This window comes from Schistocerca piceifrons, chromosome 8 (genome assembly GCF_021461385.2).
Source record: "Schistocerca piceifrons isolate TAMUIC-IGC-003096 chromosome 8, iqSchPice1.1, whole genome shotgun sequence".
In the NCBI taxonomy this organism is placed as follows: domain Eukaryota; kingdom Metazoa; phylum Arthropoda; class Insecta; order Orthoptera; family Acrididae; genus Schistocerca; species Schistocerca piceifrons.
Window position 1 is genome coordinate 198,948,573 of NC_060145.1, and position 121,896 is coordinate 199,070,468.

The 121,896-nt window shown below is 39.6% G+C and overlaps 1 protein-coding gene across 1 annotated transcript; it reads left to right on the top strand.

The window, feature by feature from the left end:
• The first annotated feature begins 25,780 nt into the window (after positions 1–25,780).
• Positions 25,781–98,082, top strand: LOC124712177 (rhomboid-related protein 1-like). Its single transcript, XM_047242472.1, has 7 exons — positions 25,781–25,849; positions 27,618–27,751; positions 45,565–45,778; positions 58,340–58,453; positions 97,434–97,577; positions 97,626–97,795; positions 97,941–98,082. Exons 1-7 carry the CDS (start codon positions 25,781–25,783, stop codon positions 98,080–98,082), a joined length of 987 nt encoding a protein of 328 aa, XP_047098428.1.
• The last annotated feature ends 23,814 nt before the right edge of the window (positions 98,083–121,896 follow it).

Below are 121,896 nucleotides of genomic sequence, written 5' to 3' on the forward strand. Positions count from 1 at the left end.
AGCATCTTGTTCAGATAAAGAAACTGTTTGTCCTTCCTAAAGGAATGACAAAAAACATTCATCAAACACTGAAGCTTCTCCATATCCAGTAAAACTGCACGGATATGTCAGTTTTGCACTGATGGCAATTCTGCATGGCTTGTCATATTTGTCTTCAACTGCAAACAGTCTTAGCATCTTACAACTCTTTTCTCTTGTTAATCAATGTTGCATATAGAAAACAGTTTTCTCCAAGTAATTGTGTACTTCTTGTCTTCATGTCTTCATATTTCATGTACAGATCAGTCAGGTTTCATTTCATGAAATGGTAAGTACCCCATAATCCTGGGCTGATGTAGTACTGGAAACTGCCATGCTGGAATGAAAATGAGTGGACAGTTTGCCTGTAATGCGAGAAACTGCATCTCAACAGTCAGTTTTCTAAAGTTGCCTTCTGTCAACTAGGAGAAATGTGAAAATGCCACAGAAAGTCTGCTCCAAGCAATGTTTCATTGACCTTGACAATGGTGAAAGTCCAAGTGAAATTTACAATGACAGCCAAATCCACTGTACAATCAGTTATGCTGTACAGTGTGATGGGTGTGTCATTTGCAGCTCATAGCTGTACTGGAGATTCGAAAATTTGAGACAGAGTACCTGTCTGTGGAATGGTGCTCCCCTACAAGCCTGGATCTGTGAGAAAATATTGATTTACATTTTTGGCAAGAACATATAATCTGCAACTGTTCTGGGAGATACAAGCAAAACTAGTTTGGCTCACTCATCTTGGATGTAGATACTCTTGAACTTTGTCACATATGGAGTTTTGGTGGGAACAAGGTACAAAGCATTTGCGAGTATGACTCCTGAAACATGTGTGAAACCAGCAGCAATGTGCTCTCACTCAGCTGTAGTTAGAACTCTGATCATTTTAGGCTGTGAGCTACCCTGCTACAATCAGCTGATGACTGGAATTCCTGTGAGGAGCATGTCGTTGACCTGTAGTGAAGCTGTTCTGTGTCATCTTCTATGTTTGGTTCTCTCTGGTCACTCAATACCACATCAGGGAGCTTACTGTCCACCATCACTGTAAGTCGTTGGTGCACCATATTAGAATGCAAAAGTCCAATCAGCCATGAGTAGCCTGGAAACTTGTATGCATGCAGGCACTTTACTTGACCATATAATCCATAGTGTGTGGTCCATCATTAGTGTCAAATCAATTAACTCATGCAAATGCCTGTGGAACTGGGATGAAATTCTGCCATCCAGCTTCTCAGAATAAATCATCTGCTGTATCTGTTGCTCAGGTGATGTGGGCAGATATTATAGTAAGGCAGCCTTTACTGCAGCAAATTTTCCTGTGACTGAAGCTGACTCAGTCACATCACTAATTAGGATTGCATAGTGACCAAAAATGCATAATAAGGTGGAAAACTTTGACACATTGTTTATGACATCATAGCTAGCCAGAATAGTCTCTGCAATAGCAAAACCATGTCCTTGGATGTTCCAGTTGAAACTGAGATAATTTCGGTGGGAGATGTTGGGGTGCTGAGGCATCACAGAAAACATGTTCATATTGCAGTTGGTTATGTGATGTGAGGGTGTTGGCATATGGAAGCCCACTGACCATGCACAGCATACGAACAAAACAAAAACAAAAAAAAATCTTCTCGCATAACCCAGCCGGGTGAGCTGCAGATCATGGGAGATTGCATTGCATTGTTCTTGGTGCACAAAGGACCAAATGGTGGGCATTGTAGTGATGCCACAAAATTGGATGAAAACCAAAATTGGTAAGATGAACGCTGTCTTGTACTCAGGTACAGCTTGGTATCAATTGAAAAGTACAGTTGCTGCATGTGAATGTCATCATTTGCAAGAGGTGAAACATAGTCTCTTTCTGATATCCCTAAATACATTGTTGTTCCATATCATTCACTACACACTGAGATCTATTAAGAAAATCATCTTGCTGCTAGATGCTACACACAACCTTTTTTTTGATGGAATGATCTGTTGTTGTGGAGAACCATTCCACTGCATATTTAGATGTAACTGAAAAATCAGTGTGCTTGTCATAGGTCACTACTGTAGGAGATCAGGTCAATCAGGTATTCAGAATAACACTCATGGATGAGTGAGTGAAATTGTGATACTTTATTAGTACTGGTATGGACAGACGTAGACACATTAGTATAAGTCAGATACAAAGAACAGACTGAAGTTACTCTTACATAGCAAAGATGAAACATCACACCAAGGGAAACTGGCCAGTCTAAGGTCAGTGTGTGAACAATAAATATTGATCAGTATAAAATCCCCACACACTAGTTGAAATTCTGAAGTTATAATGGATAAAAGAGATCAAAATAAAACCTATAACTTGTACATAAACCAGTAGTCATAAAACTCAGAGGACATGGAATAAGCTGGTGAGAATGGAGGAGGCAGGATTAATCTCTCATAGATGGCAAAGGACTTGGAAGATCAGTAGAGAGGTATTAAAACAGCCATTCTACCCCCATTCCATTGGCAAATGGAATGAGAAGCAGAACAAATATGTGGTACAAAGGGAAGTGGGTTCTGCTGTAGAGCATGGATGCAGATGTAGAATGGAATGGATAATGTCTTGCAAAGATGTTTTAAGGTGATCAAGACTAACGGAGTATAGTCGAAGTGAGTCAAATAATGATGAGGAACTTTTATTAGAAACAGGAATGCTGAAAAAAATAGACAAATTTTGCTATTTCATCAGCAAAATAATATACAATTGTCAAAGCAAAGCAGATATAAAATGCAGACTGGCAAGAAAAAAATTCAACAATGGAAAATCCAGGATGGAATGTAATACTATTATGGAAAGAATAGTTGCTATTCACCATGTAACAGAGATGCTGAATTGCAGATAGGCATTAAAAAAAAGGCTGTCAGAAAATGAATTTTCAGCCAACAAGGCCTTTGTCGGAGATAGAAAACACACACACACACACACACACACACACACACACACACACACACACTACCATAATCTCTGGCTACTGAGGCCACACTGCAAACAGCAGCACATGATGGGAGAGGCAACCAGGTGGGACGGTAAGGAGAAGGCTGTGGCGAGGAGGGGGAGGGATAGCAGGATAGGAGTGGATGACAGTAAAGTGCTGCTTGTGGGAGCAAACAGGGATGAGGTGGAGATACAGTAGGGCAGATAGGTGCAGTCAGGAAGTTAGACAGGGGGCAGGGGAGGGTTTGTGGAAAAGGAGAACGGTAAAAAGAATGTGGGTTTGTCGGTGAAACAGAGGGCTGTGTATTGATCAACTGGGAACAGGGAAGCAGCTAGAGGGTAAGTACAAAGACTAACAAAGGTTGAGAACAGGTGGGTTACAGGAACATAGCATATATTGCAGGGAGAGTTCCCACCTTGCAATTCAGAAAAGTTGGTGTTGGTGCGAATGATCCAGATGGCATAGGCTATGAAGCAGTCATTGAAATTCTGCCTAGCCACCATTGGGCATTGTATATGTGGTGATGAGTGGTCCCTCTCTAAATACAGCAAGGGTCTCTCTGAGGCCTTCACAGACCATAATTACCCTCCCAATCTTGTACAAAAACAGATCTCCCATGCCTTATCTCTCCAGTCACCCACCACCTCCCAAAGTCCTACCATCTGGCCACAGAGGAGCATTCCCCTCATGACTCAGTACCAGCCAGGACTGGAGCAACTGAATCACATTCATCACCAAGGTTTCAACTACCTCTTGTCATGCCTTGAAATGAATAACGTCCTACCCACTATCCTTCCCACCCCTGCCACAGTGGTATTCCACCATCCATTGAACCTAGATAATATTCTGGTTGATCCCTACACAACTCCTGCTCCCAACCCTTTGCCACATGGCTCATATCCCTGTAATAGACCTAGATGCAAGACCTGTCCCATAAATCCTCCCATTACCACCTACACCAGTTCGGTCATAAGCTTCACCTATCCCATCAAAGGCAGGGCTACCTGTGAAACCAGTTATGTGATCTACGAGGTAAGCTGCAACCACTGTGCTGTATTCTACGTGGGTACAGCAACTAACAAGCTGTCTGTCTGCATGAATGGCCAATGAAAAACTGTGGCCAAGAAACAGTTGGATCACCCCATTTATGGGCTCACTACCCAACACAATGTTCTAACCTTTGTTAGTCTTTGTCCTTACCCATTTAGCCCCTTTCCTGTTTCTATTCCAGCACTACACAGTCCTCTATTTCATCAATGCACCCACAGTCTTTCTACTTTTCTCCTTTTCCACTAACCCTACTTCACCCTCCGTCTTAACCTCCTGACTGCACCCAGCTGCCCTACCCTCTCTCCACCTCGTCCCTGTATGCTCCCACAAGCAGCACTTTACTGTCCCCCACTGCTATCCTGATATCCCTCCCCCTCCCCACCCGAGTCTCCTCCCTGCCCCCGCCACCTGGTTGTGTCTCCCATCATGCATTGCTGCTTGCATTGTGGCCTCAGCAGCCAGAGACTGCAGTCATGAATATATATATATGTGTGTGTGTGTGTGTGTGTGTGTGTGTGTGTGTGTTCTATCTCTGATGAAAGTCTTGTTGGCCGAAAGTTCATTTTCTGACAGTCTTTTTGTTGTACCTATCTGCAACTCAGCATCTCCACTATGTGGTTTCCACAATACTGTTACATTCCAGACTGGCAAGAAAGGAATACGTTAAAACCAAATATAAATTGTAAGATTAAGGAAGTCTCTTCTGAAAGTATTAGCTGCAGTGTAGTCTTAGACTGAAGTGAATCATGGATGTTACAGAGTACAGAAAAGAAGGGCGTAGAAAGTTTTGAAATATGGTGTTACGAAAATCCTGATCAGATAGAGATTAGATGAATTATATTAGATTGAATAACTAATGATGCAGAGGAACTGCATCAAACCAGAGAGAAAAGAGTTTTATGTCACAGCTTAAACAAAATAGAGACCAACTAGGTTTGGGACAATGATAATACACTGGACTTGTGTTCAGGAGGATGGCAGTTTAAATCCTGATCCAGCCATCCACTATTAGGCTTTCTGTGGTTCCCTTATATCAGTTCAGTTAAAATTAATGCTCAGAGGGTTCCTTTGAATAGCACATTGGCAGTTTCCCTGAGCATCATTTCTCTGTCTCAGCTTATGCCCCATCTCTAATCACCTCATCAATGATGACACATTGCAACCATGTATTCCTTCTTTCTCTGAGTAAAAGAAGGCATGAAGGAATAGTTAGTTTGGTAATGGAGAAAAATGTGGCATGTAAAAATTATAGGACACAAAGGTGTGAATACAGAAAGCAGGTTCAAATGGATGGAAGTTGCAGTAGTTATGGAGAGATGAAGAGACTTGCACAGAATATACAAGCACGGAGAGCCGCATCAAATCAATGTACAGACAGAAGACTATAACAACAACAACAACAACAACAACAACACAGGTTACACACAGGAGTATACCCAGTACCAGACCATTTGTGATTCCTATTTTCTGTTTTCTTAATTTAAGTTTACTTTTATTTGTATCATTTAGTCTATTATTGTCACCCTTTGCTTCCTGTTATAAAGAGAAGACTCCAACCAAACAAGAATAATGTCATTATTGCCATAAAAATTTAGTTTCCTAAGTAGAATTCTATAGTATACAGAATCAAAACCCTTGACAAGGTCATAGAATACATAAACATTATAGTTTTTATAGTTTAGCTCCACCACAATATCATTTGTGTGATCATATTTGTCTTTTCTCTCAAGAATCATTGACATAAAGGTCTCATTATCTCTCACATGTGATGAAATTATATCTAGCTCTGTTGTGGAATTTTGACCTCTGTTGTCCAATTAAAAATAATGATTCTCAGTTCGAAATCAGTGGGAAAGTATGTCAGATATAAGCTACCAGTCAACATAGTCAAGCTCAGAGCAAAAATACAAGATTTCTACAAACTGTGAAATCTTACCTGCTGCAGATCTTCCAAAAACAAGTGAATAAGTTGTAATGCCAAGTAATATTTTGAAACAGAACTTCTTTATCTTTTCAGAAACAAGACTACGATGATTTAATACAAAATTCAGCAAATAGAAGCCACACTTCCTCAAAACTCATTAAGAAATAGCATAAAGCACCCACAGGAATAAAATTGGAAACAATGAAAATGAGGCTTAAAAGTCAGTTAACGCAAGTGCCAAAATATTTTCCAGTGCTTGCTATAAACATGTCACCTTTCCAGCCGACACCATAGTTTCAGACAGAGATCAGCATAATAAGACAGCACATTCATATAGGACAGATATGGATTTTGAATTTACAGAAGCATTAGCACAAGATATTTGTAAAGATAATCAAACAGCTGGAAAGAAACATGTCAAGTGTGAGGATGGTCTGTCAAGCACAGTAATTAAAAATTCTCAAAAATTCAATTGTGAAGAGAGTTTTCAGAGATGTGGAATCACTCATGTTATACATTAACAGGCAGAAGCAATCACTGCCTAGCTACTTCTGTAAAGTATACTGCTAACAAATTATGACTAGTTCTAATCTGCTAAAACTGATAATTACATTATACATTATGTATATATGTTAGAAGAAAATCACCCACTATGAAAAAAGGCACTTCTCTTCACATACATCTGTCCAAAAATTTCCATGACTGATTTTATTTTTGATGTACAAGCAACATCAGTGCAGCTTGAACCACAAATAACAAATGAGCATTGGACCAGTCAGTGTGATCAGACAGTTAAGATATGGATGTGCGGAAGTAGAATGTCAGTGTTGTTGTGTCACAAATCACAATGGAAAACATCTGTAAATCAGTTCAACACATTCTATGGAATCTTTTGAAGGAAAGAAAAGTGTGTGTCAAGCTTGTTGTGCACAACTCGACTCAAAAATGACCATTTTTTTCCACAAAAATCATCTTGGATGACAAGATTTTGTGCTATAAATATGAACCTATGACAAAACAATAAAATGAAAATTTCCATGAAGGGCCAATACTTTGATGACAGAACAGACATTCCAAGACAATGTGACATCCAAGTTGAACAACGTCAACAGTTTCACACTGTTGAATGAATGTTCTATGTGTTGTACTCAAGTGGGGGGAGACTGTGTGGAATATATGAAGCATTAAAACCACCATCTTAACTTTTCTCTGGTTTTTATTAATCCAGTCTTGAAACATCTGGGGTGTGGGGTACTACTTGGCTGCTGTTTTAATCTAACACTTGAAACAAAGCATTTATGTAATTTTACACAGACCACAATCAGCTGTCTGTATACTGCAAAAGTAAGTATCTATCTACACAAGTACTGGGGTAATGTGGAATATGCATCCTTGATTCCCAATATTTTTACACTTTCTGTTTTAAAGTATATGGACACTCCTGTTTAACATGGAATTGACCACTACATGTTATGAGAGGTAGACATAACAGTATAAAAGGAGGTCTGGAGTATTTTTCTGTCAATAGAAAAGCAATAACAACAGAATGGATTGGTTGGGAAAGCTCGTAACTCACAATGTAGACTAGTCATTGGATGTCATCTGAATAACAAATCCACCAGGGACATTTCAACCCTTCTAAAGCTGGCCAAGTTGGCAGTTGGTGATGTGACCATGAAGCAGAAACATGAACAACCACATCTAAACCAAGACCAGGGAGACCTCATGTATGAAAGGACAGGGCCATTGAACTTGTAGAGAGTGGATGTGAAAAATCACATTAAATCACGTGGAAATAATCACTTGTGATTCTAAAGTGCTACAAAATGTCCAGCTAGCACAAGGACTGTGCATCAGGAGTTTAAAAATGAGATAAAATGGTCAAGCAGATTCTTATAAGCTACATATTTCTGTAGACAATGCTAAGCGACACTTGAGGTGGTACAAAGAGTGATACCACTGGATGGTAGATGACTGGCAAAGAGTGATCTGGAGTGATAAATCAGGCTATACCCTGCAGCAATATGATGGAAGAGTTTGCTTTTGGCAAATGCTTGGAGAATGTTATCTCTCATCATATGTACTGCCAACAGTGAAGTGTAGAGGAGGTGGTGTTATGGTATGGGGTTCTTTTCATGATTAGGGTGTGGTACTTTTACTGTGTGTGGGAAAACACCAAATGAGGAAGGATATTCTGACACTTTCCTGATGATCAGAGACTGTGTGGTACTGGATGCAAGACTCACATGTCTCTTGCAGGTAATTTACATATTGTGTGCAGCCAATCTTCTTCTCAGGACAGACGACTGTGTCGATCTTCACAATGCTTCTTCTCTGAAGATTTCATGCTGGTTAGAGAAATGATACTGAACTACTTCTCTACTTCTGAAATGATTTCTTACTCTCAGAATACTTTCATATCAACTTCATTATATTTTCTTCTTCACAATAAAACAACTACACAAGTTTCATATGTGCTTTCGTCTTGCAAATCAACCCTGTCTGGAAAACTTTTGTACTTATCATATATTACTACAGTATCTTTTGGTTTTAATAACCCTTGTCAAAACAGTTACTGCTCCTAGCAAGTCAAACAACAGAGCATATACTCTCTAGATAAAACATGTTTCATCCATCTCTGTAACAATCCTCATGACACCATACACCATGGAACATTATCCAGATACACTTTGACTTTTTGATATAACTTCTAGGGTGCTGCTTGTAACCAGTTGTCGGGGCCACTCATCTGACACAGCTCCTGGCTCCTCGTGACAGCTGTCCTTCCTGCACACACAGATATGTGTGGCACAGTAAAACGGGTCTCTCACCCTTGTCATTAAAACATCAGGTGCTCGAGACAATGGAGAGCCAAGTGTTTCTAGAATTTACCCCGAAATTCTCAAAGCACTGCAATATGAACACATTTTGTGGTGTTGTGTACTGTGCACAATAAAGAAACAGTTCAGAGATGATGACTGTATGAGTATGACAATGCACACTGTTATAAATCAGCATCTGTGAGGCAATGCTTTGTGGACAATATCATTCCTGAAATGGACTAGCCTGATCAGAGTCCTGACCCAAACCCCACAATACACCTTATGGATAAGTTAGAACACTGACTTCATGCCAGGCCCCAGCGTCCAACATCACTACCTTCAAAACTTTCTGGCAGATTAAAACTGTATGCTGGACAGGAATTTGAACCTGGGACCTCTGCCCTTTGTGGGCAAGTGTTGTGTCAGTCTTTCTTCCAGGAGTGCTAGTCCCACAAGGTATTCAGAAAAAACTTATGTGAAGTATGGTGGAAGTGGAACTGTGATGATGGATCATGTAATCATGCATGGATAGCTCATTCAGTAGAACACCTGTTCACAAAAGGCAAAGGTCCGAGGTTTGAGTCCTGGTCCAGCATGCAGCTATAATTTGTCAGGAAGTTTCAAATCTGTGAACACTCTGCTGCTGAGTGAAAATTCTTTCTGGATCATTACCTCCTCTGCTTGTGCCTCTTGAGGAAGAATGGCTTGCCATTCCACCATTAACATTGAAACACCTCATTGAAAGTGTCTCCAGCAGATTTCAAGCTCTTGTAAAGGTGAAGGGTGGACATACCCCTTACTAATGTCAACTAATACATTTGCAGACATGTTTCATCAGATAATGCATAAATTGTAGAAGGAATGACTAACAATGTATGCTTTTACATTCTTTTTAAAGATTTGGGAATTTTCAGTTTCATGCCTTATGTCCACTGGCAACCTGTTACAGATTTTTGCACCAAAATATAAAACACTGTTTTGAACAGTAGAGAAGGATGTGTAATATGTATGGAAATTATTTATATTTCTAATATTGTACTTGTGAACTGCTGAGTTCATCCTAAATTCACCCTTGAATTTAACTGCAAATACAGTTAGGGGGTATATCTATTGTAAAGTGAGTATAAGTATTCCAACACCGTGAAGCAGCCTCTGTAAGATGTTTGGTTACCAAATTTAAACAACATCTTTATTGCACACTTATGTAAAATAAATATGTGTTCCACCTTACCTGCAATTTCCCGGAAGAGAAGAGAAAGATGGAGATTAGTTTATAATTAGAGGTCAGTTGCTTATCTCCACTTCTGTATATTAGTATTACTATTGCATACTTCAGTTTTTCAGGAAATACACCTTGATTCATTGACTGGTTACATTGTAACTCAGTGGTGGTACAACTGACTCATCAAAAGAGTTTAGTATTTGAGTTGAGATAGCATCATAGAAGAGTTACTACTTTTTAGTGATGCAGTGATTTTTGTGTTCTCTGTAACAGATGACTGTGTAAGCTAACATCCCAAAGATGTTTGGGGTTCACATGTGGTTTGACTTCATTGAAATGTCTTGGCTCAAACTCATCTAGGGGTTGAATCACATGTGTCGCATTACACGTCCTAATTAGACACTTGTGACCCTTTGGTTAAATTGTCTGGCTGATGGCAAGTTTATGAAATTGTATGAAACACAGTTAATGCAACATTTAATAACAGTAATAATAATAGTATCAGGAACTAAATTAATGACCCATAAATGATGTACGCCACACTGTTGAAATTTGTTTAGAATAATGTTTATTCAGAAAGAAACCTAATAGCAACAGTGGATGTATTTAGAATTACTATTACATTCAAGCACATATCCATTTGACACAGCTTGATCATTCACAATCTCGTGTCCAATACTCCACCTTGATATTGACACGAAAAGTAAGAGTTCACACAAGGTGTGCGGCTGCTCACCACTGAGAGACTAAGTGCCGCGATATCACATGACACAAAATTTTGTAAGTTGTTTCACTTCCTAGCTTTGTAAATACCAACTGTCCACTTTCACATCTCAATCCAAACAGTACCCTTTGGTGTCTCCAGCCAAACTGTCCCTCTGTCCTTCCCTGGCTGCGTTTCCTGCACACTGAATATCCTCGCTCAACTGACTAGGGCAGTTGCCTTTCCTGAAGACATCCATCTGATTGGCTACAGCTTATTCTAAATTATTTTACATTTTAACATATTTAAAAAATCGAAGCTTGATCACTTTCACTTTCTAAATAACGTAACAATAATGTCCATTACATAACACATGTTAAATTCTTTTGCATAAAACCAGTATGATTTTCTTCTTAACTTTGAATGTCATGACCAGTAGCCTTGCACCAATATTCTTTCTGATAAATAAATAAAGAACAAAAGCAAGAATGATGCACTAAAATTTACAACTAATATTCTATTACCTAATGATTCAATAAGGTGTCATGCTGTCATTGTTCAAACTGTTCTGTGTGGAGGAAATGATGATCTGGTGGTTAACTGAAAATACTGATAATTTAAATTTACTACATCTTTTAAACAAATAAAATTAAAGAGTTATGTTGACAATGTCTGTAATTTTAATGATGCGCTTCTATATGAAATGTCAGTTGTTAAGATCGACTAAAGTGTTCAGATTTTAGCATTTAGGTCTTTGTTACAAAACTTGCGAATTTCACTTTAACAGTAAATCCTAAACTATTATATACATGATCAATATTCAAATTTTATTGGGATCACCATGAAAATTTATAGTGTAATTAATTTTTGTGGTGTTGATGCAGCATGCTTTAAATTTAAAGAAACTTATATCTAACATAAATTATGAATTGTGGCACATTAATTAAATGCCACATAAAAGTATACATTTATCAAAATTGACTGTCTATTGAAATGCCGCAGAAATATCAGTGCCACTGCACTCACTTTCACAGAATCTTTTTGTCACTACGGAGTCTCCAGTGGAACTACACAGATTCAGAGCCAAGTATCCCACCAAAATTCTGTATGGCTCTGCATTCCATTGCCAACGTTTTTTGGGAACAAATCTGTTGAAATTCTAATTGGGTGTAGATACCAGAAAATAAACACTTTCAGAAACCACCCAAGATCTGCACTGAATGCTTCTCCCAGTGGAATTGATACTAACAGATCTAAACTACACAGTAAACAATTGATTTACAGAATTTTCAAGGTGCTCATAAATTCTTCAATGATTCTGACACATTATTCCATTCCCACTAGAGACATACATCTCATGACAGATTCCCAGTCAACTTCATTGGCAAATAAACGTTTTCTTTTAATTTAAATAACTCCCTTACACTCAAAACTAACAACAAATATGAACAAATCTTACCCCTAGTTTATTTCCATGCAGTGAAGCTGCGTACACAAAATGATACTCCATACAACAATAAATTATTCCCCCAAAATATTCTCAGACAAGCAGATAAACATACTTCTGTCTTCCTAGGTATGCATTATTAATTTTCATTTTCCAAATTTCTCTGATCTCCATGTAGCCAAATTGGCATGACCATAACTTATAATTTGGATTTGACAACAAACATAAAACCATCCAAAAATGTAAGCCTAATATGTACATACACATGAATAAATCCCTTATATAACCCCAAAAACCTAATTTATACGCATACCGTGCACCGATTTTTGACATGGTACCGTTCACCAAATAATTGAGTTCTCCAACCTCCTCGCACCAAAATGTGTGTCTAAACTATCTCTTTATTAATTGCACAGACCTTGTGCCAAAAAAAAAAGTCCTTATGCAAAGGACAACAAACAAGTTACAATAAATCCTGAAATAAAATATTGCAAATTACCCCTCCAATCTTGCACATATTGTTCTCTTCATACCAACCATGTGAAATTATGGTGTGCCCAATGTGGTTGTCCCCCATCAAAAGATTCTTAAATTTTACTTTCCTTTTTTCACCCTCAGTTTCAAGATCCAAGCACCTTCACATGCAGTGAAGTGAAGCTTTATATTTACATGAGAAATCTGTTCCCAGGACCACACCTTTTGCAAGTCCATTCACTATAAAGCATCCTATACTAAAATGATTCTCCACGTACTTGAATTCCAAGAGCACTTCTTGCCTTATCGGCTTACTTAAGCCACCTACTGCCATTTTAATTTTTCATCTATGTACAGGTAGTAATACTGGTTTCTTATTCTCTACCCTATGTACAAAACCTTCCGACACTGCTGACACACTACTTCCAGAATCGAGTGCTGCTTGTACTTTCTCGTCGTTTACTTTAATTTCAATGACTGGCTATACATTAATCATTTGTTGTCTTTCTAAACAATGTTCCCTCAATAAATGTTTCTCTATGCCTTGTCCCTTCTTTTCCATCTCTAGAGTACACATATCCAGTCCCATCCACTCCTCAGTTTCATATTCGTACCAAAATAATTCATTAAATGCTTCTTTCACCCCAATTTCATTTTTTCTCCTTTCTAGATCTCTCACTAACTTAAACTTTTCTTGAGTCCACAAATGAGGAAATAACAATCCTAATGTTCTACCATAACATCGCCAATCAGTTACAGTAAAATCACATTCCTCCTTAAGATAGCATTCTGTCCAAATATCACTTTCTATATTAGAACCAAACTCACTTTATTCTCCCTTTTTTATCTATATTAGTAGCTACATTATTATCATGAAATAAAGCATTGCTTTTTACTTCCACATCATTACAAACACCTTCACAAAAAGCACTTTCAACTGTCACAGATACATCATACAACTCGCTACATAAAACTTCATTTTACCTCCTTTGACAAATCACCAATATAAGAACCATTCATAGTTTCACCATCCACTGCCATTAAATTACATAAATTATAGTGACAGCGTCATGCAATTTCAGAATCAATAGTACCATTAAATTCCACTGCGTTTTGATTCAAACCTGAGCATAATACCTTTTTCTCACCTATCGCTCCTGTGTAACATTAATTTCAGATCGCACGTCAAATTCAGATCCATATTCATTCTCAAACACCATTCAAGATCTACACATCCATCCAGACTTTCAGGTTCACCTCCATTAGCAGAAAGATATGTACAGATTTCTTCCTCTGAAGTATCAATATGAGCTGCTTCAACTTTCATAACTTCAGCACATAAAACATCATTACTACCTTCCTTCAAAAATAATTCACCAATATCCACTAGACAAATTCATTAAGAGCTGATGAGACTATTGCTACACCACCCTTATTACCTTCCTTAACAACCTTCGCCATCACAATATAACCCGAAACATTATCTCCTTCATCACTATAATCATTCCCGCTGGTTAGTACCTATTTAGAATTTTCTATACCATATAACCCCACCAAATTCAGCTCTATCTCGGCCTCCTTTTGGCACATAGAATCTTTCATTGTATTAACATTCACACACTCTTTTGTCTCACATTCATAAAACAAATCATTTAACCTAAATCGTCATCATCACCTTTATCATTATCTTTCATTATCTTAGAATTACATCTTTTACGTATGATCTAATTTGAAAATTTACCAATTAGATTCTCATCTCTTACTAATTTCATTTCAGTCCTCTGATACAATTCCTGCCAATTTATTAACACCTATCACATTTCCATTTTTCTTGTGTCCTATTGATCACCTGTTTATTTTGTCATCTCCAGACCTGAGATGCTGCGAAACTTAGTTTCCCCATCTCCCATTATGCTGGTTCATTTCGCCAGGTGCTGGTCCCTCAAATCTACGTTCTTAGTGTCAGTCCCTGTCATGAAAGTCTCCGTTCCCATTACCCCTTTGAAATTTATCATTGGATGTGTTCCTGTTACTGTTTCCCTCATCAAAACTGCTGTTTGTGTTCCGTTGATAAATTCCCGGATGTATTTCATAGTATTCACTCAGACTGTGGTTATGATTTACACTCTGAAAACTATTTAGTGCTTACTTGGCAGTTTAAATTTCAATACCAGTTCTGATTTTGGGACAAAGTCCAAAAATTCGTCTGTTGAGTTGCTAGGACTGTGCACTAACTCCCACTGCAAATTTTCTGGTAACCAACTTTTCAACATTGTAAATTCAGTAATCACTCCCAATGGATGTTTCAAATGCATTAATCACACAAGTCCATGTTTACAAAATTTTCTATTCGACCCATTCCCGTATTTAAATTTTGGCCCATTCAGAAACTCATTTTGGAGTCAAGTTTGCTTTGCTTCACTCCAGAACTTGTTCAGTCCTAAAACTCGGTGCACACAACTTTTGCAAAATTCATAGTTCAGAGCCCCCAAGCAAATTGCCAAAACTGCAACAGACTTGGGACCTAGGTCACAGAACATTGTTAACTGTGAGAATTGCAATTGTAATTTCACAACTATTAAAGAAACCTAATATTCAGTCCTGAAACAATCTCACATTTAACTTTTGTGAGACATCCTGCCTATCAAATTTCAGATAATACTTTTGGAAATACTTTGCAGAATTCAAGCCCAATTATAAATTTTCCAGGGTTCATATTCCACAACTAACACTTTCCAAAATCCAATCCTGTTCCAACACTTTGCAGGATTCTTATCCCTCAACTAACACTTTCCAAAATTCTATCCTGGATGAACCCACAATTGTAAACTAACATCCCAAAGATGTTGGGGCTCACATGCAATTCCTCTTCGTCGAAATTGTCTGGCTGGTGGCAAGTGTGCAAAATTGTATGAAACAAAGTTAATGTAATATATAATAACAGTAATAATAATATCGGGAACTAAATTAATGACCCATAAATGATGTAGGCCACACAGTTGCTATTTGGTTAGAATAACGTTTATTCAGAGAAGGAAAGTTGCTAGTCACCATATAGCATAGATACTGAGTCGTGATAGGCACAACAAAAAGATTCACACACTTATAGCTTTTGGTCATTAAGTCTTTTGTCAGCAGTAGACACACATACACACACTCACACACACACTCACGCAAAGGCAACTTGCACACATGTCTGCTGTCTCAGAGAACTGAAACCACACTGCGGGCAGCAGCATCAGTGCATGATGGGAATGGCAACTGGGTGGGGGTAAAGAGGAGGCTGGAGTGTGGATGGATAGTATGTTGGGAGTGGCGGACAGTAAAGTGTTGCACAGTTTAGACAGACAGAGGGCAGGAAAGCAGCTTGGGGGGGGGGGGGGGGGGGGGGGAAGTAGCGGAAAGGAGAGAAATGAAAATAAATTATAAGACTGGGTGTGGCAGTGAAATGACGGCTGTGTAGTGCTGTAATGGGAACAGGGACGGGGCTGGATGGGTGAAGACAGTGACTAACGAAGGTTGAGGCCAGGAGGGTTACGGGAACGTAGGATGTATTGCAGGGAAAGTTCCCACCTGCACAATTCAGAAAAGCTGGTGTTGGTGGGAAGGATCCATACGGCACAGGCTGTGAAGCAGTTACTGAGATGAGGAATACCATGCTTGGCAGCGTGTTCAGCAACAGGGTGGTCCACTTGTATTTTGGCTACAGTTTGCTGGTGGCCATTCATGCAGACAGACAGCTTGTTGGTTGTCATGCCTACATAGAATGCAGCACAGTGGTTGCAGCTTAGCTTGTAAATCACATGACTGATTTCACAGGTATCCTTGCCTTTGATGGGATAGGTGATGTTAGTGACCGGACTGGAGTAGATGGTGGTAGGAGGATGTATGGGACAGGTCTTGCATCTAGGTCTATTACAGGGGTATGAGCCATGAGGTAAGGGATTGGGAGCAGGGGTTTTGTAAGGATGGACGAGTATATTGTGTAGGTTCGATGGATGGCAGAATACCATGGTAGGAGGGGTGGAAAGGATAGTGGGCAGGACATTTCTCATTTCAGGGCAAGACAAGAGGTAATCGAAACCCTGGCGGAAAATGTAATTCAGTTGCTCCAGTCCCGGACAGTACTGAGTTGTGAGGGGAATGCTCCTCTGTGGTCGGACTGTGGTACTTCAGGAGGTGATCGGAGACTGGAAAGATAAGGCATGGGAGATTTGTTTTTGTATAACGATGGGAGGATAATTACGGTCAGTGAAGGCTTCAGTGAGACCATCGGTATATTTTGAGAGGGACTGCTCATCACTGCAGATGCGATGACCACAGGTGGTTAGGCTGTACGGAAGGGACTTCTTGGTACGGAATGGGTGGCAGTTGTCAAAGTGGAGGTATTGCTGGTGGTTAGTAGGTTTGATATGGACAGAGGTACTGATGTAGCCATCTATGAGTTGGAGGTCAACATTTAGGGAGGTGGCTTGTTGGGTTGAGTAGGACCAGGTGAAGCAAATTGGGGAGAAGTTGTTGAGGTTCTGGGTGAAAGTGAATAAGGTGTCCTCACCTTCAATCCAGATAGCAAAGATGTCATCAACGAATCTGAACCAGGTGAGGGGTTTAGGATTCTGTGTTTTTGAGGAAGGATCCCGCTAGATGGCCCATGAATAGATTAGCATAGGATGGTGCCATGTGGGTGCCCATAGCCATACTGTGGATTTGTTTGTAGGTAATGCCTTCAAAGGAGAGGTAATTGTGGATGAGGATATAGTTGGTCATGGAGACTAGGAAGAAGGTTGTTGGTTTGGAATCCCTACAGCATCTGGAAAGGTAGTGCTTGATAGCAGTAAGGCCAGGGGCATTAGGAATGTTAGTGTATAGGGGGTGGCATCAGTAGTGATGAGCAGGGCACCGTGTGGTAAAGGGACAGGAACTGTGGAGAGTTGGTCGAGGAAATGGTTGGTACCTTTTATATGGGAAGATAAGTTCGGGTAATAGGTTGAAGGTGTCAGTCTATGAGATCAGAGATTCTCTCAGTGAGGGCACAGTAACCGGCCACAATGGGGCATCCTGGGTGGTTGGGTTTATGGGCTTTATGAAGCATGTAAAAGGTGGGAGTGTGTGGATTGGTAGTGGTAAGTAGAGAGATGGACTCTGGGGAGAGGTTCTGGGATGGGCCTAAGGATTTGAGTAGGGACTGAAGATCCTGCTGGATTACTGGAATGGGATCACTGTGGCATGGTTTGTAGGTGGAAGTATCAGACAGCTGACGGAGTCCTTGAGGTTCAAAACAATGGTGGTGGAGCCTTTGTCTGCAGGTAGGATTATAAGGTTGGGAGCAGTTTTTAGATGGTAGACTGCGGTTCTTTGTGTGGATGTAAGGTTAGTTTGCATGTTGAGGGATTTGGGGAATGATGGTAGGGCAAGGTTTGAGGTTAAGAAATTCTGGAAAGTTAACAGAGGGTGGTTTGGAGGCAGTGGGGGTGGATCACGGTTGGATGGAGGAGTGAACTGAGTTAGGCAAGGTTCAATATTGATCTTTGGTTAAGTCTGATTGGTTGGGTTGGTGGCGAAAAAGTGATTCCACTGGAGGGACCAGGAGAAAGAGAGATGGTCTTTAACGAGTCCTGCATGGTTGAATTTGGGAGTGGGGCAAAAGGTGAAGCCTTTGGAAAGGACTGATATTTCTGTGGGACTAAGGCTTCTGGAGAAAAGGTTCATAACTGTGTTGTGGGTCTGTTTAGGTTCTGGGTTGCCACCCCTCCTTCCACAGCTTCCACATCATCGGCTGTGAAAGATGCTATGCCAAAGTGTGTCGGTTTTACTGAGTGGAAAGAAACAGTGAGCGGTGAACCTTTAACCCAGATGTCCATGTTCTTAACGATGCATTCGGATCTGGCTTATGGCTTAAGAAGTCAGGAAGGAGGGTGGGATTGTTGGGGACGGAAAGTTGTAACAGCTCCCCAGGGAGGACAGGGTTTTCACCATAGACGAATTCACTCATGATGCCCTCGATATCTGGTTACAATTGACCATAGGCTGAGGAGTACCCGTGGGAGGGTCTTGGTCCAAAGATTGTCATGACACCTTAGTGCTCTCTTAAAAGTGCGATGCCACTGTTCTACCAGTCCGTTTGCTTGGAGGTGGTGGGCAGTCGTGCGACATTTGTTGATACCACACAGCTGGCAGAGTTGAGCTAAGAATGCAGATTCAAACAGCTGGACCTGGTCAGTGGTGATGGTAGTGGGGCATCCAAAGTGGAAAATCCAGGACAACACGAAAGCCTTAGCTATGGTTTCAGCAGTTATGTTGATGAGAGGTATGGCTTCTACCCACCAAGATAAATGATGAATGGAAGAAAGAACATAATAGATGCCCTCTGAGGGGGGGAAGGGGGCTGATGAGGTCTAGGTGTATGTGGCAAAAGTGTCCAGAAGGAATGTCTAATTTGCGAAGAGGTGGAACAGTGTGCCTGGTGACTTTGTTCCACTGGCAGGTGATGCAATTCTGGGCCCAGGTATGACCATCGTGCTTCATGTTTCGCCACATGAATCATTTGGACACGAGGCATGTCGATGAATTAATTCAGAGTGTGCTAGAGAATTCAGTGGGTCAAACACTGAATGGCGGAGGGGGGTGGGGATGAAGGGTGAGAGGGTGCTGCTGGAGAAGTCACACCAGACTTCCTCTTGGACACTGGCGAATTTTTCTTTGGTGAGAGACAACGAAGTGGAGGTGATGTTGAGAAGTTGCTATGTATCCTTGTCCTGGTTCTGTAAGGACGTGAGGTCAGAAAGGTCAACAAACATTGAGATGGTGCTAATGTGGAAAAGGAAATCTGCAACAATGATGTCAGCGCCTTTGATATGGTGGACATCAGTAGAGAACTGAGAGATGAAATGACTCGGGGCAGGGGGGCTCGAGAGGAGGGCTGCATATGACATCTGCTACTGGTTTATGGTTGGTCAGGATGTGGAAAGGATGGCCCTTGACTTAGGGGTGGAGGTGTTTACTGGCTCATAAACTGCAAGAAGTTTGAGGTCTGAGTATTTTTGTTGGATGCATGAAGTTTTCTTCAAAAAGAACTGAAGTGGCATGACCACATCAGTGTGGCATTGTTGTAGGACCATGCCTACCATGGAGTCACTGGAACCCATGGTGATGAAGAGTTCAGCATCTGAGATTGGATGATCAAGGGTGACGGCTTGTACGAGAGAGTCTTTCAGTGCCTGGAAGGCTGCAAGCATTGGTTCTGTCCATGGAACGGGGCGCGTCCCTGAAGTTTATTCGCCGGTGAGGGCGTTAGTGAGGGCAGCTTGGGTGTCCACTGCTGCAGGCAAATGATGATGGTAGTAGTTTATCATTCCCAGGAACCAACGGAACTCTTCGTATGTTGTAGGGAGTGGTTAAGATTGATTGCACCTTCAATTCAGGGGAGTGTATACCAGTGGCCGAGACTGTGTACCCCAAGAATTGGACAGATTGTTGGCACAGTTGCAGTCTGTCGGTGTTGATTTTGACTCTGATGAGAGTGTGTCCTTTACTATGGTGCTGTGGCATTCATGATCTTGCACAAAATTGCTGAAGATCAGGATATCATCGAGATATACGAAACAGAAGTTGAACTGGAGCAAGTGAGAGTCAATAAAGCATTGCCATCTCTGGGCAGCGTTTTTTAACCCGAGTGGCATGAAATGATAATCATACAACCCAACAGGGGTTATAATCACCATTTTTGGAATGTCTTCAGGTGCGACTGGGATTTGGTGGTAAGCATGTTTGCAATCTAGTACACTGAAAATTGCAGCACCCGCGAGAAGGTGAGTGAAGTCAGAAATGTTTGGTATAGGATAAATGCCCATCACAGTCTCAGCATTCAAGCATCTGTAATCACTACACATACTAAAGGAGCCATGCTGTTTAGAGGTGAAGTGTATGGGTGACAACCAGTTACTATATGAGGGCTGTAAATTCCTGCCTCAAGAAGTTCCTGTATTTGCTGGTGAGCCGAGGGTAACTAGTGTGGTTTAAGGCAGTGAGCCTTGTGACAAATAGGTGGGCCCTCAGACATGACGGTGCGGTCAACAATTCTGTTCATGATGGTGGAAACTGAATGTTTGATGACTGCGCATGAACGGAGCATGGTGTCAGTTGATTTATTAGGGGTGCATGGCTTGGAAGCAGCATAGTTGTCAGATGCATGGTGACTGGTGCATGATAGGAGCCTGGCTGGCTGGATTGTCAGGAGGTGTGCCAGTGACAGTTTGCGAAACAGGTGAGAGAAACATTGAGTGGAACACACTTGATGGGGGTGGGGGTAACACTGTGTGGTTGAGACTGGAGTCACACGAGATAGGTGTGGTGTTGCTAAACTGTGTGCCGGTGTTGGCAGAGCTGTCAGGTGCACCAGATGAAGGCTCAGGTGTGACATGTGCTGCCGAGCATTGTGAATTGCTGTGGGCAGTGATCACAGCAAGCTCATCCTCAGTGCATGCAATGCGATCTTTCAAAATGACGTTCTCGCAGCGAAGGCCGCATGTCTTGGCACTTTCCGCCAGGATGCAATTCACAGCTGCACAAGTCCTGCTTGTGAGAGCTACCCACTGATGCACTAAAAAGCTAATGGCGTTTGCACTCACAGCAGGTGGCGGAACATGGCCACATGGGATGTGAGAATTAGAGGTGTGGTGAAACAGAGAATCTCGAAAATGTCTGGAGACAGGTGGTGTTGTGATAAGAAGTCGACTCCCAGGATCGGTTCTGTGATGTCCATCATGTGGCAGATCTAGGGAAGGGAGAGGCCGTTAGAGAGGCGGATCTGAAGCTCAATGGAGCCACAGGTCTGGAGTGTAGAAGAGTTCATGCCTCACAGGAGAGAGCATGTACGTGTGAGGGTGTGTGTGACCACCAATTTAGGTATGATTGAGATGTCAGTGCCGGTGTCCACAAGGAAGTTGTGACTCAAAGAATAGCCTTTGATGTAAAGGCAGCCATTTGATGGGATGGAGGCATGGATGGAATGTAGTGTGGGTTGCCATTTATCGGATGATTGGCTTTTCAGATGCTTGCATGGGGGGCGGCACTTCTTTGCATTGTCACTGAATGTGGTGTGGTACCAACAGTGAGGGTATGTTGGGAGAGGAGGTGGCTGATCGTCCTCTATGTGTTCAGGTTTGTACACCAGAGTGGTCGGTGCAGGCACGATATGCAGCAGCTTGGTGGGCAGAGTGTGCATGTGGTCAGTGCCAGGTGGCTCAGCAGTCTGGGTGCTGGAGCATGGCCTGCACCTGCCCATGGCGGGGCAAGCTACCGGAGCAGAAGTGCCAACCTGTTGTGTGAGCTCCTGCTGGTGATGCTGATGTGTGAGTGAATAGACCTGGTCAGCCATCCACACATGTGAACCAATGGATTCCAGGGCATGGGGGAGGAGATGGACCTGGAGATCTGTAGGCAGTTTTGATAACCACACTGACCACAGAGTTTCATCCAGTATCATCTGTCCTCTGACCAGGATGCATAGCTGGCACCAAAGCTGGGACAGGGTGCAGTCGCTGAGATGTTCCTTGTACAGTATTCACAGAATAACCTCTTGAGGGGAATGCAGGAGGCACTTGACGATAGTCTGTTTTGCAAAATTGTATTTTGGAATTAGTGGCGGCATCAGGAGTAGGTTGCAGATTAAGTTGAGTCATGAGGCACAGGAATTTTGAATTGTCATCAGTGATGCAGTACAGTTCGAACAAGTTCCCCACCAGTGCAAAGTGCATTGATGTATTTTCCACGGATAGCATGTGCAGGTTGATAGGTGGTCTGGTGATGGTTATGAAGACGCAGCTAGTTCTGTATCTGAGTCCCTCGTATCACTCATATGATGTGGTGGCTAGACCGGCACGGTCGATGCAGACAGCACTGTGTAGGGTGTGAGCGAGCAGTCTGTTGCAGCGAATGAGAGTGGCACCAAAGCACTAGGAAATGAAACTGTAGAACTGTCTGATGCAAGATTTGCGGCATGGAAGTCTGACATGGAAGGCATGGCCAGTGCCATGTGAAAAGCAAGCCTGTGAACGGCTGAAGCTGAAACCCCCCTGCAAATTTACTTGCAGTGGCAGAGGGGGCCTTGGAAGAGTGGACATGTGCTGAGCAGCACAGTAAAATGTTCCCTCTGGGCTGTTGACATGATGAGCTGGGGCATTTTCGGGGGGCGGGGGGGGGGGGGGGGGGGGACCACCATTAGTATCACTACACAGCACATTGTTCACATCGTTCACATCATGTGGGAGCCCATAAAGTGCACTGAGGGGCTGAACGTTCACTGGGAGCAAAAACTGGCCTGGAAATGTTCATGATATACACTGGGTGTTGACCACTTTTTAAACCAGTGAAGCGGTAAAGCATTCGGGCATTGCAGGAGCGTGATCGGTACACGTGGTCTGTCCTAACAAAGGTGAGGTTGTACACGGCACAAGTGTAATGGTCACCTGGGCGGCCAGCATCTGACAAATAGTTTGTGCACGAAATGCAGAATCCACATCAGCATGATGAAATGCAGAAAATTTGCTCTCCTCGTTATCATTTTTGAAATGCAAGTGTCACTGCACACTCACTGGAGAGGCAAAGGCTGAGTCTGTAGCCACATGTTGCACTGTTGAGTCGAGAAAGTGTTGAGCTGACGAAACTGAAGCAAATATGTTGTAGAATCCAAGTGGTGGTGAAGCAATAAAATGTCCTATCTTAGGTGCAGGAGCTTTTATATCCACATGCTGCACGGTAGGATACATGGCCAAGTGGAATGAATGAAGGCGTTAACAAAGCCAGTGTGACAGACACAAAAATGCTTGCACTACGAGGAAATGAGGCATGAATTCTTACTCAAGATCACCACTGTGGGATTTCTGTTGGATTGTAGCCCAAGAAAACACATTCATTTCTGTAAGACTCGTATATTTTCTAAAATATGGCGTTTCAGTCTTCGATCGCTATTCTTTATTTTCAATTACGGGTTTTGGGCTAGCTGCCCATCTTCAGATCATATATTGTAGTTACAGAGTAACTTGTCCATACAGATCACTCAAAAAAATAAATAAATAAATAAAATAAAATATGGCGTTTCAGTCTTCGATCGCTATTCTTTATTTTCAGTTACTGGTTTCGGGCTAGCTGCCCATCTTCAGATCATATATTGTAGTTACAGAGTAACTTGTCCATACAGAACACTCCTTTATCAAAACTAGACATGATTGTCTCAATGGGAATTCTGTGATCGTTCATTAAATAAAATATGGTGTTTCAGTCTTTGATCGCTATTCTTTATTTTCAATTCCCGGTTTCGGGCTAGCTGCCCATCTTCAGATCATATATTGTAGTTACAGAGTAACTTGTCTGTACAGAACACTCATATATTTTCTTACAGATATCAACATTACAACATGTCACACAGCCAACTGCACAAGCAAGATGGCGAGGACCACTAGGTTAACAGAGTCTAAGAACTTGCAATGGTAGACATATGTCATTTGTACTTGTCAAGGCCACAGTGTTAACTGAATCAGTTTCTTTTCCTTTTTCATTATACCTGATTGGTGTGGAGGATTTATTGCTGCTATTTGACCGTCATAGTCAGATAAACCATCATTTATGGGACTCACATCTATTTCATTAAAGATATTGGATTTGGAAATAAATTATGAATTACTTTTGTAGTATATCTTTCTGTTCTTGTTGGAAATTTACTCTGGTGTCAAATGACATCTGGACATCTGAGCTTTGGGTGCCACTGATCAGCACTATCAAAGGAGAAAGTTTTGCTTTACCAAAATATAGTAACTGACTCCTACATTTAGTAATACCTTTTAGTCAGAGATGCTGGTTTCTTCACAACAAACATTCTGCTAGACTTGTTGCAGATTAGATAACAGCAGCACTATGGCTGTCATGGAATGTTTGGGTAAAATGTATGGTACCTTGACCACAAAAATTCATTGAGAACATTTTTAGATGTCACAAAACTATCTGACCATGTACCGACTGCTCTTGACAAAACTAAGGGTATGCAATACCAGTCATGCATCACCTAATCACCTAGCTACATATCTAAATAATAATTACTTGAATGAATATAAATTCTCAACTCAATTAAATGAAAACAAGAATTCAATGTGCTATTGAACCAACACCACAGATTGTACTATAGGGCTCAATGTTTGGATCGTTTCTGTTTCTTGTGTATGTAAACCTGATATAATTAGTTATGCAGATGACATTTCTGTGATGATTTACAGAGATGATTAAAAAGAAGTGAAAATCAAACAATGGAATCCAGGATGGAATGTAACAGTACGAGAGAAGGAGAGTTGCTACTCACCATATAGCGGAGATGCTGAGCTGTGATAGGCACAATAAAAAGATTCACACAATCATGCATGCATGCATGCATGCATGCATGCATGCATGCGAGTGTGTATGTGTGTCTACTGCTGACAAAGGCCTTAATGGTCGAAAGCTATGATTATGTGAATCTTTTTATTGTGCCTGTCACAGCTCAGCATCTCCACTATATGGCGAGTAGTAACTTTTCTTCTCTCGTATTGTTAAGAAGAAGTGATATATCCTTTGACTCTTGGCTTGTCAGCACTAACTAAGTATTTTTAAATCTGTATCGTACAAGTTAAGATTAGAAAACTGCAGTTACTGGGTTTCTGAGCAAGCACCACGCATAGCAGGTCCTCATATAATATGTGTGGTTTTTTTTCTACAGACAGTAAAATGCTGCGAATTCTTTGGGTAATATTCAGATGTTAATCGTATGATGAAAACCAACACAAATTTTTTGTATGGAAAACTAATAATTTGCTCAGTAAGTGTCTTAAAGTTGTCTTCATTGAAAAACTAAAAGTCGTGTGAATTCCTCAGTTACGAACTATGAAATAGTGTTATTCAGTTTTGGTACTGTTTTATATCTGATACAAAAGACAGCTGTTACAGTAATAGTGTTTCCTTGCATGTATGACACATAGCAACCACACCATGAATAAGCGCAACCATTTCAGGTAAAGAACAAAATTTAAAGTAAGTGGCTCCATTTGGTACAATAAATAGTCAAACTCGATGGGAGAACATAATGGGCATTTCTACAAACCTAAATTAAAATAATTTCTCCTAAGTAAATGCCTGTGTATCCTGAAAGAATTCCTGACTCCCAACAGTTCCAGCAACAGACAATGAACAAGATATTGGTGAGGTTTTAAGTTATTAGCAGTATAGATCTTTGTATTTATGACTTAAAATAATTACTGCTTCTAAAAGTAGAATACATTAATATAAATGTTATTATGTAGAACTCTACCACTATGTAATTTTAACAGCATTACCACAGGTGTCAGTATTTTGAAAAGGAAAGGTCGTTGCTCACCATACAACAGAGATGTTGAGTTGCAGACAGGAACAACAAAAAGACTGCTAAACACAAGCTTTTGTCCAGAAGGCCTTCTTCCACAGTAGACAACATACATCCCACACTCATGCACTCGCACCTCACACACACGTGACCACAGTCTCTGGTACCAGCAGCTTACGTGTTTAGTAGTCTTTTTGTTGTGCTTGTCTGCAACTCAACATCTTCACTATATTGTGAGCAACAATCTTTCCTTTTCATAATATTGTTACTATCCCATCCTGGATGTTCCATTTTTTAACATAAGTGTCATTACATATGAAACTTCTGGTTCTTAAAAATGACTCCCATGGCCAACAAGATCCTCAGATATGTCCCCAATAGAATATGTAAGGGACTAGCTTGGACGTCAACTGCATTTGTGTGAGTATCCAAGATACCAAGAACCGGTTACATGACTTGGGTGTCAGCTTGCCTCAGGAGGTAATACAGTAGTTTCATGACATCCTTTCCATCTGAATCACTGTATGCATCCAGGCGAGAGAGGCTGCAACATTATACTGATAAATTGTCTCTTACTGCTAAATTATTTGTAAATGTGGCTTGATATTGCAATCACTGAAATGATATCACATATTCTTGAAATCCATGAAGTTTCACTTTGCTTCTTTCTCACTTTCTGGGTTCATCACTTTTTCTGTCAGGCATTGTTTTCTAATATGTGTTTAATCTAAAATTTAACTGTGTTAAGTTGCAGTTTTGTGTCATGTATCACTACATAACATGTATATTTCTACGTACAAGCATGTTAATATGACTGTAGCTACAAAAGAAGTAAAATTATTTTTTTTAACTATGACTTTGATAACAGCAGCATTTAGACAGATTACTTGAATGATGAAAATCCTTGCATCATCACAATCAGTGACCATACCATTCATGCAACTTCAATGTTTCAGGAATATCAGCAGTTACCAGAAAATGTTGTGGGAGTCAGTTACTTCAGGCAGTCAAGATTGATGTTTTAAGAGTTTTGCCTATGTAAATAATATTTTATCTAAAAATAAAGATGCTGTTACGTACCAAACGAAAGCGTTGGTATGTTGATAGGAGACAATAAAAAAACACACAAACACACACACAAATTTCAAGCTTTCGCAACCCAAGGTTGCTTCGTCGGATGTGCGGATGGGTGTGTGTGTGTGTGTGTGTGTGTGTGTGTGTGTATACCTGTCCCTTTTTCCCCCTAAGGTAAGTCTTTCCGCTCCTGGGATTGGAATGACTCCTTACCCTCTCCCTTAAAACCCACATCCTTTCGTCTTTCCCTCTCCTTCCCTCTTTCCTGACGAAGCAACATTGGGTTGCGAAAGCTTGAAATTTGTGTGTGTGTTTGTGTATTTTTTATTGTCTCCTATCAACATACCAACGCTTTCGTTTGGTAAGTAACAGCATCTTTATTTTTAGATATATTTTTCCCACGTGGAATGTTTCCCTCTATTATATTCATATCATTAAATAATATTTTAGATACAAATATAAAATTTTTTGTGTAGTTATTTATTGCATCTCTAATTATTTCAAGTGCTAAAAGCTGTTATCTTTTCTGTCAGATTTTCTTCTTCATCATTGATGGGTCTTTGAGTGAAAATTATGTATTTGGGCCAGTTGCTAGACTTTTCATCTACAATCCTTATCGTCGATCAGAAATTTGGAGGTGGCTGACGTACATGTTTGTACATGTAGGGTAAGTTCGTTACTTCCATTGTTTTCCTTCTATAGAACATGTTTTTAAATACTAAGAGAGTTTTAGTTCATGTCAGAAACATTTGATACAGCTCCATAATTCTTGCCAAATTAAAACTTCAAAACTTGACCTTTCTGTCCCTACAAACTTCTGCATTAATTCATTCGAATCACCCACAATTCAAGGTAATGGTAATTACTTGAAATAGGGTAAATGAGCTTAAAGTGGTCTTTCTTAGCCATCAACAAACTTATATATAAGGCTCAGGGAATCTTATATTCCCTGTGAGAAAATACTCCCATGCAAGCACATAACCCTCAACATCTGTACAGAACCTTGTGCATAACCAAGATGTGTGTCCTTGTGTTGTCTGACTAAACCTGACCATCAACTGAAAACCATAAGTATTACTTTAACTAAATGGATGAGTTAATGAAAAAAATGAGGCTCTTCAAACCAAGCCATATTTTCCAATCTGATCATACTCTTAGAACATGAGAAGTTTCTGCATCCTGTGGTGTAACCACCTTGCTGGAGATAAATGCTATCAACAGCAAATAATTCAAAGTAAATGTTGTTATGACTTATTAATTTTGTCACTGACAGCTGAAATAAATCTTCTTAAAATTTGGTGGGTGTAATGAATTACTATTATAAAAAAAAAAAGTTTTCTGTTTTTTGTGTGGCACTCTTTAGTAGTAATTGAAAAATAAATTTTGATAAGAAGAAATTAACTTGAGTGCAGTTAATTAAAAGAAGCAGCCAAGTAAAAAAAAATGATAAGATTAAATTATTGCACAGCACAAATTTACCACTAAGAAAGAGAAAATTAATAATTCAGGATTTTGTCTAACTTGCTTTGATACCGAGGAGTGGATTGACTATGCACATCATTTGTTGACTATATGCCAATCGTTAATATGATGCATTATGCACATAAGTGCTGCCCAGAAAGTACGTTTTCAGATTGGCTTAACAGTTACCAGGAATGCACGAGTGGCTGCTACAAATTCAAAAATCAATTATGTTCGGCAGCGGCCAGCAAACGATATGTCAGCAGTCTTGCAGTTCTCCCAGCTGAAACACAGAAAATTTGGCATGCAAGGTTAATGTTGCTGAAGTGAAACAATAACAATTATTCATATATTGTTGAAACTTTTACATAGATAAATACTTTGCACACCTTGAAAATATCTTTCAAGTACAAAATCATTCAAGAGAGAGATATCAAGAGAGTGTGAGCCAGATGCTGCTTATGTTTATATACATGTGGACAACTGAAGGGAACTTTACTGTCATTTTTCCCCAGTCTCCTCCTGTTTTGGAAGCATCTTGCATGGAAAAATGTTCGAGAGACTACGCTGCACTCCTTTATGGTGCGGCTGATTGCATAAAATTTGATTGCTGACAACGCTTGTGCTGCATTTGATGCAGTATTTGCCAATTAAAAAATACAATTACTCTCTCACATTTAAGAATTAATTACAATTTCATATTGTAAGACAATTTAAAGACAGTACATGGAATTAATACAAAAATACAGCATTTCTTACATAGGTTTATATAAATTATTTTAGTTTTGGAGCTTAAATTTATTTACACATAAAAAGAAATGTGTCATTGTTCCCTTGAATGATATGTTTTAGTTTTATAACATTGTTAGAAAATAAAAAGTAAAATTCAATTGAATGTAGAAGTCAGGTAGCAGGTAAAATTTTACATAGAAACTTCACTTTTTAATTACAGTTTAGTTATAAAAATTGTCTTTCATCTTTAAAGTCCAACTGATCAATCATCTCATTAAAAGTCTCACAAATTATTGTACCAGTCATAAAAGTTCGCCGGCTGGAGTGGCCAAGCGGTTCTAGGCGGTTCAATCTGGAACCGCGTGACCTATATGGTCGCAGGTTCGAATCCTGCCTCAGGCTTGGATCTGTGTGATATTGTTTGGGGGGAGGAGACCAGACTGCGAGGTCATTGGTCACATCGGATTAGGGAAGGACGGGGAAGGAATTCGGCAGTGCCCTTTCAAAGGAACCATCCCGGCATCTGCCTGGAGCAATTTAAGGAAATCACGGAAAACCTAAATCAGGATGGCCAGACATGGGATTGAACCGTCTCCTCCCGAATGCGAGTTCAGTGTGCTAGCCACTGCACCACCTCGCTCAGTTTATGTGTGTGATGTCCTTAGGTTAATTAGGTTCTAAGTTCTGGGGGACTGATGACCTCAGAAGTTAAGTCCCACAGTGCTCAGAGCCATTTGAACCAACCATAAAAGTTCCATGAATGTCATTTCATCTGTAAACATCTTTTATGAATGAGAAAACATACAAATTGTATTCTTTAATGTGCTCTTGGCACACATTTGTTCACATTTCATCAAACAATTCAGTATGCTTTGCACATTTAATTAGTTAAAAATCAGTTGATCAAACGTAATGCTCAGCACACAGTGGTGGTGCGGTGAGGAAGGCCATTGTTCCCAGCACTCAGTCAACTGTGCAGACAAGCGGAGAGCATTGATCATCAGTGGTGGCACCAGGTCACCACTAATGCCATCTCATAAGAATGACATCACTCAATAACATGCCACATGTTGCGTGCCCTGCTGCCAGCCAGTGGGATGATGAAGGCAGGCATGCTCCATGCACCCAGTTTGAGCTGGGCTGCTGCACGGACACATGTGGTGCCAATCCACACGATGTTTCTTGCGTACATGAAATACATAAAATATGGCAGAATCAGTCCTTTGTATATCATTATGCACTGTAGTGTCCTACGAAAAAGGTTCTGGTTAGCATGTGTTGTGTTGTGTGATAAGTGTCCCTCTAGCATGAATGTAAATTGTCATTGTCTGTTCACTAGAGTGTTAACAATTCACACACAACTAAGTTTGTCACACTGTTTTAAAATGGTTCCTGGTTTGAATAACCACAACAAATGTGTTTCAGCACTGTCTGTTAGAATTATTTAGTGCAGTTACAGGCATGTTTTGAAGCAAGCATTAATTAAATGTATCTGCTAACACAATTTATTTGTCACACAGTAGCGTCACATCATGTGTAATTGTACTGTTTGGATGTTGTCGATAATACTTGGTCCCAACACTGTCTTTAGCTAAATTAGTCACAGTTTGTGCCTTAAAAGTAGCATGCCACTATGCTGCACTTCACTCTATTGCTGTGTGTGTGTGTAAAACTGTATCACTCAATCGATTAGGCTGCAAGAAGAGGCTGAAGAGATAGGTTCACCTCTCGTCGCCTGCTACACACAGTCAACAGACGATAAGTTTGAACCTAGCCATTGTTCATCACCTCTTTCACGTGAATATGAGTTTTATAAACGCTTCAAACTCTACATTTGAACTCACTTGAGTGTCCCATGTTCCCTTAATAGTGCAATTTATTGCCACCTGTCCTTGTGGCACTATTTGCGTCATATGTAGTCACTTCTGCAAGTTCACATCTTATTTACAAGTGAGTCCCTGCTACTGGAATACCAGAAATCAATATAAACATACCTAACTATTTACAAAATATATGCATATTAAACTTGTTTACATTGAAACCATGCCTGCATAGAAATATAGTGCTGCTATACAATTTACTCCAGCAGTCTGGTTTAACATTCATACTGAGTGGCTCATATGCACAAGATCATTGTCAACATATGTATATGGCCACAATTGTTCCCTGTTGCCCAGTACAGGTGAAATTCCTATTCACAACAAACAAAAAATGACCACAGAGAACAAAGCATGAGAGATTCCCAAACAAAGGGAAGCTAAACCCAACACTTGCATTTGCGAAATTAAACATGCCTTAAAAACCGCATGTGTAAAGCCTGCGTCTCGCCTATCACAATTGGTTCATCTCAAGGTATTACAAAATTACGCTTACAGCAAGGTGCATAAATGGCTCTTAATGCCACTTTACTGCAGTGTTACCTGTATCATGAAATACGTTCACAGAAAAAACATATAGATATATATGATAAACAAAAATCAGTAAAAATGAAAATGCGTAGAAGTTAACTAAATGCTTACTAACTATTAGTTAAAAACTTAAAGCTATTATTTACAAAGATCTCTGCATGTTATTATTTCTGTAGCACATCCCTGGTGCCTAATATGAGAATACGCTTTTCATGGAGCAACTATGTCATCTCCCAATAAAATGTTCTTTAAATGGCTCAATCAAAGGTTCTTTAAATCCTAGCAAAATGAAACATTAATAGGAGTCATAACATGACTGCATAGTCATAGAGCTGTTTGCATAAAAGATAGAAATAGCAATACATCTTACAGTAACTATTTACAGATTTATGTACACTATTTATGCCAGATACTGACAGTTTACTTTACTGGCAACATTTCTAAGTTCATTTCAGTTCATGTTTATTTTCTGTAAGCGCTGAAGGTGCTGTCTTTGTTCAGTTCGTTAGTGACAGTGTCTGAATGACACTTATTAATCTTGGAATAAACATAAAATATAAAAAAAGAAAACATAAGAAATACTTTACAGCTAAACACAGGAAATGAATATCAAAATAATAATCTCTGCATTAGACTAGTATGTACATTGTATGCACTACTGTGCTTTCTCATTAATTAGTCAAATCTTTACAGTCTTGTTTGTTCCTTTTATAGTCCATATTCTGTCTATCTTAACAAATACATGAATACAAAATCCATAAGATAACACAGATAATAATAATAAGGAAAATAATACAAAATGCTGCTTGCCCTTGTTTACATAGATCAATATGAATTCTGTTCATCATTGTACATCTTCCTTGAGATCATTTTGATGGTATAAGCCTTTGATCTACCACGAATCTGGGTAGGTAAGCAAACAACTGCCTTCATAAGGAATGCATACAATGTTGTATGCACCAGTGTACAACGTTTGCAACTTCTTGTCCTGCCTTAGAAGAAAGAAGATTTTAGAAGTGATCTCAGGAGGCTATGACCTCCAACTTTATACTCTTGCACTTTGCCAAGCTTCTTATCACAAGCAAGCTTCCTAGTCTGTGCAGCAGCATTAATGGCAATAAGTGCTCATCTGATTCGTTCCTCTCTGGGTAATTCATCATCAGAAAATTTTGTCAGAGGATTGACCTGTTCATTCCTCTCTTTAGTATCAAACATAATAGATGCTGGAATAAGTTACATTGTTGTGTGGGGAAGACTGTTTACCATCTACTTGAATGGTGAAACAAATTCCACTCATTTGGTTTGTTTATTCAGTACCATGGGATTTTATTCTGGTTGGAAACTGCTTATTAATATCTCACAGATAGCATTTTCCTTTAAGAAGTTTTTCCATCTCTTGAAGGTAAAATCTGCTGTGTTATCAGATAGAATAGTATCCGGCTTCCTGATCCTGGGAAGAAATCTTCGTGGATTCGTTTAATGATGGGCACTGCTGTAGCTGACTTAGTGACATACAAATGTACAAATTTTGAAATGAGGTTGTACAAGGTGACAATGTATTTGATGCCTCCCCTCACCTTTGGGGGGGGGGGGGGGGGGGCTGGAGACGTCAATGGCCGCCACCTCTCCTGGTTTATTACTGATAATCACATGCAGTGCTATTTTATTGGAAAGATTAGAAGGATTACTTCACTGACAAACTTTACAGGTGCAAAGTAATTTATGCACATACCAGTGCAGGTTCGGTATGTAACAGTACTGCTTAATTTTTCTCTTACACTTCTCGACCCCAAAGTGCCCCCATGCAATGTGGGTGTACCATACCACATGTTCCTTATACCTGTCCAGTACACAGACACACCATGACTCTGGTTGACTGCATTGGTGATGGAAAAGCACATCATTATGTACCATAAAGTATTGTGACAGTTTGTGGCGGGGCCAATCAGCAAGCGTATGTGCTTGACTTGGGACCACCTGTCATCTGCATCTTGTAAATTAGCCATATTCCTACACATTTCTAAATAGTATTGGTGGTGTAAAGGGTCTTTCAATAACACAATTTTTAAGTTGGACATTTGTTCCACTAAGTTTAATATGCAGGTAAACCTTGTGATAAATGACATAGTGCATCTGTTACAACATTCTCCCTACCGCTTATATGCACACTCTCATAATCATATTCCTGGAGTAGCAGCATCCACTGCACTAGGTGCTGATGCAACAATTTGCATGTTCAGAGTAAACTAAGTGCCTGGTGGTCACACTAAACTTTGATATGTTTACCACAGATGTAATAAATAAAATTCTTAAAAGACCACACAACGGCTAATGCCTCTAATTCTGTAATGGTGTAGCGGAGTCAGGACTCGACTTGCAAAACTGATGACTTTGTACACTTTCTGTGTAGTCTTCCTGAAAGAGGCATGCACCTAAACTGGAGCAGGAAGCATCAGCTATCATGCAGAAATCTTTGGTCATGTTAGGGTGATGCACGATGTTCACTGATATTAGACTTGTTTGATATTATCAAATGCCTGCTGGACTTTGCTCAACCAATGCCAAACCACATTCCTTTTCAGTAAATTTAAGAGATCAGGATCGTTCATTGACTGATCGGCTATAAAAAGGCGAAAAAATGGTGCAAGCCCAAGGAAAGATTTAAGTTGCTTTTTAGTGGCAGGTGCTGGGAATTTGCAAATTGCATTGGTCTTTTCTGTATCAGGTAATATACATGTGGGAGAAATGATGTGTCGAAGAAATTTTAATTCATGTCTAGGAAACTTCGATTTCTCTAAGTTGGCTGTTACACTGAACTTACTACTCAGAGAACTTCTTGAACACCCTATCTAGCACATCCAGTTGCTCATCCCACATGGGAATTGTGACTAGCAAATAATCCACATACAATGTTACTTGATCCAGCAATTCTGGTCCCAGGACCATGCCCAGGGTGGAGATAAACACTCCAGCACTTACGTTGAGGCCAAAGGGCAAAACCCTAAATTGGTAGGACCTGCCAGCAAAGATGAAAGCAGTATACTTTCTAGATTATTCTCCTAACTGCACTTGCCAGTACGAGCAGCACATGTTGAGTGATGACAAGTACTGTACCCCAAGAAATTTCTGTGATTGTTCCTCTAAACTCACTGGGACTTGTTGATTGGCCTCACATCTAGGACGAGGTGCACCCTTCCACCTACTTTGCCCACTGCTAAGAGATGGCTGCTATAGGGGGAGAAAGATGATTTGGTGATGCGCCACTAAATCATGTTATTAAGCTCCTGTCTGACTGCCTCACACTTAGATCACAGGACAGAGTAGGCTGCAAGTGTAAAGGTCTTATGGGGGTATAAGTCCACCCAATATTCATAATCTTTTAGGACACCAGGCCTTTTGGAAAAGACCTGAATGTATGTCTTCAGAAGTAAACATAAATCTTGTCTTTGTTCATCTGACAAAGACATTGATTTCTCAGACTTACTCCAAATGGCGATAGAGTTTACATCATACAACTGGCTATCCTGTTCATCTGGTGAAAGGCTATGGTACCTATGATGGTCTTGCACCCATAGCATCCTTCTGTTTATGATTTTCACTTGAATACCATCCCAAAGCCTGGTATACCAACCTTTTGTTTTAATCAAGTTCAGAATTTTTAGTTCTCCTCCAATCCTCAAATGACATTGACCATGGGGAAGGTCGATAGCTACGTCCCTATCCTGCATACCCTCAGTGCCTAATAGACAGGATACCATGAGACCTCTCACATGAGGAATGTGCATCTATCATCTCTGCTCTCATATTTAATATCTATGCATGTCTGTATCATAACTTGGCCTCCAGAGCCAATTGTAGTGGGTACCACACAATTCTGACCCAGTAACATCGGTACTTTTCAGTGCTGATTTATCATGTGGAAAAAATTTCCTTCAATAACATTCGCACTTGCACCAGCATCAAAAATGAGCATTGTTGGAATACCTCCTACTATGGCTTGCAGAGCAGCCTGTACAAATTCACGATTCTGTTCAGAAATTGTTCCATTATCTGTAAACAATTCATGCCTCATGTCCTGGTTGTCATTGTACTGGAGCATGTGCACATGCTCTAGCACAGTTCTGCCCCTGTTCTGTCCCGTGGCTGCCATCAGAGAGCTTGACTCAGCTGCACTTAGTTTGTTGATGGCATCATAGTTGAGGCTGGCACCTCAACTATGCGCACTTCTTGCCTGTCAGCTCAGTCATTATTTCGATTCTGGGCTTGCACATTAGAAGCAGTTAACACAGAATAGGGAATCAGTGATCATAAAGTGGTTTCTGCATCGATGATTTCAGCCGTAAATAGAAATATTAAAAAATGTAGGAAGATTTTTATGTTTAGCAAAAGTGACAAAAAGCAGATTACAGAGTACCTGACGGCTCAACACAAAAGTTTTGTCTCAAGTACGGATAGTGTTGAGGATCAGTGGACAAAGTTCAAAACCATCGTACAATATGCATTAGATGAGTATGTGCCAAGCAAGATCGTAAGAGATGGAAAGGAGCCACCGTGATACAACAACCAAGTTAGAAAACTGCTGCAGAAGCAAAGGGAACTTCACAGCAAACATAAACATAGCCAAAGCCTTGCAGACAAACAAAAATTACGCGAAGCGAAATGTAGTGTGAGGAGGGCTATGCGAGAGGCGTTCAATGAATTCGAAAGTAAAGTTCTATGTACTGACTTGGCAGAAAATCCTAAGAAATTTTGGTCTTATGTCAAAGCGGTAAGTGGATCAAAACAAAATGTCCAGACACTCTGTGACCAAAATGGTACTGAAACAGAGGATGACAGACTAAAGGCCGAAATACTAAATGTCTTTTTCCAAAGCTGTTTCACAATGGAAGACTGCACTGTAGTTCCTTCTCTAGATTGTTGCACAGATGACAAAATGGTAGATATCAAAATAGATGACAGAGGGATAGAGAAACAATTAAAATCGCTCAAAAGAGGAAAGGCTGCTGGACCTGATGGGATACCAATTCGATTTTACACAGAGTACGCGAAGGAACTTGCCCCCCTTCTTGGAGCGGTGTACCGTAGGTCTCTAGAAGAGCGTATCGTTCCAAAGGATTGGAAAAGGGCACAGGTCATCCCCATTTTCAAGAAGGGACGTCGAACAGATGTGCAGAACTATAGACCTATATCTCTAACATCGATCAGTTGTAGAATTTTGGAACACGTATTATATTTGAGTATAATGACTTTTCTGGAGACTAGAAATCTACTCTGTAGGAATCAGCATGGGTTTCAAAAAAGGCGGTCATGTGAAACCCAGTTCACGCTATTTGTCCACGAGACTCAGAGGGCCATAGACACGGGTTCACAGGTAGATGCCGTGTTTCTTGACTTCTGCAAGGCATTCGATACAGTTCCCCACAGTCATTTAATGAACAAAGTAAGAGCATATGGACTATCAGACCAATTGTGTGATTGGATTGAAGAGTTCCTAGATAACAGAATGCAGCATGTCATTCTCAATGGAGAGAAGTCTTCCAAAGTAAGAGTGATTTCAGGTGTGCCGCAGGGGAGTGTTGTAGGACCGTTGCTATTCACGATATACATATATGTCCTTGTGGATGACATTGGAAGTTCACTGAGGCTTTTTGTGGATGATGCTGTGGTATATCGAGAGGTTGTAACAATGGAAAATTGTACTGAAATGCAGGAGGATCTGCAGCGAATTGACGCATGGTGCAGGGAATGGCAATTGAATCTCAATGTAGACAAGTGTAATGTGCTGTGGATACATAGAAAGATAGATGCCTTATCATTTAGCTACAAAATAGCAGGTCAGCAACTGGAAGCAGTTAATTCCATAAATTATCTGGGAGTACGCATTAGGAGTGATTTAAAATGGAATGATCATATAAAGTTGATCGTTGGTAAAGCAGATGCCAGACTGAGATTCACTGGAAGAATCCTAAGGAAATGCAATCTGAAAACAAAGGAAGTAGATTACAGTACGCTTGTTCGCCCACTGCTTGAATACTGCTCAGCAGTGTGGGATCCATACCAGATAGGGTTGATAGAAGAGATAGAGAAGATCCAATGGAGAGCAGCGCGCTTCGTTACAGGATCATTTAGTAATCACGAAAGCGTTACGGAGATGATAGATAAACTCCAGTGGATGACTCTGCAGGAGAGACACTGAGTAGCTCGGTATGGGCTTTTGTTGAAGTTTCGAGAACATACCTTCACCGAAGAGTCAAGCAGTATATTGCTCCCTCCTACGTATATCTCGTGAAGAGACCATGAGGATAAAATCAGAGAGATCAGAGCCCACACAGAAGCATACCAACAATCCTTCTTTCCACAAACAATATGAGACTGGAATAGAAGGGAGAACCGATAGAGGTACTCAAGGTACCCCCCACCACACACCGTCAGGTGGCTTGCGGGGTATGAATGTAGATGTAGATGTAGATGTATTACCTTGCCTCTGGTAATTATGGTTCTGGTTGTTGTTATTGTTTATATAGCCACTGCAGTCATTCATTATCATACCCAGGGTGGTATCTGTTGTTATTCTTGTGCAGTCTGTTTTTGTGATTGTTTTTGTTGAACATGTCCATTACCGTCACCACCTGTTGATGTGCCGGCATGTGATGCACTGCCATCATGGTGTGAGCCAGCATTGTTATGGTGATTGCTGCCATGTCCGTTATGCCTATCATTCTGAGTTTCTTGGTACTGGCTGCTATTTATTACATCCTCTTGTATCAAATCAATACTGTATAGCACCAAAAGAAAATTTTCTATGTCCTTGTCTGGATCAATAATTAATTTTTCTCAGATGTTGGGTGGTAATTTTGCCTTTAACAGCCAGAGCACATCTTTCTGTGCCACCGGCTTGCCCCAATACCAAAATACCAGTGTAACCCTCCTAGTTTTGGATTATACTGTTCCAGCAAAAAGACCTCTTTTCCTAATCTCTCTTGTACTCCTGACAACCAATATTTTGACAGGAATGCCTTTTCAAATTGGCTATATGTATCATAATTCTTGATAGCTTCTGCTGCCCGTAAGGCTCCATTGCCTTAGGCCCTCATCCATTAAAATACCCATGAAAGCATTATCTGCCCCATCACTCTCGGTGATTGTTGTATCTGGGGGTCCTCTCTCTGATACTGTTCATAAATTGATCCTGCAACTCCCGGATCAGATTCATACCCATCACGCATGTGTATGTCAAGCTGCGGTACGCTATGTCATTGTAGTGGTAATGTTTCCACAACGCAATGAATGTTCTGGATTTGTGTTGTGATTTCTTTGTGCCACTTTGATATTTCGTCTGTGACAACTGCTTAAGCTGCTCTATCTTCGTGGCTATTATTTTCTTAGTTTTATTTAATTCTGTGGCTTCTTCTCTGTTAGCTCTGGCTGCAACGCTCTTTATTTCAGATTTAATACGGTCACCTGTCATTTTGTCCTTTTCTCTCAACCAGTGATAGAATTCTTTATTTATAGTCTCACTTTATTCAGCTATTTTAGCTGCAGCAGGTGGATCTGGTTCTAAAGATAAATTATTTACTACCTGTGCTAATTGCGCAATGGACTCTTCCATTTTCTTTTGTGCCCTTTGCATTGATTCTATCGTCTCTTCAATGGTTTTCTGTGCAGTTTGCACAGCACTGACATCACCCATTAATTTAGTTACTGTTTTGGCCAGGTCTTTAGAGACCTTTTGCATTGCTGAGACTTCTCTTGTAATAGTTTTGAAGCCAGCAATCAATTTCGCTGCTAGTGCTTCATCGCGTTCTCTTTTTTTTTCCACTTGCAATTCATCACATTACCTGTTTTGTTCCATGATTTGCTTTATGAGCGCTTTATCACATTCTCTTTCCCTAGCAGCTTGTGCTTTTTCATGTTCTCTTTCTTTTGCAGCTTGCACTTCATCGCGTTTGTTCATCATGTGCGCCATTCTATCTAATAAAGCTGCTAAAGTGTCCGCAGTGAGTGCGGGGCATTGTTGGGCACTCCCTGCAGATGAGGCTGCTCAGTTATACCAACTACTGTATTATCTGGCTCAGTTTCAATTGCTATTGAGTCAGTGACAACATTGGTAATATCTTCACCGGTAGTTTCTTGTACAGGGTCCATGTTTGTGAATTTACCAATTTTGGTCATTTTACAAACAATTATGCCTAGAGAGGGTACCCTCCTTCCATCTAACCTGAATAACTATACAAAACTTTATAGACACAACTATGAAATTACCTAACTGGCAGAATAACAAGATAACTTTAAAATAACACACGAAAATTTACTAATAGCTGGTGTGCAGCTTAGCGATAGCTCAAATTCTACACTGCAGTGCAGCAATAGCTATACTATTCTACACTGAGAGTGCAATAAGCTGATTCTACTGACGATGAAATGATGTGACTATGCATGGCAAAACTATTGCAATATACTGCAACAGCAACATGCAAGCGACTGTACCTTTTATGCAGAACTGCACATGGATTGGAGGTGAAGCTCATCATCTATGACAGGAATCTATTTTACACTTCAACATCTATTTCCTCAGTACTCCACCAGTGCAGTTGGTTCACGAAAAATAAAACAAACAAAAGATTAGTACATTCATGAATTTTAGTTCTGGCCCCACAGTGGGTGCTAGTTAAATTATTATTTACAAAAAAGAAAGTTTTCTCTATTTGTGTGGCGCTCTTTAGTGGTAATTGAAATATAAATTTTGATAAGAGGAAATTAACTGCAGTGCTCTTAATTAAAAGAAGAAGCCAACTAAAAAAATGATAAGTTTAAATTATCACAAGGCACAGATAAATTTACCATTAAGAGAGAAAAAAATAATAATTCAAGATTTTGTCTAACTTGCTTTGATACCGAGGAGTGGACTGACTATGCACATCATTTGTTGGCCATACGCTGATCATTAATATTACGTGTTATGCACATAAGTGTTGCCTGGAAACTGCATTTACAGACCGACTTAACAGATTTCAGGGACGCACAAGTGGCTACTAAAAATTCAAACATCAATGTTGTTCGGCAGCGGCCAGCAAATGATATGTCGGCAGTCTTGCAGTTCTCCTAGCTGAAACATAGAAAAGTTGGCATGCAAGGTTAATGTTGTTGAAGTGAAAAATTGGTAAATCACAACAATTACTGATATATTGATGATATTTTTACATAGATAAATACCTTATACACCTTGAAAATATTTTTCAAGTACAAAATTATTTGAGAGAGCAATCATTAAGAGAGAGAGAGATATCAAGAGAGAGTGAGCCAGATGCTGCTTATGTTAATAAACAAATAGACAACTGAAGGCAACTTTACTGTCATTTTTCCTCAGTCTCTTCCTGTTCTGGAAGCTTCTTGCATGGAAAAATATTTGAGAGACTTTGCTGTGCTCCTTTGCAGTGCAGCTGATTGCATAAAATTTGATTGTCGATGCCTGTTGCGCTGCATCTGATGCATCATTTGCCAACTGAAAAATACAATTGCTCTTTCATGTTTAACAATTAATTACAATTTTACAGTATAAGGCAATTTAAAGACAATACATGGAATTAATACAAAAATACAGTGTTTCTTACGTAGGTCTACATAAATTAGTTTAGTTTTGGGGCTTAAATTTATTTACTCATAAAAAGAAATGTTTCAGTAACTTAGTTTGTCAAGAATAATAAATGTTGACCAGAACTTATCTTCATTTTGTTGCTTTGCTGCAGTTGATGTTTCCTGTAGGTTTCTTAAGTGACAATGGCCAGAAGACACCATGGTTCTCAAATGATATCAAAAGTCAGTTATTGTCAACAGGTGTACAATTTATTAAGTCATGGAATGCTACTCAAGGTGTTACATTGCACTGGACCTCACAAATGATTTATTCTGGGTCTTATATACTCTTGCTAACAATTGATGTAATATTGCGTATAGTAAATTCTGTAATTAAAATCACAGAAGTTGTTGATAGTCACAAGAAATGTCATCATCCAGTGGGTAAAACTGAAATTCATGAAATGTGATACAAAGACAAAGACATCTTTTGTTTTCATGGAAAAAATAAGTGAAATGATATGAATAAACAATGCTGATTGCATTTTTTTAATTACACTGAAACAAAATTATTCCAAGCATTCCTAATATGTTTTCTGTTTCAAATATGAGTACATTATTTTTTTATTGTTAACAGAATTCAATATATAATAAAGCAGCCCAAATGAACACTTTGTTTACATTGTTAATCTGGTTTCATTTTGTGAATTACATGAATTACAAGTTAGTTAGCTGTTGTTACATTATCCAGTAGCATAGCAAGCTGACAGTATGATACACAGAGTTGTTACAGGTTTCAAACATTATAATTACAGTATATTTGGTATCTCTTTTGTTACTCAATTTTTTGTAAATGAAAACTCCTAATTGCAATTAAATGATCTGACAATACATGTTACTGCCATTGGATGAAAGTAATATTAATGAGTACATTGGTATGAAGTTGTTGAAAATTATGTTGCAAAGCTCAAAAGGCAAAATCACTTAAATGAGACCTACTTAGTGGTATAATAGTTAATCATTCAATCCAAGTTAGCTTCGAAATTTTATGAAAAATGAGCTGTTACATTTCAGTCCTCTACTGTGACTTCAACAGAGGCACACTGCTATCACATATAGGTCTTATAACTTGCACATTAATATTTTATGTGGCTCTGGCAAGTGTGCCTTGTTCTGAACTTTGGACATTTTTTCCTTTTTTATCACAGACCATAAATACATAGTGGCAGTGATAGGCATTGCAGTGTCTACAGAGGATGAAAATACCTGGAATGCAGTCGTGTATAAAACATGTGACACTGTTATTTATGCAGTGCTGTAAACCCACATGGATTCAGAAATGTATTCGGAAATCGAACCGGCTATAATAATTTTTCATTCAAGTTACAAATTCTATTACATCTTTCAGAATGGATCTTTCATTGTGTAGTGGAGTGTGCACTGTTTTAAAATTTATTCACAGATTAAAAATGCGTGTCAGACTGGGGTTTGAACTCAGAACATTACCTTGCAATGTTCTATCGAGACATAACTTGGAACATCCCCTAATAACTTCCCTTTCTCTTTTCAAATTTCACAGAAGAACTCCTGTATAACTTGCTAAACCAGCATTCCCGGGAAAAAAAGAAGAGTGCAGAACCCCAGCCTAGAGTTTGTGTGTAGAATGAATCTGTCATTCTCCAGTGGAGTGTGTGTTGTTTTGAACCTTTCTAACAGAGTAAAACTGCATGCCAAATTGGGATAAAAACCTGGAACCTCACCTTTCTCAGGCAATGTTCATAACAACTGAGATATCCAGACAAGACACAACCTGCCCTCAACTTTTTTTAAGTTATCAATCTATTGACAGGTTTGGTGATGTCCCTGACTTCTCTCTGTATTGTGCTAGGCCTTTCAAATTCTATACATCTATTACACCTTCATCTATGCTACACTGTTCTGCATATTCCCATAATTGTCTGATCATACAATTTTACATGTCTGATCTCCATCTAGCATGAAATTAAGTGTTCCTGGACTGTGTTTTTTGAATAGCATGATATAGCACCACATCTTGCATACTTCCAGTTTCTCTTTCTCTGTTTTTTCTTCCATATGGTGCTATCTTCTAGACACAGAGTTTCATGTATTTCTTCTTTAATATTTCTTGAGTTTCTTCTTTAATGCTCTGAAATAGTTTTTCAGAAATCATCTACATCTACATGTAAATTTACATCCATACTCTGAAAAACATTTTGAACCTCCTGTTGTATCAGATATTAGGGCTTCTTCCTGTTCCATTCATATATGGAGCACAGGAAGATTGTTTAAATGCATCTGTGCATACTGTACTTAGTCTAATTGTCTAATATTTTTACCATGATCCAGTTAGTCTAATCTATTTAATACTGTTCTTGCAGTCCATATGAGAGTGTTATGTAGGGGTCTATAATATATTCCTTGATGCATCACTTAACCTTGGTTCTATAAACTTTCTAAGTAGGTTTTCATGGGATAGTTTGCATCTGTCTTCAACAGCCTGCAAATTCAGTTATTTCAGCATCTTCATGACACTCTCTGATGAATCGAAGAAACCTTAAGCCATTTGTGCTGCCCTTCTTTATATCCATTCAGTATACCCTGTTACTCCTATTTGGTATGGGTCCCACACACTTCAGCAATATTCTAGGGCAAGTCACACAAATGTTTTGTAAGTAATCTCTTTTGTAACTGACTGCATCCCTAGTATTCTAGCTATAAATGAGCTTATGTGATTATTTCATTTCATATCCTTCCAAACTGTTGCACATAGGTATTTCTCTGAGTTGACTGATACCATTTGTGACCCACTGATATTATAATGATGGGATACTATGAGTGCATAATTGTATGTTTCACAACATTTAAAGTGAGTTGCCAATCTTTGCACTTCTTTGAAATCTTATCAAGGTCTGAATATTTTCGTAGCTCTTCTCAGGTAATATGTCATCATATGTAACCACATCATTTGCAAAAGGGAATTATAATGAAATCCAGACCTTTAGCTGCTACAGGCATTGATAAAGATCAATGGGGACAGCTGAAAAATGTGTGCCCCCATTGATATTTATCAACACCTGTAAGCAGCTAAAGGTGTGGATTTCATTATAATTTTATTCTTTGAGAGCTCCAAAATCACCAATGGTATCTGTACGGATACCAGCTTCATATTCATTTGCAAAAGTCTGAGGTTGCAATTAATTACATTATACTGGATAGTAAAATATTATTCAGTGTAGAGAGAAACTTTTGACACTGTAATTATAACATAAACCAAAGAAAGGGCCTACAATTTAAAGTAGGTAACAATGAAAAAATATAATTAAAAACGTATGTTTTCATGCACACAGAAATTGCACAATTTACTTAGTGACCATCTTTCTCAAAGATGTGATTACTTAGCAGTAGTTATACTAATAACAGCACTATAGAGTCTTGAAAATGCCACCCACAAAACATGTGGGATGATACTTACATATTTGTACATACCACAGCAGAACCTTCGGTATATTCAAATAGGAACTGTGTGTCAATGCACATGCAGCATCCACTGTCGACTTGTGTGTAGACGAGGAACTTTTCGGCATGGAAGGGATGATAGCTGTTAAAATTGATGGGTTTGGTGGAGAAATCTTTAATATATTAGTAAGATACCATAAAACTGCAATTATTCCACAAAAGATATTAATCACAGAAAACCCTTATGTTCTACAGTAGAATACTATTCAAATGTGTGGGGTCCACATCAGGTATGGCTAAAAGGAGACATCAACTCTACAGAAGTCTGCCTTGGTAGCTGCCCAGTCAGCATGGAAGATTGCTAACCACAGGGACCCAGGTTTGATTCCAGCTGGATCGGAGATCTTCTCTGCTCAGAAATTGGTTGTTGTGTTGTCCTTACATTTGTATCATCATAACTGACATTCAACTATTGATGTGGCTGTATAGGCATATCCCAGAAGCCAATAAATTAAAAAAAAAAAAAAAAAACATGAATTTGCCTTGCTAGAGAATGTAGTGAAATTGCTGAGAAATCTCATTCATTGGACACTTGAATAAAGACATGTTATGTCTCTATAAATATTATATACATATTACCAACAACATGTTTTCAGTATCCTATGTATTGCTCTGTAAATGCCATTACACTTCCTTCAACAAGCGTTCAACAAGCAGTTCTTATTACTGCATTCCAGTTTCTTATAATTTTAATTTGTATTTCATGATACATTAAGCTATATGTTTCCCCTTTGTCCCTTTGTCTCAGATGAGTTTTTGTTTTCCACAGGACAACACACCTAATTGTTAATGTTGTAGTGCAGCTTCTGCTGGGTGTGCCCCTTGAAATGGTCCACGGAAGGCGGCGGATGCTGGCAGTATACTCATCTGGAATCATATTTGGTGCCCTCCTCACATCTGTTTTTGATCCAGTAGTTTTCCTTGCAGGTGCATCTGGAGGTGTCTATGCCCTTCTGTTTGCTCATATAGCTGCTATTTTCTTGGTAAGCAGCTCTTTAAGGATTTTAGCAGATTATTGTATATGTGAGTCTTTTTCTTGAAATGGTGAGAATGTGATAAAGTGCATATAGTTTTCTCTGTGACATATAATGAATTATTCTGTTTGTGAGAATTCTGTGATATGTTTGTGCAGTGACTCATATTTATTGTGCCATGCTGATTTTTCAGAAGTACTTAAATTGATCTACATGTTTAGATTATTTGCCTCTGTAACTGAGAGGATTTGCTATCTTACTGCTACACAGAGGATCCAGAGTTTTTTTCTGGATTCTGTTCCTTTGTGGAAGAACTGGAACAGCATATACTCAGACTTCTGTTGACAACTGAGGACCTACTCAAAGGAGAAGTAGTGGCTCCACTTGGACAACTGATTTTGACAGCCATGAGAGTGATGTATGGATCACATGACCCTTGAACACCATCACTTAATGGTGGCCTAAGCAAAAGATAAGCCAGTTTCCTAAAATTTCATGATTAAAGAGTTAAGTTTAATGTGTTTCACAATTCCAAATTGTTAATTTGTCAGGGACAGATAATAAATTTAAAATTGCCCATGGCTGAAAAATGAGGAATTTTTACAAGGGATTGCTGGATACTTGTCCTGACATGACTTAATGGATTTTGTCAGGGTGACCATAGCAATAACCAAACTAACAATTATCAAGCGAAAGGCGTTATATCAAGCTATGTTAGTGTGCAGAAGTATGTATTCATCAATAGTGCAGCTTCCATTAAACTTTTCCATGAGAAAAATGAAATAGGTGTCAGAAAAAGGAAATATCATATTGTTAAAACATTTATCAGTAGTCCTATAGAATAGTAACAGATATTAAACTGGGAAAAGGAAGAAAGAATTTGTGTTATTGGAGCATATACCAAGCATCTTAATTTTGATTATTACATTGTACTAATTGCATCTAGTGCAGATAAATACATAAGCAACGAATGGGACAACTCAATAGAGTAAGTCTAAAAGTAGGACTGAAAATCATTTATAATAATCAACACATCAAAAAATATTACAATTTTAACAAAATCTTTTTTAGGAATGGGGCTGCATCAGTTTGAAACGAAAACAACTATTAAAAGCAATGTTTCAGCTGTCTTTGTAGCTGTCCTCCTCAATTTACTCACCCTGAAGAGGTCTGCTGCTAAGACAGCTGAACAGTTGGTGTTAATAGTGGAACTTTCTGGCTGATTAGATTGTGATCCAGATCAGAAATCGAACCTGGAACCTTTGTCTTGTCTCAACTATGTGAGTACCATACTTCACTAACACATACTGAATAACATACAAGACAGCAGTTCTAATAATTCATAAGACCACAAAGGAAATGTTTTAAATTTCATTGCACAGCTGGGGGTGGGGAGTACTAAAAAGTTAGTAGAAATAACTGGTGAATGATTGTGTGTTGAAAGTTCAGTGCAGATTTGTCCATGGCTTGGAGGTAGAGGTTAGTGTTGCAGCCTCTTGATCTTGGAGCTCCAGGTTTGCTTCTCAGCCAAGTTGCAGATTTTATTCACTTGGGGATGGGGTGGTTGTATTGTAAAATGTAAACTTTTATGGCCCAAAATGTCACAATTAATAAAATATTCTGGGCTACTGTGCCGTGGTTGAATGGATTTCACTTTGAAGCCTGACGTTTTGTCACCATTTGTAGAGGACATTTTTCAAGGGGGATTGTAGCTTTGTGGAATGTCTGATTCACACCCTGGCTCACTACTGACTACAGCAAAATTCCTCTTTTGCGAGCTCTCGTGCAGTGGAATGACGTCACATGTTTTGAATACACGAGCACAACTGGCCATTGTCGCTGTTGCTATCATCACATGGTGGAAGACTGGTACAGCTGAATTGGATTTTTCCTCCCAGTGTTGCAGAACTGTTTAAATATTGTCTCACACTATGTATTTCAAAAGGAATGAAGAGTTCTATGAACAGCCAGATGGTGTCGCTATGAGGTGCCCCTTAAGCCTGGTTACAGTGAACTTCTTTATGGAAAAATTCGAGGAGCAGGCACTGGAAACTGTGAACAATAAACCAAATACCTGGTTCCATTACATGGACTATATGTTTGTTCTGTGGCAGTATGGTGAGGAGGAACTGGATTGTTTTCACAAACATCTGAGCGGGATCAATCCAAAGATTCAGTTTACCAAGGAGGAGAAGGAGGCAGATGGAAGAGTAAATTTTCTTGATGTACTAGTTTTCAAGAAAGATGGTAGCTTGGGCCACATGGTTTACCAGAAACCCATGCTCACAGACCATTACCTACACCACCCACAACAAAAGCGAGGCATCATGAAAATGTTGGCAGATAGAGCAAGGGAAATCTGCAAACCAGAGCTGCTAGATGTAGAATTAAAACATCTCACCAATGCGTTGCTCAAGAATGGTTATTCGTCCACTGAGGTGAAAAGAGCATTAAGGGGTCACACCCCTGAATGGACTGCATTTTTAGCATTATCTTCACCCTCATAGTGCTCCTGATCTATAAATGAGAGATAGTTCAAAATTCTTATACACAGTTAGGGTCATTAGTCAAAGCATTTCCCAAAAAAATCATTGAGATATTTATTATATTTTGGTACTGACAACAATATTTATAATAGTATAAAAAATAGAACACTATTTCATTGCAGTACCATTTCCTTTGGAACCACTGACTGCGCAGATTGGAAAAAGAATGTGTTTTATGTCTCCAATTTCCTTCCCTGATGCTGATCTCTGAAAAAGTCAAGTGATTTATTTTATTACAACGAAAGTATTTAAAAATGTAGCTCAAATATCACCAATATCATCATCACATTATAGATTTTTCAGGAAATATTAGGCAAGGGAGGTAGAGGAGGTCATTCTAAATATCTGTACCAATTTTTGTGAGTTAAGCTTCAGCCATTTAGGAGAAAAATGTATCTGAATGATGAAAAGACAAGTTTTTGGTAAATCACAAAAGAAGATTTACAGATTTATTAACTTACCGCTATACTCGTCTAGAACATTCCAGCTGCATACTTCAGTTGTCCTCCTGTTTCCTTATCCTCCATACTCCTTCTCTTCATTCTTTTCTTTATCTTTGACTCCTTGGTAGCAGCTTCTGCAGCTGTCTCTGCTTTGGTTATCTGCTGCTTTATCAATAGCAGTTATACCTGAAGTCATATTCCATCCCATCCAGATGTTCAATTTCTTCATAACATTGATCCTTGAAATTATACCATCATTGAATGTTATTATTGCATCCATTACACCAATCTTGAGCACTGTCAGCTCAACAACTACAGTTTTGGGTATTGTCTCCCACATACAGCTGTTGAAGCTTTCATTTGCATTCTGAGAGAGAGTATGCATACATTTCCTAAGTAGATTTTTATTTGTCAGATCCCTATATATAGGCCTAATTTCCTCCATTACAGCAAGTGGTAAGGAATGCTTGTTGGTATATTGTATACCTGTAGCATTGCTCAACCAGTAGTTGCACCACGAATCTTTCCCTTTTGAACACAATCCATACTGTGGGTTTCATCTGTAGACACTGTGTGAAACCATGTTGCCCAAACAGCTCATCTTGTGTTCTCCAAATCTCCTACATTTCTCCTTATTGCTAATCCATAATATTGAGTCAAAGAATCAATTTCGCTTTTCGTAAGACAACCTGGACCACCTACGCATTTTCCATCTGACAGTTTTTTTCCTCTGAAGTCTTTACACAATTTTCTGTCAAAGTCTCATTCTTTTTTGTACATGCCCAACACGTTCAAGCTTTTCTATCAGAGTGTCCCCATATGGTCTGTCATTAACAACAGCAGTGTGTCCTTTACAGTCTCCATACCCAAGGTAGCCTACATACCTCACACCATGACTGACCTCTGATCTTCTAAAAATGTTTAGAACTTCTTTTGTTTCCATGTTTCCACTTGAGCCATCAAAGTTCTTACACAAACATGGGTGCCAATAAATTTACTTGAACAACCCTGGCAGCGCTTTGTTAGACATTCATGTCCAGTATCTTACCAGTTTCAATAAATGTGGCAGTTACAGCCCCATTCCGAGAAGTATGACCTCTCTTCTCCCAAAATCCATCAAATGCTGCTACAATGTCTGTATTCTCAGACAAGGCTGCTGCTTCTTCCGCTGCTCTTTTCATTGAATGTTCACTTATACAACATAAAGCATTATGTAGTAATTTATTGTATCTGTCAAACATCAGTGGAGGTGGGGGCAAATCCATCTCTGCACAAAAAGTCTGGTCACCTCTCCTTACCCTTCCAATACATCACATTGCATAAGCAAGCTGAATATTTACACTGTAATGTCAACTCTCAGTTACTGGTGATGTCATAGTATCACTGTACATCCTACATGAGTTACAGGCAATCACTAACTGACTTGAAAGACCCTTCCTTGCTGAAATGTCCTCAGAAACATCAATACTATCTTCACAATCGCAGTACTTACATTTCACAGCACTCTTCAAAAGTTTTGATTGCATATTTAGATTCACAATAACATTTCTGTCATTGCTGCTCACAATAATATTAAGCTTGTTCTTATTACATTCAGAAAGTGAAAGTTTATGTCTAGAAGCACTGACTGTAGACACAATTACTGCAGGTGACTTTTGAAGCAACTGATGTGTATTATTCAGTTGTGTTTTGAACTGGTTGTGTGAAACTTTTGTTTGGGGCTAAACACATATGAAATTCCGAAATCAGATCTTTGTTTACATTCGAACCATAGCCTTCTAGACAATCTTGTACTTTGGTTCCAGGTGTCAGTGCCTTCTAGAATACACCCATGTTAATGATCTGTAACTAAAGATGGAAAAAACAGGAGAACAAAATAATGCATCATGTATTCTGATGCACTTCAGACTGACAGATGGGTGTGGCCCCTGTGCAACATTATGTTCAACCTCAATTTTAGAATGAACAGAAAATGCTAATGCCCATAAACTATACATTTTTGAAATCAGCATGAAATGCTCTTTGCTATGGACCAAGAAATTTTTTTTCCAGATTTTTGGTCATTTTTACAACCATGTCCCCTGACCACTATGTAGAAATTATAGCAATGGACAGTGCTGGTGAAATCAAAAGTTTTCCTGTCATTCATCAAGGATGTGACTGACCACATAGAAAAAATTCTAAGAAAGTGGAACATCACAGTAACCTGCACACCTACATGGAAGATCACCTAAAGATCACCTAAAATCAGCCAAGGTGGCTCACCATCTGCTGGAAAAAGCTAGAATTTATAGGATTCCATGTATTTGTGGGGAGGTGTACATGGGTACTACAAAAAGAATGGTCAAAAAACAACTTGAAGAGCACAAGGGCAATTTGCAGAAGAGGGGAGACTGACAAATCAGCTGTTGTGGAACATGCCTTGCAGCTAGGAGACCACCACAGTCCATTTGATAGGACTCAAGTATTGGCAGCTGCACGAGGATACCATGAAAGGCTATACAGAGAGGCTATTGCAAAACACCCCAGGAATTTTGGTAGGTATGAGGATGGCATGAAATTGAATGACATTTGGATTCTGGTGCTGAAGAAGATGTGTACCAGTCTTCCACCATGGGATGATGGCAACAGCGAAAGAATACAGTCGCTAATGGCCAATAGCGCTCACGTATTCAAAACGTGATGTTAAGCCACTGCGCAGATCACGGAAGCACAATTTTGCTGTAGTCAGTAGTGAGCAAGGGTGTGAATCAAACATTCAACAAAGCTACAATCTCCCTTGATAATGTCCTCTGCAGATGGAGATGAAGCATTGGGTTTTAAAGTGAAATCCGTTTGACAACAGCATAATAGCATGGAACATTTTATTCATTGTGAGGGTGGTTGCACTGGCCTCCTCATTTCATCTTACCTTCTTGCACATGCAAGATGCCAAAGTGGCATCAAATAGAAAGAAATGCAGCAGGCAGTCGAACAACTGCAGAGGGCTGTTCCTGTCCAGATGTATCATGTGATTATTTAATTTTAATTTAGATACAAAATCAAATTGGAGCAATGCAGGAGTAGGTTTAGTAATCAATTAAAAAATAGGAGTGCAGGTAAGCTACTACCAACAGCATAGTTAACACATTACTGTCGAGGATCAGTTTGGATTCCGTTGCAATGTTGGAACGTGTGAGGTAATACTGACCCTACAACTTACCTTAGAAGATAGATTAAGGAAAGGCAAACCTATGTTTCTAGCATTGGTAGACTTAGAGAATGCTTTTGACAATGTTGAGTGGATACTCTCTTTCAAATTCTGAAGGTGGCAGGGTTCAAATACAGGGAGTGAAATGCTATTTACAATTTGTACTGAAACCAGATGGGAGTTATAAGAGTCAATGGGCATGAAAGGGAAGCAGTGGTTGGTGAGGGAATGAGACAGGGCTGTAGCCTAGCCCCAATGTTATTCAATTTGTATAGTGAGTAAGCAGTAAAGGAAACAAAAGAAAAATTTGGTGTAGGAATTAAAATCCGTGGAGAAGTAATAAGAACTTTGATGCTGATGACACTGTAATTCTGTCATAGACAGCAAAGGAGCTGGAAGAGCGGTTGAGTGGGATGGACAGTGTCTTGAAAGAAAGATATAAGATGACGATCAACAAAAGCAAAACGAGAATAATGGGATGTAGTCAAATTAAATCTGGCGATTCTGAGGGAATTAGATTAGGAAATGAGACTCTTGAAGTAGTAAATGAGTTTTGCTATTTGGGGAGCAAAATAACTGGTGATGGTCAAAGTAGAGAGGATATAAAATGTAGACTGGAAATGGCAAGGAAAGTGTTTATGAAGAAGAGAAATTTTTTAACATCAAGTATGGATTTAAGTATCAGAAAGTCTTTTCTGAAAGTAATTGTGTGGAGTGTACCCATGTATGGAAGCAAAACATGGATGATAACTAGTTTATACAAGAAGAGAATAGAAGCACTCAAAATGTGGTGCTACAGAAGAATTCTGAAGATTAGATGGGTAGATCACGTAACTAATGAGGAGGTACTGAATAGAATTGGGGAAAAGAGGAATTTGTGGCAGAACTTGACTAGAAGAAGGGATCGGTTGGTAGGATATGTTCTGAGGCAGCAAGCAATCACCAGTTTAATATTGGAGTGAAGCATGGTGGGTAAAAATCATAGAGGGAGACCAATAGATGAATACACTAAGCAGATTCAGAAGGATGTACGTTGCAGTAGTTACCTGGAGATAAAGAAGCTTGCACAGGATAGACTACTGTGGAGGGCTACACCGAACCAGCCTCTGGACTGAAGACCACAACAACAATTTAGATTTCATCTTTGGTTGGTCTGATTGAGGGCACCCAGAGTTATTGATTTCCAGTTCTGTTTTATCCACAAATTAACATTACCAGCAAGAGTATACAGACTTAGTGTACCAGCAATTGATAATTTGTCACAAAACTCAAATGTTATTCAGGAAATACATTTTGGACCCCATAATATATAGTTTATCTGACCATTATGGTCAAACAGCAGCAATAAAGCATCCCTATCACTCAGGTTTAATAAAGAAAGGAAAAGGTCAAATTTCACAGAATTGTAAAAGCTGACACACTTACACAATTCAGAAAGAATTTACAGGATGAAAAAAAGGGAAGCAGTTTACCAAGAACATGGAGATGATTCATTCTTTCCTAAAATATTCTTATAGCATTTTCCTTTACAACAGGTGAGGGACATTTAAAGTGGAGGCAGAAAAAAGGGCGGTTAACTTTTGGCATAACAATATCTTGAACTGAAACTTCTTGGCAGATTAAAACTGTGTGCCAGACCGAGACTCGAACTCGGGACCTTTGCCTTTCGCGGGCAAGTGCTCTACCAACTGAGCTACCCAAGCATGACTCATGACCCGCCCTCACAGCTTTACTTCGCCAGTACCTCGTCTCCTACCTTCCAAACTTTACAGAAGCTCTCCTGCGAACCTTGCAGAACTAGCACTTCTGAAAGAGAGGATATTGTGGAGACATGGCTTAGCCACAGCCTGGGGGATGTTTCCAGAATGAGATTTTTCACTCTGCAGCGGTGTGTGCACTGATACGAAACTTCCTGGCAGATTAAAACTGTGTGCCAGACCTAGACTCGAACTCGGGACCTTTGCCTTTCGCAGGCAAGTGCTCTACCAACTGAGCTACCCAAGCATGACTCATGACCCGCCCTCACAGCTTTACTTCTGCCAGTACCTCGTCTCCTACCTTCCAAACTTTACAGAAGCTCTCCTGCGAACCTTGCAGAACTAGCACTTCTGAAAGAGAGGATATTGCAGAGACATGGCTTAGCCACAGCCTGGGGGATGTTTCCAGAATGAGATTTTCACTCTGCAGCGGAGTGTGCACTGATACGAAACTTCCTGGCAGATTAAAACTGTGTGCCAGACCTAGACTCGAACTCGGGACCTTTGCCTTTCGCGAACAAGTGCTCTACCAACTGAGCTACCCAAGCATGACTCATGACCCACCCTCACAGCTTTACTTCTGCCAGTACCTCGTCTCCTACCTTCCAAACTTTACAGAAGCTCTCCTGCGAACCTTGCAGACCGAGACTCGAACTCGGGACCTTTGCCTTTCACGGGCAAGTGCTCTACCAACTGACCTACCCAAGCATGACTCATGATTTTCACTCTGCAGTGGAATGTGCGCTGATATGAAACTTCCTGGCACATTAAAACTGTGTGCCGGACTGAGACTCAAACTTGGGACCTTTGCCTTTCGCGGGCAAGAGCACTGGAAAACAAAAACTGAATTGCAGCTGGTGAGACATGCATTGTTAAAGAGACAAATGGTTAAACATACATAAAAGAAGCATTCAAGATAAAAATTTCTGACAATGCCCTCTTTCCTCAATAGAAATGGTGGTCTGCAACTATGAACAGCTTGAGACCCTGTCATCAGAAAGCTGAAGCAGACATGGTGGGCATGCAACAAACCCATTGCCTTGTATCACGCTGGACTGTGTACTAATGACATCACAGGTAGTTGCTTGGCTATGTAAGGACAGCAGTGGCAATCATAGAACAGTCACTACTTGACAGTGGCTGGGGAGCACTTGACTGTTGTGAGTAGGAGCTTGAGGAAAAATTATTAGAATGTATTGCCATGAAACCATGCAATCTTACACTCCATAATGGTATCTATGGTTAAGAAGAGCGTTTTAGGGATGAACTCCTTATTTCACAACCACAATACTAGAAGTAGAAATAATGTTCATATAGACTATGCGCACCTCTCAAGGTTCTGAATGGAATTTTATATTCTGATGTAAAAGTCTGTAAAAGGTTGCCAGTGGATTCAGGAAGCAAATTCTTTCTATAATGTTTCAGAAAATTTGAACTTCAGAATGTAAATTATGTGTAATGCTAATATTTCAGTTAGCTAGATCCTTACTTTGCCAATATATGACAGCTGATAGTTGTCTGTGAAAAGTTAAATAAATACTTTGTTAAAAGAATTAGATAAAAACAGGAGATGAGTAGTGGAAATGGAGGAGCAGTGGCTCTTTCAAAGTAACTGTTTTCCTCCTAACATACGTGCATGAAGTAATCTAGAAGTAATTAGCTTAACTATCAGTTTGAGTAGAATTACACTAGTCATAAGTGCTGTTGGTGTACTTTGCCAAAGTATATAGCAGTGGTTGATTCTACCTGATAATGTATAACTTGGCTTGTTACACATTGCTGAAGAATTTTTCATGAGACTTACAGAACATGACGTGTGAATGACTGAATGAATAGTACTAACTAAAAATGTTGTTGTACTTGATTAATTAGGTCATCTATAACAAGTTTTTTTGGAAAGTTAGGTGCAAGATTCTGAGTACTTTTAATGGGGTGCATCCGGCCCAAAAAGTTCTAGCAAACTGCACATTATATGATACACATTTGGCAATATTACCATACTCACCTCTTGTGAGGTCGGTTCTGCCAGCAAAGTATCTATAAACAGCCTAGGCGAGATGGAAGTGTTTGACAAACAAGTGAACCAGACCCATGCTCAGAAGACTTGTAGAGATGTTAAATATGCTATGGGACAGCCTGGCAAAATTATAAGTTAAACTGAAGAAATTTAGAAGTCGCAACTGCAAGGAATTGGGGGTTTACAATGTTGTAAAAAAATACTGAGGGACTAGTGCTTTGCTTAGCCCAACAGCAGCTGGGCACTGAGCATAAAACTGCTGAGATGGATTCAGGATAGCAACTTGCATTCCTCCTTGCAGAATGTTTTCTGCAACCAATGATATATTACATTTCTAGAATATGACTAATTCTTTTTCCAAGCTAGGACCTGGTAATATTAGGTCTGCTAAGTGAATTTCACTGTCAGAGGCAAGATAATCATAAAACCATGGATTAAGGTATCTTGTCACTAAGGACTTAAGCACTCAAATTGGTTGTGGTGGCTCAGCATTTTTAAATCTGCTAACCAAGCTTAACAGACCTCGAATGAAGTTTGTGAGCCATATAAATTCCAACTCCAAGATTATAATATTTAGCTGAAGAATACAGATTGCAGAAAATGATAAAGCACTAACAGGTACAAAAGTTTTAGCTTACATTGAGGTTTTCTTAAATTCTGATAAATGATGCTGATGTCTTTCTAAGTATATCTTGCCCATCTCTCACTTTTCTGTGTTCTCATCAAATGCAGGAACACCATTTGGAACTGCTTTTGTTTCTAAACCAGCTGCTGTTGCTATGCTTGCAAATGCTTCTGAAGAAGTTTTAGTAACTCAGCATCTGTAGGCTCTCCATTGTCTAAACTCCTCATAATTACTGCTGTAAGTTGGAACTTACACTGTATTGGTGTTGCACAAAAATAATCACATATAATGTTAAAGAACAAATATTGTAACACTGTATGGTGGACAACTTAAAAGCCTGAGGAGGGCTGTCAATAGTAAATGATAAGATGGCCCAATAGAGAATTCTGTGAGTTGTCAGGCATTGTTAGTTGCAATGTGTAACTGATAGTATGACATGTAGGGCTACTTGCTCCATACTTCAGATCTCATATGTAATATCTACTCTGAACTTTTTGAGCTCCGATACATCACAGTGAGTTCTTTATCAACTAAGTCATGTCATTCAAAACTTAATAGAATTAGTTTTTCCTGCTTTCATCTTTGTATATTGTAACATCACTGCTGTGAATGTGAGTAAATGTGATTATTTAAAACTACTATACAGTAATGTTCACTTTGAAATCTCATTGATTAGTCGCACCAAACATGAATAATAAAAAAATTTCCTCCACTGTTTGTACTAAAAGTTTAAGCTGAAATTAATAACAATGAAAATGTCAGTTAAGTTCTTGGGTGATGTAAACTTGGTAGTAGAATTTGATACTCAACTTTTAGATCTTCCTATCTGCTTTGCTGTTGATTTCCTGTGGTCCATAAAATGTTTCTGTAAGGAACTGCAGTAATCTTGCCACATCATGAAAATCATCAATGAAAGTTCAGGAGTTGCAATGAATTCTTTTATTACTCTGTTGGTGGTGTCCGGTAATGAACAATTGGCATTACAAACTGGCTACATTTTGACTCTCTGAAAACTGACAACAATCTGCATAATGACAGTGCTGTTGCACATCTATTTATACTTTCAGTAACAATCAGTAGTATTGTTTAAGATGCAAATTTACAAAATTACAATATAAAATTAATACACAGACATAAACTGTGGACAGAGTAATTTAGGTAAATTATTTCCTGATGAGTATGTATAGGTAGTTTGTGAAATAAACAATTTAAAAATGTGAAACAAGATAATATACAGAAATTAACAATGCAAATTACATTTGATTAATTTATAAACAAAATATTAGTGTGTCATTTTCCTAACATACATTGGAGTTACAAATTTAATTTGTTTTCATTTAATGGTAGCCATATAGTTCAAAATGATTGCTAGGGCTGAAAATCAGTATGTTTACATTTATAACAAAGGATGGCATAATGTCTCTTTAATTACAAACAATGTTGCAAGTATTTTACATTGCTGGCCTATTGTACTGCAAACTTTGATCAAACAATGTATACAATGCAAACAGAATGTGAGGAAAATACAAGTACTAGTGGTAGTCATTAAAGAATTCAGCTAATTAGTGGCTTCAATGTTAACAAAAATATTCCTACTAATTACAGAGTGTGGATATTAAGAATACTTGAATTTTATGTGGTCATGAGCTTTCTATTTGATTTCTAGCCAGAACATCCTTGTTAATCCACATAGTAATTATAACAACATAATTTGTATCAAACTGCAATATTTGACAATATTTTATACTCATATCTGAGGCTTAAATGGCTCTTCAGAGGATGTTCTGGAACAGTATTTTAATATATTAATTCTCATACTTACGTCCTTGAAAAAATATTATTTTATTTTGTTTCAATTTCAGTTTTATTTATTCTTCTGTTTAAATTTTTTATGGTGTAACAGACATTTCTTCTGCTTAAGTTTCCATACATTGTTTCTTAGTTTTAAGTTTCATTTTGACTAATAAATCATTTTTTATTTGTTTCTTCCAGAACTGGAGTGAGATGAAGTACAATACTTACCAAGTAATGATACTAACAATAATAATTTTATATGATTTCACTGTGGCAGTGTACTATAGGTATTACAATGCTGGAGATGACAAGGTATGTATACTGAATGAAACTGCTTGTTTCCACATTACCCAATATTAGTTTTTGGCTAATTTTCTGTATTACAAATTTATTACCCTGGAACAAAAAAGCCTGTCAATGTAAAGGAATTTTGCATGTGTATCACTGCATGAACAGTGGAAAGCAGCAATTTCACACAGCACAGATGCAATGCATATTGTGTTTGCATTTCAACATTTCACAAATTTCTAAATGACAGAAGAATGGAAAAGGGGCATTCCTGTCCAAGAGAAGTCTACTAGTATTGTACATAGGCCTTAATTTGAGGAAGAAATTTCTGAGAATGTATATTTGGGCACAGCATTGTATGTAGTGAAATGTGGATTGTGAGAAAACTGAAATAGAAGATAACTGAAGCATTTGAGATGTGGTGCTACAGACAAATATTGAAAATTAGGTGGAATGATAAAGTAAGGAATTAGGAGGTTCTGCACAGAATCAGAGAGGAAAGGAATATATGAAAACACTGATGAGGAGAAGGGACAGGATGTTAGGATATCTGTTAAGACTTCCATGGTACTAGAGGTAGCTGTAGAGGGCAAAAACAATAAATGAAGACAGAGATTGGATTACATCCAACAAATAATTGAGGATCAAACAACGAAAAAGCCAGGATGGAATGTAACAATATTATGAGAAGGAAAGTTGCTGCCCACCATATAGAGGAGATGCTCAGTTGCAGGTAGGCACAACAAAAAGACTTTCACAATTAAAGCTTAGGGCCATTGGCCTTCGACAAAAAAGGACACACGCACGCACACACACACACACACACACACACAAACCCAGCTCACACACATGACTGCACTCTCAGGCAACTTCCTAAGGCCCATAAACATAACCACCCAGGTTGCCCATTGTGGCCGGGTACTGTGCCCCCACTGAGAGAATCTCTGATCTCGTAGACCAACACCTTCAACCTATTACCCGGAACCTCTCCTCCTATACCAACCATATCCTCCACTGACTCTCCACCGTTCCTGACCCTTTACCACATGGTGCCCTTGTCATCACTACTCATGCCACCTCTCTGTACACTAACATTCCTAATGCCCATGGCCTTACTGCTATTGAACACTGCCTTTCCCAAAGCCCGACGGATTCCAAACCAACAACCTCCTTCCTAGTCACCATGATCAACTATAGCCTCATCCACAATTACTTCTCCTTTGAAGGCATTACCTACAAACAAATCTGGGGTACGTCTATGGGCATCCACATGGCACCATCCTATGCTAACCTATTCATGTGCCATCTAGAGGAATCCTTCCTAAAAACCCAGAACCCTAAACCTCTCACCTGGTTCAGATTCCTTGATGACATCTTTGCTGTCTGGATCACAGGTGAAGACACCCTATCCAAATTCCTCCAGAACCTCAACAGCTTCTCCTCCCCATTTGCTTCACTTGGTCCTACTCAACCCAACAAGCCACCTTTCTAGATGTTGACCTCCACCTTGAAGATGGCTACATCAGTACCTCCGTCCACATCAAACCTACTAACCACCAACAATACCTCCACTTTGACAGCTGCCTCCCATTCCATACCAAGAAGTCCCTTCCACACAGCCCAGCCCCCCATGATCATCACATCTGCAGTGATGAGCAGTCCCCTCTCAAAATATACTGAGGGTCTCACTGAAGCCTTCACTTACTGTAATTATCCTCCCATCCTTGTACAAAAATGAATCTCCCGTGCCTTATCTTTCCTGTCTCACACCACCTCCCAATGTCCCACCGCCGACGACAGACGAGCATTCCCCTCGTAGCTCAGTACCACCAAGGACTGGAGCGACTGAATTCCATTCCCCACAAGGGTTTCGATTACCTATCATTGTGCCCTAAAATGAGAAATGTCCTGCCCCTATACTTCCCACCCCTCCCACAGTGGTATTCTGCCATCCACCAAACCTATACAATATGCTCGTCCATCGTTACACAACGCCTGCTCCCAATCCCTTACCTCATGGCTCATACCCCTGTAATAGACCAAGATGCAACACCTGCCCCATACATCCTCCCACCACCACCTACTACAGTCCAGCCACTAACATCAACTATCCCATCAAAGGCAGGACTACCTGTGAAACTGGTCATGTGGTCTACAAGCAAAGCTGCAACCACTGTGCTGCATTCTATGTAGGCATGACAACCAACAAGCTGTCTGTCCGCATGAATCGCCACCAACAAACTGTGGCCAAGAAACAAGTTGACCACCCTGTTGCTGAACAAGCTGCCAAACATGATATCCTTCATTTTAATAACTACTTCACAGCCTGTGCCACGTGGATCCTTCCCACTAACAGAGCTTTTCTGAACTGCGCAGGTGGGAACTTTCCCTGGAATACGTCCTATGTTCCCATAACCCTCCTGGGCTCAACCTTCATTAGTCACTGTATTCATCCATCCAGCCCCTTCCCTGTTCCCATTCCAGCACTACAAAGCCATAATTCCACCACCACACCCAGTCTTTTTATTTCTCTCATTTTCCGCTACTCCCCCCCCCCCCCCTCTCCACATCTCTCCCATAACCTCTGTCTAACCTGCAGCACTTCACTGTCCGCCACCCCACCATACAATACATCCCTCCTCCTCCTCCCCAGCCCAGCCTCCTCCTTACCCCTACCCAGTCACCACTCCCAACATGCACTGGTGTTGCTCACAGTGTGGTTTCAGTTGCCTGAGGCTGCAATCATGTGTGTGAGTTGCATTTACGTGAGTGTGTGTGCGCGTGCATGTGTGTGTCTATTGTTGATGAAGGCAAATGGCCAAAAGCTTTAATTGTGTAAGTCTTTTTGTTGTGCCTATCTGTAATGCAGCAGCTCTGATATATGGTGAGTAGAAACTTTCCTTCTCATAAAATAACTGAGGATGTAAGTTGCAAGTTCTACTCTGAGATGAAGAATTTGGCACAGGAGAGGAATTTGTAGCAGGCCACATCAAACCAGTCAGAAGAATATTGGAAAAAAACAACACTATCTGGTTTTGGATATATGATGCAAAAAAGTCACAAGAATCAGGTAACATGTTAAAAAAAAAAAAAAAAAAAAAGAAGAGAGAGCAATAATGCAAACATCTTCCTATAAACATCTGGTGACAGTGATGTTTACATTGCACTTTTTTTCATAATGGTGAAAATCCAAATGCTGTATATCTTTGTTGGAGACATTAAACAAATTAGATGTTTAGCAGCTAACACATTGATACTAGGCATGTTAGGAGAATGTGGACTGGGGCATAGGAATGAAAGGGGATGTTATCTCATAGAATTTTACACATAGCACAGTATAACCTTTTGCAAAGACACTGTTTATGGTTGTATATAAGTAAGAAACCTGAAGATGACAGAAAGCTTAACATAGATTGTAGTGTGGTAAGACAGAGATCCATGAATCAGGTTTTAAAATGTAACAGATATCCGGAAGCTGATGTCAACTTTGTAATAATTTATTTGTTATGAAATACAGACTGAAGTTGAAGAAACTGCAAAAAGATCAGAAATTAAGGAGACAGAACCTGGATAAGCTGAAACAAGCAGAGATTGTTCAGAGCTTCAAAGAAACTATTAGAGATTGTTCAGAGCTTCAAATATAGAGTGAGTAAGTGACTAATTGAAATATGGGAAATAATACAGTAGAAGAGGAATGAGTTGCTTTGAGAGATAAAGTGGTGAAGAAACAGAGGAATAATTAGACAAAGGTGGAAGGGGTAAAATACAGGGAGCGAAAGGCTATTTACAATTTGTACAGAAACCAGATGGCAGTTATAAGAGTCGAGGGACATGAAAGGGAAGCAGTGGTTGGGAAGGGAGTAAGACAGGGTTGTAGCCTCTCCCCGATGTTGTTCAATCTGTATATTGAGCAAGCAGTAAAGGAAACAAAAGAAAAATTCGGAGTAGGTATTAAAATTCATGGAGAAGAAATAAAAACTTTGAGGTTCGCCGATGACATTGTAATTCTGTCAGAGACAGCAAAGGACTTGGAAGAGCAGTTGAATGGAATGGACAGTGTCTTGAAAGGAGGATATAAGATGAACATCAACAAAAGCAAAACAAGGATAATGGAATGTAGTCTAATGAAGTCGGGTGATGCTGAGGGAATTAGATTAGGAAATGAGGCACTTAAAGTAGTAAAGGAGTTTTGCTATTTGTGGAGCAAAATAACTGATGATGGTCGAAGTAGAGAGGATATAAAATGTAGGCTGGCAATGGCAAGGAAAGCGTTTCTGAAGAAGAGAAATTTGTTAACATCCAGTATTGATTTAAGTGTCAGGAAGTCATTTCTGAAAGTATTCGTATGGAGTGTAGCCATGTATGGAAGTGAAACATGGACGATAAATAGTTTGGACAAGAAGAGAATAGAAGCTTTCGAAATGTGGTGCTACAGAAGAATGCTGAAGATTAGATGGGTAGATCACATAACTAATGTGGAAGTATTGGATAGGATTGGGGAGAAGAGAAGTTTGTGGCACAACTTGACCAGAAGAAGGGATCGGTTGGTAGGACATGTTCTGAGGCATCAAGGGATCACCAATTTAGCATTGGAGGGCAGCGTGGAGGGTAAAAATCGTAGAGGGAGACCAAGAGATGAATACACTGGGCAGATTCCGAGGGATGTGGGTTGCAGTAGGTACTGGGAGATGAAAAAGCTTGCACAGGATAGAGTAGCATGGAGAGCTGCATCAAACCAGTCTCAGGACTGAAGACCACAACAACAACAACAATTAGACAAAAAGGCAAAGCCCAGCAGAAACTGTTGGATGAGATAATAGAAATCAAGGTTTTATGAGATAGAATTGGTAACCAGTATTTAGCTTCAAAAGGCTTCCTCATGGAGCAGAGAGGGATAGGTTGGGAAAGGTTAAGAATGAAGGCCAGGCCACTCAGACCAGGATGAGAAGGAATCCACTAGCAGGCCAAATACCCTCAGACTTCATGAATAATATCTCAGTCCCACTACCGAAGAAGGCAGATTCTACCAGATTTATTACCAAATAGTTAGATTAATAAAGCATGATTGTGAAGTACTTTTCTGAGAGTATATGTAGCCTTATAAGGAAGAGAGACATGGACAATAAATAGTACAGAAGCTTTTGAAACAAACAGCTACAGAAGAATGCTGATGATTGGAGTGGTAGATGAAGTAACTAATCAAGAGGTACTGAATGCAATTGGAGAGAAAACAACTTTATGGCACCACTTGACTAAAAGAAGGGAAAGGTTGGCATGGCACACATCATGGGGATTCAAGGAATTTTTAATTTTGTAATGGAGGGAACTGAGGAAGATAAAAATTGTCAAGGGATACCAAGGACTGAATATAGTAAGCAGACTGTAATAGACATGGGATGCAGTAGTTAAGCAAACATGAAAAGACTTGCTTAAGTCAGACAGCTGTGGAGAGCTGTATCAAAGCACTCATTAGACTGATGACAAGAATGTAGATCTCCTTTCTGATTCCTACACAAGGAAGCGAAGTGTACATAAAAATTATGTTTATTTCTCATATTTTGGTCATGTAAATCACAAAACGCTATTCAAAGCGGTCTCTGCATGCTGTGTAATTATATACTTTATGTTTCCCCATTTCCTGAATGGATATATTATTTCCTTTAGCTTCACTGTCCCAGAAGGGTATTTTCATACGAAATTTGAGTTATAAAGCCCATAAAATAAGTTGACTCATATTAAACTTGACTTCACAATTGATTTGCCTGTGTGTCAACTCAAATTTAATTTGTTATCCTTCTAAACATTAAGTAGTTTTACCCATAGTCTCATTTAGTGTATGACTATTAACATGATGTCTGGTACCAGCTGGTCATTATCCATGTTACTAAAATGCTAACATAGTCCATAGTGCAAGCTATCAGTTGCAGGTGCTTGTCTAATGGCTCCCAGGGACAACAAAATTTTGATTTTCAGTATTTCATATAGTTACTGAGCAAACTTAAAAATTTAAGATTCTGTCATAACCTACTCATTAAGAGGTATGATCTCATGTTAAAAGTTTAACACAGTAGGACATTTATTAAAATTATTCACACACACACAACCACATAGAGAACCAAATGTATGTGCTCAAGTACCAGTAGACTGCTACTGGTAGCATGTATGTTTGAATATTTGTGAGTGAATGTATGCACTTTTACTAGAAATAGAGCAAGAGCTTGAAAGCTAGTGGTGACTGTTTTTTATGAAATGAAATTTTGTGAGTTGAGAGGGTATACGATTTTATTTCAGTGATCACTAAGTAAAGCCATATTTGTAAAGAACTTGACAGTATGTGGCCACTTATTGGTATGATGTTGAACTCCCCTCTGACCAGGACAAAAGCTCTGACTCAGTTGGAAATGGTGACAGAAAGCCACTGTATCATCTCCTGAGGCAATCTGGCCCACAACTGCTGTTACTGGTCCTTAATATCCTGGATACTGACACTGGGATGAAGTTGATGTTTGAACTGGTCCCACACATGTTCTATCAGAGACAGATATGAGGATCAAGTTGACCATGAGAGTGCCTCAACATCTCATATACAACTCATAGAGACACATGCCATATATGGACAAGCACTTTCCATTGAAACATAGCACCACGATACTGTCACATGGGAGGTAACACATGAGGACATCGAATGTCTATGACATACAATCGTACTACAGAGTTCCCTTGATCACTGCCAACTGTGATCTGAAATCTGATGGCTCGCCACACCATGACATCATGAGTAACACTGCTGTGTCCCTCCAAAACAATAGAAGAATGGGGCCTCTCTCCAGGTCACCACCATATTCATTGATGATCATCCAGGGTTGCACACAATTGCAGTTCATTGCTGAACACAATGTGACACAATTCATCAGCAGTCCCTGCTTCCCAGTCACAGCATCACTTTGAATGCAATCATTTTTGTTGTTATGTTAATGGCAGCTTACACATGAGACAGTAATTCCCTGATCTACCTGCTGCTAGTCTCCAACCAATAGAGCAGGATGACACAGAATGTTGCATGGAGTCCATTACTTGTTCTCATCAAGGCAGGCGTAACTGTGAAGAGGCTACAATGTGTTTCATGCACAATACAGTGATCTTCCCTTGTGGCGGTCAAATGTGGTTGACCATAATCTTGGTGGTGAGTACCTACTCTCATGTTTCCACACAGTCCAACATCAGGCCACTGTAACATCCAAATGCCCGACAAATCTGAATATTGCACAGTTCAACCATTCATCCAAACAGAGACCTACAATGAGGCTCCTTTCAGACTGTCAGGTTCTGACAGTGCTGGTATTTCCATGTCCTTTGCAGCAATCACTTGACATCTGACACTGTTCATGCCCAATATATGCCTACGAGGTCTTGTAAAAACACTATACAAACAACACTAATCCTCTGTGGTGGCTGTTCTACCTGTCCCAGAGAATTGCAACTCTAACTCATTTACATACTTACTCACGGTTTGTACATGTGTGAAGTTACATTGACATCTGACCATATCTTCTGCATACTTCATGTTCTTTGTTAGGCAGTATGTATCTTCTAAGGGCTTCTATGATGAATACTGCAGAGTAATCCAAGTTGTCAGTAAAGTAACAGGTGACATATTGTTTTCACACTGTTACCTGAATGAACAAATGAAGTTACATTGACATCTGACCATGTCTCCTGGATGCTTCACATTCTTTGTCAGGCAGTATGTATATCCTGAGGACTTCTATGATGAATATTGCAGAGTAATCCAAGTTGTCAGTAAAATAACAGGTAATTTACTGTTTTAATTCTCTCAGCTGAATGAACAAGAATACCTATGAACATTTGATTATATATCCAGTCATCATTACTGGAAAGGTCAAACAAAGGTACAACAGGCCACATTTGCAACCAAGATGCCAGTAAAGAAAGGTCTTTTTTGCTAAACATGGTGGAGTAGTATGAAGATAGATGAGAGAGTGAATAATTTCACCTGTAACTTTGCATCATAAAACCTCACAAGGTAAACATTGGGAATATAGAGGGACTTTTCTCTTTTTTCTCTACAGTTTACCTGCCTCTTCAAACAAACTTCTCCTGGAAACTAGTCTTGCATTTGCTCATCAGCATACATTTATTCCTCAACAGCATACATTCATTCATTCACACATTGTTGTCCCTAAATACCATCATGAAGAACAGGTTCAAGGATATGGAATGAATCAAGTTAAACATTAACATACAGAAACAACCATTGCTGACTACTTCTGTAAAGTATACAACAACAAAGTATGACTAGTGCTAATCAACTCACACTGATCACTATGATAATTAGTTATAGATTACTTTGTATATGTACCACATATTAAGAAAAAGAAACTGTATCTTAAGAGAAACCATTGCTTCTTCTACAGTACTACTAAGCTGGTGTAAAAACACCAGCTGAGTAGTACAGTAGAAAAAGCAATGGTTTTTCTTAATATATAGTTTCTTTTAATACTTCATATTATAATTATACAGAATTTACATGTAAGACTACAAATATTGTGATAAATTGTAGGAGTTGCTATTCTTTTAGTTTGTTTTTGAATATATGGGGATTTTCAATTTCCTTCCTGATGTCTACATGCAACTTGTTGCAAATTTTTGCACCAGAATGTAAAAATTCATTATGAGCCCTAGAGAGTGATGCATATTGCATTGTCTATATGAAAATATGCCTACTTTTAATACAGACAGTGTGCTCATGGATTGCTGACTTCACCCTACATTCATTCTAGTTATCAACCACCACAACATGTTAGGAAGTATATGTATTAATACATAAGTATAAGCATCACTAGATCCCTGAGAAGGCTTTTGCAATACGTTCAGTTACCAATTTTACATAATATTCTTACTGCCTGCTATTGTAGAATAATTACTTTTTAGACATTAGCTGCAGAGCTCTGAATATTATGTCATAGGAAAATACAGAGTGAAAATATGGTAGAAGTCCTATTTGTAAGAAATAAGAGCCTTTTGGTACCCTAACCTCATGTTGGTGCCACCTCCATTTCTTATTCATCTGGATGCCAAGTTGCTTCAGCATGGTGAGTCATCCAGTGCACACCCACTGATCTCTGCTGTCACCTCTCAGTCACTTTTATTGATTTGGAACTGCATAACATGAGTCTTTGGAAGGTTAAGGGTTAAACTGTTCACTGCAAGACAGACTCAAGTCTCTTCCATTATTCTCCTAGCTGTATCTGAGAGGTATGTGTTTGAATCTTTTATCTGTACACTTGTGTCATCAGTGAACATTCTAGTTTTTTAAGAGTCCTCTAATGTCCTGGGTAAATCATTAAAGTAACTAAAAACAGGGGCAGGCCAAGCACAGAACCTTATGGCACATCATACTTAGTGTTCCTCACTCTGAATTTATTCTTTTCCTGTTGTACCATTTGCTAATGTGACCCTCTGTCTTTTGTTATTAAAATAAGAACCCATCCATGTAAATGGAATGATCTACAAAATCATAAGATCACAGAAAATTTCAACAGAGTAATTTTTCTAGTTCAGTTTTACTAGAATTGAATTTGTGAGACCATACAGTTTTCTCAGTAGTGAAACATTTACAGAAACCAACCTTAACTGTTGTTAAAAAGAATTCTCAGAAAAGTGATTCAATATTTTGTTGTATATTATCTTTACAAAAAAGAGCACATAGAATGGGGAAGGTGAGTCTATAATTAGGGGTAACTTGCGGATCTTCACTTTTATAAATGGACATACATCAGTCTCTCAGCAAATATACCTTGACTGGTTCCAAATGTAAGTCAACAGGGGTGCTAGCAAGTCAGCACAGGATTTTAGTACTTTTGATGAGAACCATGAGAGTTTTGCAGGCAGCAAAAAGGTTAAGCAATGATTCGTACATTAATATTGGAAGAAATAAATCAAAACTGATTTGGAAGATTATAAACAATAGCATAGGAAAATGTAAAACCAAGACCCCTAATTTCAAAATTAAAAGTGAGGGTAAAGTGATAGAAGATGCTCAACAGGTAGCTAATATATTCAATGAACATCATGTGAACATAGCACCGAACCTAAATTAAAAGTCTGTGCAATTCAAACAACAAAAACATAAAAGTACCAACTTGTGAAAAGACAATGTTTCTGTACCCAGTAACAGAATGTGAAGTTACAAATGCTATTAATAACCTAAAAAAATAAAGTGTCTTGTGGTATTGACAGAATTCCAGACTAGGTAATCAAACATAGTTCTACCAGTATAGATACTCACCTAACTACATTATTAATACTTCTTTTAGGACAGGGGTGTTCCCATCAAAATTAACTCTCCATAATAAAGCCACTTCACAAAAAGGATCGTACAGCCGACATAAATAATTATAGGCCATTGTTATTATTGTCAGGTTTCCTTAAAGTAATTGAAATAGTAATGTATGAAAGGCTAGCTGACTTCCTGAATAAAAATAAAATACTGACTAATGCTCAAAATGGGTTTAGAAAGAACAGATCCACAGAAACAGCAGTCTTCCAATTCATGAAAATGGTTCTAAATGCCTTGAACAAGAGCGAATTAAGCTGTGGAATACTCTTAGATTTATCTAAAGCATTTGGTTCAATTAGCCATGACTTATTGCTTATGAAACTAGAATGATATGGGGTCTGTGGACTTGCCTTCAAACGGCTCAAGTCTTATCTCTCTGATAGACAACAGAAAGTACAAATATGTCATGAAGGCAAAGAGTATGTTTCAGATTTCAAAAAAAACTAGCTATGGAGTGCCCAGGGTTCTGTGTTAGGCCCTCTGTTGTTCTTGGTGAACATAAATGATTTGCCAAACCATCTGACAGTTGCAGAAACAGTGATGTTCACTGATGACACTAGCACTTTTATAAAAGGATACACTGAGGATGATCTACAGCAGAGTGTCTCTAGGACAATAAATGAGACAGGAAAATGGTTTATTGATAATGCTTTGATCATAAGGATAAAACAGTATTGATGAATTTCAGTAATATTAAAAGTAAAGTTAGAAGAAGAGTAAAAGCTGGGTTAGGGAACTATGTTATTGCACAAGCTCCATACACAAAATTCCTCAATATATGGGTGGATGAGCAATTGAGATGGGAAAAGCATCTAGAAGTTTTTAGTAAAAAATTAAGTAAATGCTGCTATGTGCTAAGAATGCTTCGGGAATGCTGCAACACTGAATCGTTTCTGTGTGCCTGTTATGCTTACATGAACAGTTTGCTTAGATATGGTGTGATCTTCTGGGGAAATACAGGCACAGCAAAACAAATTTTCAAACTTCAAAAAAGGGCTATTAGAATAATGAAAGGGGTCCCCTGCAGAGTGTCATGCAGGGAAATATTTAAAGAATTTAAAATAATGAGTCTTCCTAGCTTATATATCTATGAATTTGTATGCTTCCTGGAAACTCGCCAGGAATTTTCAACATTAAATAATCAGTTTCATAACACTGAAACAGGGAACAGGGATGATTTTCACAGAGACACCCACAAAGGAGCACTCTATGAAAAAAAAGTGTAAACTACCAGCCCAAAATACTTTTTAGTGCATTGCCTTCTACAATAAATAAAATTAAAGAATTTCATAAATTCAAGGTAGATCTTAAAACAATTTTTACTAATACGTAGTTATTATAGCATTGAAGAATATCTTAATATGGAGAAGTAATATTATTTATATATACTATCTAAAAACAAAGATGATGTGACTTACCAAATGAAAGCGCTGGCAGGTCAATAGACACTGATATAAAATATTTGTATTTATTATCCAAGTTTTTGAAACAAATTAAAGATAAGAAACTATATTGTATTTGACTACATCCATACAATGTATATTGTTAACAGATGAATAAAGAGATTGATTGATTGATGGAGAGCTAGAAGAGTTGCCGCTTTTTACTAACCTAAGAATATTTGTGAGCTCTCAGGCAGATGAATTGACAAAACTGATGTCTAGTGGTGTGGCTGCATTCCTGTTTAAGTATATCTACTGAATCTGTTTACATGACCTATTTTTTGTTCCCTATGTTTTCAGTTACTGTTATAAAGAATTTACGGAATTAAGTAAACAATGAGTTGAATTTAATGTCATCCGTCGTTCTGCTACTGTCATCAGGGAGATGAATATGATTTTACTCCAATTTTTTGTTTCATACCTAATAATGTTCCAAATTGTCCTTGGCTTGTTGTTGGAATTTTAAATTTTTGGCAAAAGTTCATAGTTTTTCTTCTTTAGTAGCCAATTAGTTGAATTTCATGTTATCTTCCCATCTCCTACTGTCATCTGGACATTGAATATCATTTGCCTTACTCCCGTACAGCGGAGATGCTGAGTCACCGATAGGCACAAGAAAAAGATTTTCACACACACACACACACACACACACACACACACACACTCATGCAAACAAAACTCACACACATGACTGCAGTCTCAGGCAACTGAAACCACCTGTGAGCAGCAGCACCAGTGCATGATGGGAGTGGTGAGTGGGTGGGGGAAAGGAGGAGGCTAGGGCAGGGCGGGGGACTGATAGTATGGAGGGGATGGCGGACAGTAAAATGCTACAGGTTTGGTGGCGGGCAGGGGAGAGATGGTGACGGGGGGTTTAGATTCCATCCTGGATTTTCCATTGTTTGATTTGCTTTACTCCATTTTTTGTTTCATACCTAATAATGTTTCAAATTGCCCTTGGCTTGTCCTTGAAATTTGGAATTTTTTGCAACAGTCCATAGTTTTTCACCTTTTTTGTGATACACGGAAGAACCAGCAATACTGTATGTAGTGTTTTCTTTTTTTTTAAGTCTTGATTTTTTTATTGTTGACACCACCCTTAATGAGACAGGCCACATTATAACTGGTTGCCTATGACCAACTCCACTTGACAAAATCTACCATCATATAGGCATAGCACTCCAGGATATTAGGCGAAGAACAGTGCAGAGATGGGGAGGGGGATAGGAAAATGATCCAGTCACCCCATGTTTGGAAGTGAAGCATCATGTCCTAGGCTGAAGTCAAGAAAAACCTTTCTTTGAACAGCTGAAGCAAAATAATCACTTTCTGGTTGCCAAATACAACTGTAGTGGAACAAGGTAACTAAATGCAGTAACCAAAATCTAAAGGAAGATCCCATAGCTGTTTTACAACTACCCTACCAGATACAGAAGACTTTGAACAGACCAAAAACTGGTGTGAGGTTGCATTATTAGAGATGGACCTTGCAAATGTATAGAAATTCAAGATGCTGAACTCATCTTGGTCTGCCTAAACTGGCTTGAAGCCTGAATTCTGGAGGACCTGGTTCCAGCAAATGATCCAGCAATCAAGACTGCCAAATTCTGGGCCTCAAAGTCAATTTCTACATCTACATCTACATCAACATGGATACTCTGCAAATTACATTTAAGTGCCTGGCAGAGGGTTCATTGAACTATCTTCACAATTCTCTTTTATTCCAATCTTGTATGGCACGCGGAAAGAATGAACACCTATATCTTTCCATACGAGCTCTACTTTCCCTTATTTTGTCATGGTGATCATTCCACCCTATGTAGGTCAGTGTCAACAAAATATTTTCGCATTTGGAGGAGAAAGTTGGTGATTGGAACTTCATGAGAAGATTCCGTCACAACGAAAAATGTCTTTCTTTTAATCATTTCTAGCCCAAATCCTGTATCATTCCTGTGACACTCTCTCACATCTTTTGTGATAATATGAAATGTGCTGCCTTTCTTTGAACTTTTTCGATGTACTCAGTCAGTCCTACCTGGTAAGGATCCCACACTGTGCAGCAGTATTCTAAAAGAAGATGGACAAGCGTAGTGTAGGCAGTCTCCTTAGTAGGTCTGTTACATTTTCTATGTGTCCTGTCAATAAAACGCAGCCTTTGGTTATCCCTCCCACAACATTTCCTGTGTTCTTTCCAACTTAAGTTGTTTGTAGTTGTAACACCTAGGTATTTCGTTGAATTTACGGCTTTTAGATTAGACTGATTTATTGTGTAATTGAAGTTTAACGAGTTCCTTTTAGAACTCATGTGGATGACTTCACACTTTTCGTTATTTAGGGTCAACTGCCACTTTTTGCACCATTCAGATATTTTTTCTAAATTGTTTTGAAGTTTGTTTTGATCTTCTGATGACTTTCCGGCAATTGCTACAAACTGTGACCTCTCTGACAGGAAATCACAAATCCAGTCACATAACTGAGACAATATTCCATAAGCACACAATATTACTACAAGCCGCTTGTTTGTTACAGTGTCAAAAGCCTTCCGGAAATCCAGGAATATGGAATTGATCTGAAATCCTTTGTCAATAGCACTCAGCACTTCATGTGAATAAAGAGCTAGTTGTGTTTCACAGGAACGATGTTTTCTAAACCCATGTTGACTGTGCGTCAATAGATCATTTCCTTTGAGGTAATTCATAATGTTCGAACACAATATGTGTTCTAAAATCCTGCTGCATATTGACATTAATGATATGGGCCTGTAATTTAGTGGATTAATCCTACTACCTTTCTTGAATATTGGTGTGACCTGTGCAACTTTCCAGTCTTTGGGTACAGATATTTCGTCGAGTGAATGGTTGTATATGATTGTTAAGTATGGAGCTAAGGCGTCAGCATACTCCGAAAGGAACCTAATTGGTATACAGTCTGGCCCAGAAGACTTGCTTTTATTAAGTGATTTGAGTTGCTTCACTATTCCGAGGATATTTACTTCTATGTTACTCATGTTGGTAGTTGTTCTCAATTTGAATTCTGGAATATTTACTTCATCTTCTTTTGTGAAGGCATTTTGGAAGGCTGTGTTTAGTAAATCTGCTTTGGCAGCACTGTCTTTGATAGTATTTCCATTGTTATTGCGCAGAGAAAGTATTGATTGTTTCTTGCCGCTAACATATTTCACATACGACCAGAATCTCTTTGGATTTTCTGCCAGGTTTAGGGACAAAGTTTCTTTGTGGAAACTGTTATAGGCATCTCGCATTGAACTCCGTGCTTAGTTTCGAGCTTCTGTAAAGGATCGCCAATCTTGGGGATTTTGCGTCTGTTTCAATTTGGTATGATTGTTTTGTTGTTTCTGCAACAGTGTTCTAACCCATTTTGTGTATCAAGGAGGATGAGCTCCATTGTTTGTTAGTTTATTTGGTATAAACTTCTCAATTGCTGCCGATACTATTTCTTTGAATTTAAGCCACATCTGATCTACACTTATATTATTAATTTGGAATGAGTGGAGATTGTCTCTCAGGAAGGCGTTCAGTGAATTTTTATCTGCTTATTTGAATAGGTATATCTTTCTCTTAGTTTTCAAGGATTTGGGGATTACAATATTCAATCTCGCTATGACAACCCTGTGTTCACTAATCCCTATATCAGTTTTGATGCTGGTTATTAACTCAGGATTATTTGTTGCTAAGAGGTCAAGTGTGTTTTCACAACCGTCTACTATTCGCTTGGGCTCACAAACTAACTGCTCGAAATAATTTTCAGAGAATGCATTTAGCACAGTTTCAGATGTTATTTTATGTGTACCACCGAAATTAAACATGTATTTTCACCAACATATCAAGGGTAAATTAAAGTCACCACTAACTATTATCGTATGAGTTGGGTACATGTTTGAAATCAAACTCAAGTTTTCTTCGAACCTTTCAGCAACTGTATCATCTGAACTGGGAGGTCAGTAAAAGGATCCAATTATTATTTTATTCCAGTTGCCAACAATGACTTCTGCCCATACAAGCTCACAGGAAGTATCTACTTCAATTTCGTGACAAGTTAAACTACTTCTGACAGCAACAAACACGCCACCGCCAATTGTGTTTAGCCTATCTATTCAGAACACCTTTAGGTTCTTCGCAAAAATTTTGGCTAAGCTTATATCTGGCTTTAGCAGCTTTCAGTGCCTATAACGATTTCAGCATCAGTGCTTTCTATTAGCGCTTGGAGCTCTGGTACTTTCCCAACACAGCTGCGACAATTTACAACTTTTATACCAATGGTTCCTGTATCTATGTTCTTCCTGTGTTCAGCCTGCACCCTTTGTGACTGAAGCCCATCTTGTGTTTTCCCGAGACCCTATAACCTAAAACACTGTGCAGTCCACACCACACAGCCCCTGCTACCCATGTAGCTGCCTCCTGCATATAGTGGACACCTGACCTATTCATCGGAATCCAAAAACCAGCCGCCCTTTGGTGCAAGCCGAGGAATCTGCAGCCTACATGGTCGCAGAACTGTCTGAGCCTCTGATTCAGACCCACCACTCGGCTCTGTAGCAGAGTTCCACAATCAGTCCTGTCGACTATGCTGCAAATGGCCTGCTCTGCTTTCATCTTGCAAGCAAGACTGGCAGCCTTTACTATTTCTGTTAGCTGTTCGAAACCAGAGAGAATCTCTTCTGATCCAAAGTGACACACATCATTGGTACTGATGTGAGCAACCACCTGCAGTGGCTGCACCTTGTGCTCTTCATGGCTTCTGGGAGGACCCTTTCCACATCTGGAATGACTCCACCCGGTATGCACACAGAGTGCACATTGGTTTTCTTACCCTCCTTGTCAGCCAAGTCCCTAAAGGCCCCCATAACATGCCTAATGTTGGAGCTCCCAACAATCAATAGCCCCACCCTCTGCGATTGCCCGGATCTTGCAGGCTGAGTGGTTTCCTTTGAAACAGGACAGGTGACAGCATCTGGCTCAGCGACAGTGTCAGCCACAGACAGCACCTGGAACCTGTTTGTCAGACAAACCAGAGAGGCCTTACGTGCGGCTGCCTGGGAAGTCTTTCTCCGCCCGCTTCACCTCAGGGTGACCTCCCACTCAACCACAGGTGAGGGGTCAGCCTCAGTGCGAGCAGTAACTGGGTTGGCCACCGGTGAGGACCGATCGGAGGACTCTGACATGCTGGACGTCCATTGGATCCCCACGGCCGTCCCACAACAGTGGTGCCCATCCGCTGCAGCCTCAAGCCATGTAACTGAAGCCATCACAGCCTGAAGCTGAGAACAAAGTCTCACCAACTTGGCTCACATCCGCACACAACAATCGCAGTTCCTGTCCATACCAAAGGCCGTGGAAAACTAAACTATGCAGATAAACGGACTGTCGGCATATGCTGCACAACTCTAATGTAGACCCTGACAAAAATGCACAAACTGTGTCTAGTAATACACAGATATTCAAGAACCTAACTACCGAAGCACTCAGGTGAAACTAAATAATTTGCTCCTGTTAAGGAACTTGTAATATATAACAAAATCAGTTTACTTTCTGATGCAAACGAAAACACTAGAACTGTGGCTATTAGATTTTAAATTGACATGCAGAAACTCAAGAAACTAAGCTATTAAAGCACATAGATGATATAATAAAATTCACTCGTGGTTAGGAACTCATAAATGTCACAAAAGCGGTTTACTTATGTTACTGCATCTGTCGCGGTCAGCTACTACTGCCTGACTGATATATAAAAAGATTTATTTACATATTGTAGATATGTTTTGAATTTGTAAATAACTGTACTGTACAGTCCTGGATACAAAAATAATAAGTCTTCATTTGAAAAACCAGAATGAAATAATGACAATATGAGAAGTATACTAACCAAATATAGGGGATGTTGAATCACAAACAGGCACAACAAAAAGACTGATAAACATGTCAGCTTTCAACAAATAGCCTCTCTTCTAAAGTGGACAAAACACACACACACACACACACACACACACACACACACACACACACACACACACACACACAAACATGACCACAATCTCTGGTCACTGCCGCTATACTGTGAGCAACTGCGCATGAAAGGAGAAGCAATCTGGGTGGTGATGGTAAGGATGATGCTAGGGTGGGGAGAGGAGGGATAGCAAGGATAGAGGTGCCTTATCTCTCCACCACGTTCCAGAGTCGCATCTGGCCACAAAGGAGTATTCTTCTCATGACTAAGCACCATCCAGGACTGAGGTAACTGAATCACAGTCTCAGTCAGGGTTTCGACTACCTCTTGTTGTGATCTGAAGTGGGGAATATCCTATCCATTATCCATCCCACCTCTCCCACAGTGGTGTTCTGCCACCCACCAAACCTACACAATATCTTTGTCCACCCTACTCCTGCCCTGATCCCAATCCCTTGCCTCATGGCTCATATGCTTGTAATACACCTAGAAGCAAGGTATGTCCCATACATCCTCCCACCATAACCTACTCCAGTCTGGCCACAAGCATCACCTATCTATCAAAGGCAGAGCTACCAGCAGATGCAGTCATATGATCTACAGGCTAAGTGGTAACCACTGTGTGGCTTTCTACATGGGCAAGACAACCAATAAGCTGTCTGTCTGCATGAATGGCCACCAACAAACTGGGCCAAGACACAGCTGGACTACCCAGTTGCTGAGCATGCTGCCCACTGCTTCACAGCCTGCACCTTCTGAATCCTTCCTGCAAATAACAGCTTTTCTGCAATGTACATGTAGTGATTCTCCCTGCAATATGTTCTACATTCCCATAACACCATGGTCTTCATTAGTCCCTGTCCTTCATCCACCCACCCCTTCCCTGCTCCCATTTCAGCACTACACAGCCTTCTACCATCCCTCACCGCTACCCTGCTATCCTCCACTTCCCCACCCTAGCCTCCTCCTCACCCCCACCACACAGCGTGCTTCTCCTGTCATGTGCTTTTGCTTGCAATACAGCCTTAATGGCCAGAGATAGTGGTCATGAGTAGGTGAGTTGTGTGTGTGTGTGTGTGTGTGTGTGTGTGTGTGTGTGTGTGTGTGTTTGTGTGTGTGTGGGCTACCTTAGAAGAAGGCCAATTGGCTGAAAGCTCACATGTTTTGTAGTATTTTTGTTGTGCCTGTCTGCAATTCAATATCTTCTCTTTATGGTGAGTAACAATCTATCCTTTTCAAAATATTGCCTCAAGTCTTGATTTGAGAAAGTCCTTTGCATTAAATAAAGCTGCTTCTGTCAAGCATAAGACACACTGATCTCAGACATCAGCCACACTTTTCTTTGGCTCCCTCTGTAAATGTCCCAGACTCGTCACAAAAAGAATACTAGACTAATAATGAAGTAATACCTCTTTTATGAAAGAATTAAATTTCTCACCTATTATGTGTTCTTAGGACACTTCTTCCCATTTCTCCCATAAATTCTGTCACAATTGCTGATAGCCTTGTGTGCAAGATGTATAAGACAGGCAAAATACCTTCAGACTTCAAGAAGAATATAGCAGTTCCAATTCCAAAGAAAGAAGTTCCTGAAAGGTGTGAAAGTTATTAAACTATCAGCTTAATAAGTCATTGTTGCAATGAATTCTTTACAGAAGAATGGAAAAACTGATGGAAGATAACTAGAAGAAGATAAGTTTGTATTCTGGGAAAATGTAGGAACATGCAAGGCAATACTGACACTATGACTTATCTTAGAAGTTGGGTTAAGGAAAGACAAATCTACGTTTATAGCATTTGTAAACTTAGAGAAAGATTTTGACAATGTTGACTAGAATACTGTCTTTGAAATTCTGAAGGTGTCAGGGGTAAAATACAGGGAATGAAAGATTATTTACAACTTGTACAGAAGCAAGCCTCCCCCCATGAACCATGGACCTTGCCGTTAGTGGGGAGGCTTGCGTGCCTCAATGATACAGATAGCCGTACCGTAGGTGCAACCACAATGGAGAGGTATCTGTTGAGAGGCCAGACAAACGTGTGGTTCCTGAAGAGGGGCAGCAGCCTTCTCAGTAGTTACAGGGGCAACAGTCTGGATGATTGACCAATCTGGCCTTGTAACGCTAACCGAAATGGCCTTGCTGTTGTGGTATTCCGAAGGCTGAAAGCAAGGGGGAACTACAGCCGTAATTTTTCCCGAGGGCATGTCCCCCATTCAGATCTCCAGGCGAGGACTACTCAAGAGGACGTCATTATCAGGAGAAAGAAAACTGGCGTTCTATGGATCAGAGCGTGGAATGTCAGATCCCTTAATCGGGCAGGTAGGTTAGAAAATTTAAAAAGGGTAATGGATAGGTTAAAGTTAGATATAGTGGGAATTGGTGAAGTTCGGTGGCAGGAGGAACAAGACTTTTGGTCAGGTGAATATAGGGTTAAAAATAGAAAATCAAATTGGAGTAACGCATGAGTAGATTTAATAATGAATAAAAAAATAGGAATGTGGATAAGCTACTACAAACAGCACAGTGAATGCATTATTGTGGCCAAGATAGACATGAAGCCCATGCCTACTACAGTAGTACAAGTTTATATGCCAACTAGCGCTGCAGATGATGAAGAAATTGATCAGGTAGTGAAGGGAGGCAAAAATTTAATAGTCATGGGGGACTGGAATTCGACAGTAGGAAAAGGAAGAGAAGGAAACGTAGTAGGTGAATATGGATTAGGGCTAAGAAATGAAAGAGGAAGCTGCCTGGTAGAATTTTGCACAGAACATAACTTAATCATAGCTAACACTTAGTTCAAGAATCATGAAAGAAGGTTGTATACATGGAAGAACCCTGGAGATACTAGAAGGTTTCAGATAGATTATGTAATGGTAAGACAGAGATTTAGGAACCAAGTTTTAAATTGTACGACATTTCCAGGGGCAGATGTGTCCTCTTACCACAATCTATTGGTTATGAACTGTAGATTAAAACTGAAGAAACTGAGAAAAGGTGGGAATTTAAGGAGATGGGACCTGGATAAACTGAAAGAACCAGAGGTTGTACAGAGTTTCAGGGAGAGCATAAGGGAACAATTGACAGGAATGGGGAAAAGAAATACAGTAGAAGAAGAATCGGTAGCTTTGTGGGATGAAGTAGTGAAGGCAGCAGAGGATCAAGTAGGTAAAAAGATGAGAGCTAGTAGAAATCCTTGGGTAACAGAAGAGATACTGAATATAATTGATGAAAGCAGAACATACAAAAATGCAGTAAATGAAGCAGGCAAAAAGGAATTCAAATGTCTCAAAAATGAGATTGACATGAAGTGCAAAATGGCTAAGCAGGGATGGCTAGAGGACAAATGTAAGGATGTAGAGGTTTATCTCACGAGGGGTAAGACAGATACTGCCTACAGGAAAATTAAAGAGACCTTTGGAGAAAAGAGAACCACTTGCATGAATATCAAGAGCTCAGATGGAAACCCAGTTCTAAGCAAAGAAGGGAAAGCAGAAGGTTGGAAGGTGTATATAGAGGGTCTATATAGGGGCAATGTTCTTGAGGACAATATTATGGAAATGGAAGAGGATGTAGATGAAGATGAAATGGGAGATATGATACTGCATGAAGAGTTTGACAGAGCACTGAAAGACCTAAGTTGAAACAAGGCCCCGGGAGTAGACAAAATTCCGTTAGAACTACTGACAGCCTTGGAAGAACCAGTCCTGACCAAACTCTACAATCTGGTGAGCAAGATGTATGAGACAGGCAAAATTCTCTCAGACTTCAAGAAGAATATAATAATTCCAATACCAAAGAAATCAGATGTTTACAGACGTGAAAATTACCGAACAATCAGTTTAATAAGTCACAGCTGCAAAATACTAACATGAATTCTTTACAGACGAATGGAAAAACTGGTAGAAGCCGACCTCGGGGAAGATCAGTTTGGATTCCGTAGAAATGTTGGAACACATGAGGCAATACTGACCCTACGACTTATCTTAGAAGAAAGATTAAGGAAAGGCAAACCTACGTTTCTAGCATTTGTATACTTAGAGAAAGCTTTTGACAATGTTGACTGGAATACTCTCTTTCAAATTCTGAAGGTGGCAGGGGTAAAACATAGGGAGCGAAAGGCTATTTACAATTTGTACAGATACTAGTTGGCAGTTATAAGAGTCGAGGGACATGAAAGGGAAGCAGTGGTTGGGAAGGGAGTGAGACAGGGTTGTAGCCTCTCCCCAATGCTATTCAATCTGTGTATTGAGCAAGCAGTAAAGGTAACAAAAGAAAAGTTTGGAGTAGGCATTAAAATCCATGGAGAAGAAATAAAAACTTTGAGGTTCGCCGGTGACATTGTAATTCTGTCAGAGACAGCAAAAGACTTGGAAAAGCAGTTGACTTTAATGGACAGTGTCTTGAAAGGAGGGTATAACATGAACATAAACAAAAGCAAAACGAGGATAATGGAATGTAGTCAAATTAAACCGGGTGATGCTGAGGGAATTAGATTAGGAAATGAGACACTTAAAGTAGTAAAGGAGATTTGCTATTTGGGGAGCAAAATAACTGATGATGGTTGAAGTAGAGAGGATATAAAATGGAGACTGGCAATGGCAAGGAAAGCGTTTCTGAAGAAGAGAAATTTGTTAACATCAAGTATAGATTTAAGTGTCAGGAAGTCATTTCTGAAAGTATTTGTATGGAGTATAGCCATGTATGGAAGTGAAACATGGACAATAAATAGTTTAGACAAGAAGAGAATAGGAGCTTTCGAAATGTGGTGCTACAGATGAATGCTGAAGATTAGATGGGTAGATCACATAGCTAATGAGGAGGTATTGAATGGAATCGTGGAGGAAAGGAGTTTGTGGCACAACTTGACTAGAAGAAGGGATTGGTTGGTAGGACATGTTCTGAGGCATCGAGGGATCACCAATTGAGTACTGGAGGGCAGCATGGAGGGTAAAAATCATAGAGGGAGACCAAGAGATGAATACACTAAGCAGATTCAGAAGAATGTAGGCTGCAGTAGGTACTGGGAGATGAAGAAGCTTGCACAGGATAGAGTATCATGGAGAGCTGCATCAAACCAGTCTCAGGACTGAAGACCAGAACAACAACAACAACAACAACAACAGAAACAAGATGGCAGTTGTGATAGTCAGGAGGAATGAAAGGGAAGCAGTGGTCGAGAAGGGAGTGAGACAGGGTTGTAGCTTAGTGCCAACGTTATTCAATCTGTACACTGAACAAGTGGTAAAAGAAACCAAAGAAAAATTTGGATTTCCAATTAAAGTTCAGGGACAAGAAATAAAAACTTTGAGGTTCATGGATGACATTGTAATTCTGTCAGAGACAGAAAAGGACTTGGAAGAGCAGTTGAATGGAATGGACAGTGTCTTAAACAAAAATATAAGATGAACATCAAGCAAAGCTAAACCAGAATAATGAAATGTAGTCAAATTAATTCAATGGCTGCTAAGGAAGTTATATTAGGAAACAAGACACTTAAAGGACTAGGTGAGTTTTGCTATTTTGGCAGCAAAATAACTGATGATGGCCAAAGTAGAGAGGATATAAAATGTAGATTGGCAATGGCAAGAAAAGCATTTCTGAAGAAGAGAAACTTGTTAACACTGAATGTATATTTGAGTGTCAGGAAATCTTTTCTGAAGGTTTTTGTATGGAGTGTTGCCATGTAAGGAAGTGAAATGTGGATGATAAACACTTTAGACAAAAATAGAATAGAAGCTTTTGAAATGTGGTGCTACAGAATGATTAGATGGGCTGATCATGTAACTAATGATGAGGTACTGAAGAGAATTAAGGAGACAAGAAATTTGTGGTAAACTTCACCAAAAGAAGGGATCAGTTGATAGGACACATTTTGAGACATGAAGGAATCACTAATATAGTATTGGAGGGAAGTATGCAGGGTAAAAATCATAAAGGGAGACCAAGAGATGAATACAGCAAGCAGATTCAGAAAGATGTGGGTTACAGAAGTTACTCAGAGATGAACAGGCTCACACAGGATAGAATTGCATGGAAAGCTGCATCAAACCAGTCTCCAAACTGAAAACCACAACAACAACAAATTCCTTCTGAACAGTGTAACTGAGTCAGCGTTTTACTAAACTGTAAAATTTAACATTTCCTTTTTTTTTTTTTTAAACCTGGTTTATTGAAATGCTTCATTGCTGCCATTTGATCATTATGGCCAGATAAACTAATTAATAAGGGAATCTCACATCTGTTTCATGAAAGACAGTTGGGGATATAGTAGTAAGTTTTCAATCACTGTTGCCCTCTGTACTTTAGTTCTTGTTGGGAATGTTACGAGGGCGGTTCAGAAAGTAACCTCCGATTGGTCACAGTGCGGGTTGTGGGGGCAGTAGCGACGCCATCTGTGCGTTCACGCACTCAACAGGTCAGTCGGCATCAAGCCGTGGTCGAGTGAACATCGTACCTGCGCTAGTTTAGTTTTTGTGGCAGTTTGAAATGTGTGCTGCAATAGAAAACCCCGCCAAATGTGAAGTGCGTGCTGTCATAAGGTTTTTTACAGCCAAAGGATATTCTGCAGCAGCTATTCATCGTGAGCTTTGTGCCGTGTACGGACCAAGAGTTATGAGTGAAGGAGTTGTCCGTGAATGGGTACGTTTATTTAAAAGTGGACGAGAAAACGTTCATGATGAAGGGAGGAGTGGTAGACCATCATTGGTGACTGACGAACTCGTTCAGACAGTTGATGCAAAAGTTCACGAAAATCGACGTTTCTCAATGTCGGAGTTGTCTACTGGTTTTCCACAGATTTCTAAGACTCTCTTGTACGAGATAGTGACAGCAAGATTGGGTTACCGTAAGTTCTGTGCACGATGGGTGCCCAAAATTCTTACCGACCACCACAAAACTCAAAGAATGGCCTCTGCATTAGACTTTCTGTCACGTTATGAGGACGAAGGAGAACCATTGCTAAACAGAATCGTGACCGGCGACGAAACCTGGATTAAGTACGTGAACCCTGAGACAAAAGAACAATCAAAGATGTGGGCACATTCAAATTCGCCTACCAAACCAAGAAAAGCCTCGCAAGATTTTTCTGCCAGAAAACTGATGGCAACGGTGTTTTGGGATGCCAAAGGGGTGTTGTTGGTTGAATTCATGGAACGTGGTATGACCATTAAGCAAGACGTGTACTGTGAAACAATAAAAAAGTTACGACGGGCTATACAGAACAAACGCCGTGGTACGCTGACTTCCGGTATCGTTTTTTTGCACGATAACGCCCGTCCTCACTCTGCTCGCAGAACAACGGCCCTTCCTGAGTCCTTCAAGTGGGACGTTATCAACCATCCACCTTACAGCCCAGACCTGGCGCCAAGTGATTATCACCTCTTCATGCATTTGAAGAAATGGCTCGGGTCACAGCGGTTTGATGACGACGAAGAGCTCAAAGATGCGGTCACAGGCTGGCTCCAGGCACAAGCGGGTGATTTTTATGCAGAAGGAATTTCAAAGCATGTGAAGAGATACGATAAGTGCCTCAATCGCTATGGAGACTATGTAGAAAAATAGTGCAAAGATGTAGTTGTAAGATGTATATAGTAAAATATTTTTATTTAACTTGGTGTATTTTTTTAAATCAACCGGAGGTTACTTTGTGAACGGCCCTCGTATTATGACGACAAACGACTTTCAACAACTTATTATGTGCATAATTGTTGCAACTGATTGCCGGGAATAAAAAAAGTTGCATGGAGCGAGATTCGATCCGGCGACCTTCGGATTACGAACCCGAGCCCTTACCGCTGCACCCCCACGCTGTACAAAATTACTAATCATAGATAGTATTTCACCGAAACGGTTTCTTTTAACTGTCGATTCGACAACGGCTGAGAAGTGCATCTTGGTGCTTTGCCACATTACACCTCTGGCCATGAGCTTTTATTATGCGCAGTATGAATCGAATCTGAATTTCACAATTGGCGGCCTCCCCTTGTCAGTGTATTACTGAAGTACAGCACCTGTTCAGTGCAATATTCACTTATATTTAAGGCTTGGGACATTTCCCACTTTTTGTTTTCTCATATTACATCAATGTGATATTAATTTGTGTCCATCTATGTGCATCTGTTCAATTTCTGTGACTTTCAGATAATATTCTGTTATTTTTCTTTTTGAAAAAGCTTTTTATGGTAAAGTCCAAATGTATCAAGATTGTTGCCATACCTCCTCTTTTGTTGTGTAAGATGATTTTTTTGTTTCTTCTCTGATGGTTGCAAGTGGTCTATAGCTATTCAACAGCTCTGTTTTTTGGGAATATTTATCGTAAGACAAGCTTAGTGAAAATATTGGAAGTCACCTGGGATTGGACTGAAAGTGTTTTAATTAAACAGAATGCTTTTGGAAAAAATATGTTTGCCCATAACTTCTTAGCAGAAACAGTCTGATGAAGACCATAACATAAGTGTTGCAGTCATGTGAGGGCAACACATCTGTCACACCCACATGCTATTGACCACCTTGCTATGTTGTGTGTCTCATGCAGCTCCACATTTACGCATTCAATGGAATGCATCATTTAGGTTTCCTTGTATCACTTAAATTGTGAAACAGTCTTCACATTTGTATGAACATCATTCTCAGTGGTGTGTCCACTGATGTCCTCAACTGAATGGTTAAGGTTACAGTCCAAAATTTTCCCAGCACCCCCAAGATCTTTCCCTAGATGGTATAAGTCACAGGTGACATTTCTGAGCCCAACAGTTGTTGTAAAAATATTTATTACCTGATATTCGCAACCCAGGGAGTTCTGTACTAGTTCAGACATTCCCCTTCCCAGATTACCCCCTAGCAGAAAGATCTTATGAGTCCATTTTACCATCTGACCACTACTAACTATCGCTTGCACAGTTTTCCCTATCTTGTCAGTGTGTTCCTGAACTCTGACAGGTAGTCTGCAGATTTTTGACCACTGTCTCCAGAGCAGTGTAGCTGTTGGAGAAGCCTAAAGTTTTGCAGATTTGCAGCATATCTCAAATCTCTTGCCTGAAGTGGCAGTTTTGATCACAGTCCTGTCATCTATGCTAGCCCCAATTTGACTGCAGCCAATTGCATCTCTCAACTATTCTAATTCTGCTGTTGTTGCTGCCAGGTCAGCATGAGTTTTAAGGTAATCTGCTCTTTCTCCATAATTCTGGGGTGGTAGGCATAAAAAATTCTCATATGTCATTAGTAACAGTATGCAAAGAACCTTCAGGGAACTTTAGTCTCTTTTTGAAACACTTAGATGCTCTCCTATATACATATTCAGACACAGAAGAGATATGATAGTGCTTGGGGGCTTCAATGTAAGCTTTCTAACAAATTCCAGAGATGGATCTGACCTCGGAAATTAGATGTCCACATATAATCTTGCTCCTGTAGTTAGTTTCCATACAACTACGAGGCAAGTCCTGAATGGTCTCTCTGGCCATGATGGACAAAGATTCACTACTAACAGTGCAAGTATTTATGAGAATGAAAGTGCCCCACTGAAAAATAGCTAGGGTAATTAATGAAGAAACTATCCAGACTTTTGAATTACATCTCCAAGACATAGATTGGAGATCTGTGTGTAATGTAGATAGTGCCAATTCCAACTACAATCTTTTCAGTAATGAAATGGTGCTAATATTCAAAAGCATCTTCCTAAAAAGAATATACAAGGCCCACACCAAGAAACTCACCAAGAAGACCTGGATAACCACTGATATTAAGATTCCATGCAAAAGGAAACAAGCTGTTCATCGCCTCAACAAATTTAGAGAACTCTACCCAGTTAAATCACTACAAAAATATTGTAAAACACTAAGTAAAGTCACCCAGAAGTCAGGGAGTTTGTGTATACGGTTCAAAATTAATGAACCTAGTAACAAAATCAAAACTGTATGAGAAGTGATAAGGAGTGAGACTGGAGCAAATTGCCCCAGTACAATCCAAAACACTGTTCACAGCAATGAAGATAGGTACAAAAGCAAGAGAATGTGGCAAAAATTTTCAATAAGCTTTTGTTAAGTGTTGCTGAGAAAACAGGAAACAATGGCTCCTTAGAAAAGGCCAAAAACACTGAAAGATCATTTTCCAAATTCTTTAGAGCAGATATGTATACCCCCTATAACAGTACAGGAGGTAAGAAAACCCACAATTTCTTTAAGAAGTAAAAAATCCAACTGGCTTCAACAATATTTTCTGAAAACTGCTAAAAGCCTGCTGCAATCAGTTCAGTAAAGTCCTAGCTCATATGTTCGGTACCCCTCTCAAACAAGGTATCTTCTCTGACAAAATAAAGTATGCTATTGTAAAGTCCCTCAACAAAAAAGACAATGCTTCAGATGTTACAAACTATCATCATATCTCTTTTTAGACTGTATTTTTTACTAAAGTCCTCAAAAAACTAATACATGATAGGACAGTCAATCATCTAAAAACTTTGCAGTAATTAGTAAAAACCCATTTGGATTCAGAGGAAAGGTCTCTCCACAACCAAAGCTATATTTTCATTTACCATTAATGTTTTCAGATGCCTTAACAGGAAGACATTGCCTGTTAACATATTTTGCAGCCTATCTGAGGCCTCTTTGACTGTGTTGATCACAGAATACTTATTGAGAAAACATGGCACTATGGGATCCAAGGACAAATGGGCAACTGTCTCAAATCCTATATACAGGACAGACAATAGAAAATAGTGTTTGATGGTAACAACATGCGGCTAGAAGGCGTAGAGTCCGAATGGGGATCAGTACATTATGGAGATCCAAAAGGTTCTGTCATTGGTCCCCTGCCACTTCTCATATATATTAATGACATACCTCTATCTTCAAGCAAAGTGAGAAACTTTACAATGTTTGCAGATGACACAAGTATTTTGATAGACAGTAAAACATCCACTGACCTAGGGTTGAATGCCAACCAATTACTTGCAGATGTTCTGAATTGGTTCACAGCAAATTCTCTATTGATGAACCTTGGCAAAAACAATTACATTCATTTCCACTCTGGGCACAAAAGCCCACAGGAGATAAATATTGCACATGAGAGCCAGCAATTACATAAGGTACATTTTTCAAAATTCTTAGGCATCCATATAGACAGCAGTCTTAACTGGGAACAACATATCCACCAAACCCTGTAAAGGCTCAGCAACATTTGCCATGTAGATAATCACCAAAATTGAAGACATCAGTATCTCAAAATCTGCCTACTTCCATTGCTTAAGTGTTATGGAATAATCCTTTCAGGTAATTCACTGTTATCAAAAAAGTCTTTGCAACTAAGAAAAAGAATTTTGTGTGGAGTGCCTCCAAGAACCTTATGTCATAATCTTTTTAAGCAAATAGGGACACTAACCACTACCCTACAATATCTCTTTTCAGTTATGACAGTCATGCTTTACAATCCTTCTCAATGTGAAATGAATGAGTCATACCATCATAATAACACAAGAAGGAAATGTGACATACACTGTGACCAGAAAAATTGGTCTTTGGTGCAAAAAGGTGTAAAATACTCCAGCACAAAAGTCTTCAACACACCTCCAAGTAATAATAAGAATCCACAAGGTAAAAACATACCATTTAAAAGTGAGGTAAAGGAGCTTGTATTTGAAAAAAGTTTCTATTCTCTAGATGAATTCTTTAGCACAGACAGCTAAGATTATGTCCCGTGTAATTCTGTGTATTCCTGCTTCAATGCCTCATGCTGCTTTCATTATATTAATTAGTGTTCCATAAGTCAAGATGATGGTATTTTTACTTTATAAATAACTATATAGATAATATCTGATTATTGTCCTTAACCTATGTTTGCCGGCCGGAGTGGCCGTGCGGTCCTAGGCGCTACAGTCTGGAGCCGAGCAACCGCTCCGGTCGCAGGTTTGAATCCTGCCACGGGCGTGGATGTGTGTGATGTCCTTAGGTTAGTTAGGTTTAATTAGTTCTAAGTTCTAGGCGACTGATGACCTCAGAAGTTAAGTCGCATAGTGCTCAGAGCCATTTGAACCATTTTTAACCTATGTTTGTAAGTAATTAGACCTTACTTATTTTGTTTTTATAATTACTTTCTATTGTATTCCTAACATTTGTTTGTGGTCTTTAATGATATTAACATAACAATGAATTAAATGTTTTGACTTGTTCCACTTCCATGCGTTATCACACAAAAATGGATCTATGGAATAAGTATTATAATAAATAAAAGAGATAAACAACTACTGCAGTGCCAGAGACCAGACATGTATCTATCCAATCTGGTTGCTTCAGAGCACCCAACATGAAAATGGTGTAGGCAGTCCTCACACTGTTGACCATTTCTCACTGTTCTATGGCAATATGCACACTTTTCCTCTGTGATGATATTTTTCTAGTCTACACAGATTATTTAGCGATAGCTGCTCAGCATAAAACTGCAATTTCATGATTTTTTGCAATTTTATTTAATAAGAAGCTTGTCATTTCAGAGGTTGACATGTAATTTACAATAGAAACACATATATGTGATATATATTAAATATTACTGAATTAGCTAAACGTTTAGTACTGTTTATTTTTCCACAAAAGATGACATTGTCTGTAAATAATTTAACTGCCACTATAGCAGTTACTATGACCAGGATCCAGACACAAATATAAAATGTACAGACTTTTTGGCAGCCTCAAATATAGTCACAAAATTTAGCAATGGAAAGACATAATGGAAAGTAAATAATTTGAGTAAAGGTAACATCTCGTCAAACAGCAAAGGCAATGACTCATTGAACACTCTACTGTTGTAGAAACTTTTGCCCGCAGCACTGTCATTACAAATCAACTGATCTCTAATTTCATTATATATTTATGTGGAAAAAAGGTGTATTTTTGAGAATTTTTGGACACTTGTAAATGTACAGTTTCAAGAATTTTGATAAGTTGTGAGTGTTGTGCACAACCTATTTTGTAATAAATTGGCTTTTGGGATTTACAATTACTGTAAATAACTAACATGTCATGTCACATTAGTTTTCTTTTTCAACAGGATTGTATATTGTCTGCAACTTTCATAAATTAATGATACTCTCAAATTTGTTGATGACCATAACCTGAAAAAAACATTTCAGAGGAACAGTATATTTTGTACCAAGTTTTTCTGTTGTTGTAATAGATACATCATTGTGGTTGTTTTTCACTTCAGTTCTAAAACAGCGTATATGCTGGGGCTGCATTATGCCTGGTGCAGAATTTTATAGAACAGTAAGCAAATAACTTTAAATTAAGCTTGCTAATTATCTTTTAATTTCTGGGTGTGCTATGGTACAATTATTCAGATTGTGAAGGGAAACAAAAATTTAATAGTCATGGGGGTCTGGAATTCGATAGTAGGAAAAGAAAGAGAAGGAAAAGTAAAAGGAGAATGTGGAATGGGGATAAGAAATGAAAGAGGAAGCTACCTGGTAGTATTTTGCGCAGAGCATAACTTAATCATAGCCAACCCTTGGTTTAAGAATCATGAAAGAAGGTGGAATACATGGAAGAGGCCTGAAGACACTGGAAGGTTTCAAATAGATTGTATAATGGTAAGACAGAGATTTAGGAACCAGGTTTTCAATTTACGGCATTTCCAGGGGCAGATGTACACTCTGACCACAATTTATTGGTTATGAACTGTAGGTTAAAACTAAAGAAACTGCAAAAAGGTGGGAATTTAGGGAGATGGGACCTGGATAAACTGAAAGAATCAAAGGTTGTAGAGAGCAACAGAGAGAGCATTAGGGAATGATTGACAAGAATGGGGGAAAGAAATATATTAGAAGGAGAATGGGTAGCTTTGAGAGATGAAATAGTGAAGGCAGCAAAGGATCAAGTGAGTAAAAAGATGAGGGATGATAGAAATCCTTGGGTAACAGAAGAGATACTGAATTTAATTGGTGACAGGAGAAAATATAAAAATGCTGTAAATGAAGCAGGCGAAAGGAATACAAGCGTCTCAAACATGAGATCAACAGGAACTGCAAAATGGCTAAGCAGGGATGGCTAGAGGAGAAATGTAAGAATGTAGAGGCATATATCACTAGGGGTAAGATAGATTCTACCTACAGGAAAGTTAAAAAGACTTTTGGAGACAAGAGAGCTACCTGGATGAATATCAAGAGCCCAGATGCAAAATCAGTTCTAAGCAAAGAAGGAAAAGCAGAAAGGTGGAAGGAGTAAAGAGAGAGTCTATACAAGGGTAATGTACTTGAGGATGATATTATGGAAATGGAAGAGGATGTAGATGAAGATGAAATGGGAGATATGATAATGTGTGAAGAATCTGACAGAGCACTGAAAGACTTAAGCCAAAACAAGACCCTGAGAGTAGACAACATCCCATTAGAACTACTGATAGCCTTGGGAAAGCCAGCCATGACAAAACTCTTCCGTCTGGTGAGCAAGATGTATGAGCCAGGCGAAATACCCTCAGACTTAAAGGAAAAGGTAACAATTCCAATCCCAAAGAAAGCAGGCATTGACAGGTGTGAAAATCACCAAACTATAAATTTAATAAGTCATGACTGCAAAATATTAACATGAATTCTTTACATATGAATGGAAAACCTGGTGGTAGAAGCCAACCTTGGAGTAGATCAGTTTGGATTCTGTAGAAATGTTGGAACGCGTGTGGCAATGATGAACCTGAGACTGTGGTAGATTAAGGAAAGGCAAACCTACATTTCTAGCATTTGTAGACTTAAAGAAAACTTTTGACATTGTTGACTGAAATGCTCTCTTTCAAATTCTGAAGGTGGCAGGAGTAAAATGCAGGGAGCGAAAGGCTATTTACAATTTGTACAGAAACCAGACAGCAGTGATAAGAGTCTATGAGCATGCAAGGGAAGTAGTGGTTGGGAAGGGAGTGAGACAGGGTTGTAGCCTGTCCCCAAAGTTATTCAATCTGTATATTGAGCAAGCAGTGAGGGAAACAAAAATTTGGAGTAGGAATTAAAATCCGTAGAGATGGATTAAAAAGTCTGAGATTTGCCAATATATTGTAATTCTGTCAGAGACACCAAAGGACCTGGAAAGGCAGTTGAATGGAATGGATGGTGTCCTGAAAGGAGGATATAAGATGAACATCAGCAAAAGCAAAACGAGGATAATGGCATGTAGTCAAATTAAATCAGGTGATGCTGAGTGAATTAGATTAGGAAATGAGACACTTATAGTAGTAGATGGGGTTTGCTATTTGGGGAGCAAAATAACTGATGATGGTTGAAGGACAGGATATAAAATGTAGACTGGTAATGGCAAGGACAGTATTTCTGAAGAAGAGAAATCTGTTAACATCGAGTATAGATTTAAGTGACAGGAAGTCTTCTCTGAAAGTATTTGTATGGCATGTAGTCATGTATGGAAGTGAAACACAGACAATAAATAGTTTAGACAAGAAGAGAACAGAAACTTTCAAAATGTGGTGCTACAGAAGAATGCTGAAGATTAGATGGGTAGAGTCACGTAGCTAATAAGGAAGTACTGAATAGAACTGAGGAGAAAAGGAATTTGTGGCACAACTTGACTAGAAGAAGGGATCAATTGGTAGAACATGTTCTGAGGCATCAAGAGATCACCAATTTAATATTGGAGTGAAGCGTGGTGGGTAAAAATCATAGAGGGAGACCACAGGATGAATATGCTAAGCAGATTCAGAAGGATTTATGTTGCAATAGTTACTGAGAGAAAAAGGAGCTTGCACAGGATATAGTAGCATGGAGAGCTGTATCAAACCAGTCTCTGGACTGAAGACTACAATAAAGAGAATTTCATGTTTTTATTATTATTTTTAGTTATTTTAGTTTTTATTTGTTCCCTACACCATGGATCAAACTGTAACAGTCTCACATGGATGTAAAGAGTGTCAAATTTTTACATTGTTGATAACAAGTACGTATACACTATTTTTGCAAGTAAATATTAGAATAAAATATGTATAACATATAAAATTATATGAGAAGTGGTCATATAGCCCACAGAATCAAATACAAACAGAACAACACTGAGAAAGTTACATAACTACTAAACTGTTCCATAATACAAGATCATGAAAGTGAGAACTTGACAGATTACAAGGCATAGAAATTAGAAAATTAAATATAAAAAGACATATACCTGAGAAAATCAAATCTAACAATATTATGAAAAGGACAGCTGCTACTACAGAGACTGTGGTCATGTGTGTGTGAGTTGTACGTGTGTGTGTGTTCTGTCTATTTATGACAAAGAAAGCTCACTTTCTGACAGTCTTTTTGTTGTGCCTATCTGCCACTCAGTCTCCACTACACGAAGAGTAGCAACTATACTTTTCATAAGATCATTATATTCTATCCTGGATTTTCCATTGTTTAAAATCAGATATAAGCTGGACAACATTGCAAGAATTGCACATGTGACATGAATGTACAACTTAACGCTTAATTTATATGATAACACATCTTACATGTTCTTTCAGATTTTAAGGTGGTTTTTTACTGTGTTTCATAAATCCTTCCAAACGTAATTGTGAATTGTGAATGACATAGTTAAAAGAAATTGCCTCAGAAGCCCCTTACATGTAAATTTGTTGCCTATTTCACACTTAATTCCTGAAGGGAGAGCATTAAATAGCTTTATAGCCCGGTATTGTACACCCTTTGGCACTACTTTCAAATTTTTACATTCAGGGTGGAAATCATGCTTCCTCCTTGTGTTGTACTGGTGGTATTCACAGTTACATTTGTATAAATAAATGTTTTTATTAATGAAACATATAAGTGAATGTACGTATTGGGAAGTAGTTGTAAGAACTTCCAGTCTTTGAAATAGGCTTCTGCAATTGCATCTAGGGTATACACCATATATCACTTGAACAACATGCTTCTGAGCAATGAATATTTTCTTTTCTCGAGGTTGATATCCCCTGAAAATGATTCCATATGACATCAAAGAATGGAAGTTACCACAGCATGTTGCTTTTTTAGTGCTTAAGTTTTCACTGTCAGAGATAATTCGCAGTGCAAAAACTGATGAGCTGAGCCTCTTGTAAGGATCTAAAATATGATGGGATCAATTTACTTTGCAGTCAGTCTTAACACCCAGACACTTCGTTACTTCAACTACTCTACTACTTCTGTTGCATATTTAACAGTTATTTCTTCTTCAGTTTTGGTAGTTGGGGTGAAATGAATGTAATTAGTCTTACTAAAGTTTAGTGAAAGGCCATTGGCAGTAAACCATTTAATTAAATCTATAAGAATATTATTAATAGACTCTTGAGAATTTTTGCATTTGCAACCATTAATCATTATGCTAATCTCATCTGCAAAGATGGTAAAAGTACACCGTATCATTGTAGAATGAGGTAAACCATTTATAAATCTTAGTAACAGTAGAGGACCAAGAATAGATCCCTGTGGCACTCCACAATTACTGGCTCTCCATTCTGATGAAGCCATGTCACCACATGATCTATAGAAGACTACTTTGTTTCCTATCTTTCAGCTATGACTGTAACCAGTTATTTGCTACACCACTTATTCCTAAATGGTCTGCCTTCAGTAATAGTATTTGGTGGTCCACAGTGTCTATAAAAGCATTAAGTGCTTTTTCAGTTGACAGACCTTTTTGTAAACCAAACTTATTTTTACTAAGAATATTAAATTTATGTAGGTGTTCTAAAACTCTAGAATACATAAGCTTTTTAAGAATCTTTGAAGAAAAAAAAAAAGAAAGAAACAGTCAATAGAGATACTGGCCTGAAATTTGTAACATCAGTTTTCTCTCCTTTCTTGAAAAGAGGCTTCACCAAAGCGTATTTAAGTCTTTTAGGAATGGTTCCTTGTTGTAAAGAGGCACTGAGGATGTGACACAGTATATCACTTACAGAAGCATAACACTGTTTTTACAATTTTCTAGAATTATTGTCTACTCCACAGGAGCTTTTATTTTCCATAAAAGCACTTGTTCCTTCCATTTCAGATACTGTAACAGGTCTAACATGCATTTGACTAATTCTACTGGGTACAGAACCCGTGCAGCCAATTTGTTCAGGCACTGACAGGAAGTGTTTATTGAAGGTACTAGCAAAGATTTCATGATTTTGTACAATATTCACTTCTTGTTTGATTTTGAACATTTCTGCAAGCCTTTTTTATTCCTCCCTTTCTCCCTGCTAACAGTATGCCAAATAGTCTTATTTTACGTGGTTGGTTTGAAAAGTTCTTGGAACGGAAGACAAAAAAAGTACTTACATCATTTAAACTTTTTTTATTTTTCAATGTAGCCCCCTTGTAGATTAATGCACTTTGTCCATCGATTTTCCAGTGCCTTGATCCTATCTCAAAAATGAGTTTCCTCCAGGTATGCAAAATAGTTGCCAACTCTGGCTATCAATTTTTCATTTGAAGCCTTCGTCTACCAAGAAAAATTTTCAGTTTTGAGAAGAGATGGAAGTCTGGCAGAACCATATCAGGTGAATAAGGTTGATGTGGCAACAATGCATACCTCAGTTCGTGTAATTTTGCCATGGCAACAGCACATGTGTGCAGGCGTGCATCAAGAGTCGCAGGACCCATCTTGCAGATATTTTTTTCACTTCTAATTCTTCAGATAAAATGTGATATACCCTTTCAGATGACATCTGACAAGCGTGAGCAATTTCATGCACTTTCAATCAGCAATCCTCCACGACCATTTTGTGCACTTAGGCAACGATCTCTGGAGTAGTGACACATCTTGGCCGACCACTGCGTGGATCATCATCTAAGCTCTCCCGACCAAATTTAAATTCATTTGTCCACTTGGCAACAGTTGAATATGAAGGAGCAGAGTCCTCCAGTGCATTCTGGAAATTGTCATGGATGTCCTTTCTTTCCATCTTCGCAAATCACTATGTGGGTATAACACAGCCGCATCATCAAATGGTTCAAATGGCTCTGAGCACTATGGGACTTAACATCTGAGGTCATCAGTCCCCTAGAAGTTAAAACTAATTAAACCTAACTAACCTAAGGACATCACATACATCCATGTCCGAGGCAGGATTCGAACCTGCGACCGTAGCAGTCGCGCAGTCCCGAACTGAAGTGCCTAGAACTGTGGCCGGAGCCACATCATCGCCACAGCTCTTTTCCAATAGCACTGACATGGCATATTTTTACAGACATCAATCAAATGAATATCTCATGAACAGCTTGTTGTGCTAGCACTGACCTCTCATGGTGATTCTAAGAACTTTTCAAACCACCCTCATATTATTAGAATTATTAATTTCTTTTTCATAATACAGTGCTTTTGATGTTCAAATCCCTTTCTTAGGATTGTAGAATAAATTTTATAGTGGCTAATTAATTCAGTGCCCTTGGACACTCCAGCTGTGATATAAAGTTCCCTCTTTATTTAATTGGATAGATAAAAAATCTGCTCACCAAGTGGCAGCAGAACGTACACATAAAAGACTGTTGTTATTGGCAAGCTTTCGGAGCCAGTGGCTTCTTCTTCAGGCAGAAAGGTTGAAGGGGAAGGAAGAAGAGTAAAGGAAAAGGACTGGAGAGGTCTAGGAAAAGGGGTATATTTTGGGAAAGACACCCAGAACTGTGGGTCAGGAGAGACTTACCGTACAGGGTGACCTGCAGTACTGGGTGACTTTCCCGAAATCTACCCCTTTTCCTAGACCTTTCCAGTTCTTTTCCTTCACCCTTCTTCCTTCCCATTTAATCCTTCTGCCTGAAGAAGGAGCCACTGCCTCTGAAAGCTTGCCAATTACAGCAGTCTTTTATGTGTATGTTCTGCCACTACTTGTTGGGTAGATTTTTTATCTATCCAATTAAATAATTTTGTCAATTATTGATATTCCCTCTTTGATCCCCATGACTCTCTAATCCCATTTGTGATCCGTGGCTGCTTTAAGGATGAGGAAATATTGTTCCCAACAAATGTTTAGGAAAAATTTCTTCAAAGACTGATACAAATTCATTTATGAATATGTTAAACTGGGTATCAACATTATCTATTCTGTGTACTAAATGTCAATCTTCATGCTGCAGCTTATAGTTAAAAATTTCCAAGGACTCTTCGTTCATAAGTCTGATTGTTTTCCAGGAGGAGATTGTTTTCTTGAGAGTTCTATTGTCATGCTGAGTGAGGAGGTGTCCATGACAATCTGACAGACCATTTAAGACTGGGGTGACAGTGAAATTCGGGTACAAATTGAAATCTATGAATATATTGTCTATCAGTGTTAGACAGTCAGATGTGATCCTAGTAGGAAAGTCAACCACTGGTGTACGATTGTGGGAACTCATCAAATTCTGAAATTCTACTTTGTTGTTGCATTTGATTGAGAAGATGACATTAAAGTACCTAAATAAGATAATTTCATTATTTTTTTGAAAATAAGGTTGATAATAATAATTCTAAATTAACCACAAATGCTGTAAAGTAGTCCCTGGTATACAAACAGAGCTTTGAAAATATCAGTTACTGTTTACAACAATACTGCAGTGCTCAGCTTGGATGTCCTGCAATCATTATTTGACACTTAATTACTATCAGATTTAGAAGTACTTACAAGTTGTAGCCATGTTTACCGTGTTAGTGTACCCTACTAGCATTTTGAGTGTTTTATTTCACTACAGGCAAATCCTTGATTCTTAAAAGAATTGAACTTATATGTATAAAACAATTTAAAACTTCTGATTACTTTACAAATGAGTTAATGCATTAATTATTTGATGTTAAGCATGTTTAGAAAGGTTTGAAATTATGTTTAAAGTTTGTTGGAAGTTGCTAAGTGCTCTCTTTCTCAAATACTGGATAAATATAGTCTTGCTAATTTGTGCATCATGAGCTATGCTACCTCAATGCTTATACATATTTTCCAGCTGTAATAGTTGTCTCACTGTGTTAAACCTTCGACATAACATCATATCCTTTAATGAATAGATTAAGACAGCAACTGAAATTTTTGAATTCGGTCAATAATTACACAAAATACAGAAAATAAAATTTTTGTTGGTCCTGGAACATGTTAGATAGGCAACCTGCAACTGGGATCAGGTAATCATTGCCCAGAATAGCAATTTAGTGATGTAGATTAGCCTTGTCAAGTTTCTGTTATTAGTATGTGCATGGTTCATATGTAAATGAGAAAGCATGTGGTTTTCTAGTTTTTATGTTTAACTCTTGCACTCACTTTTTACACTTTATGTTACATATTTTCAGACTGGGTATTTCGCTCATATTGGTGGTGGTATAGCTGGTCTCCTGGTGGGATTCTGTGTGCTCCGCAATCTCAATGTCCTACGATGGGAGAAAACTGTTCAACGCGCATGCCTGACAATCTTCATTGCTTCAGTTATTATTGCAGTAATCATAAATTTCACATGTAAGAGTTGTTTTCTGGAATGAATCTAGATAATCATGAAATGTGAATCAGGAAAACACTTCTCAGCTATGGCCATTGATAATATGAGAAGAAGAACATCAACTCTTCATATGAGACTCATCACAGCATACCGTATCTGCAACAGACTGCAGTGTCTTTTCATGATGCAGTATTCTGCAACTGATATTCCACAGACTGTGTGAGGGGAACATAACTAAATTATACATTATTTTGTAGTAATTGAAAGTGTAAATTTCTGTACCCTGAATGAGAGATATGTAGGAGATAGAACAGCCTTTGTAAAAATTTTTCTTGTATATTCTTGTATTCCTCTGTCTTCTCAGTGATTGTCCATTACCATTAGTTTATAATGATTCTTGTGTGGGTCACTGGTTATCTAGATCATTTTACATCTTTAAAACCTCTGTAGCACTATACCTAATCACAGAAGAATACTGTTTATGCATAATATGTAATGACAAGTAGATGGAAGATCTGAAATAAAAGATAAATGAATGTAGCTCACAGTTCTTTTTTTTCTTTTCTTTTCCAACCAAAAACTTGATACATTGTGTGTAAAGGTGTGCATTAACCATTTGTTATAGTAAGCATGTGACCACAGAAACAGAAATACTTAAAACATCCTCATTCTCCAGGATTCCAGTATTTTTCCTGTGAAAAAAGTGTTAATCTGCAAGACAGAAATGCATAACTTTTTTTGGGTGTACTGTTAATCTATTTACATCTCTATCACAACTCGGTGAGCCTTCATATTTACTGTGGTGGACGGTTCATAGTATAAGGGTATCATTTTCCTACTGCACAGAGGGTGCATGGGAACAATAATTGCTGGTACACTTAATTTCAGCATCATTATAATCATGCAAGATGTACATTGGTGGAAATAATATCTCTTTGAACTCATCTTGTAATATATAACACCCCTGCTTCTTCCTCCTTCCAGATGACAAATACAATCTTTGCAAACGGAATTTGCATACTGTTTTGCTACAAAGACAGACACTGCAATTCAGTGTCAGTTTGAAGAAAGCCAGAACATAATATAATGGATACTGATAAGTAGAAACTGTAGCCACTTGATAAAAATCCTCATAACTATTTCTCCTTTGGTTATTACTCCCCTCCCAACTAAAAATTTGAAATAGTTATGGACTCTGAAAGCTTCCAGTAGTATTGTAACTTCAATTACTGATATTTTTCTTTCTCATTTTACCAACCAATGACAAACTGTATTAAAAAAGGAGTATAGAAAGTATTTACATGTAACTGAGTGTTACTTGCCTGACCACAAAATAAGATTTACAAACCTACCAAACTACTCTGTTTCAGTTACATACATGCACGCAATAGGTACCTATTATAAAGTAGTGTATTAAATGTTTGGTGGTTAATTATTAGTTTCACAATATATTTGAGTTTCATTATGTAAGGAACTATATTTTGTGTTATATCCTAGCCAGTAATGCCACCCGAGCCCGCTGCCAAAAGGTTGGCAGCATCAAAGTCCGGACGCCGTCCGCATAAGCAGCGCCAGCGAGACAGCAAATCGCCGCAAGTCTGCGCGCGCCACCGCTGGCTTCTGGGTTCTTAAGCGCTGGAGTCGCGAGCGCTAGGAGTTCTGTATTCGGCGCTCAGTTGTATAATCGCCACCGAATTGTGTACTTGCTAGTCAGTTGTGTGTTCATCGCAGCAGAGTAGTTGTTTGTCGTCAGCCGACGCTGACCTAGCCGCTCCGACTCGAACTAGACAGATTTCTGTAGACACGGAGTTCACTACTGCGTTTCTGTATCTTCGTAATAAAGATAAGTACCAACTTTTATTTAACCAGAGTGTTTGGGTTTTCATCTTTCTGTTCACTGTTCCAGCGGACCGGTCGGCCCGCTATTAAAAGTGTGGCGGTGACTTCGTAAGCCGTTTCTACAGTGAATTGTTTGTCGCTACGAACGCCGCCACAAAATTTTGTTTGCTCCACCCCTCCCACTTACATGAAAATAATATGAGTTATAATCTCTGTTCTCCTTCCCCAGCTCAAATCTCGAATACACTCTTGCGCTCATATCTTAACAGGAACCATTGTGGGGAATCTGAACAATAATATCACTGACAGACAACATATATGTTCTCTTCGGGAGTATCATGCTTTTGTATAAAATGGTCACTATGTATTATACTAAGTGAAAAAAAAATGGTTTATATGAACCGTGATAAAATATTACAGTTGGTTCTCCTAGCCAGAGGGCGCTGTGGTGTTGCTGCGGCCATCTCCCTGCCGTATTTGGGGGAGAGCGTCAGTCGGAAGGAGGACCTCTGATTGCGGATTTCTGGGAACATACAGGAGGCCACCCCGTTTGATGATGGTTTGGCGTGACTTGTGTCAGGTATGATGCATCGTTAAAGCCATGATGGCAGCCAATGTTACTGTCTTGGTTGCAGGTGGATCCAAGGGGATGAGGCCTGGTTAGCCATTGAAATTCCTATCCTACAGATGTCATCGGACTTAAAGTAAGACGTTTTGACCATTATTTGCATCATTTGCAAGCAACTGGGGATTCCAGCATCTGCAGTAATTCGGCGAAGATTATTTGTTTCGTCGGTGTGTAAATGATTGAACAAGAAGCAGTTTATTTAATGTTCACCTTATGCTCATGTTCTGTGTGTACTGCTTGCGAGTGTAAACTTGACTCTCACCTTTGTCTGTTGATTTTGACCACATCGTCAAATACTGAATCCAAGTAGTGACCTGCAATTAATTAGCTGGATTCTTTCTTTCCTCGTCACGATGGGTATTAAATGGCAACATACAATTGTAGACCTTAGCTTGCTACCTTATTTGAGTGGCATCAATAACAGAGCCTAACCTGTTAATTAATTAAGGCTCATGGTAAACAAAGGTATTTAAGTATGTTGTTTTAAAATATTATCTGAGATGTGTCAATGATTATGCTGCGTTAGTTGACTCTGGGGTATGGACGGAAGTGTTAGCACATCTGCCATGTAAAGGAATGCTGCTAGTCTTGATTGGTTTGGAAACTTAAGTTGAGAGAGAAAATAGTGTGCTTTAGTCCTGCATTGTGTTAAGACTATACGAGGGGGGACCCAAAAGAAACTGGATTTTTGTCATAAAAAATTTATTGATGAACCTTTTTACAAAATTACTTCAGTCACCTTCAAAATACTGTCCATTACATGTGATGCACTTGTCAAGTCTCTTTTCCCACTGTTGGAAGCTTGTTTGGGACTCTTAAAGTTTGATATTGTCCAGTGCCCTTTGTGAAGCTGTTTTTACCACCTCCACTTCGTCATAACACTCCCCTTTTAGCGTTTGTTTCATTCGTGGAAATAGGAAAAAGTTGCACGGGGCTAGGTCCGTCAAATACGGAGTGTGGGGAACGACAGACCACTTCTGAGATGCCAAATAGTGGGTCACTCGTAAGGCCATGTGTGCTGGAGCGTTGTCGTGATGCAGAAACCAGTCACCTGATCACCAAAGTTCTGGGTGTTTCCTCCTCACATCCTCTCACAGACGCCTTAAAACATCTAAGTAAAAGTGCTGGTTAACAGTCTGGCCAGGGGGTACGAATTCCTGATGCACAATTCCACGAACATAAAAAAAGACAATGATCATCGTCTTCAGATTTGACCTCACTTGCCTTGCTGTTTTTGGTCTGGGAGAGTTGGGAGTCTTGACGCTTACTTGGTTTCTGGGTCATACCCATAACACCAACTCTTATCCCCTGTAATGACTTTGTTCAAGAAATTTGGATCACATGCAATCTCTGTTTTCATGTTCTGACACACATTCATGCGGATGGTTTTTTGCTCCTGTGTGAGAAGGCGCGGAACAAATTTAGCAGCAACATGTCTCATGTGCAAATCCTCACTCAAAATCCGCTGGCACAAGCTCCAACTGATTCCTGTCTCTGCTGAAATTTGGTAGATCATTTGGCGATGATCCTCGTTGATCTTTTGGCCCCTGAGCAGCTGATGGAAGACAGACTTACATTGGCTGACAGAATATATGCCCTAGCATGTAGAGATAACTGCCACCCAGATGGACCACCCCACAACAACACACCACAGCACACTATTGGTTCACCACAATCCACCACAGCATGACGTCTGACCCACACAAGCACTACTGACCAGCCACCATGATGAACAACGATGGCCGAATTGGATAACACCGAAACTGCATGCTGGTACCATCGAACATTCAGTGATATGGCACAAAAATGCTGATCTCTGTGCTGGCATCCAAATGCCACTGACAGGCAGGAATAGATGCACTCACCTGCCATACCACAAAAGTTGCCTTTCATCCAGGATCAGCCTGAAAGTGGGTGTATGCATTTTTGTCACAGATGTCATGGACAACACCCACTTCCTGATTGACACAGAGTCTGACATCAGTATACTATCGCAGCAACTTGCCTTGGTGTGATCTACCTTGGAACTCTGCACCTCCTGGCTGCTAGTGAGATGTCCATACTGGTATGCAGCAGCATGACCAGAACATGATGGAATACAATGCATGTGGACCTTCTATGTAGCTGTTGTCATGCAACCAGATCTGGGGTGGACTTCTTGCAACATTTTAAACTTTCTCATGACTTGCAATGGTCTGAACTGTACCACCACAAAATGCACACCATCATCAGGATCACACCTACTGATATTACAACATCAGGATGTACCGCCAATGGTCCACCAGCCCATCCCCCACATCAATGCCAGCTAATGTAGCAAACCTTTGCTGCATTTGACAAGCTGAATACAACCCACTTACAGCTCCTGGATGCAAATGAAGAAAACCAGTGCTGTACTATGACTTCAGACACTCATACAGCAGCTCACCATGGCCTGCACTAAAACTGATGCAGTGCACCTGCCAATCTATGAGACCCACAGCCTCCTAATCGGCCATGTTAGAACCATGCCCACAGCCAAATTGGGCGGACAAGTCGATATGGATATGAATTTGCTCTGCCTCACCTACCTCCTTGGCCGATGCCAGTGTACCATGAACGGTGTATTCGTGTGCCATATGGAACGGAACAGTCCATGGGATTATCACTACCCTGGGATCAGTGGTGTGACACAAGGTGTGTACACTAGATCCTCAGAAACTCAATGCTGCAAAAGAAGCAGTCAATCTTATGATGTCATGTGGTGTAATTCAAAATCTGACAGCCTGTGGGCCTCACAAATAAAAGTGGTTCTGAAGAAAGACCAATCAGTCCACGTACATTGAATGCTCAAACTGTGTGTGATTCCTACCCAGTACCAAACATCCAAGACTAGATCCACAAACTAGCAGGGGCTACTGTGTTTTCCATCACTGATTGTAAGAATGCATACTACCCCTCCCATGCACCCATACGATATTTGAAAAACTGCCATCATCAAGCCTTTCAGTTTGTTCAAGTTCTTGGTAATGCCATATGGACACAAAAATATCATCCAGACATGGCAGCATTTCATCGACACTATGCTTTTTAATGTCCCCAATAGCTATGGCTACACAGATGATATATTAGTGTTCTTCAAAGACAATGAAGCACTTAACAGACTCCCTAAGACAAGTTTTGATGCTGTAGACAGAGTTGGGGTTGAAATCAACAAGGACAAACTACAGCTTCACCAGAAACAGGTCACATTTCTAGGAGACACTGTTGTTGCTTCAGGAATACTTCTGACAGACAAGCAGTTGGCACTCGTACAAAATCTTCCACGACCACAAATGTTCCACAAATTCCGGCAGTATCTCGGCATCTTAAATTTTTACTGAAGAAGCATCTCACATGTAGCAAAACATTGAGGCTCCCCTCACTGACACAGTAAAGGACCAGACACCCACAGACATTGCCAGCTTGCACAGACTGAAGACACACAATTAGCTTTCACACATTCAGTCAACAGTTTGGTTTCAGCAGTTGCTTTAGCCCACCTGGTGATAGGTGTGCCTCTTACAATCATGACCAAAGCCAGTGAGACAGCGATAGGGGAAGTACTCCAACAAATAATCAAAGAGCAAGTGCAACTGCTCGTTTTTTCCAAAAAAACTCTTGAAAGCCCAAACGCAGTATTCTGCATTTGACCAAGAACTTTTAGCAATCTACAAAGCAGTCCACTATTTCAATGATGATATTGATGGGCAAGTGGTTGTGATTTATGTAGACCATAAACCAGTCACAGATGTGATTTGACATCTGTCAACACAAATTACCCTAAGACAATTTAGATACTTGGACTATATTCCTCAATTTACTATGGATGTCTGCTACTTGTGGGGGGTGGATAACATTGTGGTGGACATGTGCATGCAGTGCCTGTCAACAAAGCAGAGTCAGCCATCACTAGGCCACTGCACAGTTCTGCGGGGATGCTTTTGTGACATTCATTTGGACCTCACTGGCCCTTTGCTGGAATTTTCAGGACAAAAATATGTCCTCTCCATGGTTGATCATGTGACACAATGGGTTGAGGTGACAACAATGACCAAAATGATGATGGAAGCCACAGCTACAGCGTTTGTGCACAAATGGACCACCTCATCATGATAACGATGGACCAAAGATAACAGTTTGAGGCCTCGCTGTTTGAAGCATTATGCAGCATGAGCGACATCAACCACTGGCATATGACAGCATACCACCCACAGAGTAATGGTCTTGTCGAGAGGTGGCACAGAACAATGAAAGCAGCACTCATGTATCATGGTGGTGAATGAGCAGATGCATACCCTTATGTCTTGAGTGGATCTACAGGAATGCTTGCCAAATTGCTATACAGAGAGATACTGTATATACCGGCAGACCTTTTCACGCCACCCATGGATAGCCAAAGCTCCTGAGTTTGAACCTCAGTTCGGCACACAGTTTTAATCTGCCAGGAAGTTTCATATCAGCACACACTCTGCTGCAGAGTGAAAATTTCATTCTACCCACAACAATTACCGGAACTACTACAAGTGGTACAGAATTAATTCAGTGCGTTGCCATCCAATTGCCACAGCCCCACACAGTACCATCTACTTTCATACACAAGGCACTCACCATAAAACAATTTGTCATGCTGCATGAGGACACAACCTGACTTGCACTCACAAGCCCCCCTTACACGGACCCATACCAAATCATCGCTCCATAATGACAACACCTTCCGAATTGTGGTCAATGGCAAACTCACAACAGCGGCTGTCAACTATTTGAAGACAGCTTAGATCCCGCAAGATCTCTCCACCAGCTCCACATCACTTTGTTGTTGGCACCCAAATTGATGAAATGTGAATGACTGGTGTCACCCATGCAACAGCTGACAACAGTGGATGACAAAATGCCACTTCCCAGCTTGGTGTTCTGCCAATCATGATGCCTCCTGTGACACCTCAGGGATTACGAACTCACAAAAGTGGTGGCAGTCATTCATCACAGTGATAGCACCTCCACTGGTGCTCTGCACTCCACATGGGGTGCCCTATGGGGACTCTGAACAATAATATCATTGATGGACAATGTATATGCTCTTTTGTGGAACCATAGTTAGTACACTTTGTGCTTTCATATCAAATGGGCACTATGTATTGTACTAAGTGGAAATAAAATTGTGTACAGAATGCAGTATGGTTGGTAATAGTTTGTTACCATATGGCCTAGACTGTGAAAACTCACTACACTCTCATATGATGTACATTGTCTTTGCTGTAGAGCATCCAGCAGAAGATTGTTGATCATTATTGTCACTCTTACACTCATTCACAAAACACTGCACAGCTTTTCTATTTACTCTGGTAATGTAACTGAGTAGTAGTTCTCAGTGATGGACTACACTCAGGAACCAATTTTAAAGTGACCTGTTTAGTGAGTGAATTTCAACTGCTTCATATTCTTCCAATGAATCTCAGTCTGACACCTCCTTTCCTCACATTTAGACTCCTTGATATTTGACATCTATGGCTAATTAAAGATATTGTTCAGTGTTGATGTAGTCAATGGTTAGCCTTCCAGTGAGCCAGGTTGGACTTATGTGGACCATATGCCTCCATCTGGCCTTCTCTTTTTACCTCTTGTAATGTTACTCCTTTCAAAGGTCTTCATTTATTTGGTTTAGACATCTTCTTCTAGGATGTCTAACAAATATCATTCCATGTACTGTTATTTCCAAATAATGTCTAGGAGTTCTAGTCTCTACATCCATTGCACATACCAAAACCATTTCAACTGTGCAGTGCATAATCTTTCCTCTATTGTGCAGGTGACTTGCAATGACATCTATAATGCACTCATTTCTAACTTAATCACATCTTTTCTTTTGCATAGCTATCCATAAAAATTTTGTTTTGCATGCTTGTAGTTTCTTTCTGTCTCTTTTCAATTATGTCCAAGTCTTGAAGCCATATATCATAATTGATACAAGGTATGTTATGAACATTGTCTGTCCAGATTTTACAGGAACTGCTTGATTCCACACTAGGTTGCATACTTGGTAGAAGAATATGGGATCTTTCAACATGGTTTTGACTCCTAAATTAGCAATCCTCTTGTTTGATACACTACTTTCAAGATAACTGAAGCTTTATGCATATTCAAATCTTTCTCTATGAAGTCTGAGGTTACATTGGTTAGATGTTCTACTCAATTTCATTGCTTCTGTTTCCTTCTTACTCACAGTTAACTTGTACACATTAAAGTTGTTTAGCCAGCAATCTAATTGGTTCTGAACCTCATTTTCTGTCTCGGCCAGGTGGCAACATCGCCTGCAAAAACTAATAGGTTCAAATCACAAAATTCTACAAGCTATAATTTTGTTAATAATTACATCCATGAGCACAATGAAAAGTAGAGGGGAAGTGCAGTACCTTCTTGTATGCCTCTCTTTGTTCAGAACCATTCTGATATATCATATCCTACTTGTACACTTTTTCACCGTTTTTGTACAGCGACTGGATCTTTCAAATCAGAGAACTTGGAATTCCCATTTTTGCTTCTTGGGACTTTGTCAAAGGCTTTTTCTGTATTTAAAAATACTGTCATCACATCTTCCCCTTTTCGCAGTACTTTTCCACTATCTGTCTAATGGAAAAACCTTGGTCAGTTGTTCCTCTGTTGCCTCTAAAAAACCATGTTGTTCATCTTCAAACTGATGTTTTATCATTATGCTTAGTCTTTTCATTATGATCTTTCCTAATATCTTGAGGCAGTGATAGCAGAGTAATCTCTCTATAGTTTGTACACTCTCCCCTGCTCCATTTTTTGAACACTGGCATGATCAATTCTTTCTTCCTGATCAATTATTTCTTCCTGTCATTTCATACTTATTTTCTTTCCACATTACTCCTAGTGTGTGGTGTAGCCACTGAAGACACTGTATGCCTCTTCCTCTGATCATGTTGTTGTTGTTGTGGTCTTCAGTCCTGAGACTGGTTTGATGCAGCTCTCCATGCTACTCTATCCTGTGCAAGCTTTTTCATCTCCCAGTACCTACTGCAACCTACATCCTTCTGAATCTGCTCAGTGTATTCATCTCTTGGTCTCCCTCTACGATTTTTACCCTCCACGCTGCCCTCCAATACTAAATTGGTGATCCCTTGATGCCTCAGAACATGTCCTACCAACCGATCCCTTCTTCTGGTCAAGTTGTGCCACAAACTTCTCTTCTCCCCAATCCTATTCAATACTTCCTCATTAGTTATGTGATCTACCCATCTAATCTTCAGCATTCTTCTGTAGCACCACATTTCGAAAGCTTCTATTCTCTTCTTGTCCAAACTATTTATCGTCCATGTTTCACTTCCATACATGGCTACACTCCATACGAATACTTTCAGAAATGACTTCCTGACACTTAAATCAATACTGGATGTTAACAAATTTCTCTTCTTCAGAAACGCTTTCCATGCCATTGCCAGCCTACATTTTATATCCTCTCTACTTCGACCATCATCAGTTATTTTGCTCCCCAAATAGCAAAACTCCTTTACTACTTTAAGTGCCTCATTTCCTAATCTAATTCCCTCAGCATCACCCGACTTAATTAGACTACATTCCATTATCCTTGTTTTGCTTTTGTTGATGTTCATCTTATATCCTCCTTTCAAGACACTGTCCATTCCACTCAACTGCTCTTCCAAGTCCTTTGCTGTCTCTGACAGAATTACAATGTCATCGGCGAACCTCAAAGTTTTTATTTCTTCTCCATGAATTTTAATACCTACTCCGAATTTTTCTTTTGTTTCCTTTACTGCTTGCTCAATATACAGATTGAACAACATCGGGGAGAGGCTACAACCCTGTCTTACTCCCTTCCCAACCACTGCTTCCCTTTCATGTCCCTCGACTCTTATAACTGCCATCTGGTTTCTGTACAAATTGTAAATAGCCTTTCGCTCCCTGTATTTTACCCCTGCCACCTTTAGAATTTGAAAGAGAGTATTCCAGTCAACATTGTCAAAAGCTTTCTCTAAGTCTACAAATGCTAGAAACGTAGGCTTGCCTTTCCTTAATCTTTCTTCTAAGATAAGTCGTAAGGTCAGTATTGCCTCACGTGTTCCAGTGTTTCTACGGAATCCAAACTGATCTTCCCCGAGGTTGGCTTCTACTAGTTTTTCCATTCGTCTGTAAAGAATTCGTGTTAGTATTTTGCAGCTGTGACTTATTAAGCTGATAGTTCGGTAATTTTCACATCTGTCAACACCTGCTTTCTTTGGGATTGGAATTATTATATTCTTCTTGAAGTCTGAGGGTATTTCGCCTGTTTCATACATCTTGCTCACCAGATGGTAGAGTTTTGTCAGGACTGGCTCTCCCACGGCCGTCAGTAGTTCCAATGGAATATTGTCTACTCCGTGGGCCTTGTTTCAACTCAGGTCTTTCAGTGCTCTGTCAAACTCTTCACGCAGTATCATATCTCCCATTTCATCTTCATCTACATCCACTTCCATTTCCATAATATTGTCCTCAAGTACATCGCCCTTGTATAGACCCTCTATATACTCCTTCCACCTTTCTGCTTTCCCTTCTTTGCTTAGAACTGGGTTTCCATCTGAGCTCTTGATATTCATACAAGTCGTTCTCTTATCTCCAAAGGTCTCTTTAATTTTCCTGTAGGCGGTGTCTATCTTACCCCTAGTGAGATAGGCCTCTACATCCTTACATTTGTCCTCTAGCCATCCCTGCTTAGCCATTTTGCACTTCCTGTTGATCTCATTTTTGAGACGTTTGTATTCCTTTTTGCCTGTTTCACTGACTGCATTTTTATATTTTCTCCTTTCATCAATTCAATATTTCTTCTGTTACCCAAGGATTTCTACTAGCCCTCGTCTTTTTACCTACTTGATCCTCTGCTGCCTTCACTACTTCATCCCTCAAAGCTACCCATTCTTCTTCTACTGTATTTATTTCCCCCATTCCTGTCAATTGCTCCCTTATGCTCTCCCTGAATCTCTGTACAACCTCTGGTTCTTTTAGTTTATCCAGGTCCCATCTCCTTAAATTCCCACCTTTTTGCAGTTTCTTTGATCATATCTTCATAAAAATCCATCTATTTATGGTGACTCTCTCCCCTTCATAGCTTTCAAAGCATTTTCTGTTTCTGACTGTGAAACTGGTCTTTCCCCTTCTCTTGGTTTGTTCGGTTAATTGATTTCATTTAACAATATGACAAAATAGTTTCTAATTTTCTCTATTTTTGCACAATCTCCCACTCTTCCTTATTCCATAAATCATTTTTTTTTAATTTCTTTAAAGTCATCTTCTAGTTGTTGTGTGAATGTTTCCCAACTATTATCTTTCTCACCCTTTATAATTCTCTTTACAAATTATTTGTTATCTCTGTATTTTTGTTCACATTGGTTAGTTTTTAGGCATCTCATGGTATAATCCCTTTGATTGGTTTTTCTTTCTCAACATTCTTATCTTTCTTTACTATATTCCAGTCTTTAATAGCTGCTTTTACTTTTTCATTCCACCAGCTGGTTTCTTTCTTGTTTAGTGTTCCTCTCATTTTGCCACACACTCCCACTTCACTTTCCATTAATGTTGTTTCAAACAAAAGTTGCATTCCTCTTCTGCACTTTGTGTTTTATTCCTTGGTAACTTTTGCATTACCAGATCTTCAAAATCTTTCCTATTTGATCATCTTTTAGTTTCAGCTCTTTTATTCTCAGCGCTTGGTGTGTGCTTGGTGCTCAGGCAACCTTATAGTTCAAGTCAGCTACTAGTAGCCTGTGGTCACTATGTAAACATTCACTCTCACACTTTCTCTATTTATTATCACATAGTCAATAATTGTTCTGATCTTCCATTTATGGCTGTCTTGTTTCTTGAAGAAGTTCTTGTTCACTATCACGTTATTTCTGGCACAGAAATCTGGGATATCCTCACCTTCAGTATTCTTTTCCCTGTATCCAAAAGGTACTATCACCTCTTCATAGCCAGATCTATCAGCTCCAGCCTGGGTCCTTAGATCCCGTATTATCATAATACTTGCTTATGTACTTGGTCTTCCAAATTTCCTAGGAAATCTTATTTTTCACTGTCACTGTACATTCTCTTTGTGGAGCATACACTTGAATTGGTCAGTTGGTTGATTTAGGGGAGGGTACCAAACAACAAGGTCATCAGTCCCATTGGATCAGGAAAGGATGGGGAAGGAAGTCAGCCATCCCTTTCAAAGGAAACATCCTGGCATTTGCCTGAAGCACTTTAGGGAAATCATGGAAAACCTAAGGATGCGGGCTTCAACCATCTTTTATTGAGACTGTTATTGCCTAATTTTACTCTGGCTCTGATGATTCATTTACATGCACAATATCTGTTATGACCTCAATACATACAGACTATGTGGTTACTTGCTCCATGCCAGACAGTTATCCAGTTTCAAATATTCAGAGCTTCTATCAGGAGTCTCTGTGTTCAGTGTGCTGGACTGTAAAAGGGGTTATTTGCAGATTCCTCTAAACAAAGAGGGCATACAAAAGATGGCTACTGTCACCACCTTTTTGACTTTATGGATTCCTTTAATGATACATGTGCTCAAAATGCAGTAAAGAGTTGGCAAAGCTTCATAGACAACACTATTTTCAAATTCTCCTTTTCTTATGCCTACTTATATAATATTCTAGTCTTCTATACTTCTCAACACAAACACAAAGAGCATCTCAAAATAGTTTTTGATGCCTTAAACGAGCTCAGCATCATAGTAATGATGAATGTCAACTGTGACAGTCAAAGGTTACCTTCCTTGGTCATTCAATTGGCAGTGAAGGCATCCTGCCTCCTACATAAGGGACTGAGTTCATTAATCTACCACTGCAGGCATGGAACTTCCAACAACTATCCCAATTTTTTGGCAAGGTAAATTTTAATTGCAAACACCTACCTCTTGCAGCTGCCATCCAGGCACAGCTGATGAATGTGATAGGAGGCAAACACACAACAGATAATTCACTGCACATCCCACATCTTCATGGTGCAGACAATGCCATCACAGATTATCTCTCTAGGATTAATGCACTCTTAATGGATCCAAACTATGACAAACTAGCAGAAGCACAACTAAGGAATACACAATTATGCCAACTCCTATCTGACACCACAACCGGTTGCACATAGAACACTGCATTGTTCCAGCCTCTTCAAACCAAGTACTGTGTGATATTTCACTGAATTGTCTTCAACCAATAGTAGCTTTCAGCATGTGTCAATAATTGTTCTGGTCTTCCATTTATGGCTGTCTTGTTTCTTGAAGAAGTTCTTGTTCACTATCAAGTTATTTCTGGCACAGAAATCTGGGATGCCCTCACCTTCAGTATTCTTTTCCCTGTATCCAAAAGGTACTATCACCTCTTCATAGCCAGATCTATCAGCTCCAGCATGGGTCCTTAGATCCCATATTATCAGAATACTTGCTTATGTACTTGGTCTTCCAAATTTCCTAGGAAATCTTATTTTTCACTGTAACTGTACATTCTCTTTGTGGAGCATACACTTGAATTGGTCAGTTGGTTGATTTAGGGGAGGGTACCAAACAACGAGGTCATCAGTCCCATTGGATCAGGAAAGGATGGGGAAGGAAGTCAGCCATCCCTTTCAAAGGAAACATCCTGGCATTTGCCTGAAGCACTTTAGGGAAATCATGGAAAACCTAAGGATGCGGGCTTCAACCATCTTTTATTGAGACTGTTATTGCCTAATTTCACTCTGGCTCTGATGATTCATTTACATGCACAATATTTGTTATGACGTCAATACATTCATGCAGGACAAACACAAGTCCACTCTTTGCTTCCTTCTTGTTACCATTGCAAGTACAGCTTGCAACCATTCCTAAATTTGATTTCATCCATTTCCATTTTGTCTCACTTGCTCCTAATACATGCCTTTTCCTTCTTTCTGTCAGGTTGACTATCTCACATGTGCCTATCAATGTAATTATGTTCAGTGTTCTTGCTCTCAGTTCACTTTCCTGCTAAGGTCCAGTCTTCTTGTTGGGTCTTCAGTTGGTATATCTTCCTACATTCTCGGGATGAGCATTAGGCTCTGTAGGGTCATCATTAATTCCTTAGGTGCTGGAAGTGAAATCTTAAGTTGGTGTGTTTGATCTGAGGCTTATGCTTGTAGTGAAGCAGCATAACAGCTTTTTCTCTACTGGCTTGCTAGGTTTACTCTGTCAGCCTTTTAGGGTCAGTCCTCATGCACAAGGCAGTGGGTTCCATCTGCACTACTGCCAGAGCAATAGATCATCTCCTCTGCCAGTTCCATCATACCAAATCATTTTCTCTGCCTTTGCTGCCATTATGGTCTGCACCCATAAACCTGGGCAGGGATTTTGTGATATACTACAGCCTGTCCTCCAGCGTACTGGAATGTAGGATGCCCATCCCCACAGTGTGGATGCACCAAATGGAAATTACACAAGTAGAGGAACAGGGAAGGTGGCCTTGACCACCTCAAGCTGTGGTAATGGTATGATGACACAACCAATGGTCAGTCAAATAGTAATGAATCTTTGTTCTTTCTCGTGTGCTTAACTTTACTCTTGTTAATCTTCAGGAGCATCTACCACTCTTTACAATAAATGTTGATCATCTTGCAGGTCTTTTCATATTTTCTATTCTCTAATGATGGAGTCTTGTTACATATAATCATCGCAGGCCAGTGATGAAATGCTCATTGTTAGAATAGAATCAAACAATGGAAACTCCAGGTTGGAATATCAACAGTGTTATGAAAATGATAGATTGCCACTCACCATAAATGTGACATAAGAAGGAATGGCCACTGCCAAGCTGTAGCAAAGAGCAAAGTGGACCAACCTGTGGCACAACATCCAGGTGAACATTACATGCTTGACTTTAATGGTTGTTCACAAACAACGCCATCTGGATCCTCCCCTCCACCATTAGCTTTTCTCAAATGTGCAGATAGGAAGTATCCTAACAACATATTCTCTGCTCCCAAAATTATCTGGGCTCACCTTATGGTAATATACTGTCCCCACACCTTCCACCCAACTGTTTCCACCCTTGCTGTTCTATCACCTCTTCCCAATTCACGTCGCCTCACCCTCATTGTGTGCTGCTCTCTGCCAACACACTCAATGGTCTTTTCCCCTTCTCTGCTTCTTTTCTCTAGTGTTCTTCATCCTCTCCTCCTCCTGCCTCCACAGAGTGGCTCCAGGAACTCTCTCCTGATGCTGAGCCTGGCAGACTTATCCTTCTGCCATCTAGTCCTTCCACTTTTCTCCCATTAATAGCCTGCTATTCCTCCGCCTTCCCCACCCCAATCCATATTGCTGGTTTTGTTCAATGTGACAGTTGCACTTTGGCTGGAGATACCAGTGTGCTTATGTGTGTTGGCTATGGCCAAATGCTCAATGGGTAACAGCCTTTTTGTGGTGCATCTATGCAATTCAACACTGTTAAAACAATAATATAAATATACAAGTATTTACTTAACTTTGATGCAGGACAAACTGGTCCAAGGTTGTTATCACATGTTAGTAACCAGACGTACTTTTCTGACTACACTTCTTATACTTTATTCAGGCACAAGTACTTACAAATATTTTCATAGTCACATATCATAGTTTATTTCATAGTCACACATCACATTTATCTTGCCAATCAAATATTGCACAACAAAAATGTTGATGACTGGAAACATGTTGACTGGTCTGACGAGTCTCATTTCAAATGGTATCGAGTGGGTGGATGTGTGTGGGTAGGAAATAACCTCATGAATCCCTGGACCCTGCATGTCAGTAGGGGACTCTTGAAGCTGGTGGACGCTCTATAATGGTATGGGGCATGTGCAGTTGGAGTGATATGGAACCCCTGATGCACATAGATACAACTCTGACAGGTGACACTTATGTAAGCATCCTCTCTGATCACCTGCATCCATTCATGTCCATTGTACATTCTGATGGACTTGGGCAATTCCAGCATGACAATGTGACACCACACACATCCAGAATTCCTACAGAATGGCTCTAGGAACAATCTTCTGAGTTTAAACACTTTCACTGGCCACCAAACTTCCCAAACATGAACATTATTGAGCATATCTGGGATGCCTTGCAACGTGCTGTTCAGAAGAGATCTCCATCCCCTCATACTATTACAGATTTATGGACAGCCCTGCAGGATTCATGGTGTTGGTTCCCTCCAGCACTACTTCAGACATTAGTCAAGTCCACGCCACATTGTGTTGTGGCACTTCTGCATGCTCGCAGAGGCCCTACACAATATTATGCAGGTGTAACAGTTTCCTTGGCTCTTCAGTGTAGAAAACTCTCTGGGTCAGCATCTTACTCTGTGGCAGGACAGTCTTTAGAGTAAGTTCTTTCTGAGCTCTTGTAGGATGTGTACATGTTTTGATGTATTGTTGCCAAGGGATAATGCATATTTATTGTACACTAGTGGTTTCAACCATTTTACCTGGAGCATCATCAACTGCGTCCTCCACAATTAGTGACCTTGCAATGAATGGCAGCACCTCTACTATCCTGCATACTTTGTATCCTCTTCTATGTGACAACAATGGAACTATCTCGAAACTCAAATGCCGGAGAAGTACGATTATGAGGCAGTGACTTAAATAGTGTTTGTTCAAATGTATGTGAAATCTTATGGGACTTAACTGCTAAGGTCATCAGTCCCTAAGCTTACACACTACTTAACCTAAATTATCCTAACGACAAACACACACACCCATGCCTGAGGGAGGACTCGAACCTCCACTGGGACCAGCTGCACAGTCCATGACTGCAGCGCCCTAGACCGCTCGGCTAATCCCGCGTGGCCATATAGTGTTTATTTTAGTGCTTCACGTCAACAGGAACAACCTTTACCTTCTGTGAAACGTGAAACTGATACTTTATTGTGCAGTGCCAGTGGTATCAACATTGGCCCTCATGTATACAGACAATGTGCACTGACCACTGGCTTTTTGTTGGCTTTGGTATTGAATACAGCTCATTTATATATCAACAAGATGTTGTTCAACAAACTGTCCCAGACAGACACAGTAGAATCTTGCTTGATTCTGTCACACCTTCTGTGCTGTGTACAATTATGCTGAACTCATTTGCACTGCCATTTGCATGCTTTCTGGTTGGGCCATGCATGAACACTTTCATGGATTTCCTTCCACATTGCAGACTTCTCATGAGAGCTCATCCATCATTGATCTGTGACCAGCTACGATACCACATGCATACCAATTTCAACAACTTGTAACCTCCCCCCCTTACTAATCGGCCTATCCTGCTTGCAATATAAAATATGACCGGGGATCGCGTGTGTGCCTAATGGATTTTTTCTAATTGTATAAGGCTATCTTTCCTGAAGAAGTGATACTGATAAGTAGGAGGAAAGTGTACAACCAACCCTTCTGATGGAAAGTCTACTAAAAATAAAAGTAATTAAACCGAACAGGGCTATAACTTGGAAAATGAAAGTTATTTTGTGCAGTCACTCAAACAACACTGGACAGAAAGGCGTACCACTGATCATGAATACAAATGTTACACTAATGAATGAAAAGGAAGTAAATAATGGTCGCCAGCCCACTAGGGCAATTTACATCCAAAATCCTGTACAAGATGATGGGAAAAGAAATCATGTATTATTAAACACTGATGTGGCAACTAAAGGTTGCCATGTTTTTCTTTTTGTTTCTTTTTTTTATTTTTACACTAATTTTAAGTGAGTGTGTAATGATAAAGAAAACTGAGAAGTCCCTCTTACATTATGTTTGGTATTAAATTTTGAAAAAAGGCAATTGAGTAATGATTTGCAAATATGCAATTAAACTGTATGTTAGTACTGAACTTCGTTATGTGAAAATGACTTTCAGTGACCTCAGCATTATGTCATCAAAGAAATTTAGAAAAAAAAAAAAAAAAAAAAAAAACAAACAAGCACTTTTTACTTTGCCGTTACTTATTTTGCAAATTGGATTTCATGTTATTGTCTGAACAACTGAGCCTTTTTTACTGACTTGAACAGAATTAAATACTAGAATACGTACCAAACCAAACAGCCATGTGCTCTAAGCTATATGTAAAATAAATAAAACTTCTGCACTCTTAATTTGTGCATTTCTTTAGATTTCGATTTTTTCCAGTGATTGATTCTCAAACTTGAAAATTGAAATTGCTTTACTTTAGTCATATACTGAAGCCTCTGTTGTACAACAGTTAATTGAAAGTACACTGAGGCTAACATTCTTAAAAGAGAAATTATTCATTAACATACTGGTTGTAACTATTCAATTTGTTTCTTATGACACTCAGTTAGCATATTAGGAAAAAAAAGGAACAAGAATCCTGCTTGGTAACAATGTCTGGGGGCAATGAGGACACAATCACCCTGAGTTTAACTGATTATTATTTAAATAAATCTTATCAATCAAATCACATTCAGTTGTGCTGCTGGGTTAGCTGTTAATACTTTCTACCAATGAACAGTCTTACTACAGTGCTGTGCATATGACAAAACTCGGAGCCGACGACGAAACTGTGTTGTGAAACTGCTGCTGTTGTTGAAGACAGTAGCATATTGTGGAGCCATGGCTAATTATAGGAATGGGGAATTGTAATTAATACAGCCTCTTCCGCCCGTTCACTGTCCATACTCCTGCTGTAGCCATCTGGCCAGGGCACGTACTTGATGCTGCCGAACATGGTACTCTCTACTGCGAGAACACTACAAGTGCTGGAACCCACCTCTCCTCTCTCCACGTGCTCTGCGCAACAACTCCCTACCCAAAGATTTTACAACCCACAAGCACTGCTATTATCATTGCTCGTCGATGCAAATAACAATTCCTTTGGCTTTTTCCCAGAGCTTATAAGTTTCACAGTAAAACACAGATAAATCAGTGAAACGTCAAGAGACTTATACCTAAATGTACACATACAGTGAAGCAATGTCCTTACTTATTAAAAGAAAGCATTTAAATTACAAATATTTACATACAATTCAGAAAAAAAATGTTATATATCGGTAGCAGGTGCGATGCATCCTGCATTTTCAGTGTTACAAACTACATAAAAAATTAGTAGTGTCATATCTCAATGAGAAACTTGGAACTTTCAGTACAGGTCAGGGGCATGTAGAGGAGCTCTTGCTCAAGTTTAAAAGAATAGTTGACCATGCACTGGATAGATACGTACCCAGTAGGACTGTTGATAATGGGAGGGAACCTCTATGGTATACAGTCACTGTAAAGAAACTTCTAAATAAACAGAGATTCATGCATAATAGGTATAAAGCAAAGCATGGGGCTATAGATAAAGAGATGCTGAATGAAATGCATTTAGTTGTCACGAGAGCAATGCATTATCTTGGGAATTTGTCACCGTATAGAGTAGGGTAAACATAGTCATGTGTAGGGACTGTGGTGGTTGTGAGCGGACGCAAGGAGAATTGGCCACTCTTCGGGGGCAGGTGGAGGCTTTGTCTGTTAGGCTCATTGAGCTCGAGGCGCAGGCGTCGGCTCGTAGTGGCGTTGCGGCAACTGTGGTGAGACCTATGCCTACTTCGGTGGCCTTGGAATCACATGGAACCCCTGATGTCGCTGCGTCTTCCGGCAGTGAGCATCTTACCGGTCAGCCATCACTCCAGGGTGAATGGCGGACAGTGGTGGGCTCGCGCATGCCTGGCCGAAAGGCGAAGGTGGGATCTGGCCGCGTGGCAGCTGCCTTACCCCTTTCCAACAGGTACGGGGTGCTTCCCAGTGGTGATGACATCGTTTCCGAGCCACCACAGGATGCCTCGCCTGTTGGGCCAGTGGCCGATTCTCCGGCAAGGTCCCGACAGTCACAGAGGGCGGGCCTATTAGTTATAGGGAGCTCCAACGTTAGGCGGGTTATGGAGCCCCTCAGGAAAATAGCGGGTAGGTCGGGGAAGAATGCCAGTGTGCACTCGGTGTGCTAGCCGGGGGGTCTCGTCCGTAATGTGGAGGAGGCCCTTCCGGCAGCTATTGAACGCACTGGGTGTGACCGGCTGCAGATAGTAGCACATGTCGGAACGAATGACGCCTGCCGCTTGGGTTCTGAGGCCATCCTTGGTTCCTTCCGGCGGCTGGCTGATTTGGTGAAGACAACCAGCATCGCACGCGGAGTGCAAGCTGAGCTTAATATCTGCAGCATGGTGCCCAGAGTCGATCGCGGTCCTCTGGTTTGGAGCCGTGTGGAGGGTCTAAACCAGAGGCTCAGACGACTCTGCGACTATAATGGTTGCAAATTCATCGACCTCCGTTATTGGGTGGAGAACTGTAGGGCCCCCCTAGACAGGTCAGGCGTGCACTACACACCGGAAGCAGCTACTAGGGTAGCAGAGTACATGTGGCGTGCACACGGGGGTTTTTTAGGTTAGAGGGACCCCCCCTTGGGCGAAACGATAAAATACCTGACGGCTTACCAGAGAGGACATTATCATCATTGATAAAGAACGTCCGTCCTCAGAGACCAAAAACAGGAAAAGTTAACGTAATATTGGTAAACTGCAGGAGTATCCAGGGCAAGGTTCCTGAATTAGTATCTCTTATTGAAGGAAATAGTGCGCATATAGTATTAGGAACGGAAAGTTGGTTAAAACCGGAAGTGAACAGTAACGAAATCCTAGACACAGAATGGAATATATACCGCAAGGATAGGATAAACGCCAATGGTGGAGGAGTATTTATAGCAGTAAAGAATTCGATAATATCCAGTGAAGTTATTAGCGAATGCGAATGTGAAATAATCTGGGTTAAGTATCAAAGGTGGGTCAGATATGATAGTCGGATGCTTCTATAGACCACCTGCATCAGCAACCGTAGTAGTTGAGCGCCTCAGAGAGAACCTGCAGAACGTCGTGAAGAAGTTTCGTGATCATACTATTGTAATAGGGGGAGACTTCAATCTACCAGGTATAGAATGGGATAGTCACACAATCAGAACTGGAGCCAGGGACAGAGACTCTTGTGACATTATCCTGACTGCCTTGTCCGAGAATTACTTCGAGCAGATAGTTAGAGAACCAACTCGTGAAGCTAACGTTTTAGACCTCATAGCAACAAATAGACCGGAACTTTTCGACTCCGTGAATGTAGAAGAGGGTATCAGTGATCATAAGTCAGTGGTTGCATCAATGACTACAAGTGTAATAAGAAATGCCAAGAAAGGAAGGAAAATATATTTGCTTAACAAGAGTGATAGGGCACAAATCGCAGAATATCTGAGTGACCACCATCAAACGTTCATTTCTGAGGAAGAGGATGTGGAACAAAAATGGAAAAAATTCAGAAAAATCGTCCAGTACGCCTTAGATAAGTTCGTACCGATTAAGGTCCAAAGCGAGGGGAAAGATCCACCGTGGTATAACAATCATGTACGAAAGGTACTACGGAAACAAAGAAAGCTTCATCATAGGTTTAAGAGTAGTCGAATCATAGCTGATAAGGAAAAGCTGAACGAAGCGAAAAAGAGCGTAAAGAGAGCAATGAGAGAAGCATTCAACGAATTCGAACATAAAACATTGGCAAACAATCTAAACAAGAACCCTAAAAAGTTTTGGTCATATGTAAAATCGGTAAGCGGATCTAAATCCCCTATTCAGTCACTCGTTGACCACGATGGCACCGAAACAGAGGACGACCGAAGAAAGGCAGAAATACTGAATTCAGTGTTCCGAAACTGTTTCACTGCGGAAAATCGTAACACGGTCCCTGACTTCAGCCGTCGCACGGACGCCAAAATGGAAAATATTGAAATAAACGATATCGGAATTGAAAAACAACTGCTATCACTTAGTAGCGGAAAAGCATCCGGACCAGACGAGATACCCTTAAGATTCTACAGTGATTATGCTAAAGAACTTGCCCCCTTTCTATCAGCAATTTATCGTAGATCGCTGGAAGAACGTAAAGTACCTAGCGACTGGAAGAAAGCGCAGGTCGTTCCCATTTTCAAGAAGGGTCATAAATCAGATGCGAATAATTATAGGCCTATTTCGCTTACGTCAATCTGTTGTAGAATAATGGAACATGTTTTGTGTTCTCGTATTATGACGTTCTTAGATAATACAAATCTCCTTCATCATAACCAACATGGATTCCGCAAACAGAGATCATGTGAAACTCAGCTCGCCCTATTTGCCCAAGAAATTCACAGTGCCGTAGACACTGGCGAGCAGATTGATGCTGTATTCCTGGACTTCAGGAAGGCATTTGATACGGTTCCGCACTTACGTTTAGTGAAAAAAATACGAGCTTACGGAATATCGGACCAGGTTTGTGATTGGATTCAGGATTTCCTAGAAGAAAGAACACAACATGTCATTCTTAACGGTTCAAAATCTGCAGACGTAGAGGTAATTTCGGGAGTACCGCAGGGAAGCGTGATAGGACCTTTATTGTTTACAATATACATAAATGACTTAGTTGACAACATCGGTAGCTCCGTGAGGCTATTTGCAGATGACACGGTTGTCTACAAGAAAGTAGCAACATCAGAAGACTCGTACGTACTCCAGGAGGACCTGCAGAGGATTAATGCATGGTGCGACAGCTGGCAGCTTTCCCTAAACGTAGATAAATGTAATATAATGCACATACATAGGGGCAGAAATCCATTCCAGTACGATTATGCCATAGGTGGTAAATCATTGGAAGCGGTAACGACCGTAAAATACTTAGGAGTTACTATCCGGAGCGATCTGAAGTGGAATGATCACATAAAACAAATAGTGGGAAAAGCAGGCGCCAGGTTGAGATTCATAGGAAGAATTCTAAGAAAATGTGACTCATCGACGAAAGAAGTAGCTTACAAAACGCTTGTTCGTCCGATTCTTGAGTATTGCTCATCAGTATGGGACCCTTACCAGGTTGGATTAATAGAAGAGATAGACATGATCCAGCGAAAAGCATCGCGATTCGTCATGGGGACATTTAGTCAGCGCGAGAGCGTTACGGAGATGCTGAACAAGCTCCAGTGGCGGACACTTCAAGAAAGGCGTTACGCAATACGGAGAGGTTTATTATCGAAATTACGAGAGAGCACATTCCGGGAAGAGATGGGCAACATATTACTACCGCCCACATATATCTCGCGTAATGATCACAACGAAAAGATCCGAGAAATTAGAGCAAATACGGAGACTTACAATCAGTCGTTCTTCCCACGCACAATTCGTGAATGGAACAGGGAAGGGGGGATCAGATAGTGGTACAATAAGTACCCTCCGCCACACACCGTAAGGTGGCTCGCGGAGTATAGATGTAGATGTAGATGCCTTCAATGGCTACCGTAGCAGAATATTGTCAAATGATATTTCACAAAATCCAAAGAAATTCTGGTTGTATGTAAAGGCTGTCAGTGGCACCAAAGTTAGTGTATAGTCCCTGGCAAATGAGACAAGAATTGAAATGGAGGGTAGCAAAGCGAAAGCTGAAATGCTTCACTCCAATTTCAAGTGTTCATTTAAGAAGGAAAACCCAGGAGAATTGCCCCAATTTAATCCTCGTACCACAGAAAAGGTATTAGTGTCAGTGGTGTTGGGAAACAGCTGAAATCCTTAAAATTAAACAGAGCTCCAGTCCCTGATTGAATCCCTGTTAGATTCTATACTGACTTTGCAGTTGAGTTAGCCTCTTTTCCAACAATAATCTATTGTAGATCCCTCAAACCAAAAACTGTACCCAGTCCTTTGAAAAAGACACAGGTCACACATGTCTACAAGAAGGGTAGTAGAAGTGATCCATAAAACTACTGTCCAATATTGTTGACATT

Coding starts and splice junctions, on each gene's coding strand:
- LOC124712177 (XM_047242472.1), top strand. CDS start 25,781: ATGCCTGTGTATCCTGAAAGAATTCCTGACTCCCAACAGTTCCAGCAA. Junction 25,850..27,617: donor AGACAATGAACAAGATATTG/GTGAGGTTTTAA, acceptor CTTTTCTGTCAG/ATTTTCTTCTTCATCATTGA. Junction 58,454..97,433: donor ACAATGCTGGAGATGACAAG/GTATGTATACTG, acceptor ACATATTTTCAG/ACTGGGTATTTCGCTCATAT.